Source organism: Ictalurus furcatus, chromosome 2 (assembly GCF_023375685.1).
Source record: "Ictalurus furcatus strain D&B chromosome 2, Billie_1.0, whole genome shotgun sequence".
In the NCBI taxonomy this organism is placed as follows: domain Eukaryota; kingdom Metazoa; phylum Chordata; class Actinopteri; order Siluriformes; family Ictaluridae; genus Ictalurus; species Ictalurus furcatus.
Window position 1 is genome coordinate 25,630,116 of NC_071256.1, and position 124,144 is coordinate 25,754,259.

Consider the following 124,144-nt stretch of genomic DNA (forward strand, 5'->3'; position numbering starts at 1 on the left):
GAAAAATCAGAGGGAAAAGTAAATGCAATAATAACTATATGTGCAGTATGGCCAGCTATATTTATTTTACCATTAGTATTATTTTGGGGAAAGAACTGAAGGTAGCACAGGAGTGTCGCCACCTCACAGCTCCAGGGTCTCCAGTTCAATACACGGTTACTGTCTGCATGGGGTTTTTGTTCTCCCTAGGTATTTTCTAGGTTCTTTGGTTTTCTCCTGTCTCTCAAAACTTGTCAGTAGGTGGATTACTAAATTGCCCCAGGTATGAGTAAGTGTGTGAATGTGTGTTTATGGTGCCCTGTGATAGACTGGCATCCCATCTGGAATCGACTTGTTCAGCTTGTGTCCATGTGTGTGCGGGGTTTGCATGTTCTCCCCATGCTGCGGGGGTTTCCTCCGCGTACTCCAGTTTCCTCCCCCAGTCCAAAGACATGCATGGTAGGCTGATTGGCATGTCTAAAGTGCCCGTAGTGTATGAATGAGTGTGTGAGTGTGTATGTGAATGTGCCCTGCGATGGATTGGCACCTTGTCCAGGGTGTACCCCGCCTTGTGCCCGATGCTTCCTGGCATTGGCTCCAGGTTCCCCCACGACCCTGAAGAAGGAGTAAGCGGTAGAAGATGGATGGATGGATGGACATAAGTTACCGACTATCCTTAAAGGGAAGTAGTGGATATGTTTATGTGTCACTAAAATACGTTATAGGAGCAGGGGCCAAAGGTAAAACAGTCTAATCTAACACTCAATTTTCACAAAATGACTTTTGGCACAAACATCAAAAAAGAATGAATATATATATATATATATATATATATATATATATATATATATATATATGTGTGTGTGTGTGTGTGTGTGTGTGTGTGTGTGTATGTGTGTGTGTTTGTGTGTGTGTGTGTGTGTATGTGTGTGTGTGTATATATATATATATATATATATATATATATATATATATATATATAATGTTCTTGAATGAACTAGAAGAGTGTTACTTGTGTTTCATGACCAAAGCTTTGAGTGGGACAGGTTGTACATCGGTAACTGACATAGCCTCAAACAAAATTATGTAACAAATTTATGTAGAGAGGCTTATGCTATAGGCTACCAGCTAGTGAATTTTTAGTTACCCCATAATAGGCAGTTGATAGTCAATAGTCATACAGCATGCAGCCTTGCAGCTCATTTTGAGTGGTTTTAGACGTACCTTTGTCCAACCGTGTTTGATACAGCGGGTGTGTTTCCAGTGATACACATATAGATGCCAAATGCTATCACTGTAAATATAGATTTAATACTGATTATTTGCTATAAAGCACAGAGTTGGGGTACTTGATCCTGGACTCGGACCAATAATGTCCAATAATCCAATAATGTCCAGTAATGACTCAGACTTGTCATGCACTCTGGAAAATTTGTACTCGAACTTGACACGTGTTACGTGTAACATTGAAAGATAAAAAAGTAAATAACAACATAAAATGAAGATAACAAGAAATTAATGAATGTCTCCCTACCTGACCAGGGGGCTTTCTGTGCGCACACACCTGAAATGTGCACACAGAAAGCCGCCTCATCATGTGAGTACTGAAATGAGTTCTCTTTAGCTGCTTATTACGCTTGGATAGTCAAATAAATACACACTCTTCATGTCAAAATGCAGGACTGGACAAGTACTCATGCAAACACAGTCGGTTATGCCTTAAGTGAATGTAAACAGTTGGGGGAAAATCAGAGGTGTGTCAATACAGTATATTGGATCTGTGCATTAGGTCTTAAAGTGACAGTAGTCTAATAAACCTGCTGCTATCTGTGTCATTAATGTCAATCAAACAACAAAAGACAAAGAAAAAATCACTCACTCACTCTTTGATTGAATAACTTCAGTAAATTTAATAAGAATCACTGTATATGTCATACAGTGAAGTCTAATTTATTTTATATTTTATTGCTTTCAATTTCCGTACTATTTCTTACATGAATACTACTGATAGACCTGAGAAAATGCATCCTTATCGTGAAATAAGATTGTAATCATATCGTCCACCCCTAAACATTAGTATCTGGTGATTCCAGTCTTGAATTTAACGTAAAATGTGAAATGTACTTCTTGTTGTAGTAAATATCATAAACCCTGCTGATAAGGATTTTTTTTCCATTTAAGTAATTAAAATGAAATGAGTTCAGAAATGTTCAGAAATGAGTTTGCTGTTATTCATAGACAGATTAAAAGCAGTAATAAAGCATGAAGCTTGTTGTTATGACATGCTGATAAATGTAACTCTACTCTGTACTCTCTCTCTCAGCCTATATAACTGTGGGGGAGACGCATCAAATCATTGAAATGTCAACTCGAACTTGAGAACACAATATAGTGATACAAAAACTAAACAAGTTCATTTGTATTTTCATACACTTGTAATACAATAAAAGTTCTACACATACCTCTATATCCCTTTTTTTCTTTGAAACCATGTTTTGATAGGAAATCTAGTTGAGGTGTTGATGACATGAAATAAAAATATTAAATGGCAATTTGGCAGTTCATGAAGGATAAAATATTATTTTAACAGCTCAGTGTTGAGTTTACTATTACAATTTTTTTTTTTAATTCATTTAAATTACTTTCTGGACTCGGCCGCACTCGACTTTTGGACTTGGACTTGGTCTCGACTCAAACTCGACAAAGGTGGACTCGGACCCAACAGTAATAAAACAAGAATTTGGCAGCGTCTGAGTATTTTTAAATTAACCCAATTTGGCGTAAAAGCATATCCCTGACAACCCCATTCTCTATCCTGTCTGCTGCTCTTCTTCCATATTTATAAAGCGAGCATGGGGCAGCGTGAATCTTGTCAAAATTGTTGCACTTTTGCAGTTCCTTTTTTTACCACTAGGTGCAATAATAACTCCATCCATCCATTTTCCATGCTGCTTATTCTGCTCAGGGTCCTGCCTGGAGCCTGTCCCAGGGAACTCAAGGCCCAAGGTGTGGGACACCCTGGACAGGGTGCCAACCCATCACAGGGCACAATTGCACAAACATTCACACACTACGAACAATTTAGAAATGCCAATCAGCCTACAATCTTTGGACTAGGGCAGGAAACCGGAGTGCCTGGACGAAACCCCCCAAGCAGAACATCCAGGCTCTGAAACACAGAGCAGAGGTGGGATTCGAACCCCAAACCCTAGAGTTGCAAGGCAACCATGCTGATCACTGTGTCCCCTGTAATAATAATAATAATAATGATAATAATAATAATAATAATAATAATAATAATAACTCTTAGCAAATCAGTGAAACATTGCCTTGTATCTTTCAAATAACATTTTTAATCCATCAAAAGAGGTAAATAATATTTCAACGGAAATGTATGGATTTATGAATGAGCACTTTATGAACATTAACATTTGTTGAAGGGTCCTGCTCCTGTGGACAAGCAGACTTAAGTATGAACCATGGGTGTTAATCAGGTATGAGCTGAGATTCATCCTACTACAAAATGACCATTTTCTCAGCTATTGTTTAGCGCCGTCGTGCTCGTGCGTGGCAACATCCGAAACCGCATACTGCCACGTGTACTAAACAGTATGTCAAAATAGTACTGTATGTAAGGACTTAGCATACTCTTTAGTGCGGTAGTATGCGGTTTCAGATGTAGCCTGTGTTTCATTTCCCTGTGTGTGCAGTGGGATTGGCCTGGCGAAGGGGTGTGTGTACTGAGAGGCGGGTTGAGTGTGTGTTGTTAGCTCCAGCGTTTAGCTCAATCTGTCAATACGTTACAGAAACGAAGGCAAACTCAGCGACGAATACTAATTAAAATAGCAGTTATTTTTGGAGGTACGACATGACCTGGGTCTTGTTGCTCTCTCCTTTTTGCCGGTAGTCCATGAAGGGTGTGTTTTGTTTTTTTCTTTTAGCTGACCGGCTAGCTAAGTTTGGGAAGTGAAGAGAAACGGGAGCAGAACAGGACTGAGAGCTGCTTACACAGACCTATGCGACAGAAAGCAGGTAGCTAGCATTCACTGGCTGTTTGTTTATAAAAAAAAAAAACACCGTGCCATTTGTTGTTTTGTTAGATTGTTACGTCTGTTTGAGCAGCACCGCCATAGGAGACTTGGTTGGTCCATATTCAGTGAGATATTTCCACAATAAGAGCATTACATTAGATATGTTTATTGTGTAACATCTTTCCGTGCTGCCCCTGCGGCTCTCTCAGCAGCTTTGTGTGGGTTTTTTCTGCCTGCAATCCAGCGCCTCGGGGCAGGGAGATGCTCAGGCTGGTTAGACCGCGTACAAGATTTTAGTTTTAGATCAGCTGGTGGAGTGTACGTGGACTGTACGACTACACCTGGTAACAGCTTTAGAAATTTAGCTGTGTGTGTGTGTGTGTGTGCGTGTGTGTGTGTGCGCGCGCGCAAATAACTATCAGTGTCGCATTCTCTGGCATGTCTATTACAGCTTGTTGTTTGTGTGTGTGTGTGTGTGTGTGTATGTTTAACGTGTGCCTTATATATATGTATAAATGCCATCAGTATCAGCACTCAGTACGTCATTGATCACACGAACAGCTTAATCAAAGCTGCTATATTATAGTAATAAGCAGGAATGTAGGATGTGGTTCACGGAGATGGATTCTTCTGACTGCCAACAAAGAGATGCCCTATAGGTTCAGTATGTGAGTGGATCTTCAGTATAATGATGCAGTGATCTGGCCTTTTTCCATTTCAGACAAGATGCCAGTACAGCTTTGGGGTTCAGCTGATGATATTAATATAATACTGCCATCCTCACACTGACTCTCTTTGGGGGGGGTATTTATTTAATTTTTTTTTGGTGAATTGTGCAAACCTTTAACAGCATAGCACGATGGTGGCTTTCTTTAAAGCAGTGTGTTTTCTGCTAACATACATGGTTCGGGTCAGTCGTTCAGTATTACACATTCACAGCGTAAATACACAAGTGGTTTGGAATGTAAAATTGACTAATCCACTTTCATACCGTTCCAGGATTTTAGGCCGGTTTGGGCCCTGATGGCGGTGCTGGCGGTGGATCGGTGTGTTGGAACGGTGCATGCCTTACAGTAATTCTTGCTGTTTCTTCACTCTCTGGCCTTTCTCTTAAACGAGGGAGGGTTGAAAGAAAAACCCGGAGTGATTATGAAATTCTGTACTGTATGAAGTCTTTTACTGTACCTCGCTAGGGTTCTTCTTCTCTATCCACCCTGTTATAAGGCATCACTGTGGTGCATCTTTAACCTTAATTATTCACGTAGTATGGCATGCGAATGCTTCTGCAAACTGATGGGTGTATTTCCCTTTGTGTCGGTAATTCATTCGCATCATCTCGTATTGTTTTTACACCCGGTACGTTTCTTAGCATATCTTACAACACGAAACAGTAGAACCGATCATATAACATTGATCAGACCTTCTCACATCCAGTCGTTTTACGCTGTGTTGTGGACTTTTGTCTTAAAGGCTGTACGGGATGGACAACTGTGTCTCCGTGTTTCGTGATGAAGGAAAGAATGTCAGCACGTCATCTGATCATTGGTCTTTCCGTGCACCTTAATCAATGGCCTATTGTTACTGCATTGTCAGCTGCATACCGAGGTAGATTAATTATTTAAACCTTTCATAGGAGAAAAGGTTTTGCTCCTTGTTTATACAGGCATTTTAATCAGATTTTAGGATTGTAGTCCGTTGTTTAGCTGACAGAGACCGATTATGTGGAGCTTTGCAACACAGGACTTTGGCCTGTCTGAGGAAAAGGCTGTGTTTGGGCATCCTGTGGAAATCCATATTGGTGGAATTAGACACCGTGATCAAACAGCGATTAGATTTACAGTGAACAAAGTCTGAAGATTAGAGACAAGTAATGGATGTGATGTGCATGTAAATTCAGCATGTTGGGAAACATAGGCCAAGGCGTACTGTATCAGAATTCTTCAGGAATGAGCATTTTAGGGTTATTTCAGTGTGTGTTGCTGAGCAAATGTGGTGTTTATGTTCGGTACTGTAATGCCCTCTAGCACTCTGGCTTTGAAGTTGAGAAAAAGTATATGTAAAAGACTGTGCTTACATTTGAACACATTTGTGTGTGTGTGCGCACGACAGAATGAGACAGGGAGAAATTTGAAAGTGAACTGGAGAAACCCCAGAGCACACAGGATAGCTTTTAAAGAGTCTACTGAGAGACATTGACCCCTTGATGTTTGCTTTTAATTTCACTCCTACGTATTGTACAACATTTTTTCTTCACATATTTTCTCACACCATTTGCATATACGTTTATACATACTTCCATTTACTGCTAACTCAATCCCCATTACTTCTCAGACTGTATTATGAACGCTAAGACGTTATGTTCAATTTCTGATTATCCATGAGGGAGAAAAAAACAGCAAATAGTTCTCTTTCATATCAGTGCTTTCCCAGCTACCACTGCAGTAACATGTTTCCTTGTTGGGGGGGAAAATGCTGGCTGAACCAGTCTGTGTTGTTTTCCGGAGGAGGCGTTTGTTTTGTTACAGTTGAACTCAGCACCAGAGAGAATCTGCAGTTGTTGTAATTCAGTGATGCAGACAATGAGACAATCTGTAGGGGTTTTTTTGTTGTTGTTTGTGTTTGTTTGTTTTAAAGAAAACCACACATCACTATTTGTTGCAGGTGAGTGATGGAGGCTAGAGAGTTGTACGTGGTGGCTGGAAGCTTCATCGGGTTCCAGCTATTCTTCTCTGGAGTCAGCCCATTAGTGTCGTCTACGTTAACACAGGGCTATGGGAAACTCCCACCTAACAAACTCAACGAGTGGAACTCCAGGTACAACACACACTCACATACACTGACTCAAGACGAACATAACAGATCACATTCAGTGTATCATTAGTATAACATCTTCCTGCATTGAACTTGTTTCCATATATGTTATGTTTGTGTTGAGTCAGTGTGTTAATCTTAGTTATTCCCATAACATGTCATTCAACATCAACATACAACATACATACATATATCTGGTTCCCTTTGTGTTGCTAAATGTGTCTCATAGTCTCTCACTGATTCAGACCTTTGTCTTGAGTCTGAAAGGTACACTAGTATCTCCTGAAGCAAGCAAAGCCGTAAAAGATCACACTGGCAGATCCAACACCGCTAAATACACATTACACTGTTGTAGCTGAAACCTGTGTATTTGGATGAGAGTTCAAGGAAAAATCCACCCTGAACGACTTGCATGTTGTCCGCTGTTGTTGCTGTGCTTCAGTTCCAGTCCACAATATTGCATGAACGATTAAAGTTCACTATAGTAAAGCAGGATCAGTAGCCACTCAGGCCTGTAAGTGTAAACGTGCGTTTAAAGTTATGAGTTTTTCCTGCTCTGACGGAGCAAACAAAAGACATACTTTTCTGGAGGCGTTCATGTTTTGTTTTGTTTTCCATTTGGGAAATGACGTCAATACAACCTCCAGTTTACCACGTACAAGGCGACACGAACGCAGCGTTAGTTTTAGCCCTCACTTCATCTCTACCTACAGAGAATGATTAGGGATAAAGTATAACATTAATTTAGCCCCTATAACCAAAGACGGAAATAGGTGCAACCGAAGGTTAAACACACGTTTGCGCTTTATGATTTAAATATCTGACTCCAAAGAATAATCTTCTAGTTAGTACTAGAAGTGTAATACCTCAGTGTTCTGAGTGATATTTAATCTAAAACAGTTTCAGTCTTAGCTTTCGTTATAATTTGACGTTCCTATGTCAGAGGCTTTTACATAGCCTATAGTAAACAATAATTCTGTTAGCTCAGAGGTTTATATCGACGTGCAAGACTAGACCTTTCCTATTTACTTGTCGGAGGTTTCAGTTAAACTTGTTAGAGGTCACTTTCAAACGTTCTACAACTTTAGCTTAGGAAACTCACTTTTAAGTCGTGCACTTTTAATGCAACACACTTTCTTACAGAAGAACTGCAGAGTTTTTGGATCTAAGGTAAAAAATAAGTTTATTGCACAAACACAAATGGACAGTTTACAGAAAACAGAGGACTTACAAATTGATGGACAGTGTCATAGGCATAGGATGCGTAATGTTAAAGCATCTCTGATGGCAAGAAGCCCCTCTGATGGTACAAGGCCGCCTTGGTGGTAAAAAGCTTTACTTTATAATACAAAGCATACTGTTTTATACCCCTGAGCCTCTTTGAAGTGTATCAATGACTAGAGTACCAAACAGGAGAGACCCAAATGTGTTTTATGGCAGGATGGATGCCCAGCTGGCTAGATTACCCTAAGGAACTGCATGTTAATTAAGGTCCTGAGAATGAGTCGGTGGGAACAAAGGCAAATGGTCTGTGTCGGTGCAGGTGTGTGTGTGTGTGTGTGTGTGTGTGTGTGGGAAGAAAGAACACACATCGTAACATGTACTGTAAATGTTGTTTCCTAAACCTATATGATATTTATGATGTCACCACATTGCGGATTAGTATGGATTAGATTGATACCAAACATGCCCTGAGGAATACTGTAATTAAACACAGTTTAGATGACTAGGTTCTCTGAAACACATTTCTGAATCAAATTACTGCCACAATTATAAATCTACTACAGTGATGCAACAGTGCTTTAGTCTGTCCAGCTCTTTCACCTCCTCATCTGTACATTCTTCAACTTTCATCCTAATACCACCATCTCATAGATCACTAACTAGCTGAGCGTCGTCTCTGCCTCTTATTGCTGCATTGCATTCTGGAACTTTGAGTCCAGTGTTTGCTGTTTCCATTACTTCTACATTGAATTGATCATTAATATGATATTCAGTGTCACTGGAAACGAGCCTTTATCACTTGTGCGTGATATCGCTGGAAATTTTTCTGCTATTAAACGCCATTGTAAGTGCGCTACTGTTACAATGTGACGTCAGACCAGCACACAACAGCCAGCTTCTCACAGGAATATGGAAAACACCGCACCAGAATATCTAAACGCATCACAAATAATTCAACAAAAAAATATTTCATGTGTTTCAGGGTGGAGGTTTCCTTTAAGACTAGGTCCAGTGTTAGCCTTGGTTTGACAGAATAGGCAATTGGAAGTGATATTGATTTTTTTTTTTAAAGTGAGGCCCCTTTAACCTGGACAGTATTCAAACTAAAAGTGGGTCTGTTAGTAAAGAACGGTTTCTATTGGCTTTTGTGAAATGCAGCTGTGTTTACCTTTGCACTCAGCATGCATATTGCTGTCAGAAATATTCTCCATACACATTACAGCCTTAAAAAAACATTTTAAAGCTGCACTCCTTCATTTCTAAGCCGATGTCTTTCTGGTAGACGTGTGCCGCTCAAAGACTTCTTCAGCACAGCTGCAGCTTTCCTGACACTGTAGTCAACTGCAGTAAGCAACTGTCAATCCTGCTTCTTTCATATTATGAAAGAAGGAATGTTTTCACTTTCATCTGCTGTTATTGTAACCTCAGGTACAGGAAAGCCCCCCCCCCCCCCCATCACTGCATTGGTCAGCTATCAGACAGGATTACTGAACTTCTCTGTCTGTCTCCAAAATACTGACTTGTTATTGCGTCCCTAGGCTCGTGTCCACTGTCCACGCTGTGATTGTTGGGCTTTTCTGCCTTTACATCCTGTGGTTTGATGACGCCGTCAACGCAGATCCAGTCTGGTAAGAGGAAGACACGGAGCTTAAAGGGGAATGCTGCTCGTTCATCTCCACACACTTCACACTGACCATCACCCTCCAAGCATTTAGTGAGCGCTTGAGACTAATTTGGTCATTTGTCAATTTTACCAGCGAGCACTGCTTTTCTGTGGAAACTCAACGATTCCAAAATTTCAATTGTCATGATAGTTTAGCGATAATTTACCAATGTCTGTTAAGATTCCTAAAGTCTGAATGGATCATAGTTTTAGATGGACTATTCAGTGAGACATTTTCCCCTTTACGTGAATAGGCGTGTTTCCACTGAGCTTCTGGAACCTTCTGAGGAACGGACTTTGAGCTATGCTCAATGAGAACTACAAAGTTCTAGGAGTTTCCACCACACTGCAGAGACTATAATGTAATGTATAATATAAAATAAGAGTAACAAAGTGTCAGAACACTGCAAATGACAGCCACACGGAGAACATGGATGTTATTTGTGCTTCTTTATTACTTTTGCTCTGTTGTTATATGATGATGTTTAGGGATGCATCATTACCAATACTGGTATCGGATATCCATCTGATAATGTGCTCATTTACTGATACGCATACTCAAAAACCGCTGAGGTACCAACATCCAACCAACCAACATCCAGTAGGTTGTCATGCTAACGAACAAATGATGCAAAATGACAATGATCTGAACGTAGTCCGTGATTGATGATCAAAGCAGACTGCAAACTGTGCTCTATGACAATATCAAGAGAAGCAAATAACAGCGTCTTCCTACAATACAAGTTACCTGATAAAGCATCTTAAACCTAAAACTCAGCCCGATGATTCATTGCAAGTGGCAGCAGCTGTCACTGCAGCAAGCGCTGGCCAGGCGAGAAAAATGTCTACATGACTAGGATAGAGAAAATAACGTGACGGAAATAACATGAAGAAAATATCACGACAATCAGCCATTATCGGTCCTTGACAACAAGCGATTCCTGCAGAATGAAGACAATGAACCGTGTTTTACTTGCGGCTGTACATAAACTCTTTTCTTAAATGAAATAAACCCTACTGTTCTCCACTGCTAGCCTTCTTTGATCCAAGGTAACTAACATAGCTAGCTAAATCACTTCAAGTAAAGTGAGCACTTTACAGTAAAGCTAAGGATATAAGTAATGAGCTTATTAGCTTAAATACATGAACCTGCATGTGTGCTTGTTTCTTGGCCGCTGTGCAAGACAGGAAAGCATCCACGATGACACAGATTGCTTCATAAGTAGGTTCTGCTCAGTCTCAGTCTGAAGAAAATGGTATTGATTCATCCTTAATGGTGTTAATATTAAACATTTGTTTTTTTAAACCAGTTACAGGCATGGAGGACGATGGTTCACTGTTCATATAAAAACATTCTAGCTATGTAAATTATTAGCCTCGGTCATTAGCTAGCGTATGTGCAGTGTCTATATTTTCTAGTTGCTTACACATCATAAAAGGGAGGAAAGCTCTTTCTGTAAAAAAAATAATAATAATAATAATTTTTTTTAACAGTTAGTGATGTTTACTACAGCAAACTTCACCTCAAAAGTTTCTCCCACATAGAAAAGTATACTAGTGTCCATCTATAGAAAAGTACCTACTTTTAATTTTTTTTTTTTTTAAAAATGGCCCTGGTTCCCCTTGTGAAAATGCACCTAAAGTTCCTTGGTTCCTGAAAAGGTTCTTGCAGTGGAAACACGCCTAATGGGTATGTTAGAGTGCTCCTGCATTGTGAGGCTGGAGTTTTGGAGGTGTGTCTTGACCTCTCTAAGCACAGAACCACTTTCTCATATTTGTTTGTCCTCTTGTCTTTCTCTCTTTCTGTTATTCTATTCCTTTCTGTTTCTGTTCTTTTTTTGCCTGCTGCCTGTCTGGTCTGCATCTTTACATCCTGAGAGAGAAAAATGGTAATGTCTCCGTTGTGGTCTCCCTCTTTCCCCCAATCTCTCCATGTCCCTTTCCTTTTTTTTCCACCGTTCAGCCTTTCTAGGTCCTTTATGATCCGTCTGTCTGTCCGTCTGTCTATCCTTCTGCTCTTCCTACTTGTCTGAATTACCCTCCCATATGTCTGTTTTTCCTCCATCTATGTCATCTTACTGTCTCTCTCTAGTGGTCTCTCTGTTTCATCTTCTTCATTCTTCATTCTTCCTCTGAATCAGAGAGCTCTTAGTTCTGCCAACAACGTGCCTTTTCACAGCATACAACAGCCTCCCCATTTCTCTTTCTCTGGCTCTGGCTCTTTCTCAGATGCCCAAACTCTCTCTCCCTCTCACTCACGTCATGTGACACCCTCACTTGCCCCTTGTGCCTCAGAGCTGCCTCAGCCAGCAAATGCTTATGAGGCAAAAAATGAGAGACTGAAGGAAATAGGGAGGCTACAGTGAACCCATGTGCTTTTGTCATGATGTTTCTTGTGATGTCTGTTTCAATGTGATGTTCTGAAGTGCATTTTTTTTTTCCTTTGACGAAGTCAGAAAGATTCCGTTCACAAATCCCACACCTCTCTGTGTCTCTTGAGATTTTCTCATATCTATTCCTTTTGTCTCCTTGAATGCAATCTGTGAATGCATGTCACAGCACTGATTTACTGAAAGCGTAGCATTTATTCACTCAGTCAGTTGTAGACATGGTTACTGTACAATTTTTGATAGGCAAAAGCCTACTGTATAGCTCCCTGTGGTGAATATTGCATTACAGCCAACTCCAGAATTATTAGCAACTTTAAGAAAACGAGCAGAAATTATTAACACATGCAACCAGTAAGATGTTTGTATATAATGCCGTATTTAAGTTTCAAGGTGAGCATTTCTTTCTGGAAAATACTGTTGTTGTTTTTTTTTATTAACACAATTGATATTTGGTGAAGCCAGAGTGATTCATGTGTCCATTTCCTGGTAGATTTTCATCTCTTATGAATGATACAGTAAAGGGATTTTTGATCTGTACAACCACATATACATTATGATTATGTGACTTTGCTCACACCTATATGTGGGTCTTTCCCAAACTGTTGCCAGAAAGTTGGAAGCGTACAATTTATATAGGATGTCTTTATATGCTGTAGCATTACAATTCCCCTTCACTGGAACTAGGATTGTCACGATACCATAAACATATCTTATGATACTGTACCAGCTGAAGTATCACGATACCAAGTAGTATCACTATACCACGCAATATTGTGTTAATTCATCATTCAAATCTACAATATGAACTAAATTTACAGAAATACATAGATATAAATGAAAACAGACAAACCAGATTTTCTTCTCAATACTTTATTAAGAAGACTGAGTAAATGGAAAAGCTATTGGAAAAACTTAAGAACAATCAGACAATTGGCAAGCAACTAATTCAATGTGCCACATATTTTATCTATTGTTCCCTACAGCAATGAAATCATGCAATTGGAAATTGTCCTCAGAGTACTAAGAATGAACACAACATTAGGAATAAATAACTAAATTTGGAAATGAACTATAAAATTTGGAACATTAGCTCGCTTACTAGCAAACATGGCTAGTTTTACAGGGTTCATACAGATGCTTCATAATGAAATTCCAGGACGTTCAAGGACTTTTCAAGCACTATTTTTGTTTATGTACAAGGGATGTGCTGTGCTCACATGCTGAATTCCCAATGAAGCCGATCTCATTTATATACCTTTCTGGTTCTGTTGTCAGACAGAGTATGAAATAGTGACTGAAACGCAGCCCATTAAGAGACTACATGTTAACATGCAGTCACTTCCAAGCCATTTCCAAGCTGCTCTGCACTGCTAAAATCCTGATTTATAACCGCAATGTCTTCTGACAAAACCACAAGTTAAATACAATGGCTGTACTGTGATTTAGGGGATATTTACATTTACACAGAGTTCATTTTACATCTGAAAAGTGGACCGGAGCTGTCTCTGTTAAAATGAGTAAGCAAATAGCAGGAGGAGGAGGGACTGCAGCGGGGTGTCATATTGAGTGAAAGGACTGGTCTCTGTTGGGTTATGGTCTGGTGAGTGACTTGGCCAGTCTACACCATTTCACTTTTCCCCTCTGATGAAGTCCTTTGTTGAGTTGGCAGTGTGTTTTGGATCATTGTCTTGATGCATGATTAAGTTCCTCCCAATTAATTTGGATGCATTTCTCTGTAAATTGGCAGACAAAATGTTCCTGTAAACTTCTGAATGCATTCCGCTGCTACCATCATGACTGACATCATCAATAAGGCTCAGTGAGCCTGTTCCAGAAGCAGTCATAACACTACCTCCACGATGTTTCAGATGAGCTTGTATGTTTTGGATCGTGAGCAGATCCTTTCTTTGTCTACACTTTGGCCTTTCCATCACTTTGGTAGAGGTTAATCTTGATTCCAGAACTTTTGTGACAGCTCTCTGATGTTGGCTTATCCATTTTAATAACAAATGCAGCCTTCACAAGTGAAACTGAAGGTAAAACCAAGGGTAGAGGAGCTATTTATTATATTAATGTTCTGTTTATATTTATTTATTAATATATCTCTTCAAATATTCATCTTTTGATCTCAAACTCGAATGTCTTCAGTCTACAGCAAAAACAACTGAATTAGCCTTGCCGTTCCAATAGTTTCAGAGGGGGCTGTATTTACAAAAAAATTCTATGAGAATTATTATTTGTAATGTATATTTCTCATTTTCATGAACATGCTATTAATTCTGAAGTTTAATCTAGAAGTATACTGTAGGTTTCCTTTTACACACTAGTTAATAGGATTACAAGGTCAGTTACCCTGTAGAGCGCTGTATCATGACTCTTGCAACACACTGATAGAAACAGTCTGATAACAACAATGAACATTTGACTTGTGACAAAGTTCAGTAGCATGTGGCTGTGCATTTCCGTTTAGATTAACCTAATCTATTCTGTATACTTAAGCATATCATACAAAATGAAAAATCCACACCCCATATCCTGTTTAGTGTAGCAGTGGGACTGTTTTATGCAGGAGGCACCATGGTCAAGTCCTGCAGTGTTCCACTTTCAGTCAGTAAGTTGTAACCCTCAAGTACACTGGAATACTGTGTCTAAGTCAGGGTGTCTAGAGTACCGCATATTCCCAGGATCTAAAGAATTTGGCCTGATTACAGGTTATAACTAGAGATGCACCGATACTAAATTTCTCAGCCGATACGATAACCGATTATTCAGAGTGATGTCGGCCAATACCGATAGTTCTGCCTTTTATGCCTTCTTTTAAATGAATAATAATTAATTCCATAATTCTGAAAAAAAAATGCAAATAAAAACTTATTAATATAATGTAATAATATATTTATTAATATATTATTAATATAATAATAATATAATAATAACTAATTATTATTTATTATTAAAACTTTACAAACAAGTTGTTTCACAGTAACTGGTCTCATAAACAGAAAACACATTACTCTAACATTAACACATGAACTAAATTCTGAAGATTAAAGTAAGATTTCTTAACTTATTGAATGTTATTCATTCGTATTAACAGAATTAATTGGCTGAATTAAAAAAAAAACCCTCCTGTTAATCTCACACACACTCACCACAAACAAAAGCATTTCTACTTCATCATTGAACATCAAAGTGGTAATTTACATTTACATTTATTCATTTAGCAGATTCTTTTATCCAAAGCAACTTACAAATGAGAAAATACAAGCAAAGCGATATATCAAGCAGAGAACAATACAAGTAGTGCTACCATACAATGTCTTTTAATTGAGTTCCAGAAGAAGTAAAGTGCGCAGAGTAGAGGTGTAAGTGACAGAGTAAATTTTATTTATTTATTTATTTATTTATTTATGGGTTGGTTAGGTGTTCACGGAAGAGGTGGGTCTTTAGCTGTTTTTTGAAGATGGTGAGAGATTCTGCAGTTGAGGTTGGAAGTTCATTCCACCACTGAGGGACAGTTAGTGTGAACGTTCTTGAAAGGGACCTTGAGCCACGCTGAGTAGGTAGTACTAAGCGTCGGTCGTTGATTGATCGCAGATTGCGTGAGGGAACATAAGCCTTCAGGAGAGAGTTGAGGTAGGAGGGTGCTATTCCTGACAAGGTCTTGTAGGTGAGCATCAAGGCCTTGAATTTGATGCGGTACGGCTACAGGAACCCAGTGGTGGAGATGAAGACGGGTGTGACATGGTTTCTCTTGGGCTGGTTGAAGACGAGGTGTGCTGCTGCATTCTGAATCTGAATATGTAATATAAACTTTTTAATATATTTCCTGTGCAATATATATATATACTTTTTTGTCAACTCATCTTCATTTAAATCTTTCAACAGTGTACTGGCACTTTAATTCAGCGTGAGCAGCGGGCCAAAAAAAGATTAGACTCGACGCAGAAACTCCCGCTTCACTACTGCAGCATCCGGTGTCAAATTTTAGCAGTGCAGAGCTTATATACTGCAGTTTTGTCGTCATTCCACACAAGAGACATCATCTTTACACACAGCACGAAATCGATGTGTTTTCCCGCCCTCTTTTGATTGACAGGATATAATCGGCCCTGATCATCGGATGTTTTTAAACTATCGGTCGACAGCGTGAAAAATGCTGTCGACCGATCGTGCCTTTATTGGCCGATACATCGGTGCATCTCTAGTTAAGACACTTGGTTATAGTTTTAAACAAATCCACTGCTACTAGTTTAGCAATTATGTCCACACCATGCTAACAGAATCTGTAAAAGATTACATGTGGGTGTGACGGTTAGCTTAATTTTAATTAAAGTCATTTTAAATACAGCAGTTTAATTGAAATGTCCTGAACTTGATGCTCCAGTGGACCACAATGAGCTTGAAACTGTGTGCGATTCACTGTTATCTTAAATCTGTTCACAGAGTGTGGAACTGTAGGACACACACAGGGGAAAAAAAATACACTTTGTTATATGAGCATGAGGCTGGCTTCAGAGGAAGAGCATGCTTTAACATGTATTAGAGAAGATAATGTGTGTAAGCAAGACAACCTCGATGTGGTCAAATAGACTTTGGGATGAACTTTTGAACGTGATAAAAGGCTGTACATAGGTGAAAGATACAGCATTGTTCTAAGTCATTTAGCATTCTAGCATATATTCAATATGTGTGATATTGGTTACAGGCAGAACAGGGTTATCAGGATTTGTTGTGTTGGTTATCAGGATTAGCTTGATTTGTGTGCGTCCTTGACAAAATCTAAAGAAATATGAGCATACATACATGGAGAGGAAGGACCGTTCAGGTTGGCAAGTAGTGTTAATATCGTTATTGAAAACTATGATGAAAAATGTTTGGTTTTTTCCCATGCCAAAGACGATGACAAGATGACACCGACGTCATTAAACACTAACTGTGACTATATCGATGTGCAATATAAAAAGAGAGGAGAAAATATATTCTAGACCGGTCTTTTGTCAGCGTATAGAACTCTCACGGTTGTTTCTATATTCATTCTGATATGTCGCCTAAATGCCTTTTTACTTTCATTCGGCATTCGGTGAAGATTTAATGTAAATAGTTTGTTATTGCTGGTGCCTGCTGGCAAACTGAGCTCAAAACTCAGCTCATGTAGCACAGACCGAAAGTTTGCCTCTTTCACTGGTGCAAAAAGGTCAGTGAAGGTGACGGCGATGCCATCCACAGGTGTAACTGAACCTGGTGTTCACTGTGGCGTCTGGTTTCACACACAAACTCGTCCACTGGACACCTGCCACTTACTGTATATCGATTACGGTCACTTTAGTGTTAAGAATGCACGTTACACGCCATACACATGAGCCACAGCATGCAAAAACAATCCAAGAAGCAAGAGAATACTGTAACAATAAAGGTCATAATTTGGATATAGGAATTACAGCAGTAACAGCAAGATTTATACAGGAAGTCAGAAAACATAAAGAAAAATGTGTATTTAAAAAAATAACCTAATAAAAATCTAAAATCACAAGCAGGCTGACACGTGTTTCATACAATACTACACCTACACACGTTCAGTAGTAAACTGGGTGCTCCAGTAACAGCAGAGTAGAAACAGACAGATGGTATATGGGGGAGTGTTTACGAATGACTTTAAATTTTCCCAGTATTTTGCACAGCACGAGTACATAATAAAATCATATTGTGATGTCACACTTGTGGTTGCACTCTTACAACTGTGATTCCTACGGAAAAAAAAAATTTAGCTTGTGAACACTCCTCTTTTCGTTTCTCTCTTTAGTATCACATTATTAGTAGCATTAGTTTGTGTGCCAGCTCATCCACGGGCTGATGAGCAGAGCTTTACCATTTAGATCAACCTTTTAACAAATGTTACTCTTTATAAAGTCCTCATTCACAATTCCATACATTTTAAATTCCATTTAAATGACACCTTTTGAGTGACCAACGACTTTAAAGAAATGTTGCTAAGTGACAGGTATACTGTAAGCCAGTGTTCTGTTGATTTTCTTGTCTTTCTAGATTCTGCAAAATCAAGGGGGAAACACATTCACCTCACCATTTAGCTCGATAGAGTTATTATTGCATCTAGTGATCAAAAATAGGAATGGCAACAAGCACTAATGAAAGCCCTTTGGGGCAGGAATCGCACTGCCCTGTGCTTGCTCTTTGAACGTTGTCATTGGTAAAAGAGGAGCAAACTGGACGGATAATGACACGGTTGCTTAGTAGAGGCATTATGTTTTCAGGTTGTCCGTCTGTCCTAGATTCTCGTTAGCACGACATTTTAAGAACAAGGGGTAAAAATCAATTTTATATGGAATTGATACAAACAGGGTCAAGATCACAGCAAGGTCAAATGTCTGAAATAGTTTTTCTTCAATAGCTTCTTGCCTGTTTGTCATACAGAGATGTCACTTACACAGTTATATTGACAATCTCAAGACCCATTATCTGGCTAGCTAAAGTTTTTGCCACCGATCCAGTCTGTTGCTCTGTCCATCTGTCCAAATTCCAAATCCAAATCCAAATTAGCATGATATCTCAAGAATGAGAGGTTGAATGTTTGTAGGATTTTTATTATGAATTATGATTGTAACCAGCAGATGACCTGACTAGATTTTGGAATTGATCCAATCAAATGTCTTCCTTCCAGTTTGAAGTATATTGTAAGGGTATTTCTGGTTTACAAATTAGTAACAAAAAGACTTGGTGTCCACATCGATGCCATTGGCATCGAGTTCTATTTGTTTCAGCAAATACTCCAAAAATTAAATCTAATAAACATCCGCAAACAAAAGCAAACTGTAAGTGCAGACAGTTTCTCTAAGATGCGCAGGACCGTTTCTGTTGTGAGATATTGCAAAGATTGGGAGCGGGATTATGGAGTGGATAATGTCTCTACATCAGAAATGCGTGTGCACCACAGTGGACCTTGTTTCCCATACAAGGGCTGAGGAAAAATGTGTTTCCTTTTTCTTATGTACAAATTGTCTCTCAACTGCCAAATACAGGGCTCCTCTAAAAATGTACTAGCCTGTAGCATAAGTCAAGTCCACTTAAAGCTGCTGCTCATGACATAGCCTCACATGACATATGTTGATGAGCCGCTGCTGATTACTTCATCATTTCAAAGAACAGCGTTAGGAAAAGGTTTTTTTTCTCCTTGTGTGGAAATCTTTGAGAGAAAAGTCTATGTGTGGTAAATCCTTACTCCAGTAAAAGCATTCAAATCAGCTCTGGTATTACATCATCTGTTTTCTAGAGAGTTCCATGGGTGAGCACTGAAATCTAACGCAAAGAGCAGCTGGCAGGCAGAGGCACAATACACTCACACACCCTGCCTTCGTCCAATAAAGGACTGTCAACAAGCTGCTTGAGCTGGAAAGGGTGTCAAGTAGCACACCAGTAGCTGGTCATGTGCAGCCTAATGCTTGTCACACTCTGACGTCTATGAGTGGGGATTAAGTTATGCTTGGTTTTATGTACATTCTGCAAATAGCTTTAATAATCACATGGCTTTTGTTGTGGGTATAGTGTTAAGCCGTCTGAGCATTCAAAAGCACATTTTGTCAGTTGAAAGGCAAAGTGAAGTAATAGAAATAAAGAAGTGGGCTTGTATCGCACAATGGACTGATATATTGTTGTACTGATATACGTTTTGATATAGTTTTATCTCTGCTATTGAAGGTGATGTATTTGTATTAATTGTCAGATTAAAAGATTCCTCTATAACTCTGTATTGTTTGTGTTACTCTTTTCTTTTTGTCTTCATAGGGGAGATCCCAATTTGGTAAAGCTCAATGTCGCCATTACCTGTGGTTACCTGCTTTACGGTAAGCATTTCACACAGGCTTTACCATTACATGGCTGGAAATAATGTCTGTTTGCTGATATCCACACCCCTCCCCTTTCTCAGACCTTCTGCTGCTAGCCAGCAACTGGAGCACCATGGGAGACAGCTTTTTTGTGTGTCACCACTTGGCGGCACTCTACGCATATGGATACGTGCTGGTATGCATAGTCATTCAGTACGGAATGTCAGAACTGATGATAACCAGAATGTTTTTACTACAAATAATTTTCTTTTATTATTTTCACGTTTTGCTCATTTCTGCATTTCGGTCTAACGTTATAGACACGTGGGGTGCTTCCATATTTCGCAAACTTCCGACTTATTTCGGAATTATCAACACCATTTGTGAACCAAAGGTGAGAAATTCTCTGAAATGAGCTGCAGTGGTCATTATATTTTGGGTTCTGTTGCTTACTTACACTTTCTTTCTCCAGGTGGTTCTTTGAGTCGCTGGCATACCCTCGCTCTCACCGCCTGGTGGTGGCTAACGGTGTTGCCATGGCTGTGGCCTTCTTCCTGGTACGCATCGCGGTGATGCCGCCATATTGGGCGAAAGTGTTTGAAACCTTTGGTACACCCGCTTTCGAGAGGCTTGGCCTGGGCGCGCAGGTGGCCTGGATTGTTTCCTGTGTCTGTCTGGATGTGCTCAACGTCGTATGGATGTATAAAATCGCCCGTGGCTGCTACAGGGTCATCACTGGAACGAGTGGCAAGAAGAAAGGTGGCAAGGCGAGCTCTGACGAGTTCAACCATGTCAATAATCATACGGATTAAACAATGCAGGCCATAAGCAGGGGACGGAATTGAAAGTGGCATACTGGACCACAGCTTTAGATTTTAGTCTTCCCTGCCAGACCAGGAACTAGGTAGCTGCTGCTTATTTGCTGTCTTGCTATAAAAATGGAGAGAGAGTGGAGTCTACAGTGTTCTCTGTTGCCTGGGTTGGAGATCATCAAGAGGCATTGTGGGAATGAACATCAACAAGCATATAGAAAAGACCCCAATTGCTTCAGCCACAAGTGCCTCAAAACCCAAGGACCAGAAATGGAACATGTGACAACCTTCGAATTCTGAAAGCTACCTTGTAAAGATTTTTTGGTCAGTTGTCTGACAGATGTACCACCTCTTGGGGTCTTCCTGTTTTTAGACACAGTGAACATTCACTCAAACACACCACTGTGCCTCTTACCTACAGGTCTTGGAGCATTTTTCTTTTAAACTAACTCCAATGATTTTTTTTTTGAATGCTCATCTTTTGTGTCTACCCAATCATCTCTTTTTTTTTTTTTTTTTTTTTTTTTTTGTTTGTTTGTTTGTTTGTTTGTTTGTTTTTTTAAAAGCACTAAAGGCTCAGTGCTCCTCTTAATATCACACTATGTTAGTAATTTATAGCCACCACTGTATCCTTAGATCTGATCCATCCATTGGTAAAATGTCATCTCTACCTCTCTTTCTTGGCATCAAGGCTCTTATTATTGACTGAAATGGAACACAAGATCTCCAATTATGTTCTGTCATAATCTGATAGATTCCCCTGCGCTCACTATTACCTTCCAAGCACGTGTCTCTGTCTCTGTGTCTTCACTTAGTGGGGTGTGAGAAACTAAACAAGAGGTCCTGCAGGTGCCTTCTCAAATGCCACTGGAATGCTTATTTCACCATCACCTCCTTCAGGAACATTAGCATCATGCTTTATATAAAGCCTATCTACATATCCATTAGGTGGTTGCTTGATTTTCAGCCCAGTGCTGCTTATGGTTTCTTTCAGTCTGCTTCAGGCAAACTTGTCTTTCTCTGCTGAAAACTCCTCAGTTTGTTTAATACTTCTGTGTAACTTGAGTTTCTCCTTTACAAATTAACAATTTGTGTAATATCCTCCACCCCCACCCCCCCCTGGATTGGTCTCAGTAGGTGACATTTTTTTAAATGTCAAACTTTGTGAAATTTTTGTTGTTTCTCATAGTCTATGGTGCTTCCTACTCACCAGCCAGTGCGTCTAAATGGTACATCTGCTTCAGCTGTCTGATCTGACAGCTTTAGCATGTAAAAGCTGACCGTGTCCTTTATTCAGAATGTATTCAGTCGGGATGTACAGTACTGTGCAAAAGCCTTAGGCCTTAATTATTAATTATTATTTTTAGTATAAAACTTTATAGGTTTTTATTTTATCACTTCTGCATTATCGAGTCAGTACAAAAACATTTTAGATTCCCAAACATTAGTTTTCCAGCACAATATTAAATGTTACAGAAAAATGTTTGTATGACATTAAAGAAAGCAGCTTATTACATAAGAGACACTTTTCAGACAAAGATATAATGAAGGCTGCTGGGTTTTGCTGCAAAAATAAGAAGCAAGTACGACAGTCAAAGTCTCCAGAAGAACGGTGACTGGTTCTGCAAAATGCTCAATAAAACTCATTATTTTCCTTATAAAACTGCACAAATTGTACATGAGAATACTCTTTTTATTTTTAAAGCATATGGTCATCACACCAAACACTGCCTTTGTTTCATTTACTACTGTTTACTGCTCTTTATAGTATTTTTTGTTTCATGAAGAAACATTTCATTTCATTATTTGTGAAGGCATCTTTGCTCTACAGCATTTCTTTGCATGTGCCTAAGACTTTTGCACGGTACTGTGTATATAATTATTATTTCCATGTGTATATGCCGATAGCCCATTTGTCCACTTTTGACTTAAGCACAAATAATGGCAGCCATTTAAGTTCAGCATGTTGGGTATAAAAATCTATCAATCATAATGTTATATTCGCAGATATCATTACATTTAAATAACGCAAAATGACACATGCTCTAGCACAGGGGTGCACAACTCCTCGAAGACCTGGGTCCAGCATGGATTTTCCTGCTTTAACTCATTTCCTAAACCTGGTAATTAACTGTTAAGTTAAATCAGATGTCGTAAAGCAGGGGAATCACTAAAATGTGCAGTATTCTGGCCTTTCAAAACTGGAGTTTTGCACTGCTGCACTAGTGTGTCCCTCCACCAATAATGCGAACCGATTGATAAGTCCAATAATGCATAAACTTGGCAATACATATGCTTCATATTATATATTAAGGTGATCAGATATTTGAATACCAAGCATTACTGCTAATCCTGTGAATTTACACACGGCTCAGCTGAGTGCATCTGTTCAATTCATTTTGATTTAATGACTTTTTACTGAATTATAATATGGGGTTTATGTTTGTCTTATTGTTTAATGTAGTGGGGTTTTTTTCTTAGTATTACAAGATACCATAACCCGTATGAGAGTCAGTATTTTGTCTCAAAAAAAGGCATGTATATCTCCCAAATGTTAGTTTGCCAGATTGTTTGGAATTATATATAACCAGGCACTCGGAAATATGGCCAGAAAGTCCTGATAAAGTGGGTCATGAGTGGGAATCATGGAAAGTGTAGTTTATTGCCTTACATTCACTCTGTCAGTAAAGAGATTCTTTCTCAGATCTTCAGTATTTAAAGCTGTGACAAGAATCAGACTATCAGTACAATTAAAGTTTTCTTGAGCTGTGAGAGCAAATGCCGGGTTTTGTATATGTAATTATAGTGCAATTATGTCCAGAGATGCTGTTTGACATAAGCTATGGGTGATGGATTTGTACAACTGATGGTATGATGTGCAAATGAGTGTTGCATGCTATGATATGTAGCATTTGTAAGATTTCTCTTGAGTGCATCTGTGAGGAGCTGCTCAGAACGAATAGTGAGTTTTTGACGGGAAATCACTACTAGAGCTTGTGCACCCTTCTGTACAAGTATAGACAATGCATTAATGAAATGAAACCTTATAGTATTTTAAGTTGTTATTTGCACAAGGCATGCATTTCAGTTTGGGGAGAGGGGCTTTATTAGCTAATATGATTTACATGTTTCTCCATCAACTCTAATGTTCTCAATCAACTCTAATTCTAACATCTCCAAGATTTAAATGGTAAACATGGTACAGCTAGACTCCTATAGCTGTAAAGTTAGCACAGGGCATTAGCATTAGCATCTCTGCTACAGAATTATTTTTTTTTTATTCCTTTGTACCTTTAGAAAGAAAAGTCAATGAAATGCTGTCATGCTGCATGCATCGAATATACAAAGAATTCTTCTTGATTACTTTGAGTTTCTCTCAATGATTTTCATGTTGTGCAATCGTTTGGCCAGGCACATCCCAAGTAATCAGATTATATATGGAATGTGAATGAAAAATATCTGTACTTCTGGAGGAAAAAAAATAGACTTAAGCCAGCAATAAATAATGAAAAAAAGTAATGTGAGTAAAACTAAGAATAGAATGATGATGATTGTACTTCATTTTGTATTTAACTCCCTTTTATTGTCTTTTATTGCAACATGTATATTTGTTTTGAGTCTCGGGATTTTAACATGAACGTGTAAATTAAACTGGGCACTGCAAGCCTCTGTCTCAGAACTCGAATAGCATGACTATGACATAACAGCAGTTGTGTCTTACTTGAAAGTGTCGCTTTTCAATAAACCAGAGGGCATTGAAAACTCAACGTGTATCCTTTTTGTCATTTTACATCAAAAATAATAGGACACGATCATGTGGGTCATACATACAATTCTCCCCTGCTGTCTGACTTTCAGTTGATCCACATTACACTAACTAGAACTAACAATAATCACTAGTCACCTATGTGTATTTATTTGTACGAATCTTAGGGAGAACCGATCCTGCTAGAAAGTTCAACAGTTAGAATGCTGATGAATTGAATCATTGCATTAAATGCAGTAGAAGTGCACTTTACTCTCATAAAACATCTACATTGTAAACATTTTTACTCTGTATTTATCAATTTAATGTCTGTTAGCTTTCTATAAGTCTATAAAACAGATTTTAAAGCCCATTATGATTTGCTCTTTGGCTTGTTAAATACCTATTTCCACATTAAAAGTGATTTAGCAGCACTCTGGTCATATGCAGAAGTCTGTTGTGTACCCGGTCTTGAGATGAATAGAAGCTTGATTGAAAAGAAGCACTTGTTTCCTTGGAAAAAATGGATTGAATGGATTATTTTTAAGTAAACCAGTGGTGCTGACTCAGACTGAGCATTTTGATGATGAGCAAACTGCATCAGAATATCTCTGACACAATGCTGATGAGGGCCAGTCTGATTTCTTCCAGCACTGCAGAGATTCACACCAGTGATAGTAACTACCCTATAACCTATTTAGGACAAATGCTTTATCCTTTGTTTATATGTTTCATTGCACCACCTGTTAGCCTATGAATCAAAAGAAGACAAAGATACAATGAACATCACGGTCCCAGTGACATCATGCTTTCTCTTGTGTTGAATCCAAACGGACAACCCCTTGATAGTCACATATTAAATATCGGTTGTGCACTTTAGACGCACTTAGCATACTTATCATTATAATGGTTTTACACCTAGGTTAGCTACCTATAAATAAAAAAAAAATTAAAAAAAGAGGCCAAACTGGCCAGCAGAAGATTTTGGGCTGAACAAGAAGAATGCTGAGGCAGAAACAGAGCAGGAGAGAAAAGGGGGGGGGGGGATAGGTAGAGAGAAGGAGAGGTATAGGAGAGGCATGTGTGAGGTAGCGAACCAGGCCCTGATTGAATCCAGTCCTGCGTGTGCAGTCCTGGTCAATGGGGCTGGGTCAGAGTCTGCACAGCTTTTACCAAACATGGTCACATACTGTATCACATTCTCAATGAAAATCAGCTCTGCCAAGCACACACACATATACAGAGCTCCACTAAATCCCTCACATCATAGATCCCATCATACTTTTTCAGTTACAGCTGTTCCAAAGTTCTGTACACATACTGAAGTTAGTAGCTGGTTATGTACACATTCCACTGTAGTTTTAATAACAATGATTTGCCCATAAATCAAATATATAAAGCTTTCAGTGGAGACAGATTTGATGGCAACTTCACTCACATACTTAAAGATGCAGTAAAGTGATTAAACAACTGATTCATTTGATCTGTACAGTGCATGAGATTGCTAACACTGGGCATCTATTCTATTCTTATCAATCATATCAAGCTTAAATCATCACAGAGAATTTTTTTTTTTTTTTTTTCATCTGGTCATTTTTGATGATTAGGCCCTCAATGACAGAAAATCTTAATCCAGTGCTTGGCAAATCCCATTCAGTACCTAGGTAATTTGCCTTTAGAAACACATCCATCCTTTTTCCTATTCTCTGAGCATCTTTTGGACCCTCTTAGTCAAAGAGTCGAAATGCTGTTCAGAAAATCCTTTTCCTGTTGATTTTGTCTTATGCTTTGGACGGTTGTTTTGTTGCAGCATACACCTGCCAACAGCTTGGAATTCTATTTTGTTCAAATATTCATTGTAAAATAAAGGTACTTCGAGAATCATGGGGGGGATGAAAACGTTTGCCTTCAACTGTATATCCCATGATATCTTACATTAAACAAATCTGATTCAGCTTCCAGACAATCTACTCAAACAGGGGTTTACTCAGTATTGTTTACATATCTTACAGTGTTTGATATAAACACTTGAATTATATGTATATCCACCACAGAAGATATTTTCCAGAGCATATTTATTCATCATGCCGGATTACAGACTGGTTCAAAGTTTCTAAGAAGCTTTAGAATTCTAAAAACAAATGTTTAATAGCCATTCTCTTTAAATGATTACATTGACTTTCCAATCAGCAGTCACGAAGACCCAGCATGAAATGGTACAGACCTGCACATTTTACATGTAGCGCATTTGATTATTGTTTATCCATCTATAACTGGCTGTTATCACCTCCTGAACACACAGTAAACTAGGGCCGGATGATTAGCGGCTTTGAACCAACCTACTGAATTCCTCTCTGCATCGAAGGTTGAGGAAGCCTTCTTCCATAAATAGCCAGGCAGCCTAGAAGTGCAGAACAGAGAGAATGGGGGGGGGGGGATCTCTGGAAAGGCCCCCTTCAGATGCTGTCACAGCATTTCTCACTTTCTCGGCGAATCGCCATCTTTCCTGACCTTTCCCTAACGCCATGATATCCACAAAAACAGTTCTCTGCTTACTGTCACAGCAAGCAAACCAGCTATCATTCCCTGCCAAATTGCAAACACTTATGTAACACAAGGTTCCAGCAAAATGAGCGTAATTGGAATTCTCTCTATATTTCCTAAATTAGCTAAATAATTATATCTTCAGCGTTTCAGTTCACAGTGGACGGTGTATAAACTACATTAAACTACAACATTTCACAAGAATTGGGGAAGAAAAAAAAGATTACAGAACTATTTTCAACAGACTTTCTATCTATCACAATCATGTGTAGTGCATGTTAGACAAGAATTTCAAGACGTTTCCCTGAAATGATAAAAGAATGGAAAACCTGTTGTCATGAAATTCACTTCTAAGTAAATCTAAGAGCAGTTGTTGAACATGCAATGATATGACATGAATTCAAATCTATAGAAGTGACACTCGAACAATAAATGTCTTCAAATGAGTCCAGCAGGAGACAAAGTCCTACCAATGCTGTTCACATGTAACACTACAACATTCCAATAAAAAAAACTCATTCTGGTTATATTATTTCCTCAAGATTATGAGTTATCCATCTGTGATTAGAGCCAACTGTTTTGGCAAATCATGATCACAAATTCTACCCTTTGAAATAGCAGTTCTGCTGGGTCCCATGTCTCAAAGGGTACATTATACAGATTTGGAACTTTGATTGCTTTTGAGTTTTCCATTCTTGTCTCAGGACAGGAAAACATTTAGAAATTCTAGTCTGTGGTAATCGCACATACAATAAAAATGCATTTAATAGAAAATTGGTTTTGGAAAAAATGAAAGAATATTCTTTTGAAGCCTCTGTGAGCTGTGATTTAAAACATTGATACTGTAAATGATACTAATAAAAATGTTTAACACTTGTAATGTTGTACAATTGTAAAAACTCACTGAGTGCCCTTGTTTGTGGTATTTCCTATGTGAAATTCTGATGGAAAATACTGACTAAACATTGATAACCATAACTGTAACTATAAAGTGATGCTGGTTTTCCTTGGCCCCATCACTTTATTTTATTTTATTGTTTTAGGACATGATGCTATATAAGCCTAGAGTTTAACTGGATATACTAACTGAAGCATCTCAGTGTTCCGTCATGTATTTAGGTAGACAGTGAAATCAGCAATGTAAAATCAGTAAAAATGTCAAATGTAAAAAAAAATAACCTAGGTAGTTTAATACTATAGATGAGCTGGTCCTAGTATTGAAATTTCTGCATAACTCTCAGCCAAGGCTGTTCAATGTACAGTAGCCTAGCCACATTGACCCAATAAACCCACATCTGTTTTAAGCCTCCCGGCTGGATTCTTTATATCAAGGTTCACAATGTAACTTGCTTTCAGTCTCTTTTTGCCTCCCAGAACAGGCGAAGGTTCAGCCTCAGCCATGACCAAATAAAGCGACCGAATTCCTCTGCTGCTTCATCTCCGTCCTCAGAATGTTTACAAGAAGGCTAGATCCTGCTGCTCTCTGGTGCTACTGTACCAAAGACGTGACATAATACTCTGCTCACGCTCTCCTGTAGCCTAATATTGGAAACATTCTTTTGTAATGTGAAATAATCTATGTCTATGGGTGACGTGAGCAATTAATCTCTAAATTTGACAGCTAACTTCTTTATTTCTTTTTTTTTCTTTTGTGATCGGTATCTGTATCTGACTCATGCATCTTTTCTCCTTCTCAAAAGTCTTTGTATATGGATATAAAAATCTGCATATCTCTGTTTAAATTGCATGTTTTGTGATGTAAAAAAAATTATTAAGATATAGCAACCAACAAAATCCAAGTGAAAAACAAATAGAAATGTTTTAGGGGGAAAAAAAGGAAACTGAAAAAATTACAATAACCATAAGTGTGTACATCCTTTTATATGTGACTGTGCTCGGAATTAAGCAATCACAATCAAACTCATGTTCAATGACATGATTCTGATAAATCCCAAATAAAGATCTACTGTTTCTATAGGATTTTTTTGACATTTTGGTTTCATCTGACTGCTGAAGCCATGATCCATAAATAGCTCACAAAGCATGTATGGAAACCTTGTTGTATTGGTTTTGTAAAGATATTGATCAGGAGAGGGGTACAAAAGAATTTCCATAACATTAGAACACTGCATCATCAACAAGTGGAGAAAATTGGGCACCACCGTGACATTACCAAGAACAGGACTTTCCTCTAATATTTAACAAAGGGAGACTGTCAAGATACGGCAACATTAAAGGAGCTGTAACAATATATGGCAAGTACTTGTCACTCAATGCATGTGACAGCAATCTCTCATATTCTTCACATTACTGGGCTATGGGGAAGGGTGGCTAGATGAAAGCCCTTTCTCACAAAAAAAAAACCCCAAAAGTTGGTAGACTCTTACCTAAAAATGACTGAGTGCTGTATTACAAGCAAAATGTGCTTTAAGAAAATATTAGTTTAAGGCATGAACACGCTTATAGAACCAGGTTATTGTACATTTTTTTCTTTTTTCCCCTTAAATGCTTCTATTTGTTTTTCACTTGAATTTTATTGGTTGCTGTGTCACATTAAAGGTAGAAAAGCTCTCACATGAATTTGTATTGTTTTTATTTTTTACATCACAAAACCCTGCAATTTTAAGAGGAGTGTGTAGACTTTTTATATCCACTGTGATTGATTTTAGTGAGCAGTTGAATAGTGAAGTTTACCCGTTGTGTACAGTTGCTGATGCATCAGTAAGCAATTGTAGCCCAGTGTTTATTAGTTGTTAATAATAATAATAATAATAATAATAATACATTTTAATAATGTGATTTTCTAGATCTAATTGGTTTTTACAACCAAAATCATATGACATGTCAAAGAAATAGCATATACTGTAACATGTCACAGCTAGCAGAGAGGACTCTAATTAGAAGTATTTTTAAAAGAAGTTTCTTAAAACTGAACAACATTTCAGTTTTAAGTAATTGAATATTAAAGGACAACTCCAGCATTTTTTTTTTCAACCAACTGCCTATCAACCAGATCTGTAGTGCATGGATGATTACCACACAAAATACATAGGATGAAATGGGATGTTTTTTCCTGTAACAATAATATTTTTAAAAACTTGTTGATTAAAAACTAAAAAATTTATTCTGGAAGTCTAAGGGCAGTTGAATTCCATCAATAAACATTTGATAACAATAAAAAATGTGACTCTTTAGCATAAATTACAAATCAGTGTTACACACTAACAGTAAAGGATTTTTGATGAGACAAACAAGACAGAATCTCTTACCAAAGCTGCTATGTAGTTTTATCTAACTTTCTGTACTCCGGCGCAATCTAGTAAAAAAAAAAAAAAAGTCCTTTTGGTTACTCACACTTCTCCTTGTGGCATCTGTGTATCATCATCATCATCATCTTTTTTCATCAAATTCTTTTCTTCACATATCCCAGTTTGTTAGGAAGTTGGGATCAGACATGATACACCCAACAGTGGCAGCTGGACAGTGCTCGGGCTTAAACCATTGACCTTCTGATCAGTCACCCAGAGCCTTAAACACTGAGACACCACTCTCTCTGATAGACTAACAGTAACAATAGATAGGAGTGTAACAATCAGATGATCTGGATTTAATTGGTGCATTAATAGGCTAGCAAGGTGATTTGCTCTGATACTTAATAGTATGTTCATCAACATCATTCAAGAATTAATGGTAGGCTTACCCTACATCCTGAATGGTGCATATCCCTCAGAGGCTACTAATTTGAATCATATCTTATCATATCGTATCATAGCAGATTCAGTGATGTTAGCAAATATCCAATCGTTGCATCAAGAATCAAAATCATATTGTATTGGCCTGAGGTTTAGTAGATTGAGATGCTGGAGTATTCCTTTAAGGTTCAGCACTACTGACTGAAAGGATGTGAGTTTTTTTTACACAATTACACCAAGAATACCAATAAACCAGATTACTTGTTTGCCACACAAAGAACAAAGGTCAACGTAGGTTTCACAAATAGCATGCACAATGTCTTAGAAAGCAATCGCCTACGCCTAAGGCCTTGTAAATAAAGCAGTGGGTTGGTTTTTTTCTATGAAAGAACAAAATATGAAGGTTTTTTTTTATGTGAACTTTATTTTAACAAAGTTTTAAGCAAATAAGCCAGAGGAAATTAATTTACATGGTATGCTATTTAATTGTTTATTTATTTATCTTACCTCTCATACAGATTGAAGTGAATGGAAAAGAGGAGCCATGAAGTGGGTTGTTTCCCCTGATGTTCCACTCAACCCTTCATGAATGTGATAAAAAAAATATCCATCCAACCATCTATATTATATATATATATATATATATATATATATATATATATATATATATATATATATATATATATACTTTTAAAGTCACCTTTGCACATCTAGTATATGCTGTATATCAGTTTCTGATCCAGTGCCACAGCAGTACTACTTTCTTTACTTGCAGCATACGTCCAGAGAATCACTTGCTTTACATCCAGTGGCGCACATTAGGAAACATTCAGAGCTACAGACAGACTTTGGCTTGAGGCAGACTAATCAGACTCTCTTCCACTGTAGGACTGTGTGAGATAAGAGAGAATTTGATATAAAGCACCCCTTTCTTTGGTGGGGTTGAGGAAATTATTAATTTATCTAACTGCCAAAAAAGTCTACATTGTTTTCAGTGTTTTGGAACAAAATGGAACAGAACGGCTAGTCTACACCTGCTTCTCCATATCACCCGTGTTTCAAACACAATGTGGCCAAGAGAATAGTGTTCACAACCATTTTGCCCCAATTGATCAAATATCCTTAATAATTTTTACAATAAACCCACTGGAACACAACTATACATGAATAAGAACTTCATACAACATTGTGCCATTATGAACAACTCAGCCATTGTGATGTCTCTGTCACGAACCTCGAGACGGTACGGAAGCAGGAGCGGGAGGCGGGTGAACAGCGTAGGATCGGGAAGTTCAAGAAGCGTAGTCGTAGAGTAGGCAAGGGTCAAGCGATCGGGCGAACAATACAAATGGGGATATCCAGAAAGCGTAGTCGAGACAGAAAGCAAGGGTCGAGGATCACAAGAAACAACGAACTAGATCGGCTTGGTAACGCAGCAAACTAGGCTACTGAGCGTATACTTCGCGCCGATTCTAGGTGGATGTCTTCTCTAAGTACTAGTGTGTGATTGGTGCCAGGTGTGTCTGATCAGAACTCCGGGGATGGGGAGCGCATGCGTGCCTGAGAAGTGAGTATTGCATCCTGGGAATTTCAGTTCTGATCAGACCGAGCTGTGACAGAACCCCCCCCAAAGGGCTCACTCCGGGAGCAGAGTTCTTTCTTGGCCTCCCCCGGGGTCGTGGACCTGGGAGATGAGGATGAGTTGTGTGAAAGTCCTTGGTAAGCTGTGGATCAAGTATATCCTGCCTGGGAACCCAGCACTGTTCCTCAGGTCCGTAACCCTCCCACTCGACCAAATACTCCAGCTTGCCCCTCCTGTGTCTCGAGTTGAGGATGTTCCTGACGCGGTAAGCCGGTTGTCCATCAAATTCCAGAGGGGTCGGGGGAGTTTCAGCTGGTACTTCGGTGGCTAGAGGACCGTTGACAACAGGTTTGAGACGTGATACGTGGAATGAAGGGGAGATGCGACTGTGTCGTGGCAGTTCCAGACGGTAGGTGACGTCATTGACTCGCTTGAGGATCTTGAATGGTCCCGTGTACCTCGGTGCTAGTTTTTTATAGCCATGCGCTTGTCTCAAATCTTTTGTGGACAACCACACCCGATCGCCGGGTTGGTAATCAGGGTGTTCCTTGCGGCGGCGATCTGCTTTGTGTTTGTACATGTCTGAGGTCTCCCTCAGGCGTCAGTGGGTGTCCGCCCAGACACGCTCACTACGTTTGAACCAGTGGTCAACGGCCGGAGCTGCGGTGGGAGTTGCGTTCCACGGGAACAGTGGGGGTTGGTAACCGAGCACGCACTGGAAGGGGGTGAGATTGGTAGCCGAATGACGTAGTGAGTTCTGGGCGTACTCGGCCCATGGCAAGAACTTGCTCCAATCCTCTGGGTTATTGGCACAAAACATACGGAGAAATCGCCCCAGTTCCTGATTGACTCGTTCGGCTTGCCCATTGGCTTGTGGGTGATAACCCGAGGTGAGATTCACTGTCACTCCCATCTTCGTCATGAAGCTGGACCACACTCTGGAGGTAAACTGCGGGCCCCTATCACTGACAATCTCCTCAGGAATGCCGTAATACCTGAACACATGCTGGAATAGAAGTTCTGCTGTCCTGAATGCAGTGGGGAGAGCGGGTAAGGGAATGAAACGTACGGACTTGGAGAACCGGTCCACTGCGACTAGAATTGTGGTATCTCCTTGGGATCTAGGCAGGTCTGTTACGAAATCTACAGATATGTGTGACCATGGGCGTTCGGGGATAGGTAAGGGCTTGAGCCTCCCAGCGGGGAGGGTCCGAGGTACTTTACTCTGTGCGCACGATGAACAGGACTTCACCACCTTGTGTATGTCTCCTATCATATTGGGCCACCAGTATTTCTCTTCCAGGAGATGGTGTGTGCGTTGTGTACCTGGATGTCCCGTACCGAGTACCGTGTGTGCCCAGATGATGAGTTCTTGGCGGTACTCTTCGGGTACGAAGAGTTTGTTAGGAGGACACTTTACAGGTACTTGGGACTGGGGAATCTGTTCTAGTTCCACGTCCAGCTCCCACTCTAGCGCACTGATAACACATGAAGGACGAATGATGTACTCCTCCTGCTCGTTGACCCGTTCCGTCTGATCGAGACGAGACAGAGCATCCGCTTTTGTGTCTTTGGACCCGGGTCTGTAGGATAATGTGAATTGAAATCTAGTGAAGAATAGGGCCCATCGGGCCTGGCGGGGTGTGAGTCGCTTTGCAGTGCGAAGGTACTCCAGGTTCTTATGGTCCGTGAAGATGACAAATGGATGTGTAGCCCCCGCTAACCAGTGTCTCTACTCCTCCAGCGTTAACTTAACTGCCAAGAGTTCCCGATTTCCCACATCGTAGTTTCTCTCGGCTGGGGAAAGCTTTCGCGAGAAGAAGGCCACCGGGTGAAGTTTTGGCTTCTGTCCAAATCGTTGGGACAGAATGGCTCCTACCCCGGTCTCTGACGCGTCCACCTCCACTATAAACGGTCTGGATGGGTCTGGATGTTTGATGAGGGGTGCAGTAGTGAAGCCTTTCTTGAGCTTGTTGAAGGCAGATTGGGCAGTTGAATTCCATGCCAGACGTTTGGGTTTCCCCTTTAGCAGGGATGTGAGGGGGTTGGCGACGGCACTGAAATTCCTGATAAATCTCCTGTAGAAGTACGCAAACCCCAGAAACCTCTGTAGTTCCTTGATCGTTGTGGGTGTGGGCCAGCTTACTACCGCCTGGACCTTTTCTTGGTCCATGGAGATCCCCTCGGGGCTGATGACGTATCCCAGAAACGTGATGGTGGTTCTATGGAATTCACACTTCTCGGCTTTAACATATAACTGGTGACGGAGCAGTCGCTGTAGCACTCGGCGAACGTGGTGAACATGTTCTTCCCGGGAGTCAGAGTATATGAGTATGTCGTCGATGTAGGCGATCACATGGCGTCCCAGCATGTCACGTAACACATCGTTAATTAAACATTGGAAGACTGAGGGGGCGTTAGAAAGCCCATACGGCATGACCTGATACTCGTAGTGGCCTGAAGTTGTGCTGAACTCAGTCTTCCATTCATCTCCCTCTCGGATCCGGACCAGGTTGTATGCACTGCGTAAGTCCAGTTTCGTGAAGATGGTGGCCGTGTGTAATTGTTCCAGAGCGGCTGGTACTAGAGGGAGTGGGTAGCGGTACTTGACGCAACATTGGTTTAGTCCTCGGTAGTCGATGCACGGTCGTAAACCTCCTCCCTTCTTCTCCACGAAGAAAAATCCCGCAGATGCTGGAGAAGTGGATGGTCGTATATACCCTTGGTGCAACGCCTCCTGAATGTACTCTTCCATGGTTTTTTGCTCAGTGATCGTTAACGGGTAGACCCTCCCTCGTGGTGGTGTAGTGCCTGGGAGCAAATCAATAGCGCAGTCGTAATCACGGTGGGGAGGTAGTCCGCTCACCTTCTTCCTACTGAATACCTCTATGAGGTCGTGGTAAACACTGGGGATCTGAACGTTATCTGCCTTATCTGGGCTTTCAATGGAGGTAGATGCTACGGAGATCACAGGGACTTGAAGACAGTGATTAATACAGTGAGCTGACCAGCGCGTGATTTCCCTTTGGTTCCATGAAATTTGGGGATTGTGATGTTCGAGCCAAAGGAGACTGAGAACCACTGGGTGCCGAGCCGTCAGTATGACATGGAACGTGATCTCCTGATGAAGGGCACTGGTTCGGAGGTTAACAGGTTCGGTGCAGTGGGTGATTAAGCCATCTCCTATGGGGGCCCCATCGATGGCTTGGACACGGCGGGGGGTGCAGAGAGGACGAACGGGGATGTTATATTGGCGTACGGTCTCTTGGTTAATGAAATTCCCCGCCGCTCCTGAGTCGATCAGCGCTTCTAAAACACAGGAAACACTTGAGTAACCCACTATAACGGGCAATACGAAGGCAGACTGAACAGAGTGCTGGGTAATGGGTTCGAAACTCACCCCTGCCTGAGATGGTCTGGCAGTTTTGGCTTCCCCTCGGGTAGAGCCCTGTTTGAGAGGGCATTGTTGCACGAAGTGGCCCTTCTCACCGCAGTAGAAACAACAGTGTTCACGGCGCCGTCGTTCTCTTTCCTGCATGCTCACCCGAGTCTGTCCCAGCTGCATGGGTTCACTAGAGTGCTCAGGTGTCAGTGCTTCCGCCTCACCGCGTCCGGGGCGGCGGCTACTTAGTAGACGATCCAGGCGGATAGCTACGTTGATGAGTGAGTCGAGGGTCAAAAGATCATCGCGGCACGCCAGCTCCGTTAAGATGTCAGCATTTAATCCCCGGCGAAACATGGCTTTTAGAGCGGGTTCATTCCATCCGCTCCGGGCAGCGACCGTGCGAAATTCGAGGGCGTAATCCGCCACACTCCGTGATCCCTGTGCCATGGACAATAAGTCCTCCCCAGTCTCCCGGCTGTCTGGAGAGTGATCAAATACCGTGCGGAAGCGTGATGTCAGCTGCTCAAACGTGCTGATACGGTTCCCTTCCTGTTCCCATTCCGCGGTAGCCCAGAGGAGAGCTTTCCCGGTTAAAAGTTCCATGAAGTGGATGATCTTCTGACTCTCCGTCATGTCTGGGTACGTGGAGAAAAACAGGGAGCACTGGAGTAAAAAACCCCGGCAGCGTGCGGGATCTCCATCATACTTCTCCGGCGCTGGAGTGGGAGGTAAGCGTGGGGTCGGCACCGTAGGAGGCTGCGCAGCTTGATTTAACCGAGCTACCTGCTCAGTTAGGTGGGCGAGACGGTGCTCATGTTCGCTAAGCATCCGGCCATGTCCCTCGATGGCGTTCTCCCGCTGCCTCCATTAATAGGCGAAGTATTCTGTCACCAACCTCGAGACGGTACGGAAGCAGGAGCGGGAGGCGGGTGAACAGCGTAGGATCGGGAAGTTCAAGAAGCGTAGTCGTAGAGTAGGCAAGGGTCAAGTGATCGGGCGAACAATACAAATGGGGATATACAGAAAGCAAGGGTCGAGGATCACAAGACACAACGAACTAGATCGGCTTGGTAACGCAGCAAACTAGGCTACTGAGCGTATACTTCGCGCCGATTCTAGGTGGATGTCTTCTCTAAGTACTAGTGTGTGATTGGTGCCAGGTGTGTCTGATCAGAACTCCGGGGATGGGGAGCGCATGCGTGCCTGAGAAGTATTGCATCCTGGGAATTTCAGTTCTGATCAGACCGAGCTGTGACAGTCAGATGCGTTGTTGTATGTTGATCCTGATGTTTTTCTCCTTGTCCCCTTCTCCCCTCTATGCCTGTGATTGTTTATGATGGTCTATATGTATGACGTTATTATGTTTTTGTACACACCCACTGTGGAAACATATTTCCTCTTTTTGAGAACCAATAAATTATCTATCTATCTATCTATACAACCAAACTGACAAATAAAACAAAATGACAAGATCATGACCGGCTATCAGTGTTTACTTCTTGGACAAAAATCAACAACCATATTATTGCTTTTTCTGGGTTCAACTATTATAACCATAAAGAGAAATTCCTAACACCCATACACCTCATCAGCATTGTACAATCATTGTACAAGGTGACATGTGTGATCCCTCTGGATGTATCTGAGAATATCTGAACTACAGGGCGCTCTGGCTCACTGGGTGATGTATCAGGGTAAAAGAGGGAAACCAGCTCACACTTTCTCAGTGATGGGTGGTAGCCCAAACCAACTATCAAACCATTTTTGAAGTGGAGCTCATGTTCTGCAGGGATTAATGACTATGTGGTTAAGCCTACTGTTTCTATTTAAAGAATGTTTTGGATTGTCCACCTGGTTTCCACTGTCATATAGAATAGTCCAGTAATAACATATTACAAATGATGTATGAACATGCGTTCAGTATTATTTACATTTTTGTAAACATAGACTATATGGCCAAAGGTTGTGGACACCTGACAACCAATTCCAAATTTAGTCCCCACCTTGATATTATAATAACGTCCACTCTTCTAGGAAAACTTTCCACTAGATTTTGGACCATGGCTGTGGGGATTTGTCCATTCAGCTACAAGATCATTAGTGAGATCAGGCACTGATGTTGGGCTAGATGGCCTGGGGTACAGTCAGTGTTCCAGTTCATCCCAAAGGTGTTCATTGGGGTTGAGGTCAGTACTCTGTGCAGTTGAGTTCTTCCACTTCAATCTTGGCAAACCAAGTCTTTATGAAGCTCACTTTGTGCAAAGGGGCATTGTCATGCTGGAATGGGTTTGAGGCCCTTAGTTCTAGTGAAGGGAAATTGCAATGCTACAGCAAGCAGAGACAACCTTTACAATCGTGTGCTTCCACCCTTGTGGCAACAGTTTAGGGAACGGCTGCACATTATGATCAGGTGTCCACAAAATTTTGAGCATATAGTGTACATAGTGTAATATAGTGTAATTGCGGTGGTTAGATTATTGACTGGCACAAGAAAACGTGAGCATATTACTCCTGTCCTCGCCTCTTGACACTGGTTGCCAGTCAATTTCCGCATTGATTTAAAAATTTTGCTATTCATTTTTAAAGCTTTGCGTAGACTTGCTCCCCAGTACATGTGTGATCTGCTTACCCTGTATACTGCCTCAAGATCTCTTTAATAATCCAGTCAATTACTCCTTTCAGTTCCTTGTTCACGTTTTAAAACCAAAGGTGACTGGGCTTTCTCAGTAGCTGCTCCCAGGCTCTGGAATAGTCTCCCTTTGCATATTAGATCTTCCCCCTCTATGTTTCCCCCCTATGTTCAAATCTTCTCTGAAGACCCGCTTTTAATTCGGTCTGAGGGTGTAGAAATTTCATTTGTCCATTGGTATTTGGTACTATTAAATGTTTGTTTATAAATCTGTTCTATACGACTTGTACAGCGCTTTGGTTTCAACTTCTGTTGTTTTTAATTGTGCTATATAAATAAATAAACTAAACTAAACTATATAAAGGAAAACTCCAACCACGAAATACATAAAATATGTTTATATTGAAATAGGTGTGGTGTGCTTGGCGATTTTGGTGCTAATTTGTTGGTTGGTGTTGTATTTTCATACAGTATCTACGTAGTTAGTGGTTGTGTGCTGTGCAGGATGTCACAGGGGGACATTTTTAGTGCAGTTACAATGTCATTTAATAGGACATAAGAGATAACAGTCAGGTTTTCCAGTAATCTCCTAAAAACAAAAGAGCAATAGGTTCTTTTCTGTCTCACCATTTTCCAGTGATGTTCACCATCAATAATGAGAAATCCAACACAGAAGTACTGCAAACAGCAAACCTTGGACTGAAAGATCCAGAATGCAACGCAGCTATACGACAGAGTTGTGATTGTTACGACAAAGACTCAGCTCGGCTAGTTCACGATCTACAAGATGACAAGCACTGTGGTGTGGACAGCAGCATCAGCAGGAAAGTTGAAGCTTTGGAACTTTATCTGTTTGAGTCAGTGCATACATTTGATGAGTTGAGAAAGCTGGAAAAACTCAAGGACTAAAGTCATTCCCTCCAGGATTTTGCGATTTTGCAATTGCAGAAATTAACAAAAAATCAAGCAAACTTTTTATTATTTATTTATTTATTTATTTAGTAGAAATTATCGCAGATTTTCCTCAGATTTGGGCCAAGACATCACAACATGTATTCAACCAAAGGCCTCTTCAATTCACGTGCATCTAACAGGTGTACAGCTAAAAGGTCTCATTTACCAACAAACATCACTGTGAAAGACCATGCAATTACATCTTTGCCAATTCAAGCAGTTTTCCGCAAAATAAATCACAAAAAAATTGCATCGCAGCAAAATCAAGCATTTTTGGTCACAACAACACGTTATGAAGGAAGTCAAATCAGAATTTCATTACAGAATAGCTCTTGAATATCTCATGTCAATTATAAAAGACTAATATGCAAGTCATTGAGGGTGGAATTTTCCCTTTAAGCTTACTTTATCCTTAGCCTGTAAGGATGCTGATTTTACTCATGTGTGTGTCTGCCAAAGCCAACAAAATATCTGTAGCCTTTTTTTTCTGTGACTGTCTAAAGCAGCTTATGTAAACAGAAGTACGAGAGCAGCATATTTGAAGACAAATAAGGGGCATCCGTAAATTCTATTCAGGGCGGAAAAAATGACAGCGGCCGAGTTTTAATGCCATGCTGCTGACATCACCGGGAGGAAGACGTAGCGCGCGGATTGGACGACGGCCCTGGCCAATCCGCGCGCACGACGGACACGCGCAGACTGGAAGCGTTTAAAAAAGATTGGGGGAAAAGTGTGGCGTTGTGACGCTTCTCCTGATGCGGGGTGAAACGGGATAGTAACCGAGGAAGCAAATCCCCCCAACATCAGCATAGGGCTCAACTTTTACCACCGATATCTGCTGGAGCAGGATAACTGTTCTTCAGAGTCTCCAACTGACGCATTTCTTAACTACTTAGCTCGACTCCAATAAATAAATAAATATATTGTTTAAAAATGGCACAGCACTTCAGAAGCGGGCCAGCTTTCGGACTTTCCGCGGAGGTGAAAAGCAAGGTAGGAAACGTGTTCTCGCGATAGCAGTGTGTACAGAGTGTGGCGAGAGCGCGCGAGGCGCACTGGGGCTTTAAACCAGGAGGCGGTGGCCGCTTTGGCTTGGACGCGCCGGAGTGCCAAAACATTCAGGATAGAGCTAGTTTATACTGATCCTGTGTGTAAAGAGCAAAAAAAAAAGTAAACGGCGTTACCATGTTTTACATGTGTGTATGTACATGTTTTTACACTTGTTCAGGCCTTTGAGGGCTAAAGGTCCCTACAGTGATAGGACAGTGTCAGATGTCCCCACTGTCACCCGAGCCTCAGAAAAATATGGTGTTTTTAATGCTTTTATTTGAAAACTTATAAAAGCCCAAATGTTTCCATTTAGTTACTGAGGTTAAGACTAGGGTTAAGTAAGCCTAAGTTTAGGCATAGGATTTATTAACTACAGTAATCATTAGTGTGTGTGTGTGTGTGTGTGTTAATTTTCTCTGGTCTGGTGCCATCAAGTGTACATTTTTTGTACCTTTAGTATGTATCTTTCATATACTTTTAAAAAGAATTTAAGATACATAATTAGACCACTGATGTAACTTTAAAACTTTAAAGTTTTAAAACTCTACATGCACGACCCCGGTTAAAATACACATACCAAAGATACAAAAGATGTACCTTACTGGTACTAACAATGTTGTACCTTTATTTCTGAGCGTGTGTCTGTATGTGTGTGTATGTATGTATATATATATATATATATATATATATATATATATATATATATATATTTGGATGTGTGCAAAACTTGTGTGAAAGCCATGCATGAAAATGATTGTTGGTTCCTTTTAAAACAATGCCGATTCGTCCCCCTGTATTCTGTTTTGTGTTTATTCTATTTTTTTTTTTGTGAAAACGTTACAAAAGGGAGTGGGATCTGACATCTGTGGGGGAAAACCATTAAAGGTAAATAGTAATTAAAAAATGAAAAGCTCTAGGTAGAGTCCACCTTGATCTTATTAAACATTTGGATGCATTGGATTGCTGGGTATTTCATTTAACTTTTAAAAAGAGTGAAAGAGTTACTTGACTCCTTCGGCTCAGGAATCATTGAAGGTTCATAAGAACCTGTAAGAAGCCGTTTATACCTGTTTGAGAATGTAGAATGTAATCTTTAACTATCTGAAGAAATCCTTGAGTCTAGGCAGTTTTATTTTTTATTTATGGCTTGCACAATGAATGGAACTCATGTGCTTTACCACTTCAAGCCAAAATGTTTCTTCCACATTTTAATTAGAATGAGTGTACTCCTTGGAATATAGACTACATCTGACAAGCTTTACAGGCAGTACAAACTTCACAGACACAGTACAAACTATATTATGACCTACAGGTTACACTCTATATTTTCTCTATAGACACATTATAATCCACACACAGTGGTATTTCTGTGGTATGTGCCCACCTCTGCGGCAAGACCCAAACGTCATGATGTGTCTTGTAATTGCTTCTCACTATTTCTGGTTATTACTAAATGATAACTCTGTCTTCAACAGGAAGAATTGTGGGGAAAGAGTAAAAGCCATTCTCACATGAGGATATTACAAGGATATATACACAAAGTTTGCAGAAACTGTGATGGGGTACACATACACAGTAAAATCCACAGTGTTCAGTTGACACCTACAGTGTTTATTCATGTTCAACTGGACACAAATGAACCCTGAAATAATTCATTCAACCCTCTAGATGTTAATTGAACACTGGGGATTTTGCTGTGTAGGTACACATTCAGGATACATATTAGCATATTTCCCAGCATGCTCCAGGTGTTTTTTAACCCATCGTAATGACTGACCCAGTGGATGTGGGGTGTATCCATGGTATTAGGTCTCTGTGTCCATCTGAGTGGCAGGTCTGTGACTTTCTGTTCCCCAAATAAGGAAGAACAGAGCTCTCTCTGAGTCCACAGCCTCAGGAAAGTGGCATATTGTAAACAGTTTGTGATTTAGGTGGGATGCCGCAGGACAGTCTAGCCTAAGAAAGGAGAGATGTGACGCCACAGAGAAACTTTTGCCCTAATCTCATATGTGCATGTGCTGCTTTTTGGGCCGTCATTGCTTCAGAATGCAGTGAATCTGAAAACTAGTTGACAGAGATTTTCAGTTCAGAGAGAGAGAGGTACTCCAGTAATTTCAGTATGGACTACCACACTTTTGGGCTAACACATAAAGTGGAGCATGCTCTTCTGACTGATGAAGTGAAACCATCCTCGATTCAGATAACCCATAACAGCATGCACACCATGTAGAAAGAGAAATACAGGAGAGAGGCCGGTTTTGATTGCATTCCTCATGTCCACAGTGAGGGAGAAAAACAACAAATGAAGGCCTGAGCAGAATTCCTTGGCCGGAGACGACGGCTGTCCGTCTTGCATCCCATAAACGGACGTGGTTAGCGTGTGTAAGTGTTTCACTTTAAAAGGACAGCAGAGCTTGGAGAGAGAGAGAGAGAGAGAGAGCAAGAGAGAGAGAGCGAGAGTGAGAGAGAGAGAGATGGTGGGATAGACAGCTGATGATGGATAGACAGCTGTGTGAGGTGTCACATAAAGAAGTATTTGTGTGTGTATATGAAAGAATGAGAGAAACTGTGTGTGTGTGTGTGTGTGTGTGTGAGAGAGAGAGAGAGAGAGAGAGAGAGAGAGAGAGAGAGAGAGGAAAAGAGAGAGAGAGGTATGTTACTCCCAAGTTTGGTGTGCTGGAGTGGAAGCCAAGCAAACCCCTGCTGCTTTGAAATCAGTGTTATTGTTGGCACTCTTTCTTTTTCTCCTTTCTCTCTCTCTCTCTCTCTCTCTCTCAGTTGTCAGACACAGGGAGCGCAAACATTTCAGAAAAGGAGAAACGCGACACAAAAATACAAGTTGTTTATGCAGGAATGCCTTTTTTTCATATCCCTCCATCTCATGGCTGGTATTTTAAGAAGCCCGTTGTTTGAATAAAAGAAGGAAAGGAAGATCATTTATGGACAGACAACAGTGTTGACATTTGTGGACATTTATGGACAGAAACATCTTGATGGGATATTGGTTTATAAACTGTGGCCACTATAAATATCAATATGGTTAAACACTGTTGTGTAACTGAATTTTTCATGTTTTGGAAATACGGTACTCGGAATTTTCCACGAAGGAAGATTGGATGATGGTTCTAGTGACAGTCTTGTGAAGTCTGGAAGAACCCACAGTTCTAGGTCTAACACAGATTTTTCTTGGGGAAGCTTGTCAGTTTATGTGCTTTTTTAGTCCATAAAACTTGTCATCCTGGTGGCTGGTGTTATGATTTTCTGTGTAGTATTGACCTTATTTAGCTGATTATTGCTATAATAAAATGGCGGTAAGTTAAACAGTGTACAATTTGTTTGTGAACACTCTGCAGTTATAGTATACAACTAACCCTGATTTAATAAATCAGTAATAACAACATGAAACTAAGGTAGATTTTCAGAGAAGCTCTATGCCTATTATCTTTTAGAAGAAACAGCTAGAAATTTGATAAAAATGCATTAAAGGTGCTACAGTGACCCCTGTTTGATATTTGACCTACAGCTTGCACAGAAGTACAACCCTCAGAAGGAGGAGGAGCTTAGGCTTTGGATCCATGAGCTCACAGGGCGCAAAGTTCCCGACAACTTCATGGAGGGCCTTAAAGATGGAGTCATCCTGTGCGAGTGAGTAACAGCTCCAGAATAGCTGCAGTTACAGATTATGAGGACATTTTATGGTTTGATGGTTTGTCTTAAGATTTCTGACGAGATGGGCAGAATTTGTCAGGACAGTGCAGCACACACATACCCGTGTTTATGATGATCACATAGATGTGCAGTAGAAATGTACATTTTAGTTGTGTAAGTTAGAACTAAAACTCAACAGCTGAGATTCTGTGTTAGAGCCACATCATATCAAGGATTATACATTATCCACTCATTGTACATTATCCACTGATTATACATAATCCATTCATTATTATAAGTTGCTGTGAATTCACTGCTACAGCAGAAACAATAACTTATTGAAATGCTGTTATAGAAAATTAACCAACACCTTCTGACCTTTTTTGTGGTATAAAAAATATATACAGCTATGAAAGTCATATAATATGAATCTGTGCTGTTTTCTTTCTTTTTTGTTTTGTTTTTTACCAGACTCATTAATGCTCTTCACCCTGGCTCTGTGAGAAAGATTAACAACTCCACTCAGAACTGGCATCAGGTGAATTTCTTTTCCAAAAATTCAGCATACTCTATGCTTTTCTATGCATGTGTAATAATTCCTACAAAGATTACATTACATGGCACGGCTGTTGAGCATCCCTCTGTAAAGTAATATCAGTGTAAAGCCAGGGGTAAGCCAAATATCTTGATGTAACTGCTGTAAAATCTGCATCCGGGGAGGTTTTCTCCATACGTAACCTAATAAACTTTAACCTAAAGGACTCTATGCACTGAATTAGTTTGACAGCCAAATAAATCTTCAGCTAATGATAATTATGGTTGCACTAGTAGTCGGTGGTGTGACCAAAAATCGTATATATTATGGTATAATTTAAAATGATCACAATATCAGTATATACACTAGAGTATATATTGCCAAAGGTTTGTGGACACCTGACCATCACATCCATATATGCTGGTTTTCTCCAAACTGTTCCCACAAAGTTGTCTAGAATGTCTCTGTATGCTGTAGCATTACAATTTCCAGTCACTGGAACTAAGTGGCCTAAAATTGTTCCAGTATGGCAATGCCCCTGTGCACAAAGTGAGCTCCAAGAAGACATGGTCTGCCAAGGTTGGAGTGGAACTTGAATGTCCTGCACAGTGCACCAGACTTTCTTGTCCAAAATTGGTGCTTGACCACACTGATGCTCTTGTGGCTAAATGGGGAAATCCCCACAGACATGCTCCAAAATCTAGTGGAAAGCCTTCCCAGAAGAGTGGAGGTTATTATAACAGCAAAGGGAGGATCTAAATCTGGAATATGATTTGTTAACCACCAGTTAGATGATGTGGATGCCAAAAATGAAACATTATATTATCTTTTCTTATCTTTAAAAGACAGGGGTGCTTTGCCCCCTCTAGTCCATTTATACAAGCTGTCAGGTGTCCACAAACATTTGGACAGATAGTGTATCATGGTATAATGTGATGTTCCTTAGGCATAGTTTTGCTATTTTTTGGGTCCCTACTGAACAAATAATACCAAACTAAACATTTTCCAAATTGGGTAATACCAACGAAGAAGCCAAACACTACATAATGGGCAGCTTCATTTCTGCACATTGTTTTCTATTTATGAATAAAAGTGAGCAACTTGTTAATTGTTTTTTTTATAATATACAGTCAGGTCCATAAGTATGTGGATAGGGACACAATTTTTGTAATTTTGCCTCTCTATTGCCTCTGATTGCTTCATTTTAAAGTGTAGAAGTGCAGACTTTCAGCTTTAATTCAATGTGTTTAACAAAAATATTGTATTAACCATTTAGAAATTACAGCCATTTTTTTTTTTACAGAACCTTTCCATTTTATTAAGCTCAAAAGTAATTGGACAATTGACTGATAAACAGTTTCATGGCAATGGCGTGGCCTGTTTCCTCGTTATTTCCTGACAAATTAAGGAGATAAAAGGTCTGGAGTTGATTCCAAGCATTGAATTTGCATTTGGTAGCTGTTCATGGGAACTCTCAATATGTGGTCCAAAGATTTGCTAGTGATGGAGGCTGTCATTAAGCTGAAAAAAATAAACAGACCTATCAGAGAGATAACAGAAACTTTATGAGTGGCCAAATAAAAAACATTTTGGTACATTCTTAATAAGAAGGAATGCACTGGTGAGCTCAGCAACACCAAAAGACCTGGAAGACCACAGAAGACAGCTAAAGTGGATGAATTCAGAATTCTTTCCTTGTTGAAGACTAACCCCTTCCCAACATCTAGCCAGGTCAAGAACACTCTGGAGGAGGTAAGCGTATCATTGTCAAAGTCTACAATCAAGAAACACCTTCATGACTGTAAATACAGACGATTTACCTCAAGAAGCAAACCACTGGTAACACTCAAGAACAGAAAGGCCAGATTAGACTGGCTAAAAAAATCCTCTAAAAAAAAGCCTGACCAGGTCTGATGCAAGATTATCTTATAGCAGCATGATGGGAAGAGAAGAATATGGATATGAATGGAAGGGCTCATGATCCAAAGTATGCCACATCATCCGTCAAACATGTGATGGGAGTGTTATGGCATGGGCATGTATGGCTGCCAGAGGAACTGGGTCACTGGTGTTTATTGATGATGTGACTGCTGATAGAAGTAGCAGGATGCATTCTGACGCCTATAGAGCTATACTTTCTGCTCAGATTCAGTGATAATATGGCACTGCACAGTACAGATGGATAATGACCCAAAATGTACCATGAAAGCAACCCAAGAGTTTATTAAGGCAAAGAAATTAAATGTTCTTAAATGTCCGATGACCTCAACCCAATTGAGCATGCTTTTCACTTACTGAAGACAAAACTGCAGGCATAAAGACCAACAAACAAGCACCATTCAAGCACATTCACACACTCATTCACACCTAGAGGCAGTTTGTTTTCAAGTGGTGGGTGGAAGCTGGAGAACCTGTAGGAAACCAACACAGACCCGGGGAGAACATGCAAAACTCCACATAGATAGTGACCGAGTTCAGGATCGATCCAGGGACCCCCTGCAGCTGTGAGGCAATATGAATACATTCTGACAATATTTTTGGCTCTGTAACCACATATTATAATAAATATATTAGAATAAATATGCTACGTTTATATATATATTAGAATAAGTATGCTACGTTTATATATGGATGGATGGATCATCTTCAGAGGTCTGATATAAGCCGTAGATAGGCGTGATGATTCTGTTTGATGATTTCTGCTGAAACTTTAGCTGATGTCTCTAGACTAAAGCTGTGTATAAACTCAAAGGAGATATTCTGAGACATCCCAGATTACAAATATTTGTCATTTTTGTTTTATCTTGTAATGTATTGTGCTTTCTCTAAGTAGTTTAATAGACAATTATTATTTATTTCTCATCTGCTGAGAACCAGAGACAATTGTAACACGTGCTGTGCAGTTTCCTCCTCCATAATGTAAAGGGAACACTGCTCGTTATTTCCCGATTTGAACAGAATGTGTCTTTATAATTGAATACTGTGTTTAAAGACGGCTGTGGTTTTCACATAAAAGCCCCTTCTTTTTGCAGCTGGAAAACATAGGCAATTTTGTCCGAGCCATTCAGGATTACGGTCTGAGGCCGCACGACGTCTTTGAGGCAAACGACCTGTTTGAGAACACCAACCACACGCAGGTCCAGAGCACTCTGATCACACTGGCTGGGATGGTGAGTGAACTACGAGCATATTTAGTTACTTTTGGACATATTTTTCCTCCATGTATATTGTATTTTCATGCAAATCTATTTCCTGTGTACATGCACACTTTAAATCATGTGTATGCATGTGCAACATGTGCATAGCATGACGATGAATTAGATGCTCCGCTCCACACTCCCTCATTATGCAGACATGCTTGTGGGAATAGAGTGCACAATGAACAGTGATCTCATAGGCAGTGCTGGAGAATGCAAGTGTGTAGCGAATTTTTTTCGTGACCATTGGCTTTCACGTGACCCAAACAAATCCAGGATTTTTAGAGCTCATTGAGCTGAAGGGCTTTTTGGCAGTTTTTTGGGATGCTAATAATAGTTTTATTTGTATAAGTGCTTTTGTGCAACTGAGGCAGCGATTTCCTGAATCCCTCCATTTCTGTGCTCAGGAGTTCTGTGCTAATGTTTATGTGAGGTAGACAAAATAATGGAAAGACCAGACAAAAACAGACTTCCCACTAAAACTCTGTTTAATGAACCGTTTTGACAGTCTTACAGCGAAGGAAATAAAGAAAAGAAAAAAATTTATTTCTTTATACACATACACATTATACTGTGTACATGTGTTTCTTGTTATTTTGAATATCAATAAAAATTTACTCCTTGATACACTGTAAGACAAGATACTAATTCCTCCTGAGGGCAGGACACAGTATCTGCAGGCCTGTTTGTAGGCCTCATTTATTAATCAATAAATCTGTTGACAAATCATTCATCATAAATAGGTTAAAAATGATAATTGCAGAATGAAAAATCATTCATTATTGATCAATAAAAAGGATGAAACTGAATTTTTAATCAGGTGGTAGCCAAGTAATTATGGTATAAGAGCCTGGTTAATTACACAAACCAGTTTCTATAGTAGATAAATCTGTGTCTTTATTAACAAAGCTTAGATTTTTTTGGCAGACCCGCTACCACAGATTTCTGAAGACCGTAACCAGCGGACACAAGCTGGTGTAATGACCAGAAAATTAAAATCATAGAGCAGAGAAATATGGCCTAATTCATTGATTCTTGATAGCTATTGTAGTTATTCAAACTTTATTTCCCTTAAAAAGTTAACCTAACTCAAACCTTCAACATCCCTTGCAAAAACGTTCATTCAGTCCTGCTACAAGTTAATACATGTTTACTGGTATACTAATGTAAACAGAAGTATATGAAATACTACAAAAATTACTAAGTAATACTCAAATAATACTATAATTTCTAAGTATTTCTAAGTATAGAGTGTTATATGTTAGGTTTGCATGTGAGCAATGTTTTATTTTATGTATTTTAATAGCAATTGTAAAATAAATCCAAATCATATTCACTTGATTTTACTTTGTAAAACTTCGTCCCAAACATCTTTAAACGTACTGTATAAAATGTCCACTGCTACGTGAAACAAACCATAGAACAAAAGGCAGAACAAGTTGCAAATGTCAGAATTAATTGAAAACTGGTTTAAAAACCCATCTGTGAGCCAAGTGGGACAGTCTGTGTTTGGGCAATTTGAATTCGCAGAGAGCTACTACAGATTGGTAGCTTTTGTTATGTAATGAACTAGCTGGATTTTGTGATATTTTGTTTTTCACATAGTGTATATCTTTGTAAATAAATAAGAATATGGCTAATGTGCTAATAATATCTAAAAAATAAAATAAAATAAATTAAAAAATTAATAATAATAATAATAATAATAAGTAAACCAAAAACATGCAGTAAGTACAGAAAAACACACAGTTGGAGCATATTTATTTTATATATATATAAAAATAACAAAAGTTATTTGCCGAGATCACTCGGCATGTTACCATGGTTGTGGCCAGTGACACGCTGTCATTTGTCAGGAATGCAGGAAAGGTTGACAGGTTTTTATAATCGTAGCACTGAAAACACAAACGAGATTCAGAAACAGGGCCGAGGTGCAGGCAAAGGTCAGGTGCTCAACAAACAGCATAAACAAGGTCAGTCGAGGAAACCAGAAACAAGATCAAAACCGGGATAGCAATCAATAACCAAAGGCTTGGTAAGGACTGGTGAAAATCAACACAGTGTGTATATAAATGTGAGTGTGAACTGAGAGTGCTTAAATACTGTTGAGCGTGGTTGTGATTGTAATTGAGACCAGGTGTGTGCAATCAGTAATCAGGGGACCGTGAACGTGAAAGTGTTTGTGATGGTGGTGTGTTGTAGTCCTGGGCGGCCGTGCTTGTAGGCCACGCTGTATTCTGGGAGTTGTAGTCCTAAGTCGATTCCGGCGTAGACATGACATCACATAATTGGTATTATGGTGCTTCTGCAGTAATTACATCCTATTTCCAAACATTTTGATCCCGATTTGTCTTGTGAGCTACTATTTAGGTGACATCTCTAAAAACATCATTCAGTAACCATGGAGATGAGGTCCCTCAAACTGGCTGGCAATGAAACAGACCTTTAAGGACCATCCTTTGAGTCTTCTTCTCAAGTGACAGACACTAATTTGGAAATTGTCTAGCACTGATAAACATTAGGCTAAATAGATAGACAGAGTATATTCCATTTATCCCAAAGGGGAAATTTGGGGGAAAATATAGTGCAACTCCACACAGTCACCCATGCTCAAGATCAAACCCAGGAGCTCAGAGCTGCAAGACAGAACCTCTTACATTACACCAACTACAGTATTTCCTCTTGTACCCGAAAGTAAAAACACATGCATCATTTATGCCTGATAATGCATTTTGACATAAGGAAAAAAATAAGTTCTGACTTTGAGTAAACAACTTTTGTTATCTTGAGATCACAAGAAAAATAAGCTGTGATCTCAAAACAATAAATAACTCATGGCCTTTCTGGACTGAGTCATTACCTCACCAGCCTCTTTTTTTTCTTTTCTTTTTTGCTCTTGAAATTAATAAGACGGAACAAAAGAGAAAAATGCAGCTTGTCATTTTACAGAGGAAAGTTCTTTATCTGAGGAAAGTCCTCTTGAGGATATATCCTCAAGTTCTTTATCCTCAAGACTCTTCTATGGCAGAAAATGTACTGACCATACAAACGGACAAAACTGGGAACTTCTTATATAAGTGTTAAATATCTTCTGACAGAAAGTTTCACCATATCAATTACATTTTATACATTTTAAAGCATGTCCCTAAAAATTCTAGAAATATAATTTTTCAGATTTTTTGACAAATTGCATCTATTATAAAGTCTTCTCTTAAGCTGTATAAAATTATAAAAATTCAACAGGAAAAAAAATGGCAAAATTTTCACTGTTTTTGTCCACTCACGAGCACTACATTATATGAAACATGAAACTATAAGAAACTTTACATTTGATTTATTAATGAGCGCATTCATATAAACCTGTGATTTGAATTACAGCCGCCATTATAGTCAGACCTGCTGTTATATAAAATTAATGAACACTTTCTGACCAGATCAGACTTAAGGATTCAACAGTTATGCTGTTTGGATTTACTTACAGTCACACAATTGTAGCCCCAATTTGATCTAAAGTAATTGTACACAAACAGTATAATGTGCATGGATGATGTGTGAAATGAGTAAACTTTAGTAGATTTCAGTATACCATGGTATATGCACATCATGGACTTACAGATAAACTTGTTATAAAACTTATAGCATTTCTCCTTTAATCCCCTTCAAAGTACTCTCCTTGTGATGTGACACACGTGTCCCAGCAGTTCTCCCGTTTCTGGAAACATTTCCTCTAGTCATCTTTTGTCATGATGATGACATCTAGATGATGACATCTAGAACCTCCTTTCTGGATTTCTTCCTGGCGAATTTCCCCTTTCCCCTTCAGTCTCATTTTTAATTTCGTTAACAAAAAGAAGAGGCAAGATCTGGCTAATATGTTTGATGTGAAGCAATAACCACATTGTTTCTGGTTAAAAACTCCTTGGTTGACAACACAGTGTGTGCAGGTGCATTGTCATGGTGCAAGATCCAGTTCTGGGTGTGCCACTTCCACAGACATTCTTTCCTGAGGCTTTCCCGTAGTCACCTAAGCACTACAGTGTAAAATTGCCACATTTGAATTCTGGGGATTTTTGGGTCTCCCCCTTGTATAGCACACTTCAAAGTGTTCCAAAGAATAGCTTAGTGTATATAAGAAGGACCAACAGCAGCTTCATACCATTCAATTGACTGCCAATCCATTTTGTAATACAGATCATGAATTGCTCCCTTTATATATTTCACTCCCTTTTACCATGTGCAGGCTAAATCTAAAGGCGTCCATACAAAATCTGACATCGGGGTGAAATATGCAGAGAAACAGCAGCGTCGGTTCGCCCCAGAGAAACTGAAAGAGGGCCGCAACGTTATTGGCCTTCAGGTCAGTCTGTATTTCTGTCTTATCTTTTGTCTATAAAAACTTTAAAGACTTAATATTCTTTTCATATATAGTGTGTCTGAAAAGTCAAGAACCAATGGGAATATGTCGAGCAAAAATGTCGATCCAAATATGTTCAGCAAAATCCTCAAAAGCATGATAGGGCAGCTGATAAAATGAACATAAGGGTTAACATAAACACGATGTTAAGTGTATGTAGTTTTACTCTCATTGATTGCTGTCTTTTTGGACACCCTGTATTAAGAATGATAATGCTTTTGTTGTTTATTTATTTGGACTCTTTCAGATGGGGACCAACAAGTTCGCCAGCCAGAAGGGAATGACATCATACGGCACAAGGCGTCACCTCTATGACCCCAAAGCTGGCATGGAAAATCCTGTAGACCAGTCAACAATCAGTCTGCAGATGGGAACTAACAAAGGAGCCAATCAGGTGTTTATAAAGTGTAACATCACTGATCGTGTTATTAGAACTATGATATGTTTGGTACTGTTTCAACCAGTTAATGTAATCTGAGATTATTTGCAGTGTTTTACACATTTAGCGGTTTTACACATTAGTATTGTGGACTAGTGAAACAAACAAACAAAAAATGATTGCAATATTTGGTTGTATTTTAACTCAGCAGCTAGGTCACATGATTAACTAGATATCAGCTTATGAATCACAAAAGGAAGCCAATTGTTAAGCTTTGTTTTCAAGATCAGCGGGAAACAGATTAATGATCTATTGTAATTTATTTCCATTACATTATTGTTAAAACCTTCATTTCCAAAAGTATGTGGACACCTGACTATCACATGCATACATATGTGCTTTTCGAATATCCCATTCCAAAACCATGGGCATTAATATGGAGTTACCCCCCACCCCCTTTGCTGCATCTACTCTTTTTAGAAGGCTTTCCACTAGATGTTGGGGGATTTGAGCTTATTCAGCCACAAGAGCAGTAGCGAGGTCCGGAATGCAGTCGGCGTTCCAGTTCATGAGATCAGGGCTCTGTGCAGGCCACTGGAGTTCATCCACACCAAACGTGGCAAACCATGTCTTCATTGAGCTCGCTTTGTGCACAAGGGTATTTTCATGCTGAAACAGGTTTGGACCCATTGGCTCCAGTGAAGGGTAACTGTAATGTTACAGGATCCAAAGACATTCTATACAGTTGTGTGCTTCCAACTTTGTGGCAACAGTTTTGGGAAAATCCACAGATATGAGTGTAATGGTCAGGTGTCCACATACTTTTGCCTAAACTAATACATATTAACAGTATTACCAGCTCCTTCTATTATTTTTGTTCTTTCTACTCAGTCTGGTATGACGGCGCCGGGCACCAAGAGACAGATCTTTGATAAGAAGCTGGACATGGAAACCTGTGACACTTCCATCGTCTCACTGCAGATGGGGACTAACAAGGTGGCATCACAGTCAGGCATGACTGTCTACGGGCTCCCGCGTCAAGTCTACGACAAAAAGTACTGCACTTACGCTGAAGACTACATGGACAACGGCCAGGACCTGCAGATCGATGGATACCAGTACTCTGACTAAGATACCCACACGCCGCTGCTTTCTTTTTTTTTATTCACTTGTTTCTTGCCCACTTTTTAAAAAAATATAAACCTCATCCTGCAAGACCACGCGAACTGTTAACAGCCATCCAGCATACCAGGACATTAGGTCTAATTTAATATGGAATTTTTTTTAATTATGTTTGATATGTTTTTTTCTGCCACAGGCTGCCCCTGTTTCTCACTCAGAATCGTTTAGATTTTTTCATTTTTCGAGTGTAGCAGCTTCCTGTCACCACTGTGCATGACATTCTGGTGTTTTGGACAAAACTATTCTTCAAAAATGACAGTGAAAAAAAAACCTAGAATATTTATGATTTATGACCTTCATAGTTTGGTTTGATTTGGTTTGGTTTGGTTTGAAATAGCCCTGAATATCCACTATTGCTGCTGATGATCGCAAGTCTGAGGGAGTAATAGCAAAAAAAAAAAGGAAAAGAAAGGTTCCACAAGGATGCTATGGTACTAACCAAGCACAGCGAAACTGAGGACACTCCACTAACATCTAAGAATTCTATCCACCTTTATGAGAGAAGCTTTGTTGCCTAAGAGGACACCTGAGAAAGCACAACATTATACCAGTCGGACATCTAAAATCAAACCTGTCCTTTTTTAGGTTCCTGCGATTTGCAGTCAACGTCGTGTCTCTCTCTTTTCTTCTATCTTTTATACCATAGATGCATGAGAAAATGGTTCACAGATGGACATATCATTTAGCCGCGAGGCTTTAAAATCTAAACTCTACAGGTGCAGTACAACATGACACGAAGAATGTAATGTACACCACTCCAGTATTGCATGGCTTTTGGAAGTGTGTAAAATTTGATAGATTGTTTCCATTACAGCTAATTACTAAAACACACTCTGTGCCTTGAATAATAAATTCCTCCTGCCTCACTTCTGTTCACATGCAGAAACACAACACAGTGCACCACAGTACAGATTAACTAGAGTTCACTTTTTTTTTTTTTTCTTTTTTTTTTTTTTAAAGTATGTTTCTATGAAGTAGGTTTTTGGGAATTTTAAAAACTTGCGTCAAGGGTTCAGAACTAGTCACAGACGGCCAGAGTCCAGCAGTGTGTGGTGATTTCCTTGCTTAGTTATTAACTGGCGAGCTAGATCTGGTGCTTTCGAGCAGGAAAATCAAACTGAGTTTATTCATGCAAAATGTAGCAACAAATACCCTACTTTCACAGAAAGAGATCTTTTCCTGTATTCTGTTGTCAAACGCACGAGAGTAAAGACATCATTGCATGAATTTTCTTTAATTGAGTGATAATATATTACATGCCTTAAATAACTTTTGTCACAGAATTTTAAAAGTTTAGTTTTCCTGTTTTGAAACCAGCACATGGAATTCCGTACGCACGAATGCAGATTGCAACCTTCAAGGTCCTGAAGGTTGTGACCAGAAAAGTGTACAAAAGAGAGCACAAAAGTGGCCCGTATGCAGAGCGTCTGAGGCTGAGATGAAACTGTGCTGGACTTTAGCCCTCAAAAATTATTATTTGTGTCTGACATACATTGTTCGAAAAAAAAAAGAGTTCCTTAAATGGTGACAACGTTTCAAAAGGGGTTCCACATGGAAGAATTTTGAAAGGGAATCCCTCGGATGTTGGTCTGTACCAAAGAGTCCTTTAACATTAAGTCTCATCACATCACCACGGTTGAGGAGAATGAGATGACAATGCACTTGAGAATTGACTGGATTCGTGTGAACTGGCTCTTTCACAACAAAAGAATTCCTGATTAGATGGAAGATGACATTTGGGCAGATGGCACCTTCAGTGAAAGATCAGGTGCAGACTGAGTTTCACTAAGGCATAGAATTGCTAAGTGCTTATGTCCATATTGGTAAATCCCATCCAAAGGGAGGACACAGCAACGTTCTCACACTGTAGCGCTGCATTAATTTTCTTGGAATTCAGCAAGCCAGTGCAAAAATACCTGGGTTTGTAATGATTTTTAATACGAGCACATGCACTCAGAGCAACAAGGTTTGGATCATTAGTGGAAGATGGCTTGCAGACGGTAATACAAAACTTCAAAACCAAAACCTAAAAATACTAGAAGACTGATTGCAGCTGAAACTGTAATGTTATTATAATGGACAATTTATGACCTGGTATTAAAAATATAAATGTTTTCAGAAAAGATGCTGACTTACAGAGAATCATCTGTTAACTAAACTGCACAGGACATTCGAGAACAGTTCAATGTTAAAAAAAAAGCTCAACACTGCTTAGTGTACCAAAAAAATTTCCCTGGCACTTTACTTATAATCGCTGTCTACTATAAAAAGCATGACCCTTATATAAAATCTAAAACACAACAGCATGCCGATACAGGACACTAATCAATGGTTAGTGATCTGCTACCACATCCATAAATTTTTATTCTTCTTTTAGCACAGTGTTTGCCAGGGTTAACCTTTTTATTTATTTATTAAAGAACAGCAAATAGTACTTTTTAACCATTTATAGTTACATTTAATGTTCTGTAACAACCGTGAAACAAGGATGTGTTATCATTCACGTCATTTTCTCACCAACCTCTATTTTTATCTCTCTTAATAATAATAATAATAATAATAATAATAATAATAATAATAAATGCAGCTTGTGATGGTATAGAGAACCTGAAAAGCCTCTGTAATGAAGATTCAGAACAGTCTTACAAAGCACTGACAAAATTTTTAAATCTGGTGTTTTTTTTATGTGGAGTCTGCCATGAGAGTTGTTATGAATAAGTTTTTTCTACAGACATAACATATTAGAACTTCCACGTTAATATAAACATAATCGATTGAATTACAGCCTGCACTATTGTCAGAGCTGCGCTGTTATCCATCCATCCATCCATTTTCTGTACCGCTTATCCGACACAGGGTCACGGGGGAGCCTGGAGCCTATCCCAGGGAACTCAGGGCACAAGGCGGGGGACACCCTGGACGGGTCCGTGCTGTCATAGAAGTAGAAAATTAATCAACACCTTCTGACCAATCAAATTTGAACCTTCAACAGTAATATAAAGAACAGCTTTTCACTTATTTTGAAGGGCCAGCACAGATAAAGGCAAACCCCAGTCTTATGCTTCCAGTACAGGTGGAATAGGTCACTGCAGACTTATGTAACTTATGACTCTTACTGAGCCCTAGAGGCAGGACGGATATCAGCAAGGAAATCATATGAATTGTACTGTGCTTACTGCCATAAGGAAATGCATTTCCAGAATACTTCTCTCATGCAGCACATGGCCATTTGTGTTCCTTCCAGTGTTTCATCAGTGCCATCTTGTGGGCATATTTCAGTCTGATAGGAAGAAGCTTACAGTACAGTAGCTTGGTGATGGGACTTGAACAATCCTGGCATACCTAAACTAAATTTATGTAGAATTTTTTTTTAAAACATTCTTCCATTTGTGTTGCCTAGCTACCACAGCAACCTATGAATTCCAGAAAGTTTGTTTATGCCAAGGCTTTGCAATAAAATTACTATGAAATGCAGCCACACGTTTCTGTGTCGTAGTTCTGTAAGAAACTATGATCAACCAACTCCAGAGCAATGAAAAGTGAATATTAACTGATTAATTGATGTTGAACTTCTGAATCTCTCAAATCAACTCTTAAACAGATTAATGCAGTTTACTCATGTGATTTTCTTCAGTGACTCAGCACCTGCAAGTTATTAAACCATTTTTCAAATTATTGACTACATTAGTAGTTTTTTTTCTACCGGGCGGTGGCACAGTGGGTAAACATTGCTGCCTCACAGCTCCAGGGTCCCTATTTCAATCTAGAGCTCAGATTACTGTCTCTGTGTTCTCCCTGCATCCTTCCAGCGTCCCTGGTTTCCTCCCACCTCTGACAAACACGTCAGTAGGTTACTGAAAGGGAATACCCCACCCCCACAGAACACAACACCAAGAGGGTGTATTAAAATAAAAAAAACAGTAGCTTTAGATATTTCAAATACAATCTACCTTTCAACATTAGTGGTCAGAGTTCTATAAAGAGCAGTGACACATAAAACAGACTTTATTAAAATATCATGTATGTGTAGAAATAACTGCACCGTGACTCTCGTTTCATCACAAACTTTCTAACACATTTTTATTGACATGTACTCGACCAATCATTAGACATATAAAAACCTAAATGCCAACTAAAAAAAAAGTTCACAAATTCTCAAAAGAAAAAACGTGGGTCTAATCATGTGGGTATTATCAAATGCACCAGCTTTCAAATTCGCCCAATTTCCTTTGTGTCTTCACATTGTGTAAAACTAACAAAAGGGAACACCATGATTACACGTGACTGACAATGACTCTTTTAAATCAAGAGACAAACTGGATGTTACAGGATACATTTCATGATAGAAAAATACACCTCGTAGTCTTGTAGGGCCGTACAGACTTCTTTGACCTCTGACCCTATGAGATGAGCTACTGATTGGCTGCTTCGCAGGCATCGATCCAATCACTGTAGACGTCCACGGGCTCTGAGAGATCTGAGGTTAGAGAGGTTAAAGAAGAATGACACTCGAGCTCCTGTCTACAACCCCAATTCCAAAAAAGTTGGGACGATGTGTGAAATGGAAATAAAAACAGAATGCAATGATTTGCAAATCTCATAAACAGAGAAAACATATCAAATGTTTAAACTGAGGAAATGTACCATTTTAAGACAAATATAAAGTCATTTTGAATTTTGTGGCTGCAAGATGTCTATAAAATAAATAAATAAATAAATAAATAAAAAGTTGGGACGGGGCAACAAAAGGCTGAAACAGTAAGTGTTACTAAAAAGAAACATCTGGAGGTTAATTGGCAACAGGTCAGAAACATGATTGGGTATAAAAAGAGTATCTTAGAGAGAGAAAGTCTTTCAGAAGTAAAGATGTGCAGAGATTCACCAATCTGTGAAAACCTGTGTCTACAATTTGTGGAACAATTTCAGAATAATGTTCCTCAATGTTAAATTATGAAGACTATGAATATCTCATTATCTACAGTACATAATATCATCAAAAGATTCAGAGGATCCGGATAAATCTCTGTGTGCAAGGGACAGGTGAAAATCAATATTGCCTGTCCGTGATCTTCGGGCCCTCAGGGGGCACTGCATTAAAAACAGACAAGATTCTGTAATGGAAATTACTGCATGGGCTCAGAAACACCTCCAGAACACAATGACTGTGGACACAGTTTGCTGTGCCATCCACAAATGCTGGTTAAAGCTCTATCGTGCAAAAAAGAAGCCATATGTGAACATGATCCAGAAACGCCGCCATCTTCTCTGGGCCAATGGACTGAGGCGAAGTGGAAAACTGTTCTGAGGTCAGACGAATCGAAATTTGAAATTGTTTTTGGAAACCATGGATGCCACATTCTCTAAAATAAAGAGGACTAAAGAGGAGAGGGGCCATCCGCCTATTTATCAGCGATCAGTTCAAAAGCCGGCATCTCTGATGGTATGGGGGTGCATTAGTTCCTATGGAATGGGCAGCTTGCACATCTGGAAAGACACCATTAATGCTGAAAGGTATATACAGGTTGTAGAGCAACATGCTTCCATCCAGATTCCATCCCATCTTTACGTCTGAGAGACTCTGCCTCTCTAAGATACTCTTTTTATCCCCAATCATGTTACTGACCTGTTGCTAATTTACCTAATTAATTGCAAAATGTTCCTCCAGCTGTTTCTTTTTAGTAACACTTACTTTTCCAGCATTTTGTTGTCCCGTCCCAACTTATATATTAGATTATATAATGAGTCTAAGTTATATAACTTAGATATTTTGCAGCCATCGAATTCAAAATTACCTTATTTTTTCCTTAAAATGGTACATCTCCTCAGTTTAAACGTTTGTTATGTTTACTATGCTCTATTGTGAATAACATATGGCTTTATGAAATTTGCAAATCATTGCATTCTGTGTTTATTTATATTTTACACGGCATCCCAACTTTTTTGGAATTGGGCTTGTAAATGCTAGAACTGATGCGTGGTTTTCTTAAATGGTTCTGACAAGATGTGTGTGCTTCATACAGTATCTTATTGGCTGCAGGACCATGCGATTACCCATAATGCACTATATGTGCACATCAGGTTTTTTTTTTAACACCGACTTACAAAATAAACATTTGATACTCTAATGACAAATATGTCACTTAACGAAGCACATAGGCTAAAAACATGCATCACAAGGAAGATGATTTAAAGTTGGTTAAAAGGATACAGGTAATAGGAGTCTGGAACTCCTCCAAGCACACAGTGCAAGATATTATTCCCGTGTTTCGACTTCGTTCCCTAATAAAAAATAAAAGGGGGGGGGGGGGGGGGTGCATCGAGTATTTTAAAGAGAAACACTGGAAGAGTTTATGAAAAATGTAGCCACAACAAGATCTTAAACTGCATTAAGCTAATTTTGATCCTTTCTTACTTTAAACAAAAGTATTGCCATGTTACAATCATATTTTACAAAAATAAAAACAAATTAAACATAAAACAAACAAATGTGGGCTGGCCTTAGATGTGGCTTACACGTACGTGTACTGCGGCCTCGGCATTCCCGCACTGCCAAAAAACATCTATGTACTCATCTACCTGGCCAACGCTAGACTATACACTGATAAACCGGATCAAACTGTGTGTTTTCTCTACTGTAGAAAAAATATAAAGGCAACTGATGTATTTATCTTAATACATAACCTCTTACAAAACTGCTGCATATGCAGCCATGGTTTCTGAATTACATTTTTGGTTTTGATTCTGTTGTGTTTTTTTTTATAGGTTTATCTCATTTTCCTGAATGTGGCATCCAGCACCTGGAAGTGTTGAGTAAAACCCCTTCAAATGCATTTAACATCAACCAAAGTTCAGCGCCAGACGATAAAAAACAATCCTCCCGGGGCTGGCTTTTCAATTCACACTGCTTGCAGATTCATTTACTGAGACTGAAGCTTCATTTTTGTACTTTCTTACCATGAGTGAGGAAATATACCATGACACTTTTTTTTCATAAAGGCATATGGTTTTAAAAAGAACTTCAAGTATAACTTCTTTGAACTGCATTACACCACTCCTTCACCTCACATTTAAACACAATATGCCAAAACTTATAATTTTATTTTAATGTCACTGCTATGAGGGTTAAAACAGTTGATGATGTTGACTGCTGGTTTGTAGCCTTACATTTTAACATCGCAGGATTTCTCGTGGTTACAGAAGGGGCAGGTAAACTGCGTGTCCAAATTTCCAGTCATTTTCTTCTTCGGAGGAGGCTTTCGCTTCGACTTTCTGCGACCCATTTGACACCGGATTACTCTGGAAGGAAGAATACTGTGTAGTAAGAGTGAACAGAATTACAAACACCATAAGACATACAACTGAGTTTAGCAGTCTTTAATGAGCGGAAAACCTTTTAGCAGCATATGCTTCATGGACAACAAGTTGTTTTTTTTTTTTTGTAATGAGACAGACTAGTCTTGTGCAATACAACGATTTAATTGTGGTTACAAGTTCTGACATTGCCACCATATCCAGTGGTACTTAGTGGCAGATGGGCTGGTGTGAATATTTCAGAAAATGCTGATCTCTTGGGATTTTCTCTCCCTCTCTCACACACACACACACAACAGTCTCTAGAGTTTACACAGAATGGTGCGACAAAAGGGCTATTCGGAGGGGACTCGCTTTATATGAGGAGATTGGGTAATGTAATAATTACCAGAGCTTCTCTGTGATTTTAATCCCATGCGAACTGGTTATGCCAGTTATTTTTCCAGACTACGCATTCCTGTGCCAGTGAGGATTACAGCGTCTTTTAGCATCTATAAAAAAAAAACGCCTGTAAAAATAACCCCGAGTTAAACTAATCCCGTGCCAATTGACCTATAAACGGCAAAAAAAAATAAACATCATCCACAGAGCAGTAGTTCTGCAGGCAGAAACACCTTGCTGACAAGAGAAGTCAGAGGAGACTAGACTGGTCTGAGCTGACAGGAAAGCTACAGTAACTAAAAGAACCGCTCTTACTCTTTGATAATGAGTCTTTATTGACCACATATACATATGCACAGTGAAATTCTTTTCCCCCAACATATGAGGAAGCTGGGGTCAGAGCACAGGGTCAGCCATGGTACAGCACCCCTGGAGCAGAGAAGGTTGCTCAAGGGCCCAAAAGTGGCAGCTTGGCAGTGCTGGGGCTTGAACCCCCAACCTTCCGATCAGTAACCCAGAGCCTTAACCGCCAAGCCACCACTGCTTTGTGATGATTAGAAATGTGGTGTGTCAGAATACACATCACATAGAGCCTTGAAGCAAATGGGCTACAAACAACAGCCCACTCCTGTCAGCCAAGGAGGCTACACTGGACATGGACTCAGCTGGACAGTTAGAGATTAGGAAAAGATCAACAGCCATATGTTCATAGAATTATACATGGATTATGTAATTCTGAGACTGAAACGTCATTAAACACACACAAACAGCGAGATTAGAAAGCTGAACGTGCTGACTCCACGTTGTCATGGTAACCTTTAAACAACACCTCGCTTAACGCACGCGCAACACACTGAATCGGATTACACGTAATTTGCGTTTAGACTATTTGCGTGTAAACACAGCCAGTGCTGGACTAAAGAAATATAACGTCAAATGTTTACGACATATTTGAGTTGTTGTTTGTTTTTTTTTTTAAACCATTCACCTCAATTTCAGGGTAAACTCGCCCTCATTCGGAGTAAGCTTTCAGAATGAATATAATTTAAAATGAAGTTATAAGATTTGGGGGAGATGGAAACACTGGTGACACTGAATGATGGTGGATCATAAAATACTTTTGGTCTGACAACTGCGACGAATCTTGAGCATATATAGTTACCATGCAGTTAAGCAAGTTATTTACTCCATTTATTAACTCAAAGCCTGTGTTTGATTACACGATTATACAATCAAAGAGCTGGAGTTAAGTTGTAGCAGCTGTGTAGCTACTTAGGTACAAGACAAGCTGGTTGCCATTGGCTACTAAATATAAGGATAATTTAAACACAACTTACAATAAACAGAAAAGCACATTTTCAATGAAACTAGTCGGTTAGTTTGATGGGATAAATTTTAATCGGCATTAACTGGCTGTTTGTTAGCTACCTGGCTAAGCTAAACTACATAACACACAGAAACAGCCCATTTAAACACCAGAAAACAGAAGGCCCGGCTAACGCTCGTTAGCAAAGCAGTCAAATTTATTTTTTCGTTTACATCAGTTATGGCTACATGAGTTTTTGTGCTGTGCCATTGGACTTCCAGTCTAACAACCAAATAAACAACTTATAATTTCTTACCGGTTTTGAATGTACAAAGAGCACGTACACAGCGAATAAACACAAGAGAAACGTCCGGGGAACTTCTTCTGTAAGCATGTGCAGACAAATACAGTGTTGTAGAGCGCCATCTAGCGTCCATCGCCACCTCCGCCAAAAGGCTTCGTCCAAAATTGCTCTATTCATAATATGAAGCGTATTAGACAAATAGATACTTAGTTCCTTGAGCTTTTTTTGTATTCCTGACCTTGGAACTAAAATTTATTTGTGCAAATGTTGTAACAAATGTTGTATTATGTTGTCAAGCCACACATGATTTTATGGAGATGCCAGTGATCCTGATGCTTTCTGCTCTCCGGACCTGCCTGATTCATCTTGATGCCCTACCTCTGGATGGAGCTCTCATCAACTAGAGGCTACATTCTGCCCACTGAGGATGACTCCAAGCAGTGCAGCCTGGAGATTGCTGAGGATAGTACCGCTTGAAGTATCATGGAAATGGTTTTGGACCTCAATTCCACTTGGACATTCTTGCTGTGTTTGCTGGGACTGTGGTTGCTGCTATGGCATTAGGACTGCAATTACCACATGCAGTTTTGCACTCAAGTCTCCTTTAGTGAACAGTGGACTAGTTCAACAAACAGACTTCACATTAAAACCATAATGAACTTTCTTTTACTTTCACACTATTCATTGTTACCCAGACAAGGATGGGTTCCCTTCTGAGTCTGGTTCCTCTCAAGGTTTCTTCTTCATATCATCTTAGGGAGTTTTTCCTTGCCATCATTGCCACCGGCTTGCTCAATAGGGATAAATTTACAGACTTAAAATCTGTATCATATGTTTATATGTTTATGTAAAGCTGCTATGAGACAATGTCCATTGTTAAAAGTGCTATACAAATAAAATTGAATTGAATTGAGCTACAAGATTCAAGTACTTTCTAAATACTTTTTCTAAGTATGGATGCAGTTGGCATTGGCCATTAGTGATGGGAAGTTTGGATCATTTTACTGATTCGGATCTTTGAATCTCGTTCAGCAAAATGAACGAATCTTTTTTCGAGTCATTTCGTTCATTTCAGCAGAATATAATTAAAATGTTACATGTTAAATTCCCCATCACATCTAGTACTTATTAAACTATAAAATAAACTATAGGCTAATGCATCCAAGGCCGAATTATGAGAAACAAAATTATTAATAAATAATTTAGCATTAGGTCTTCAGGCGATGCAGTATATTAGTTCACCTCACCTCCTGATCCAAGTCGTTCTTTTGTCACGTCACATTTGTCACGTCTGTTCCCCGGAAACAGAAATAATTAGTTTACCTCTCAAGTCTTCGGGTTCAAGTCGTTCGTTCATCACGTGACTTGACAGATTATTTACACTGTGTAATGCCTTTTTTCTACCTATGTGGAGAATAATGGGAGAAGTATTTTTTTTGGTAAAATTTCCACCAAGCTGTCAGATTTGCTGCAATAGTTGAAACATGGGTGGTATTTGATTACTGGGTGATGAATGGCGGATCTGAGGTTCTGATTTCTTTGTTCCGCGTCTGTCCATAGCTCGTCTGTCTGACTGGGCTATATTCATTTGATTATTGTTGAATGTCTTTGAGCATTGTTGGAAGTTAAGGGCTTCAAGGCCTCCATTAGTTTTGGATCTCTTTTGGGTGGATAATTTCATCCATCCATCCATCTTCTACCGCTTACTCCTTCTTCAGGGTTGCGGGGGAACCTGGAGCCAATCCCAGGAAGCATCGGGCACAAGGCGGGGTACACCCTGGACAGGGTGCCAGTCCATCGCAGGGCACAATCACATACACACTCACACACCCATTCATACACTACGGACACTTTAGACATGGTGTGGATAATTTGAAATAAATAAATTAATAAACAAATACTGTGTCAGATGAGTTGGAGCAGTTATATGAAAATATGAGAGAATTTTTTTTTTAAATCTTAAAACTTGCCCACAGTGAATTTCCAGCTGTGCATATCAGCTCATATCCAGATCTGATAACTGACTGAAGGATTCTCCTGTGATATCTTTCACTAACAGCCCACACACATATGATGATGCACATCATAATTTTGATATGACATTCATTTCCAAAAGAAGAAACTGGATACAAGCAGGGGATTCAGACTGGGTAATGACACTGATGCCTGACGCTTGATACTGGACAACTGATACCTGACAACTGACACCTGACAACTCACATCTGATACCTAGCAACTGTTATCTGACAACTGACACCTGACAACTCACATCTGATATCTGATACCTGACAACTGACACCGGACAACTGATAGCTGACAACTGAGACCTGATATCTGATACCTGACAACTCACATCTGATAACTGATACCTGTCAACTGATAGCTGATATCTGACAACTGATAGCTGACAACTGAAACCTGACATCTGACAACTGAGAGCTGATATCTGATAACTGACATCTGACAACTGACACCTGACAACTGACATCTGACAACTGACACCTGACAACTGACAACTGACAACTGACACCTGATATCTGAGAACTGAGACCTGATATCTGATACCTGACAACTCACATCTGATAACTGATATCTGTCAACTGACATCTGATATCTGACAACCGATAGCTGACAACTGAAACCTGACATCTGACAACTGAGACCTGATACTAATACCTGACAACTCACATCTGATAACTGATGCCTGTCAACTGACATCTGATATCTGACAACTGATACCTGACAACTGACACCTGATATCTGACGCCTGACAACTTACATCTGACAACTGATAACTGAAACCTGTCAACTGACATGTGGGTCAGTGGTAGCTCAGTGGTTAAGAGATTGGACTACTGATTGGAAAGTTGAAGTTCAAATCCCAGCTACGGCTGGGCCTTTGAGCAAGGCCCTTACCCCTCATATTTGCAATTGTAGAAGTGAGATAAAACGTAAGTTGTTCTGTCTAAATCACCAATGATAGCTGACACCTGACAATAGCTTGAGACTTGAAGTAATATGTTATAACTGCCCTTTAAACACAATGCTCTTCTCGAGCAGCACTGATGACTGACAGTGTTATGTAATAATGTGCTGACGTGGCCATTGTTATTTTGTGGAGTGAACAGTGTATGAAATATAATCCTCGAAACACGAACGGACTCTGGCATATCCCCGATGTCACAATTAAGGGCGGAGCTTAGTACAGGCTTCAGTTCTTCAAACCTATGGTTGAACAATATGAGTCGTCTCTATTTAAATACAGGAGCCTGATTGGCGGTCCTGATTTAGAGGCGTGTCTAAACGAAAAAGAACGCGGAAACGGTTGTTTGCCAAATTGGAGGCTGAAAACGCTGAACATAGAAACGTGGGTCTAAAGAAGCAAAACGGGTATGTTTTTTTTTTTTTACTTGTGCAACAAGCGGTATGAGAGTAGATAATGGCATTGTATGGTTTAAAATTGTGCGAAGCCACACATCATGAAGTTGGTCCATTTGAAACAGTGAATACGGTGAGATCCGCAGTTAGACACAACGCAGGGTTTTAAGCGTTCACGTTGCAAACATAACGATTATATAACAGTTTGTGTATATACGCTGGGAAGTGTAGTAACATGCATGTCGACAGGCAGTCAGGTCTTAACTCTTAACACGTTATCTTTACTGGAAGCCTGTTACTTCATTCTTTTACGCGTATGTTCGCGTGTACGCAAAGTCGTACGCATAGCCTTTCAAAGTATACTCCATTTGACATGTACGCGTACACAGGCGTCGACGCATGCGCATTACGACAACTTGCACTACCACTCCTGGCCTACAAGAGTCAGTACAGAGCAGTAAAGCAGGTCTTCTGGTGTGAAAGATGAAAACGAAGAAGAATCACAACAACGCTTGGCAATCTCTCTCACGATTAACACCCATATACAAATCCTTATATTTTATATATCTTATATTACACGTTAAGGCTAGAATTATACAAATGTGGGTACTTTCTAACCTGCACTCGTTTCCGTTTTTTCCTTCGACTACTTTGACAATCAACAGCCCTGGGTCACTGCTGCCACCTTGTGGAAAAACTAAATAGTGCAAAATAATTAAATGCGCATGTGCGACCTGCGTGTACAAAGTAGAACAATCTGGCGTCACGCGTACTGTACGCTGTTCCTTGATTTGTGCTTTACCACAACCCTGTCTGTTAAGGCAAAATGTTGACAAACAAACATTAAAGCATAAAATAGAGTAGGCTACATGTACTTTCTGTTAGCTGTAAATGTAACCAGAAGGTAATATAAACCGAATCCCCTAACTGTAAGATTGCCTCTGATGGACGTTTTAAGCAAAAGCCGCTTAAAAAACAGCACCAGTGCACCAGCTTTTTCATAATTTAATTTAAACTTGTATCAAAGCCATAACCTAAAACGGTATTATTATTATTCTTTTTTTATTATGTCAGAGTCTATAATATTCCTTCATCAGTATGTATCCTGAAAAAAAAGTTGTGAGTTGACGTCAGAGGTCATGGCGTCATGAGGAGAGGGAGCATGGCTTGTTATTTGAGTCCCACACATATCTACAAAACTCTAGTTAATTCTTCAATCTTGTCTTAAATGTAAACTACAAGGTAGTGGTATTTGCCAAGTGATTAAGAGATTTTCAAATATTGTTTTTAAATATTGTGCCTACAGAAAGTATTCACCCCAATGCTTATTTCTCTTTTTTGCTGTATTGTAATATCACATTTTATCATATAAGCATGTTTGTTTTGTTTTTTTTCTCAGCTCCTTTTGACGTGACTCTCTAAAGAAATACAATTAGATTGTCTTGCATCTCTGGGGTTGGGGGTTCGAATATTGCCTCTGCTCTGTATGTACAGAGCTTGCATGTTGTCCTCCTGCATTGGGGGTTTCCTCCCCCAGTTCAAAGACATGTGTTGTAGGCTGATTGGCATTTCCAAGTTGTCTGTGGTGTGTGAATGTGTGTGTGATTGTGCCCTGTGATGGGTTGGGACCCCCTCCAGGGTGCCCCCTGCCTTGTGCTGAGTTCCCTGGGATAGGCTCCAGGCTCCCCCTGACTTTGTGTAGGATAAGCAGTATGGAAATCTATATATTTGCCACTTTGTTATAATGGATTTCACAATGCTCCTAAGAAGGTTAAAAAATTGCCGATGTTTTGATAACCTTCTCCATCTTTTTTCCTCCTAAGTACTTCATCTTGAACCTTCATGGGCAGTTCCTTGGTCTTCATGACTGCTGCCATTTTAATTGTGAGATCTGTAACTTGAGATATTATTTGAACAAGCATACAATTGGACACAGTGGATTTGAAAATTAACACAGGTGTACCTTGTTTAACATATTCAGTGCAAGCTCTTAAAAATGAAATAAAATTCTTAATGTAGATTGCTAAAAGAAAGGGGGTAAATACTTATCAGTAATAAATACCTAAATAATTCTGAGGAAATATGTCTGTATACAGTTTAAAAAAAAAAAAAAAAAAAAGGAAGAAATGAGCAAAAAAGTCCTATTCTGATATATTTAAATTTGATGTTACAATGCAGCGAGAAAAGTGAATACTTTAAGGCAGCACTGTAAAAACGAATGATGACTGATTTATTTGTTTTAAAACAACTTGAAAACTTTCTGCTTTAGGATTTAAATTTCTTTTCTTTTTATATACAGTTGCCTACAGTAAATTTTACATTATTTACCTAAATGTGAGAAGAAATACGTCTTCACCATATAGTGCAATACAAAATACTGACTTACTGTAGCTATTCCTTGATTATTACTTGGCTATCATTTACCTGTGGATAAACACTATATTGGAGAAGGTCTTTCCTTCATGCGTCCAGCAGGGTGTGACACTAGCAGCATATCTTCTACTTGTTGCTCTTTAAGCCCTAAACACTTAATTGCATTGTTATTCCCAGTTTCCCACTGAGCACAACCAACATTTATTTAAAAAACAACACAAGATCTCAGGACTCATTCATCTGATGTCCATGATGTGGTGAATGTCTATACTAGGGATGGGTGATGTGGACTTAAAACTGTATCATGATATTTTCTGGTATTTACTGCGATAACGATATCAGTGACGATATAAAACAAAGTGAACTTTGTCATTCAGACCATACACCAAGGAGTGCACAGAAGAACGAAATTGCATTTCTCCTAGCTCAAATGTGCAGAAATCATGAACAAAAAAAAAAATAGACAGTACCATTCACAACTGTTTTTGGCTACAAGTGACCGCTGCATACAGTCTTGAGAGCCTCAGAAACACAAACATTGATCTAAAAGTAATATTTTCTGTAACCAAACCAGTTCTAGATTGTAGCGGTAGCTCCTCGTTTAGCGATAAACTCCTCCTCAGCTTCACGTATGCCTTCCGCCATACTTGTTTTCACTCTGCAGTGAGCTGTGAACGGGTCGCAGTACCGTAAGGGCGGCTGTGGCTCAGTTGGTAGAGCGGGTTGTCCACTAATTGTAGGGTTTGCGGTTCGATTCTGGCCCACATGACTCCACATGCCGAGGTGTCCTTGGGCAAAACACTGAACCCCAAGTTGCTCCCGATGGCAAGTTAGCGCCTTGCATGGCAGCTCTGCTACCATTGGTGTGTGTGTGAATGGGTGAATGAGACACAGTGTAAAGCGCTTTGGATAAAAGCACTATATAAGTGCACTATTTACCATTTACCGTCGCACACAGAAATACGTCATCAACTAGGCTTTATCATTATTATCACGGAAAGACTAATTCTACTGGTATATTGCAAACGATAAGATATCGGCCATCCCTAGTCTATACTGCCCAAAATAGTAACGTTTTAGGTGTATGTATTCAATAAGACTTTTCATTAATATTCTATGTAATGTCTGTGTTTCAGAAGTTTAGAATGGCTACTGAGGGAGACCCAGCAGGCATGGTGAAGGTGCTTCACCTGTTGCTCATGGCATTCTCATGGGGCATGCAGTTGTGGGTGTCGTTCATTGCAGGTAACACCATCCTCCTCCTCCTCCTCCATCACTGTTACTAGCAGCTACACAAGTCCATACATACTAGGACTAGATAATATGGACAACTAGATTATGATTATATTGCTGCAGTTAAAAATTTAGACTTTCCATGCAATACATTAAGATGTGACATGGTTAAACTTGACTTGCCTTGATTATCAGGAATGTCTGACATTACTATATACAATTTTTAAAAAATCTGTGATTTACTGAAACTGCTGCCTTCTAGCCTACAATATGAATATTGCAAAGGCCAAAATATATTGCAGACGTTATTCACAGTGGTTTGGTATGATTCTTTCAGGGTATGTTTTGTTGTCCAAGGTCACTCGGCACACGTTTGGCTTAGTTCAGAGCAAACTCTTCCCCATGTATTTCTACTGCCTGCTGGGCAGTAACACAGTCAGCCTGGCCATATACGCTGTGTACCATCCCAGAGAGCTGTTGAATTGGCATGAGACTATACAGGTGAGCTCAGCTGTGGTTCTTTCAGGATGTCTGTGGGTCTTTAAAAAGTCTTCATTTGTCTGAACTGATCAGTTTCATGGGTCTAATTAAATTGTCTTAAATACAAATTAAAATGCTATCCGTAGTGCTTAATTTTTCCCTCGATCTGCTATCACCTTATTAATGCTTGCACAACTGCAATAAAGCTTTCTTTTTTCCTTACTTCCTTCCTTTCTCACCCATCACCATCTCTCGCTTGCTCTCTATCTCTCTATCTCTCCAGATAATTTGGTCCTAATACCTGATTCTGTTTCCTTGACAGATGGCTCTGTTCTTCGTGGCCGTGATCGTGGCAGGGCTGAACGCGCAGTGGTTCACTCCAGCTGTCATTGAACACTTGCTGGTGATGATGGAGATTGAGCAGGAGCATGGCCTTGGTGGAGAGATTGGCTTTTCCACCAATAGGGAGCGCTACATCAAACTCCGTGAGCAGGATCCAAAATACAAGGCCCACAGGAACAGCTTTAACCGCTTCCACGGCATATCCACCCTGAGCAACCTCATTGGCTTCGCCTGCACCACCATCAATCTCATCTACCTGGCACTTCATTTGGCTTCGATATAATATTATTGGCCTACTACTTACAAAAGATTTGACCCGTAGAAGTATTGTTACACCTATGTTCGTTCTTGAGGGCCAGAACACAACAAAATTATGTCACATCTCATTCAGTTTTGAACAGGCTTTGGTATAAGTTACAAAAATATGAACACTGCCAAAAATTATATCTTCGCAAGTAAATATGAATATTTCTCTTTTTTATGAATAGTTTTGTTTTTAAATAAATATAAGATTAAGCCTATTTCTAGACATAGTTCTGAATTTCAAGCTTCAAAATGTCATTCCTAGAAACAGTATAGACAGGTTTAATGGTTTTGTATTTGGTACATAATAATCTCATAATGTGAAATATTAGATAACTTATTTTGTTCAGAATAGTTTCACTTACTGCGATATAATTTTTTTTGTAGTGAAACTGAGCAGCAGTGATCCTCCAGACCCTGAGGGTTTTTTTTTTTTCTGTTCAGGTATTCTTGCCTCGACTATTATAGCCTATATAATGTATATCGTACTATACATTAAAACTGCACAAATAATTGTAAAATAATAACAAGTAGAAGATGATGGGCAAATCAAAATGGCTAAATCATAAACAATTAAACACAGTAATCATAATACTACACAAATTTGGCTTTTACAAAGTTTTGTTTTACTTTTATTACATTTATTGTTATTTTATTATGGTTTTCAATATAGCATAGCTAAGGGCTGCAGGTTTGTATTATACAGCTACAGCATTTGAAACTTGTAGATATTGACTCAAGTGCCACCAATATTAAAGTTAGCCTAATTGATGATTAGTTATCATTAATGTGAAAGCATATATTAATTTAAAAACAGAAGCTGATTCCATTCATTTTGCAGTTTCATGTCACTGTATATTGAATAAAATTTTATGAGAAGACTCTTGACTAAACCATACATTTCAATATACATTTTATTAACAGTTTTTACTATTATAAAATTGACAATACATCACATTTGTATTGTAAGTACATATTAAGTTTTATTTTTATGAATACACAGTAAATACGCTTTTTCACTTTTCAAATTGTTGATTTTTAAGTATAATTAAAATGGCATTGTTTGCTTGTGTATGTTTGTACGATTTTGGCTGATTCAGGGTTAGCTGGTCTAAGTTTTATATGTGTATAACAATCTGTGTGTAGTTAAATTTAGAATAATACTTGTGTAATGTGCTGTGTATGTGTTTCACACTAGAGGGCTCTGTCTGTATTCATGTAAAAAATCTCCAAGCACCCTGAATGCCTGAGCTTTTCCATAGTGTTCCATGATGAATCACTGTGTTGATTCAGCTATGTCCATTAATCATACAGTTCAGGAAGAGGAGCCCTGCATAATCTACCTGTGTCTGTGCACTGACGTCCATTGGAAAATTAACTTTAAATGCTCTATATTTGTGGCAGAGTGTTCTCAGTTGAATCAAATTTCCAATACTAGTAAGCATCAGTGTTGTTTTCACAGAACAAAACAAACTTAATTTGAGTTACACAACTTTAACTAATTATAGGTAACACAAATCAGGCTTTAGGTTATTAAAAGTGGACTATAATTTTAGAATAACAAATTACTGACCCTGTTAGTTGATGGATAAAGGAAGGGAGGTATTTTAGATCTAGTTTTTATAGTATGGTGTTAACACATTTGCATTGTGTTAAATTTTCATTTATGTTTTATTATTTAGGACTTCATAATACACAAGGTCACAATTCCTGTAGCTTTACAGGAATCTACATAGACATATAGGAGAGTTTAGAATTTCAGCTTTTATTTACTGGTATTTATAGGTAGATGTGTTAAACAACATAGAGCATAGCACATTTTGTATCAGACCACCCAAATGTATGTGGGCAAAAATATCTGAACATGTGATTGACCGGTGTTTCTTGTTACCTAGGTGTGTCCTGTTAGAGTGATCGTTTAAACAATACATAGCTCTGACCATCTATTCTTGGGTAAAGCCTTCAGTTTCACCTATGAAGACTGCATTTGTTGTTAAAAGGGATAAGCCAGCATGAGCTGTCTATGGGAGAAAAGCAAGCCATTTAGAAGAGTAGAAAAGAGGAAAAATCAATCAAAGCCAATACAACAATTCGGAATGTCCTGGAAAAGAAAGAAACCACTGGTATACTGAGCATCAGACACTGAATGGGTCAGCCAAGGAAAACAACAACATCTGATGAAAGAAACATTATGAAAACAGTGAAGAAAAACCCAAAAACAACAGTCAGTGACATCACCAACAACCTCTGCAGGGCAGGAGTGAAGGTATCACAATCCACCATTCAAAGAAGACTTCAAGAGCAGAAATATAGAGGCCATATCACAAGATGCAAATCACTCGGCAGTAAGAATCGGAAAGCCAAATTGGAATTCACAAAGAAATACAGAGACGAGCCACAAAAGTTCTGGAACCAAAATTCAACACTAACAAAGTGACGGAAAGGCCAAAGTTTGGCGAAAGAAAGGATCTGCACATTTACAGCATTTGGCAGACACCCTTATCTAGAGTGACTTAGATTTATCTAATTTTTATACAACTGAGTAGTTGAGGGTTAAGGGCCTTGCTCAAGGGCCCAACAGTAGCAGCTTGGCAGTGCTGGGATTTGAACTCATAAACTTCCGATCAACTGATCTTAACCACTGAGCTATTACATGATACACATAAGCCAAAACATGCAAGCTCATCTGTGAAATATGGTGGAGGTAGTGTCATGGCTTGGGCTTGCATACCTGCTTCTGGAACAGGCTCACTAATCTTTATTGATGATGGAACTCATGATGGTAGCAGCAGAATGAATTCAGAAGTTTACAGGAACCCTTTATCATGCAGCAAGACAAGGATCCAAAACACACTGCCAACTCAACAAATGACTTAATCAGGAGGAAAACATTGGAAGGTTTTAGTCTGACCTTATCACCAGACCTTAACCCAATTTCCTCCTAAAGAGGAAACTGAAGGGAGAAACACCCCAAAACAAACAACTGAAAGAGGCCACCATAAAAACCTAGAACAGCATCACGAAAGAAGAAACCAACAGTTTGGTGATGTCAGTGAGTCGCAGGCTTGACTCACTTATTGCAGTCAAGGGATGTGCAACCAAATATTAAGTGTTATTTACTTTAATTTACTTATCTGTTCCTACACTTTTGATCACCTAAAAATTGGGTGATCTGATACAAAAGGTTCTAAGTTTTATAACACATCTAGATTTAAATACCAGGAAATGAAAGCTGAAATCCTAAACTCTCATCTCATATCCATCTTTTGATCTCAAACCCAAATGTCTTTAATTGGGCTTGCTGTTCCAATAGTTTTTTGTTTGTTTGTTTGTTTGTTTTGGGGGGGGCTGTAGATTTAGATGACAATCCAGATGTGACAAGGAAAAAACAATGAAAGGAACCAGACTCAAAAGGGAACCCATCCTCTTCTGAGTAATGCAGGATAGTGGGATTATAAATTATTGCTTTTTTAAAATATATATATAACTTTAATATTTACTATCAAGTCAAACAGTCCAATGTGTTGGAAAGATGTTCAGTATGAGCATCATAGTCTTTATGAATACAGCAGCAGTTATTCTGTATTACTACTAGTGTACAGTTATTCAGTCTACTGTAGTCAGAGTAATATTATGCACTGAAGAAAGGATGAGACTTGGCTGTAAATTTTGTTTTGGAAGTATGGGGCTATCCACAGCAGCAGAAAGTGAGCCACAAGTACAGAAGCTCCAAGCAGGCGTAGAGTACCATGATGAGTCAGGCACGAATCAGGGAGGGTGAGATGAACCACAGCAGGTGTGTTCAGATCACCGGAAACCAGCACACTTTTGTGAACCCTTAACATGTATGGTTGAACAGTGCAGGGTATACATAGACCTGTGCACATTTTGATCATTTTAGGTTCAAACATATATGATCTATTCTACACAAACTGCACCTGAGATTTGTGAAACATATCTTTAGGGAAATGCATTAGTGATGATGAATCTGTTGACTAGGTTTTTTTTTTTTTTTATCAGACAGATCAAACAGAAAAAATAACCAAAAAGGGCAAATACAAAAATTGCTTTGCATTGTATTCAGGTATACACATAATTTTGGCCATTTTGATCACCACCAGGAAAGAAGCCCAATGTCCGAATTTTTTTTATTTATCCTTCAGTGTTACTTGAGTTCAATCAAGACATTCTGCTTTTGCATTTCGTGAAATTCGGTTATCTTGAGTTGAAACCTACAGTATTTTAATACAATCCATATTTATTCACTTTTGTAAAAAAAAAAAAAAAAGTCTAATGTTCCAATCTCTCAATCAAATCCAAAACAGATAACCAGTGTGTCACTGCACATTGGCCTCACACCTCCAGGGTTGGAGGTCCAATTCCTGCCTCCGCCCTGTGTGAAGTGTTTGCATGTTCTCCCTGTGTTTCAGAGGTTTCCTCCGGGTTCCCCTGTTTCCTCACCCTGTCCAAAGACACAAGTAGATGGCTAATTGGCATTTCCAAAATGTTCATAGTGAGTGTGCAATTGTCTTGCGATGGCTCAGCACCCCATCCTGGGTGTCGCATGGGATAGGTTCCAGGCTCCATGCGACCCTGGTATGGAAAATGGATGTATGGATTCATTTTCCAGAAACTTACACAAACCTACTGTTTATTTTTATTTTTTTTCAGTCTATAAAAGTGGTTCAAATCAGATAATATCAAACTGTATGTTCTTGGCCAGATAGAAGTATATTAAGGTCCATTAAATATAGGCTACATGAAGCTAAAACAGATCTGACCAGTTTTCTAAATGCAGGATTTAATGTGGTTAGTGGTGATGCAGACTGGAGTGCAGGGGTGCTGGAAGCGCTCACGTCTAAAACTGCACACGCACTAACTGAGAGTGGACTGGAGAGCCTGCTCACTGTATACTGCTCTCATCTCCATCAATGGTGACAGAATTCTCTAATAGGAGATAAACTGCACAAGACAGTGTGGCAAAGGGAAAAAGGTAAGGGTTTAAAACTAAAAGTGAACAGAAAGGAAATTTTATGTAAAGTAAATGATGCTAAATAAAAATATTGTCATAAAATCAAATGTTGCTTCTCATTCTACAACCTTAAACAAGATGGAAAAACTGGATTAGAAAGCTAGAAAAGAAAAGAACGTTCCTCTTCCATATACACAATGCATTTCTTTTGTATTTATTTATTTATTTATTTATTTTTGCATTGGAACTACATGTTTCTCTAAGAAATGTTAATAATCAAATAAAATCCCTCTGACAATGGGCTACAGTCTGCATAACCTAAAATGCTAAACCCCTCTGATTTCAGGACTATCTCAGCAAAAACATGAGGAAGTGTAAGATGAAGTCAGCTGAAAAGGAATGTGGTCTAAACTTAGCTCCAGGAAATGTTGCCCCTAGTAATCAGCCAGGAATTCAAAGTCTACTTCTTCCCCTTCTTTTCTAGTTCATCAAGAAGGTGCTGTAAATCAGTTAATAATACCCAGGCCTTCATTTCAGGAGGAACGTAAAGAGATGTAGTCGTCCCAGTAAAGAGACTTTGACAAATGTATTATAACTAACGATTTCTTATCAGCAACCTTCAAAACATTAACTACCTCTCTTAGGACTAGGTACGTTTTTGTTTGTTTGTTTGTTTGTTTTTGTTGATTCTATTTAGGCATAGTAACTCTTATTTTTTTATTCAACAGATATAGTATTATTTGGATGGAAGACTACTGTCCAATAAGCAGTGACATTGGTATGATATACCCACAGGTTGTGTGTGTGCTATTAATACAACTTATAGGTGTGGGGCATGGTGGATTACTGGTTAGCACGTTTGCCTCGCACCTCCAGGGTGCCCTACATGCGCAGAGTATGCATGTTCCCTCCATGATTTCGGGGTTTCCTCCAGGTACTTTGGTTTCCTCCCCCAGTCCAAAGACATGCCTAGTAGGCTGACTGCCCGTTCCTAATTGTGTGTAATGTGTGTGTGTGTGTGTGTGATTGTGCCCTGATGGATTGGCACCTGTCCAGAGTGTCCCCTGCCTTGTTCCCTGGGATAGACTCCAGGTTCCCCCTGACCCTGTGACGTTTGGTGTTTAGCAATCCCAATTACAGTGCTAAGAGTAACACACATCATCATGGCCATGTTAGTGTCACATCCTATACTGATAACGATCCACTAGGCAAATAATATTTGATCTGATCAACAGAGGACCTATGTGGTCAGATACAAAGTACACACAGGTGTATAATAAACGGATGGTATTCCTGTTTAAGATCATGTATGAAGTCAGTGTGTTTATGAGTGCATTACAAATGAACCAGTGCAAATTTACTCTCCTTCTCCATGGAAAATGAGTTAACCACAACTCATCAGCCACTTTAATAGGAACACCTGTGCACCTGCTCAATCATGTAATTATCCAATCAGGTTAATCACGGCCATGACATAGTTGCTTGTGCCAGGTGGGCTGGGTGGAATAGTTCAGAAATTGCTGATCTCGTGGGATTTTCACACACAGCAGTCTCTAGAGTTTACACAGTCTGTTGTAAGACACACACACACACACCAAAACAACAACAAAAAAAACATCTACCGAATGGCTGAATCTAACCTCTCTGAACCTACATTAAACACACGTATCTTTTGCAGTGTGGATGTACCTAATAAACTGGCAAATTGTGACATACCATTCCAGTTACATCTAAATGTGTATCCTGCTGTTTAGTGGTGTAGTGTGTGGTTTGGGACGTGGTTAAAGGTGGATGGATTGTGAGGGTCGGGGTAGGGCTATTGTCTCTCTCACACACACACGCACACAGACAGCCACAGCAGATCCAGGAGCTCTGCTAGGGTCCGCGTGCACGCCGCAGCCTAGCAACGGCAGAGCACCAGGCCCACTGAGCTGTAAATATCCGGTAAGATCAGCCTCGGGCACGCACCAGGCGGATTCTTGGGATCTCACTGTGAAGGAGGTAGGCACGGGAACTTTTTTTTGGGGGGGTCATGTGCAATTTCAGTGTCTTTGGCGTTGAGAGAAGGTGAAACCAGCCCTAATTCTGTTTTTAGCTTAATTCTTGCGTTCTTTCAGGGTGAATGACTTTCACAAGTTTACATTTTAGGGAATGTCACTAGCTAACGTTTGTTATACACACGGGTTGGTTTTGTCTGTTTGTGTGTGTGTGTGTGTGTGTGTGTGTGTGTGTGTTGAATTCTGGTCCAAACTTCCGCCTAATTTTTTTTTTTTTTTTGCTGATTTGTAAATAAGACCGTTTAAAAACGCACGCGCTTATCTAGTGACCGATACAGAGTCTGTGAAATAGTATAGTTGTCTGTACGGGGTATAAAACTGTGTATTTCTACGTTTATCATTTTGTAATAAAGTGTTATTCGAGCCTGTTGGCCAGAGTATGGAAACGGACAATGTTCAAATCTTACAATTGAAGCTGCTTTAGAAAGCTAGAACCCGTGAGAATCCACTTTTAAAAGTGTATTATGCTGTTTTGGATATAGATCTTGTCTACAGGTTGTTCCATTACAGAGGCAGATGCTCCTTCTGTCAAATAATCAATAAGGTAAGCTCTTCTTGAGTCCATTTCCATCCAGACTTTGGTGTTAATTGTTCTGTATGATTCACAGAACAAGAACCTGTTGGTTCTCCTTTGGGTTGTTTGAGACAAATCTTTTTTTTTTAACGTACTTCTGAAATTCATCACCAATCCACCAAGTTTCAGTGTATGGACAGTTTGTATGGAGCAATCTGGACAAGTGTATTTTTCAGGATACCCTTCTTTAGACGAGCTCAAGGACTTCACTGAGATGGTTATCAATCAGCTGATCACCACTGTACTGGTCCAAACAATAACATGAAGGTTTTTCATGATGAAACTGGTATTTGGCTTATTTATTTATTTATAAAGGTACCCAGTTTTATCGGTTTTATTTAGCCAGGCAAAAAGGAATTAAACGAACACGAGACAATTATGTCAACAGCTATGTCTTGAGGTTTATTGCTTAATCAGGATATACATAACTATTGTTATCTGGTATTTTTGTGGGTGGCAATGCTGGAGGCCTCTGGTTGCGGATTGCTCATTGCACTGCGCTTGTAACCTTTTTGGAGGCTTAAGATTGTTTTTGCTGATTTACAAAAGCTGCCTATGATCCAGTTACTATATTTTGTGGACTGCACAAGAAGCAAATGCAATTGTTTGGTTAAAAACAACTCCACGTTATATGAAATGCTTAATTCTTCACTTGATACCAATGAGATCTAATTGCAATATTTGTAGATGCTTTCTGTGCTCACTGGATAATTTAGAAGAAGATCTTCTCTTTAGCATTGATTTCAAAGCCTCCCTAACATTACACTACCCTCTTCCTTAAACATTTGCAACACCTCCTGCAATATAGCCCACATGCAAACTTCGCTTTCAACATGCAGTGTTGGCTAACTGTCAAAACAGGCTGCTTATGAGGAACTGTTGGTTTTTTTTTTTTTAAGTAAACCAAGAAATACGTTTGACACTTACAGTATCTCACAAGTGAGTACACCCCTCACATTTTTGTAAATATTTGATTATATCTTTTCATGTGACAACACTGAAGAAATGGCACTTTGCTACAATGTAAAGTAGTGAGTGTACAGCTTGTGTAACAGTGTAAATTTGCTGTCGCCTCAAAATAACTCAACACACAGCCATTAATGTCTAAACCGCTGGCAACAAAAGTGAGTACACCCCTAAGTGAAAATGTCCAAATTGGGCCCAATTAGCCATTTTCTCTCCCCGGTGTCATGTGACTTGCTAGTGTTACAAGGTCTCAGGTGTGAATGGGGAGCAGATGTGTTAAATTTGGTGTCATCGCTCTCACACTCCCTCATACTGGTCACTGGAAGTTCAACATGGCACCTCATGGCAAATAACTCTCTGAGGATCTGAAAAAAAAGAGTTGTTGTTCTACATAAAGATGGCCTAGGCAATAAGAAGATTGCCAAGACCCTGACACTGAGCTGCAGCACGGTGGCCAAGACCATACAGCTTCCCAGTGCCGGCAGCACTCATGCAGCCCCAGACCATGACGCTCCCACCACCATGCTTGACTGTAGGCAAGACACACTTGTCTTTGTACTCCTCACCTGGTTGCCGCTACACACGCTTGACACCATCTGAACCAAATGAGTTTATCTTGGTCTCATCAGACCACAGGACATGGTTCCAGTAATCCATGTCCTTAGTCTGCTTGTCTTCAGCAAACTGTTTGCGGGCTTTCTTGTGCATCATCTTTAGAAGAGGCTTCCTTCTGGGACGACAGCCATGCAGACCAATTTTATGCAGTGTGCGGCATATGGTCTGAGCACTGACAGGCTGAACCCCCACCCCTTCAACCTCTGCAGCAATGCAGGCAGCACTCATACGTTTATTTCCCAAAGACAACCTCTGGATATGACGCTGAGCACGTGCACTCAACTTCTTTGGTCGACCATGGCGAGGCCTGTTCTGAGTGGAACCTGTCCTGTTAAACCGCTGTATGGTCTTGGCCACCGTGCTGCAGCTCAGTGTCAGGGTCTTGGCAATCTTCTTATAGCCTAGGCCATCTTTATGTAGAGCAACAGCTCTTTTTTTTCAGATCCTCAGAGAGTTATTTGCCATGAGGTGCCATGTTGAACTTCCAGTGACCAGTATGAGGGAGTGTGAGAGCGATGACACCAAATTTAACACATCTGCTCCCCATTCACACCTGAGACCTTGTAACACTAGCCAGTCACATGACACCGGGGAGAGAAAATGGCTAATTGGGCCCAATTTGGACATTTTCACTTAGGGGTGTACTCACTTTTGTTGCCAGCGGTTTAGACATTAATGGCTGTGTGTTGAGTTATTTTGAGGCGACAGCAAATTTACACTGTTATACAAGCTGTACACTCACTACTTTACATTGTAGCAAAGTGTCATTTCTTCAGTGTTGTCACATGAAAAGTATAATCAAATATTTACAAAAATGTGAGGGGTGTACTCGCTTTTGTGAGATACTGTATATTAGAAGCTTCATCAACAAGGAGGTGATGTATTTAATGCATTCTGCCGCTTCTTTGAACTTCTCTCTTGCAAACACACTCCAGTGCTAAGGGCCTGCCAACAAACCCCTACATACACACTCGCCTGTTTCCAGAAGCATGTGCTCAGAGCTAGCATTTAAACAAGGCCTCTTCTTCCATTCAGAACAATGACTGTCCATTCCTGGCTCTTTGTTACGTAATAATATGTGCACCTCTGGAGAGGAGTCGTGCCCGGCGCACTCGGCTCTCTCTCTCTCTTAATAGCTGTGGATGTTTTGTTCAGGGCCCGTCGCCATGGAGACACACCTTGCCAGAGGCCAGCTGAGCGCTGTATAGCCCTGAATGATCAGGAGGGAAGGAGGAGGAGTAGGGTGGATAAGGGAGGGCTGGATGAGAGGTTCTTCTCTTCTCTCTGTCAAGCTCTGCCTTTAGTAGGGGTGTCTAGCTTTTTTGGAGATGATAGACTCTGGAGGTTATGCTCAGAGGGTAACAAAGTATTAAGATTTAGATGAATTAACTGGATAGTTTATGTTGCTTAGGAAACAGATCATAAACGGAAAATGTCTGGTTGTTGAAAATGTTTCTAGCTGTTTAATGATTAGAGCACAAGTCAGAGTAATTCTGGTTTAGCTAGAACTTTCATAATCAGATTATATGTGAGAACTGGATAGGTTTATTATTATTTTTTTAAACTTAACATTTTAACGACTCTTGACAACCTGGTGTTTACCGTTTTAATGTCTCATCCTCTAGATGGCGGCAGTGAATGACTCGCGGCTGCTGCAGCAGCCCCCTCAGAAGGACGCAGCTGATCAGAACTTTGATTATATGTTCAAGCTCCTGATTATTGGCAACAGCAGTGTGGGCAAAACCAGCTTCCTGTTCCGCTACGCTGATGACTCCTTCACCTCGGCCTTCGTCAGCACTGTAGGCATCGACTTCAAGGTCAAAACTGTCTTCCGTAACAACAAGCGGATCAAGCTACAGATCTGGGTATGTTTGAGTAAACGTGTATTAATCACTTTTTCAAAGTGTCCAACTTTTTCTGATCATGTCATACATTGATGCATGCTAAAATGACTGAAAGAACTATGAGTTTCACTTTGTAGTGTATTTTTATAGCTTTGACAGGTTTTGAAAGTAACTTGAAAGTAAAGTCATTAGTAATCTATTTACTTTTTTGAGCAGCTGTGGCTCAGGTGGTAGAGCTGGTTGTCCACTAATCGTAGGGTTGGTGGTTCGATTCCCGGCCCACATGACTCCACATGCCGAAGTGTCCTTGGACACTGAACTCCAAGTTGCTCCCGATGGCAAGTTAGCACCTTGCATGGCAGCTCTGCTACCATTGGGGTGTGTGTGTGTGTGTGTGTGAGAGAGAGAATAGGTGAATGAGACACAGTGTGAAGCGCTTTGGATAAAAGCGCTATATAAGTGCAGACCATTTGATTTTTTCATGGAGTAATCGGATTACAATTTTAAAGTAGTAATTAGTAATCTGTGGTGGATTACTTTTTTTGAGTAACATACCCAACACTGGTGGTGAGGTTTTTTTTTTCCATCTAATATACGATACTCCTCATTGTTTTATCATTACAGATACAAAGATCTGGTTCCATTTAATTTACTCTATGAAATTTCCCTGGAAAATCAGAAGGGACAGTGTTGTGATTTTCAATCGAACCTCTAATTGACACCGAAGCTGATTTAAAATAAATTAAATTATTCATCATGCCTTAGGCCATAAACAGTTATGATCCTGACAGGACAACCTTACAAAAAAAAAAAAAGATCTGTAATGTACAGCATTATAGCTTTCGTTTAGTTTTTTTTTGTGCGTGTGTTGACTTTGTGTAGCAGAGTTGCCAAATCAGACAGCAGTCAATTCTTTTTCCCAGCCACAAATCAGCATTTATTTGACCTTGTTTACTCAGGCCTTTCTGCTTTCTTCCTGTTAGCTACAGTGAAGTTGAAATTTCATACCTGACACTAATTCTATAATTGCTTGGCAAAACTATTAATCAAATCAAACATTAGCCTACTTGTCGTACAGTTTTTGTATACTAATTATAAAGTGGTGCCAAGTGCACTTTATACTGCTGGGAGTGAACAGTTTAGCATTTAAATGAAGGCAAAATCTGGGGTCTTTTTCACACCATTTTTCAAGAATGGACCATCATCATGGATACATCAACTAAATCAATTAAAAACTAACTGGTGCAATGAAACAGCTATTTTAGAGCCAGGAAATGTAACAGATTGTCTTGACTTATCCAGGACTAGCATTGTGCCGCCTCATACCTTTGTGCAGTTGGTATGGAACAGCCCTAAGAGTTACATACAACTACCTCATTTATCAGGTGTATGAAATTAATATGGCTGATTTTAGTGCTGAACTCTCAGTTGCCCATATAACTGGAAGAAAAAAATGAAACCACCTCCTAAATCAGAATTATTACTTGGGCTGAGTTGAATGAATACACGAGTTGATTCGTGTCCATAATGATATAAGACCAATACCAACAAAAAAAGAAAATAACCTCCAAACATACATGATTTAAGCAATATAAGTATGTGTTTGCATTTATATTGTTTTACTTCAGGTTTTTTTTTTTTCAGTATCTGTTGCATTTTTAGTTCTTCCCTTGTGCTCAAATTTCGTGAGAAACCTGAAACCCGTTGTTCTTAGTAAATCTGGATCACATTTAAGAGGCTGAATACACACCTGATGATAAACAATAACAAGACAAAAATGTTATCTTTTGTCTTTAGCTAATTGTTTTATTTTAGTTGATTATTTATTGTAGGCCATTAAACAAGTTTTAGCAAGCTATAATGATCTGGAAACAGCTCATATGCTTTAGCAAGCTTTCAATGCTGCTCAAATGCTACTTTATGATCAGGATGTGGGAAACACATTTGTGCCATGGGAAAATAAGGCTCTCTAATTTGCTGTGTCTTCAAACTGCAAATGATTAATCTTTCTTCAGCTGAGTCTGTGAAATATGGTACAACATTATAAACCTTGACATTTTCTCTAGACGATGCGCATATTGCTAGTATGTAAATTTCTCGTCTACATTTCAATCTCTGTACCTTTTACCATTAATCTGACCATTTGACGTATTAGTTATAAGGTATACTTCTAGGTATACTTCTCCAGGAAGCTGTATATTAGAGTAGAGCAGTAATAGCAGGTAGGATAATTGATTTGCACTCTCATAGCAGGCAGATGCAGTAAAGTGGCACTGCATGCAGACCCTTGCTGAGTCCAGAGTCTCTTTAATGTGCTCAGTGGCATCAATCCAAAGCTGAAATGGCCTGTTGTTTGCTTGCGCTACCTTTTCCAGGGGGCCCACAGAATGGTTGGCATGAATTGCTTCCTGACCAAACCACACCTCTGTTCATTCCTTTCTAATGCCAGGAAGCTTAGCTGGCAATGGTCAGCGAGAATTATCTGTGGTTTACATTTAGTTAGTGAAGTGTTCATGGAAGAGGTGGGTCTTTAGCTGTTTTTTGAAGATAGTGACAGATTCTGTGGTCCGGACTCTGTTTGGAAGTTCATTCCACGATTGAGGAATAGTTATTGTGAAGGTTCTGGAAAGGGACCTTGAGCCACGCTGAGTAGGCACTACTAAGCATCGGTCGTTAACCGATCGCAGATTACGTGAGGGAACGTAAGACTTCAGGAGAGTGTTGAGGTAGGAGGGTGCTGTTCCAGACAAGGTCTTGTACGTGAGCATCAAGGCCTTGAATTTGATGCGGGAGGCTACAGGAAGCCAGTGTAGGGAGATGAAGAGGGGTGTGACATGGGTTCTTTTGAACTGGTTGAAGACGAGAGGTGCTGCTGCATTCTGAATCATCTGAAGGGGTTTGATGGAGCTGGCTGGGAGCCCGAGAGTAATGCATTGCAGTAGTTCAGTTTTGATATGACAAGAGCCTGGACTAGTAGCTCTGTAGCCTGTTCAGTGGTTGTAGTTCGCCTCTATATTTCTCCCACCACCTCCTTGATTCTCACAGGAATCGTTTGTAGATGTAGGAGATTGGACCATGACTCATACTCGCAGCCTTTCAAAGAGGGACAGAGAACAAATACTTTCACTTTGCTTCACTGACCATTCATGTACATTGTAATTTGCAAGAATGTATACATGCATTTCCTTTGGCATTTTATTAAAACTGCTTTTGCTCTTGCTAGGTTTATGCTAACCTAAAGCTTCAGATAATTTCTAAAATGTGGATTCAATTCTACGAATAAGCTTTAAACATCTGAGCTCCTTCATCAGTGGGGGGAAGGATGGATGGATGGATGGATGGATAAAGATAGAAAGGACAGTTTTATGTAAAGTTCCATTAAGTAAGTGTATGTTTATCCAAACATGGTGTGTCTCACGCATGGGGACACACCTGCTGCTTGGAACTGTCCACAGAAAACAGGATATGACACATTTGTAAAGGCCACGGTTATGTTTACACTGTTAACTTCTCTGTCATCATACAGTATTATCACAAGGAAAACCAGTGTGCTTTTTTTTCGTTTATTGATTGTTTATAAATTCTTTGGGGAGTTAACCAAAAGGAACTAGGCACGAACACTTTAGTTTATTGGAAAACTAAACAATTTGTAGTGCTATATGCAAACTCTGCATGCTGTCATTTATGTATATGTATATAGATAGATAGATTAGTTTTCCAATTAAAAAAAAAAGTGTTCATAAGTGTTTATGGCAACACAATATTTATGTGACACACACATACAGGGGCTTGATATCCAACCTGAGTGACACACTACAGTTACCTGAGCAACCCTTCCTCTCCCTCTTTCGTATGCAAATGAGGGTGCCAGACCAGGTTTCCAGGCGACAGTGGCATAGTTGCCGTGCCGACCCTTTACTTGTTTGATTTCAGCTCTTCTTTTTGGTAATTAATTTAGGCACAAAAGTCTCTGATGTCAAATTTGAGTGTGTGCTGCTGATAATTCAGTGACCATGTTTACACAACATTAGTCATTTCATGATTACATCTGGACAGGGACTATATAAACTGTGGGTGTAAATTCATGTAAAATACAATAAATTAAATTTAAGTTTACGCTTGCTTAAATCACTTCACTTATGAGATGCATTTTAGCCAGAGCTGAATCTCTCCAAGCCACAGTTGAAACCAAAACCTCTGCATTATGCTATAACACGCATGATCCATGCTTGGACACCTCAAAGCTTTTAAGAAAATGAAAAACGGCACACGAACAGGTCAGTGATTTTTTTTTTTTAAATTTTTATTTATTTATTTACTTACTTACTTATTTAGTGACCAGTGGGTCGTTGATCTGTTAAAATAGATGTAGTAAAGTAAAGTAAAGTAAAGTTGATGATGAAGTGCATGTCACTTGTACACACTGGTGACAAATTAATGGAAAAGCGATTATAGAAAGGTGATATGCCATGCCAATCCACCAGAAACATTCCATTGCATCGTAACACCATGGTTGTAAAAAAGTGCTTATTTGAGTTACTATAGATTTCCTGTCAGCTCAGACCAGTCTGGTCATTCTCCTCAGATCTCTCTCATCAACAAGGTGTTTCAGCCTGCAGACCCTCCACTTACAGGATGTTTTTTTGTTGTTGTTGTTGTTGTTTTTCTGGCACCAACAACCATGCCACGGTTTAAGCTATTGACCTGTATGTACATGATTTATTTTTATTTTATTTTTTGCATTGAGCTGCTACCACATGATAACTGATTTATACAACTGACTGATTTAGATAACTGTATAAATGAACAGGTGTACAGGTGTTCCTATTAAAGTGTAGGATGAGTGTAGTATAAAAGTATAGAATATTTAAATATTTCAATAACCATTCACACTATTTAAATACTTGAGAAACACTTATTGCAATCATTTCCATCAATGCAACACCGGAACGTTAGAAGTGGATGCCCTCTGCTGGCTCACAGTAGCATTTACCTCACTATACCCTATCCAACTTCCAGTTCAAAAGTAGGCCAAGCAGCAGCAAGTGTCCACTACATATTTGAAACCCTGAATGAACCTCAGTAAACAAAATAGGGCTTTATGATGAAAATGGAGCAAGCTTTATCATCCATCTTCCCACAGATATGTTATTGAGAAAATGGAGCAGAGTTGCATTGTACTGTACTGTATATTTGACCTTTGCTTTGTTTGTTTTGTATTAGGACACAGCAGGACAGGAGCGCTACCGAACCATCACTACAGCATATTACAGAGGAGCCATGGGCTTTCTGCTAATGTATGACATCACCAACCAGGACTCGTTTAATGCTGTACAGGACTGGTAAGTGAGGGGCTGAGGGGAAAGGGAAGAAGGAAAAAAGAGATACCTGTACAAATCCGGGATGGATTAGTACATCCTGGGCTCCTGGGCAGGAACCTAAGTAGGGCCTCCCTTCCCACCCTGGTACTCATGTAACCATGGAGCCCTGACCACCCAACCCCAACACAATTGAGGGTTGTTTTTTTTTTAAAGGGCCTAACTGACTGCTCAGTGGATACAGACCAAGCTCCCAAGTGGCACAATAGAAAAGCATTCACCCTATCATCAGCAGACTGTGACGAAATCCCAACGATGCCACAGCCGATTCGTGGCAGTGAGCCGAGGAGCAAAATTGGTCCTGGGTAGGAGGAATTGCATACTCTCTCCCCTGTCAGTCACAGTGGTACTAGCCAATAGTGAACGTCTAAGTGCTAACGTATGCAGAAGAGGGTAGATAGTGCTTTCCTTTGAATGTATTACACTGCCCTGTGACACAGCATGAGCAGCAGTTCAAAAAGTGGAGATTGGCTGGCTTCACATGGCACAGTGGACACACGCCTTCGTCCTCCTGGTTACCTGTCTCATGATGGGGGAGAGATGTGACCAAATTGGGGGAAGAAATGGGAGGAGAAATTCAGGCCCACACACCAATTTCTGAATTTATTTCAAATTCTGAGACGTTACATTCATTGGCTGTGTTACAGCATAGTGTCTTAATGATTCACTTCAAATGTCTGCTTGTTGAGGGGCCCCTAGTGGCCAGGGCCTCGTGGCACATGCCCTGTGTGGCCTGTGGCCCCGTTTCATCTACGAATTAACCAGAAGTGTATTGAAAGTTCTGTACAGTAGTCTGTATATTTTGATAGAATAATACATAATAAGCTGTTCTCTCTACTCTGTGTGTGTGTGTGTGTGTGTGTGTGTGGTGCCTTTAGGGCTACCCAGATTAAGACATACTCATGGGACAATGCACAGGTGATTCTGGTGGGTAATAAGTGTGACCTAGAGGATGACCGACTTATTCCAACAGAAGACAGCCAGAGACTAGCTGATGAACTAGGTGAGAATACACATTTGTATCCCGACACCCTACAGCGCATATAGCAATAGGCCACGCCCACATCTTTGCACAAATGCCTATGTAAACGTACTAAATGCATTACTCCAATAATATACACTTTAGTTTCACCGTTCCTTTCTTCCAGGATTCCAGTTCTTTGAAGCCAGTGCCAAAGACAACATCAACGTGAAGCAGGTGTTTGAGCAGTTGGTGGATGTAATCTGTGAGAAAATGAACGAAACTATGGAGGGAGATGGTCCACTCAACAGCCTCAAGGACTCCAACCTGCAGGACTCTACCACTGAAGGACATAGCAGCTGTGCCTGTTAAAACACCAACCCCACACCATCTTACTTCCACCCCTACAAACTGCACCCTTGTCTCAGTCCTCCTGCCACACCTGTTTTCGGAGACTCAACACTAGCTATATGACTAAGACTTATTGTTTTGGATTAAGATGTGTTCTGATTCAGATTCTGTAAACCTTTCTCACATTTCTTAGGTTTCTGTCAAACCAGTATTCTAACTTAAATTCATTTGGCCAATCAAAAGAAAGTCTTTAGTCTGTACTGTAGTCCATATGTATGATGTCTATAGAAAGCATTGCTGCTAACAGAAAAAAAAAACCAGGGTGTTTTGTGATTTAGCTAAGTGTAAGGTCATGGTAGGTGGAAGCATTTCCTGTGAAATAAGGTGCAGCGTTCCCTAAATCACTTAAAATCTTAAACCTTGTTGCAGCTCATTTTAGCTCCTCTCACAACTGTACTAAGAAATGCACAGGCTGTTAAAGGTCTGTGTGCTAGCAGCTTACAGAGATAAACATCTGTCCATCCATACCCATCCAGTCCTTCTAACCCTTGCACTTTCTCCTCTCCTCTGAAAAAAAAAAAGCTTGGGAGGGAGAGCTCTGTGGCTTAGCCCATAATGGATGTGTTTGTGTCACATGCAAGTTGATAGCCCCGTTTTCAACTGCCAGTCTGTGCCAGACTGTCTGTCTGTATAAAGGTTTAGTTTTTAGAGGAACCACATGTCAATGCACAAAAGCATGAAAAACAAATGAAGACAAACAGAATTAAAAATTAGGATAATATAATCGTTACATTTCATGTCAAATATTTTTCTTAATGGAAATGAAATGAATTTCTAGTGAAATTTTCTGGTAAAATGCTGCATATGGTTCAATGGGAATAATTAGGGCACAATCACATAACCTTTTGAATTAATGTTCTAAACCAGATACACTAAGTATTAAATACATTGAACTCTTCCTGCTTTTTTAAATTTTATATTATACTTACAAAGCTACCAGGTAAATCTTCACATTTCATTTCAGTATAAAGCTAGTCTCATTATTTTTTAAAGTAATACAATTTGCTGAGGTGAATCTTATGGACTAGGTATGCTTTAAGCTTTTAAGTGGTGTTTTTGTGTTTAAACCATCATTGCAGTGAGGCTGTAGTGTATATAGAAAGATCAGATGTCTGCACTAAGGGCTTGTGGAAGTGAAAAAGAGGATTGTGTGTGTCACATGTTTTGTTCTTGTAAATCTTGTTTCCTGTTAATTTGTTACTAGTGTTTCTTTGTACAATATACCACCCCAACCTGCGTCCGTATCACTCGTCACAGTTGTGAAGTACAGAAGAGAAACTGTACTTTTGTGTGGCAGAATCATTCAGTAAGTGAGATTGTGTAGATTACATGCCATGTACCCTTTATATATTCAGGGACAGTGCTGAAAATTGCAGTAGGGTGATGATTCAGGCTCCTCATTATATTTGTACTAAAGTCTCATGTGATCAGCTAGTGCCATCATTATGACAGAATGTACATATTGCCTTCAAATGTCAAAACCTCTATGGCCTATATTGGCTTGTATAAAGTTTTTTGGTATTAAGAATGCTTTCCAAGCCTAAATTACATACTTGTGATGTGACCTGGTGAGTGTGATAACAGAAACTAGAGAAAACTCTCTGCAGCTCCTCATCTAACCTCCACCCATTCCCTCTCCCTTTTCTCTCTATCAATCGCCAAACATACAGTTAACTGTTATGATCCGTTGGCGCTACTCACAGAGATACTCTGCTCTCAAATCTTTCTTTAATCTGCTGTTGTTTTTTTTATTATTATTATTATTATTATTATTATTATTATTGAATGTCTCAAAGATTCTGTACCATTAATAAAGTTCATAATTCCTCATGTGGCAAGGAAGCTGGTCCTCTTTAAAAAATAATAATAATAATATTAGCTCTTTTGCTGTTGTGTTTTTTTTCCCCATCTTTGAAAATTAGGGTGCAGAGGGCCACTGATAGCATCTGATTTACCACTGTACACCACATGGCTGCCATGCTGTGTTTTATCTAACTATCCAGAGAAGTGCACATGACAAAAGGGGCTTCCTGCAGCAGTATTCTTGGTAGCCACCGGTAACCCACAACCTCCTGACACGCATAAAAACAAGACATAATTGCTCTCCAGACCATAAATATGGAAACTACATTTCTGTCAATCAGGTAGCTGGAACACAAAGTCTGGTCTTCTGCTGAACAAAAACATCTGTGAAGAAACTCACTCCTCAGTTATTGCCCCAGTGTTCCAGAAAAGCACTAGTTTTTAATTCCAGATAAAAACATACTTGTTTAATATGACCTATTAATTGTTGTCAAATATACTTTTTTACTATTTGTAGTAAATACACTATATGGCAGGGCGCAGAGTGGCTTAGTGGTTAGCAGGTTCACCTCACACCTCCGTGCAGGCCACTGAAATTCTTACACATCAACTTTGGCAAACCATGTCTTTATAGAGCTCTCTGTGTTCACATGGAGATTGTCATACTGAGACAGGGATGGGCCCCTGTAAAGGGAAATTGTAATATTACAGCATACAAAGATATTCTAGACAATTGTGTGCTTCCAGCTTTGTGGCAACAGTTTGGGGAAGCTCTACAAATGGGTGTATCATAGGTTTGTGATTAATTAGTAATTATAAATTGGTTCATTAATGTACCTAGTCTATATTACATAAATACTTGTGTTCTTACCTTTTAATTGTTTATATCTAAAACTAGATTTAAACTTAGCATTAAGTGCTATGTAAATAATAATAATAAGTAGTAGTAGTAGTAATAGTAGTAGTTGTTGTAGTAGAAATAGTAGTAGTAATAGCAACTATTACTGCTACTATTACTACTACTTAATAATAATAATAATAATAATAATAATATATAGTAGATGTTCCTCATCTACTATAGTAGTTGTTGTAGTAGTAATAGTAGCTAGTAGTTGTAGTTGTAGTAATAGTAGTAACAGTAGTAGTAGTTGTTGTTGTAGTAATAGTAGTAACAGTAGTAGTAGTCATAGTAGTAGTAGTAATAGTAGTAACAGTAGTAGTAGTCGTTATAGTAGCAGTAGTAGTAGTTGTTGTAGTAATAGTAGTAACAGTAGTAGTAGTCGTAGTAGCAGTAGTAGTAGTTGTAGTAATAGTAGTAACAGTAGTAGTAGTCGTAGTAGCAGTAGTAGTAGTTGTAGTAATAGTAGTAACAGTAGTAGTAGTTGTTGTAGTAATAGTAGTAACAGTAGTAGTAGTCGTAGTAGCAGTAGTAGTTGTTGTTGTAGTAATAGTAGTAACAGTAGTAGTAGTCGTTGTAGTAGCAGTAGTAGTTGTAGTAATAGTAGTAACAGTAGTAGTAGTCGTTGTAGTAATAGTAGTAACAGTAGTAGTAGTCGTTGTAGTAATAGTAGTAACAGTAGTAGTAGTTGTTGTATTAGTAATAGTAGTAGTAGTTGTTGTAGTTGTTGTTGTTGTAGTAGTAGTAGTAGTTGTTGTTGTAATAGTAGTAGTAGTTTGGAGGTTGGAGTAGTGCAGAAAAACCTTTGATAGGGGGGCTATATACTCAAATATATTACAAAACAAAATTAAGCAACATTATAGATGATAGGTAGTTTGGTAATTTCCTTGCTCTTGGACAGAAATTGAAACCCATCACTTATTACCAGGTTTAGCAGGATTGTGTTAGAGCAAAGAAAACACAAACTTTGTGGGATTTGTATAAGCGTAGCTCTGTTCCTCACTGAACTGCATGGGGTTTAGATCCAACTCAGCAGATTTACGGTTCAATATGGGTGCCAGTATAAAAAAAAGAAATGGCGATGTGGTTAAACAATAAGGTGGATTCTGGCAGTATAGGGGTGGGTTAAGTTGGCTCCATCTCACTTTATCTATGCGTTAAGGACGCTCTCGGACAGGCGATAACGCGCGCTGAGCGCAAAACAAGCGCGCCTGATACATGCTGATAAGAAGACCGGTTACAGACCAGTGAGTCTCCCTCACTCTCTACTGTACACTCTGTTACTTATTCTCTCTCTCTCTCTCTCTCTCTCTCTCAGTGCATCCAAGCCTCCTAATGTCCACACTCACTAATTCACCTATAGCTAACCTACACCTGTAGATTTCGACTTTATTTATAGTCAATATATACTTTAATGACTACACGTTTTAACCAAATTGCTTTTTCCCAATACAGCAAGGTACATGATCATCACGTGCTCTCTAACCACTCGTTTAGCCACCACCACAGAATGTACAAGCTCAGGTTAAGCCCCGCCCACAAATAACTTCGACAAACAAAGATACGTTAAGGCCCCGCCTCCTTGTTAGTGTAAAAAAAAAAAGAAGAAAAAAAAGAGTAAACAATTTAGTCGCGCGTATTTGCGTTTTTATCTGACTGGCTGCACACGCGGTATCTCAGGGACAAGCTGTACAGAAGACAAACACGACAGGCAACAGTAACTGCGTAATTATGCAGAGTAACAGAAAGCGACCCCGCTTTTGTTCTACACGACTAAAAAATGTCCAATGACAGGATAAACACACTGGTGTTGTGCGCGCTATCCTTGGCTTTAATCACGGATGCGGGGGAAACTTTTGAAAGCAAAGGTAGGGGGCGATTTGATCTGTTCCTTCCCTAACAACGGTGTCTTCTATTAACTATTTATCTCCAGTTCTGTGTATATAATCAGCACATGACTTACTTTTACACATCATCGTTTGACTTCAACAGTTTATGAAACAATAAATTAAATAAAATCCTATTTGGCAGTTCTTCAGTTGCTTCGTGATGAGCCGGAGAACATTAAATGCTTTTCTGAGACGCTGAGGGACTTCACCTGTTTCTGGGAAGAGGAGAAGAAGAACAGTTACCTTGGTCAACACTCATTCACCTTCATTTATCAGTACCAGTAAGTAACTGTTTGAGGAGGCTGAATTTGAGAATTCTTCACATCTTGACCAAGTGTCAGTTTATCCGATGAAAAAAAAAAGAATTATTATGTATACTTTACAAGAACTTTATATACACACCGCTTACTTCATACAACACTCCAGATATGTTGAGGATCTGCGTATACTTTACAACAGGGTCAACATGCTTCTATTTTCTATAAACAAAAATTTTCATTACAAATTATATTGACAACAAATTGAGCAAAAAAAAAAAAAAAAAACCAAGAAGAATCTATGAAATATTTACATGAATTTCAGTTTGTTTTAGTATTTAGTACGTCCCTTTTTTTGCTTTAATGACAGTGTGTCCTGAAGATGGCACGGACTCTATAAGATTGTGTAAAACCTTATGTTCCATTTTATATCAAATCCATCCACATATTGTACAAAGTAGTTAGCATGGTCAGTATCACAAATCTGCTTACATTTACATGTGAACCTAGGAAATTTGCAGAATCTTGAATATTAAACATTCATCAATTAATTTAATTAAAAATTAAATTGAAATATTTCAAGAATATTAATCTCTGCCCCCCCCCCCCCCATTTTAAATGGGGGGAAAAAACAGATTTTCAATGCCGTCCCACACTTTATAGTCCATCTATAAAAAATTATATATATTCTGTTTGGTGTGACTATACAACCATGAACAATAATGTTTAATACTAAATTCTTTGTGTTTAGGAATGAGAACAGCAGTGAGTGTGCTGTGTCTGAACTGCGTATACAGGGGCCTAGTGGTAAAAGGCTGTTCTTCTGCAATATCCCCAAAACTCAACACTTTGCTCCACTCCAGCTACGTGTGTTTCAGGGTGGGAGAGAACTCTACAACCGCCGACTCTTCATTGACCATGCTGGTGAGTCCACAAAGCTCAAGTAGATACTTTCTGTTCTACAGGAGGTAACAAGGTTACTTTTTTTTTCTTGTCCTTGCTCAGTTCTGCTGGATCCTCCTGCCAACCTGACTGTGGTGAGCACAGGGAAACAAGGGGAACTGAACGTGAGCTGGCTGCCTCCTGCCGTGAAGTACATTGATGACAGTTTGATGTACGAGATCAGATATGTAGCACAAGGGAGTCCTATGCGGAAGGTAAACATAAAAGTGCTGACCTTTTGAACATTTCCTCTCAAGAATACATTCTTGAAACTTGAAATTTGGAAAGATTCCGCTTTGGGACAATGTCTATTGTTAAAATCTCTATAAAAATAAAGTGTTAAAAGTGTTAAAAATCTATTAAATTAGCTGGATTCACTGCGGTCACATCTGGAACCATGGCAGAGCCCAAGTTATAGAAATCTTTCAATATTTGACGATATCACTGAATTTGCTCAAGTACAATATGATACAATTTGATTTACTAACCTCTGATCAATATGTGACCAACTTGGTTCAAAATCTGGGGTAGACCCACCATTAATTCATAAAAGATGATGACCTAGAGAAAAACTATTTTAAAAGGTATCAGAGTTACAGGTAACTGCATCCAGTCCAAATCATCGGATCATTATACCCCTACATTTCAGAATACGGCACCCGCTAACCTTCTTAAAAACAAACAAAATCTTACTTGAATTACAGCTGTTTGTTAATACTTTCTTAAACTTGGTATGTCCAGTTGCCTATGACTTTCACTAATGCATGTGTTTCTTTTTCAGCCTGAGATGTTTATTATAACCACAGATTATAATCACATCCATTAATTATCCATCCACAAATTATCCGTTGATTATAACCACATCCATTAACATGGATTATGAGCATGGAGTAGACTGTAAACTTTGTTTTGTTTCAGGAAATAGTGAAAGCCAGCACAAAATTCACCCTGCGTAGCCTTCAAGCAAGCAGCAAATACAAGGTGTTGGTCCGTGTCAAACCTGACGGAATCACCTATGATGGTTACTGGAGTGCTTGGTCAGATCCTGAGTTTGGAACTACAACCCCAAGTGGTAAATGTTATTTAAGTACTTTTTAATCATTCTGGATCCAATTTAGTGTCACCGTTGTGACATAATGCTCTTCTTCCTCACTAGACCCCTTGATTGTGGTTCTGGTTCTCATTATCTCTCTGATCCTCATCCTGCTGTCCCTCACCATGCTTCTATCCCACCACAAGTCAGTAAAATATATATATATTTTTATTGTTTACAATAAAAGTATAATAACGGCACAGCGTAGAATCTACATTTGAGTGACAATATAAAAGAGGAAAAAGTGGAGTCTTATGGAGCGTTTGTGTTAACGATTACAGATTCCTGCTAAAGAAACTGTGGCCTGAAATCCCTTCACCTGAGCACAAATTCCCAGGCCTCTTCACGATCTACAAAGGAGACTTCCAGGTATAGCTACTTTAGTGAATCAGTATTGCTGTTGAGAACTTGCATACAAGAAATGATGAAGCACAGACATGTCTTTTAAGTTATGACTAGCAAAATAAGTCTTGTGTTTTGTTTGAATTAAATTCCTTTCAGAAGAAGCATGGATATGTTTTCCTTTTTATACCATCATATCAGCAAATTGCAAAATCAATAACTCTACCTGAACAGCATTCTTGTTCAAACAAAAGTCCTGATCTCAGAAGGTACGTTCAGTGAACTCTGCAGTAACCATTTTGATTGTACCCTCAGGAGTGGCTTGGCCACTGTAATGGCAGCAGATGGCCAGTTTACATGTACACAGAGGAGCTTCCTTCCTCTCTAGAGGTGCTATCTGAAGTCAGTCAGCCACCAATGACAAGTCACACATCTACACAGAGGCCAGAAACAACCCATAGAGCAGCTGACTTCCTGAGAGAAGAACCACAGGCCATAGAAGGAGCAGACAATCAGTTAGAGACAGGTTTGATTGTCCAATGGCAAGAACCTCCACACAGCCACTGGTTGATGGAGCAGCTGAGAACTTTTCAAGAGCATCCGGAGGTCCTCTCCCGTTCATCACTACTTGAGTCACAAGACACATACGTCACCCTCAACCAGAACTCTCAGCGTGGCCGGGGAGAAGTGCAAAGGGATGATAGCTTTGAGGAGTCATTGCCCCTGCAGGTTCTCTTTGCTATCAAAGAGTCCTCCTTGATGGCTGCCTCAGATTCTGATATTGGCTCCCTCCCACAATGTTCTGGGTCAGGAAGACTATCATCACAGTCAAGTCTTGAATATCCAAACCACACATGGCCACCCAAAGGGCCAGGATATACCTACATGGCTGTGGCAGACTCAGGAGTCTCCATGGACTACAGTCCAATGAGCTTCAGCAGAATAACAGACATGGGTAATGGCACCATCTATGCCAATGAGTACAAAAATGATATTCCTGGACACAAGCGACCACTTATTGGTTATTGATATTGGATATTGATCAAAAATCTTTCTGGAAAAATTAAACAATTTCAAAACCAATGTTGAAAAATGATGTCCAAGAATGTCCTTTGGGGAATCATGCAAAAGATTTTATGTACTCATGGAGATGATAACGGAGTTCAAATCAGGGTCTCTTCACTGCTTTCTTCTGAAACTTTCAGAATGACAGTGCAACAACCATGAAATGTAAGAATCTCTTGGAGACAGTCATACCCGGATTAATCATACATAAGCTAACTTCCTCTTCTATACTACATTTTTTTTTCCTTTTCCTCTGGCAGCTGTTGAAGTGTAAATTTTTAAACATTTTTATTATTTTATTTTTTTTTACAGATCACCAAATACTTCCTATAGCCTTTGAAAAGATTTACATTTTTTTCTCAGTGTAAATAGTGGTTGATTTTCAACGCCTATATTTGGTTTTGGAGTTTGTAGGTCCGTGTCCATCCATTTTGTGTCTGTTGGTTACTCATAATATTAAAAGGGTTTAGTTGTTGTAAAATATGTAGATACCTTTTCAACTGGCATTATATGTGTTGCTAAAAAATTTCGACATAGATCATGTGCCATCATATTTTTCTGTTATGTAAGCAAATACCAAAAGCAATAGTGTCTGATAATTTATCTGACTTTGTCTTCATAAAAATTATCCAGTCAGTTCAATTGTTTGACTCCAAGTTTTGCATATATAAAATATAGTGCTCTATGTAGATTTGAAATAAGTATGGTGGATAATACAGATATCATTCATCTGCAATTCATTTGTACAAAAAACAAATTTAATAATTAAAAAAAAATCAAATTTTTAAAAAATTCTAGAACTGTTTACTAGAGCAGCTGAAATATGTCTGTCAAATGCTATTTTAAGGCCTGTAAACTTTTTCCAACAGAGACATTTTTGGACTAAATGAAATAAAAAGTCAAAATTATATATTATAAATGACATTTTATTTATTGACACTGAATATGACTAATATGTTATTTGTGTATTTCAGTAATTATTGAATCTTTACTTTCCATCAAATCAAATTCCAGAACAAACTTTCGGTCACTTTCACCCATTAGAAAACCGATTCACTGACTACCCCACCTATATCAAGTCAATGCACCCATACAAAAAAAGGGACTAAAGTGAATTGTGAATTGTCACATTGTGTAACACAGTAATTATTTCATAGTCATACAAGTAAATAAATAAATTCATACAGTTCATAGTCACATTTTTTAAATTAGTATTTGCAACCTTACACAATAACGTAATTAAGTGTGAAAAATTGATTGATGCTTAACATCAAACAATATCATTTTACAGATTAATTAGAAACTACTGTAAATACTACTGTAGCACCCAATCATCTGGCATGTTTTTTTTGTTTGTTTGTTTTTTTTAAACAGTCTATAATTAAGAAAGATTGTTTTACTACCAAAACCTTCAGGTTTGGGCTACCGTGTGAAATCGTTGATGGTGAAAACTACATTTAAGGAGACATTGTATTTTAAGCTTTTTTGTTTCTTTTGCAAGTCTGATACAATTATGTCATGTATTGAAACTGTTAAATGCAAGCATCTTTTCATATAAAATAAAGATTCAGTTTTTCTTAATCATGTTTTGTTTGAGGTCATGTTTTGAATTCATAATATCTTAATTTATTAAGATTCCCACACTTTATCAGTGTTCTATAGCTCTATTTCACTTAATTGTGCTCAAATGGGGAAAACATGTGCGCGCGCGCACACACACACACACACACACACACACACACCTGACATTAAATGGGGCTGCACAATATTGCACCTCTGATCTTTATTTGGAGTTAATCACTTCATTGACTATGTTTACATGGACAGCAATAATCTAATTATTGAACTTATTCTGTATAAGACAATATTGTGTTTAAGGTGTTTACATGATTTGCTTTTAGAATACTCCTTTCATTTTCCCGTTTTATAGAACATAGATCGATTAACGGCACACGCGATTACGTCCCCATGCCACGCCGTCCGACGTTCCCTCCAGAATTTCACGTATCAACATACATTTTTCGGTGTTTCATTTTTAATTTTACAAAAACTTCAAGTGCGGTTAATTATTTGTCATGCTGTACGTGCTAATAGACGACTGCTTGAAGCCACGGGCTGCGTCCGAAACTGCGTACTTACCTGCTATATAGTAGCTGAAGTACGTGTATTTCTCCTACTATATAGCAGGTAAGTACGCGGTTTGGGACGCAGCCGTGCTCTCTTGTTTGCGGTTAAACGGTTGAACACTGCCATGTGTGATCGTGTCCTGTCGAAAATGCGGTGAAAACTCTCACACGACGTTAATAGTGTGATTAAGGTGTGTACATGTCTGTAGTGCACTCCGATAATGCGACTAAAACAGGAATACTCCATGTCTTAATTCGATTTGTGTTTACTTCGAGTATGACTTTAGTCGGATTAATATCAGACTATTGTTGTCCATGTAAACTTACTGACTGATGACAGGTGTATAATAATGACCTTGAACATAAGTTTGAATGTGATTTGTTAATTCTGCGCACAGTCACATGCCCCAAGGGTGTGCACACTTAAACAATCAAGTCATTGGCTGTGTCCGAAATCGTATGCAGTACCTACTGCTTTCGGTTCACTACCTACTGCTTGGCCGTTGACACAGTATGTATTGATCAGTATAAGTGGTAAACATGAATACAATTCGGACATGGATTCTGGTAGTACTTCCGCATGTCCCATTGCGTTATGGGATAGTGCAGTATCCAGTGTCCGCTGGTTCCATACTGCAGAATCGAGGAAAAGCAGAAAGTCATCCGGGTATTTCTCGCCTACTGTTTTATGAATACTGAGGATTCGGATATACTACTCCTTTGGCATACTGCTCTTCATCTACTGTGTAATAGGGCAATAGGGATATTTGGACGCAGCCATTCTAAGCTTTTTATTTTTGGGGATTGAACACAATATCCGCTGCTTCCAATCAGTCTATAACAAAAATTGCTTAAGAAATATACAGTGCTGTGAAAACGTATTTGCTCCCATCTTGATTTCTTCTGTTTTTGTGTATCTCTTATACTAAATAGTTTTAGATCTTCAAACGAAATACAACATAAAACAAAGGCAAGCTGAGTAAACACACAATACAGCTTTTATTTTTTTATTGAAGCAAAAAAAAAACAACAGTTATCCAACACATACCACCATTGTGAAAAATGAATTGCTGCCTTAAACTTAAAATCTGATTGTGCCACCTTTAGCAGCAATAACTGTAACCAAATGCTTCTGATAACTGGAGATCAGTCTTTCACAGCACAGTGGTGGAGTTTTGGCTCACTCTTCTTGCAGAACTGCTTTAGTTCAGCCACACTGGAACGTTTTCAAGCATGAACTGCCCATTTAAGGTCCTGCCAACAGCATCTCAATGGCTTCAAGTCAGGACATTGACTAGGCCAATCAAAAACTTTCATTTTGGTTAGAGGTAACAACTAATCGATAAAATTGGTTGGTCTACGTGTGGCACGGGGCATGTTTACTCATTACGTTACTTCTGTTACAAAAACACGCTTCGGAGAGTAAATACTAAAGTTGTGTCCCAAATGAAGTACTATACACTTACACTATGCACTCTGCACTACCGTCTAGTGTATATATATATATATATATATATATATATATATATATATATATATATATAACAGCATTTATGCATTATTTTTTATGGATGCACAAAAAGCACCAAATTAAACTACAGTCCTAAATGAATAATATATATTCTGGTGTGTGTCTGTGTACTGGGTTCCTTTCTGTTTTGGACAAACAGTTGTTTAAATTTTTAATCAGAAGTTTATATTTGTAACACTCAGTTTGTGGATTTTATTTTAAAAAAACAGAGGAAAATGGTATTGAGTTTGCCACGCTCCATCCGATTAATTGAGAAAAAAATAATAATATATATTTTTTTTAATTGGCCAACTAATCGATTATGAAAATAATTGTTAGTTGCAGCCCTAATTTTGGTTGTTTTTTTTAACCATTCAGAGATGGACTTCCTCCTGTGCTTTGGATCATTGTCTTGCTGCATAATCCAGTTCTGCTCAAGTTTCAACTTACAAACTGAAGACAGGACATTCTCCTTTAGGATTTTCTGGTAGAGAACAGAATTCATGTTTCCCCTCAATTATTGTGAGTTGCCCAGGCCCTGAAGCAGCAGAGCATCCCCACACCATCACACTTCCACCACCATGTGTAACCGTAGGTATGATGTTCTTTTTGTGGAATTCTGTGTTTGGTTTACGCCAGATGTAACGGGATTCCTGTCTTCCAAACAGTTCCACTTTCGACTCATCAGTCCACAGAACATTCTCCCAAAAGGTTTGAGGAGTGTTTTGGCAAAATTCAGATGAGCTTTTATGTTCTTCTGGGTTAGAAGTGGTTTTCACCTCACCACTCTTCCATGGATGCCATTTTTGCCCAGTGTCTTTCTGATAGTGGAGTCATGAACAGTGACCTTTATTGATGCAGGAGAGGCCTGCAGTTCCTTTGATGTTGTCCATTTTTTGTCTCTTCCTGGATGAGTAGTTGCTGTGCTCTTGGAGGAATTTTGGAAGATCAGCAACTTCTGGGAAGGTTCATAACTGTGATGAGTTTTTCCATTTGGAGATAATGGCTCTCACTGTGATTCTTTGGAGAGAAGCCTTTGAAATAGCTTTGTAACCCTTCTCAGGTTGATGTATTTCAATCACCTTCTTCCTCATCATTTCTGGAATTTCTTTCAATTTTGGCATAGTGTGTTACTGGATAAGACCTTTTTTCAACAGCATGGATATGGTTAAAGTTCTATTTAAGTGTTGATTAGTTAGCATCTAATCCAGCTGAACCACATTATGAATGCAGTTTCATAGATTTGGGGTATTAGTAACTATGGGGACAAATACATTTTCACACAGTGTTATAACCCACGATATTCCGCAGGTATGTTTTAGTGTGTTGAATCGGTGCAGGTCGAGCTGTTTCTGACTCCAGTAAGGGCCTTCCTGCTCTGCTTTGGATGCTGATCCCTCAGCTTTGTGTGCTGCTTCTGCGCCAAAGATGACATCAATGGGCGACAGTATTTAACGGCGACGGAAGCCAGTGCTATCAGCTTCGTTTTGCCGATGCTCACTTGTATTGCCTTTGAATTGTGCTTGTGAGTCTGCTCCGCATTTCCCTTGTGATATTTGGTTTTTGAACTGTGCCTGTCCTGACTCTGAGCTTGATCTGCCCTTTGATGTCTGTTTGCTGTTTAGATTGTATAATCACATTGCTGCATTTTTGTAAATATCAAACCGTGTATATATTCATGGTAGTAGGGGTGCGACTTCCATTTCTGTTGGGTTTGGGTTTTTGTCTCTGTTTTCAGTAAGGGAGTATAGGGAAGCTAATTGTCTTTCGTTTATGTTTTTCTTTTTAGTTAAGTTAGTTTCCCTTAAACAGCGGTTTTTGTTTGTTGTTTTGGCCTTGGTCCACCCTGAAGTTTTCCCTCGTTTATCTGTGGTGTACAGCACGTGTATATACCCTGTAAATACCACTCTATATATTATATACACACACACACACACACACACACACACACACGCCTTTATTTACGCTGTGCGACCTAACCCTAGACTGGGTCATAACAACAGGCCCAGTTTGTATTGGATAATGTTATTTATTGAAGCAAAAAAGTTAACATTTAAAAACTGTATTCTGTGTTTACTCAGGTCACCTTTGTTTTATCTGAGATTTTGTTTTAATTTCTGCAACAATTTAGTATGAGATATACACAAAAACAGAAGAAATCAGAATCAGGCAAATACTTTTTCACAGCACTGTATATGCATAAAGAAATATCACGTTACCCACCATATCTCAGAAAAAGCACATTGTGAGATAATTTATCACATCATATCGCCCAGCTGTAGCCTGTGTTTTCTGAACAACCACTTGAATCCAAATTGACTAAAAACCTTATCTGAAAACAAGAGGATGATTCGTTAGTAAAACCATGGAAATGTATATTTTATATTTCCAATTTACAAGAATTTATTTGTTACACTGTGTCTGAGTGTGCAGCACAAAAGTCTTTTTTTCTTCAAGCATATTTATTAAAATAAATTCCCGTAAACACTGTGACTAATCATGTTTCATTTCCACAATCAGAATGTTGAACCTGTGAGGTCTCCTCTTTTGGTGCACTTTCTGGCGTGAACTCCAATGCCCCATTAGACTGCATCACCACATGCCACTGCAATCCCAGACATTTCTCTCCTTTACCATACCAATCAACTTGCAGTCCTGGACCCGAGAGGTACAGCAGCCACTTGTTCTGTGCTTCTCCGCTATTTATTACTTTGTGGATGTTGCACCTCACCTGCAGGTAGCGCTCCAGGACTAAGAGGATGGAATCCGGGGCAAACACATCGCCTCCTCGTCCTTCCCACTCAGGCTGATAAGAGACAATGACCCTGCATGGAGATTGTTGTCTTTTCTCACTTCTGGCCTTGAGGAAAGCAGCCGTGTCATGCAGGAGGGCTACGATGTGAGCAGCCGTGCTCTGAGAATCTTGCTGCGGCCTGTCCTGAACACACACATACCGCTCCACTCCATCTACAATTAGCAAGGTAGGAAGTGTTGCAGTCTCAGGTACCAGCTCATGAAGGGATGCCACATCCTCCAGCAGCTCCTCCAATGTCTTGGGATACACAAACCTGATTTTCTACAAGGACAGAACATTAAAGGAAAATCCACTATAAATGGCTTGAATATCAATATATACAGTCCGCTCCAAAACTATTGGAATGGCAAGGCCAAATAATTTTTTTTTGCTGTAGACATTTGGGTTTGAGATCAAAAGATGAATATGAAAGTTTAGAATTTCAGCTTTTATTTCCTGGTATTTATAGGTAGATGTGTTAAACAACATAAAACATTTTGTATAAGACCACCCAATTTGTAGGCAAGTAAAAATACTGGAACATGTGACTGACAGGTGTTTCTTGTTACCCAGGCGTGTCCGGTTAGACTAATTGTTTAAACAATAAACAGCTCTGAATGTCTACTCTTGGTTTAGCCTTCATTTTTCACCTGTAAAGACTGCATTTGTTGTTAAAAAGGATAAGCCATCATGAAGATAAAAGAGCTGTCTATGGGAGAAAAGCAAGCCCTTTTGAAGCTGAGAATAGAGGGAAAAATCTATGAGGCATTGCACAAACATTGGGCATAGCCAATACAACAATTCTGAATGTCCTGAAAAAGAAAGAAACCACTGGTGTACTGAGCAACAGACACTGAATGGGTCAGCCATATAAGTGTTGGTCAGATTTCATTGTTGGTGCCTAAAACAAACAGAGCAAGAAATTATTGCCTGCACTAACAATGTATTTAATGTGTCTAAACACTAGTGCCACAGATAAGTGCTAACTTCTCAGGAATAAGGAAAACACAGCAAATGATTAGAATCGCTACGCGCATCACAAATATTTAAACATAAACATACACTGACTGGCCATTTTATTAGGAACACCTACATATTTATACGGTTATCTAATCAGCCAATCACGTAGCAGATACAAGTCAAGAGGTCCAGTTCACATCAAACATCAGAAAGAAGATCAAGTGTGATCTCTGTGATGTTAACCATGGCATGCTTGTTGGTGCCAGATGGGCTGGCTTGAGTATTTTCAGAAACTGATGATCTCCTGGGGTTTTCACACACAACAGTCTCTAGAGTTTACATTAGTGATGGTAAGTTCTGATCATTTTACTGACTCAGATCTTTGAATCTCGTTCAGCAAATTGAACAATTTTTTTTTTCAATTCATTTCGTTCATTTCAGCAGAATATAATTAAACTGTTACATGTTAAATTCCCCAACACATCTAGTACTTCATAAACTATAAATAAATAAAAAACTATAGGCTAATGCAACCAAGGCTGAATTATGAGAAACAGAAATGATTCATTAATAGCTTAGCATTAGCTCTTTAAGCTATGCAGTCTGTTCACCTCACCTCCCGATCCGAGTCGTTTCGAGTCGTTCGTTCATCACATGACCATAGGCTGAATGCAGTGGGGCTATGACATGATGAACGAACAACTCGAACCCAAAGACTTGAGAGGTGAACTAATCATTTCTGTTTCAGGTATTGCATGGTGCACAGCCTATGTGGCGGTCAACGGAAGAACAAACGACTCAAACCCGAAGACGCTTAATGTGAACTAATAAGTTTTGTTTCCTGTACCGATGGGGATGTTGCAGCGCATGCGCAGTCAAAAACGAGCGAATCACTCTCTGAGACAACTCACAGTTCCCGAGTCATATTAAAGATTCGTTCAAAATGAACAAATCGCTGATGAACGACACATTACTAGTTTACAGAGTGGTGCCAAAAACAGATCCCTGGGATAGGCTCCAGGTTTCCCCGTGACCCTGAAAAGGAGTAAGCGGTATAGAAGATGGATGGATGGTGCCAAAAACAAAAAAACATCCTGTGTGGAGGGTCTGCAAGCTGAAACACCTTGTTGATCAGAGAGATGAGAAGAGAATAACCAGACCAGTTTGAGCTAACAGGAAGGATATGGTAACTCAAATAAGCACTCTTTACAAGTGCAACCATGTTCTATCTGCAGAGTTTGAGCACAATTCCCCAAAAAGCATCATACCACAAAAACCCAAGTTTAACCTTCTTAGTTACCTTCAGATTCTCAGGCTTCAGAGATGTGGATGAATCCTGCACAGTTACTGGAAGACTCTGAATTTGGTTTTGTGTGAAAAACAGCACTTTGTAGCCCATTTCTGAAGCTGCTGTTAGAGCGGTCAGGAATAACAGCGACCTATTAATGTTTTCATCTCCTACCACCAGGGTGCTGCTCTCAGGCTGAGAAGAGAGTTTTATATCATCTGATGCGTGTAGCTGTGAACCAAACCGTTGGAAAACAACACTCAGTATGTCAACCATGGCTATTTCACAAATATGTATATATACAGGCTATTTTGACCGCAGGACATAACAGTGTAGTGAGCTGGTTTCCCGAAAGCCACAAAGTGGCACTATAACAAGATGGCTAAACGTAGGCACCTCGTACTTGTTTTCCCCGCGAACTGAGAGCGCACCGCCCCCTCACTGTGATTGGACAGTTAAAGGGGACTCTCTTTATTTCGATTGCATACTCAATGTGTCAGTTCCCTGTGGTGTCTCGCCGCTTGTTTTCATTACTGGGGTTTTATGTAATTTCGATACTAATCATTCAAACAACTCAAACGGTGGACACTAACATGTTCGTGCGTGAAATTTATCATTTCATATTCTGGACAAAAATAAACAAACAAATAAATAAATAAATCCACTTCCTTTAAAGGTGCCTTCGTACTTCCGCTCAGCTCAAATCCCTTTAAGAAAACCACAACAACTCAACAGCTGATGTAAAGATGGCGACCCTGTGCTCAGAAATGACCGCTAGTCTGGACTCGAAAGATTCCGGGAATGAAATTCATGCTATTTTACGGCGGTGCAGGGGGCGACCCAGGCTGTCGGACACAGACCGAGCTCGAAGGCGACTCGAATCCCGGAAAAAGTACGATGTTCGACGAGTGTACCTCGGAGAATCGCACAAGGTCTGGAGCGACCTGCGACAGAAAACCTGCATGAGCGACGCCGGACTCGCCGAGTATTTAATCCTGCTGAACTCGGCTTACGGAGATAGATACCAGCAGAAATACTGCGTGTAGGTGCAACATTTCCTCCCCATTAATGCCTAACGTTAAATGTAAATGCTGTTTATTGTTAAAAGCGGTGTTCTAACCGCTTTTGATAGTAATGTAGACTTAAACATCCACACAAATGATGTCAGATTGATTTGAAACCATTTAAAGTTTGAACCACAGAAATAACGCTGTCTGTTCTTATCTCGGCAGGAAGAACTTTCCAGAATTGTGCAGAAATCAGAAAAAAGGTAATGTAAGAATTCCTAAAGGTTCATAAAAAGCTACATGTCACTCATTGCGTGCAAGCATCATAAATCTATATATTAGGTCAAGTTCAGAATATCAGAGGTCCAACATAACTCAGTTCAGAGATCATGTTTATGCACTGTGAAAATCCTTGAAGAAAATCAACTCTGGGATCACACCATCTGGCAGCACATGCAACCTTGGAATAGGGACAACCGGCTGTCCTTCTCTCCTCTCGTGTGATACCTGATTCGGTCATGCAGCGTTCTCCTTTAGAACGTCAGGACGATCTGGCCGTTTCTATCTACGTAGACCACCAGTTCGTTCCCTTGTCATCTCGAGGTTGCACTACTGCAATCTCAATCCTGGCGGGTCTTCCCCCATGTGCCATCTGACCCCTTTCACTGTTCCAGGAATCATCTGCAAGACTTGTTTTCAATCTCCCCACGTTCTCCTACATTACTCCATTTCTGCATTCCCTCCGCTGGCTTACTGTAGTTGTCTGCATTAGATTTAAATCGCTGATGCTTGCATACAAAGCCAAAAACGGACCTTTGGCACCTACCTGAAGACCCGTATTACCCCCTGCTTTGCACCACGGATCGATTTGACCCACCGTCCCTCAAGGTACAAGGAAGACATACATCAAGACTCTTCTGTGTGCAGGTAACCCGGTGGTAGAAAGAACTTCCCCTGGCTGCCCAAACAACTGAGTCACTGACTGTCTTCAATTGAGGACTGAAGACCTACCACCAAGCGTTTAAATGAAATCTAAATGTAAACAATATCCTTTGACTTGTGTGAGTTTTTTTGTTATTGTTGTTTTTTTTGGGGGGGGTGGCGCGGCACGGCGCTGGCCCTGAACTATTGAACTAGCATGAGTATATGTTTCTGATGGAGACTACAACGTGCTTCTGTAAGTTGCTCTGGATAGGGGTGTATGTTAAATACTGTAAATGTTCATGACGAACATTTCTTCTTTATTTCTTCATTTAGGGAAGAAGGTGACCACCACGAGCTTACACAACTTGGTGAGCTGGTATCAGCAGCACTGCCAAATGTGCTCTCATGAGCCTGAGCTGCGGTCTATGGAGCCATTGATGGGCCTGTCTACTACTGTTCTCTGGCAGTGTGATGCTGAGCATTCATTCATTCAGCACATTTCATGGCCTCTGGGAGGCAGTAGCGAGTCTGATGAGGATGACAATAATGATGAGCCAGAGCCAGAGAAAAAGACAGCTGTCCAGACTACAGCAACAGCTGTGAGCAACCAAAGGACATTGGCAGGTGTGGTTGTATGAGTAATCATAAATCAAAGAAAGGCCAACTTTGAGACAATGATGAATACTTTAACATTTTTTGACATTCAAGTTGTTTTATTTGGCTTGCATGTAGGAGTTTTTTTTCTTCCTTTTTTAGATGTCTGCAGTTATTTATATTTAAATGTTTTTAAACTGGAATTCCTAAAATTCATGGGATCTTGGCGATAATTACCATGAGGTAGCTGTGCAGTTATTTTTTGGACTTATAATGCTTATCATTTGTCCAGATACAGAAGATGAGCTGGAGAGTGCCACAGCAGAGGTTTCTAAAGTGGCTCAACAGATGTCCTCCACAGCTTTCAGTCAACTTCCAGAATCCCACAGCGAAGCCGTCACATCCTCACCCTCCCTGGGAGACCAGGTCATGTGGGAAACGGAAGCAGAGCGAGAACAGGAGCTGGCCATGGCTGACTGTGAAAATGGCATGAGAGACGACTTTCATTTGGTGGAGCCAAGTGACTCAAAGCCCGAAGTTGTAGGAGGTCATGGTCCTGGGACAGATGGTTATGAATGCGTGGTGGTCACGGCAGCTTTGATGGAAAGCCTGCATGGACCGGACGGAGCCAGCCATTTGACGGAGGACATCGATGAGAACCGAGCACGACCAATCTCGGGAGGTATGACCCACATACCCTCAGCAGCCACTCCAGTACAAGCAGAGCTCTATGAAACCCAGGCACTGCAGAGCATGGTGGGCAGCTGTGAGCTACCAGACCAGCATGCTACACTGCAGGGCTCACAGGTAGGTCACTCTGGAGATGCTGGATTACAAAAAACTGTACAGTGTAAAGCAAATCTTTGTAATGTTGCTCAAATATTTGAATTTATTTGTTTGTTTACATATTTATTTGCTTGTTTTTCTCCCTTGGATCCTTCCTGTTTCAAATTCACTTCTCTTTAGCTGATCATAATCACAGGATCCAGTTACGAAACAATGACATCTGAAGGCATTCAGCTCAATGTGGCTGGAGGAGACGTGGAGGGGGTCACGTGCACAGTGATCGAGGGGATGTCTTACAATCAGATGTGCCAATCAGAAACCATAATCCAGAACAGTGTCTCACATACAGATACCATGCCGGGTATGATAGCTCTGCACTGTGCTTTAATCATTATAAAAGCTGCACATCAATTTAAAGGCATGTAAAGAGTAGCGCTGTAGTCTAGTAAGCTCAATGTATTATTTTCTTACTGTGCTTAGCTTGTGATCAAAGCCAGACCAGTGACCAATAATGCAGTTCACTTGCGCTGCATGTGGTCTTAAGTGTTTTTTTAATACATGTTTGAGATGTAACTCTTACTAAAGACTGCACATCCTTTTTGTCCATGTAAAAATAAACTGTGCATTTTGTCATTGTAAAATATAGTAATTTAATATGTTGTTTTCCAGACCTGAGCGAGAAGCAGCTGTTGGAACCTAGTGAAGAATCGCACAGTCAGAAGGATATTCAGTGCTCTCTCAGCAGGTCTGTGTGAATCTACAGAGGGACATTTGGGTAGTTGTACAACCAAGTGAGATTTCTGAGCCATTGCCTTCATGATCATGAAGATTATTTTAAACTTACTTTCTGTCTTCCTTATTGTTAAGGTTGGTGATATTACCTTTTCATAGAGATGATGCTGTGTTTTAAGTCCTGTTGCCATGGTATCACTGCTGATGTCTTTGAAAGAGCAAGTTTTAGGGATGAAAATCATGTGTGTGTCTGTGTGTGCATGGATGTAACCTCAGGTCTAGGAGAAGTCGTCAAGGTCCAGTTATTGAGGCAGATGGCATGCTGAAAATGTTCCACTGTCCATATGATGGCTGCAGCCAGGTGTATGTGGCCCTCAGCAGCTACCAGGTGAGTACAACTAACACTACTGTGGTGCTACTCGGCCTAAATGGGCAACTAGAGGCTTGCTTGAAAAACACTCCTTATGACTGGAATTTAATGTACTCTAAGGAATGTACTTTAATTGATACTAAGGGGTATTTTGTTTGTTATTATATTGTTGCCTTCCTGATGCTTACCGGAATCTGAAGTAGCCTGGCCACTGGGGAAAAGCTGTAATTAATGGATCATTGACTTTTAATCACTGTATAACGTCCTGTATTTACTAGTTAAACAATGTTGTTGGGTTTTGTTTTGTTTTTTTCTTCGTTGCCATACTTTAAACAGAAGACTATTTGGTTTACCATTAATGGCAAGACCAAATGATGTGCAAACATTTCCTTTGGATTTTGTTGTAGTTTGCTGTATTGTAGTTTTATTCATTTGCAGACATCCTTAAAGTCATTATGTTGGTTTAATTTCACTGGAAGAGTAAGTGTAATGTGCCTGAAATGTTTACCAAAAAATGATAGTTTGCTTTCTTTAATGAGTAACCTGCTACATAGATAAATGGCGGTTATTAGTTCATTTTAATAATAATTAACAGTACTACAGGCTACATAAGATACTCCAATTCTGTTGTTTTTCTTTACAAAAAAAAGTAAATGGATTTGATCCATCAGTCTGTCTGTTGCAGAATCATGTGAACCTGGTACACAGGAAAGGCAGGACAAAAGTGTGTCCACATCCTGGCTGCGGGAAGAAATTTTACCTGTCTAACCATCTACATCGCCATATGATTATTCACTCGGGTAAACACACTTGCACTTCTTATGTTTATGTTTATGGTTGCGTTCACACAGTCCAAAATATTTGAACAGCAAGGCCAATTAATTTGTTTGTGCTATACACCAGACATTTGGTTTTGAGATCAAAAGACGGATATGAGACAAGCGTTTATTTTTTTCAGCCTTTATTTCCTGGTATTTACATCTAAGTTTATGTTAAACAACATAAAACACAGAAGCTTTTGTATCAGACGACCCATTTTTTAGGTCAGCAAAGGAACAGATAAGTCTTTACGTAAATTAAAGTAAATAACACTTAATATTTGGTTGCATGGATAGATGGATGGGTAGATGGAAAGAAAGATTAGCAGAGGGAAATTTTGTAATGATGCTGCAGATATAACACAGCTGTTTTTTTTCTTTTGTTTTTTGGTTTGTTTTTTTCCAAATTTATGTTTTTTTGTGGGGTTTTTAAAAAAAAATAATAATAATAAAAATAAATAAATAATTGGGACGCATACCCATTCACACATCACCCCCAATGTTCAAATCTACACCAGTGTCTCAAACCCAAACATCCCTAGACCAAAACCAAATGAATTGGCCTTGCTGTTCAAATAGTTCAAAATTAATAAGTATGTCAATTATTTTTCTAGTAGTTCATGTATGAGATTGTTTTGAAAAAGTTATTTAAGCTGGATGCAGTAGGGGAAATAAGTATTGAATGCGTCAACATTTTTTTCAGTAAATATATTTCCAATGAGGTTATTCACATGAAATTTTCACCAGACATCAGTATTAACTCAAGAAATCAAATCCTCAAATATAAAGAATTCCATAAATAAAGTTATGTGTAATAAATTGGAATGACAGGGGGAAAAAGTATTGAAAATGCTAAGAAAACAATCACTCTGTCATCAAGTGGCCACGCACAGGAGCTCCTTGCAAGTTTTCTGACCAGAGAGGCAGAAGAACAGTCAGAAGAGCAGCCCAAAAGCCAAAACAATAGGTAATGCACTCCACCGCCATGGCTTCTATGCACACGCACCCTGCAAGACTCCATTACTAAAGAAAAGGCATGTCGAAGCTCGTTTAAAGTTTGCTACAACTCATTTGGACAAGCCTATGAAATACTGGGAGAGTGTAGTCTGGGCAGATGAGCGCAAAATTTTATTTTTTGGCTGTCATACACACACCATTTTTGGAGAAGAAATGGCACTACACATCACCCTTAAAACACTATACCAACAGTGAAGTTTGGAGGTGGAAGCATCATGGTGTGATGCTGTTTTTCACTGTTTTGGTACTGGTAGACTTCATATAATTGAAGGAACAATGAATGGAGCCCTTTACCGTCTTTATTCTTGAGAAGAATCTGCTGCCATCCACCAGGATGATGATGAGACATGGGTGGACCTTCCTGCAGGACAACGATTGAAACGTACAGCAAAGGAAACTCTCAATTGGTTTCAGAGAAAAAAAATCAAGTTGTGAGAATGGCCCAGTCAATCACCTGACTTGAATCCAATTAAACAAGATTTAAAGACGATATGTTTAGAAGAATGGGCCAAAATCACACCTGAATTCCGCGGCCGATTAATTTCTTCATACAGGAAGCATCTTGAAGCTGTCATTACAAACAAAGGCTTCTCCACTAAGTATTAAATAAATTTCAGTTGGCACGTTCAATACTTTTTTTCCCCTGTGTCATTCCGCTTTATTAAACATAACTTTATTTATGGACTTTAATGTTTGAAATTCTTTACATGTGTGAATTTCTTGACTTAATACCAGAGTCTGGTGAAAATTTCATGTGAATAATCTCATTGGAAAAATATTTATTGAATAAAATGTTGACACATTCAATATAAAATTTCCCCCACTGTATTTGCCTAAGCCAGTGGTTTTCAAAGTGGGGGCTGCCAGGAGGCGCCTGGGGGCCTCAACAATTTGGTGTGAAAAATAAATAAATACATGATTCTCACTCTCAGACAACCACACACACACAATCAATTCCTAATGTAATGTAAAAAAAAAAAGGGGGGGGGGGATATTCAGAAGTCTGTATTTTCAATGTGTTTTAAAGACATCTTGCAAAAGGGGGGCCTCGGTCAAATGTTAATGCCATTTGGGGGGCCTTGCCCTGGAAAAGTTTGGGAACCCCTGGCCTAAGCTACTTATCAAATAGAATACAAAATAACATATGACCAAATCTGCATCTTCACTGCACTTTTGTATATCAGCAAAACAAGTTGGGATTTTTAGCTGAAAGGATTTGGCTTCACCTGCAATGATGCAAATTTCAAACTGCTATCCCAGTATTTACATGTCATATACATACAACGCCCCAATTTATCCTCATATACAATTCATTTACATTAAACACACCATAATTTTATGCAGGTCTAGTGATGTTGAGGCGGAAAGCATTCGGCAGGCTGTGGAGAACTGTGGATAAAAGTAAATAGAAGGGACTAATATATAATTTTTTTTTTTTTTTTTTAAGTGAAGCTAGGGGTGCTTTTGTTCAAGGTTATCAATTCATTTGCTTTTTTATGTTGTTCCTTATGCTACTTATCCTGATATATTGATATTGAGTATATATTCATTTTGATTATTTAATAAGTAGTTTTCCAGTTGTTAAAATGGTGTGATCGTATTTACATGCATTCCATTCAGTTGTGAGATTGTACAAATGTGGCAAAGATTAAATTGATGAATCGCAACACTGTGGGTTTTGCGTATGCTCGTTTTACAGATAATTTTGACTGTACTGTTTGATGAATAAGGGCCATTGTCCATTATGTTTGCACAGGAGTGCGAGACTTCATCTGCGAGACATGTGGCAAGTCTTTCAAACGCAAGAACCATTTAGAGGTGCACAGGCGCACTCACACAGGAGAGACGCCATTACAGTGAGTTTAACCTGATCTCATTCAAAGACCTGTTGTGTGGGTTTAACCTATTAGGATTATTCTTCATATAGTCCAGAAATATATATTCACATTGCAATGCAATAGAAGTACTGTGTGTGTGTGTGTGTGTGTGTGTGTGTGTGTGTGTGTGTGTGTGTGTGTGTGTGCGCGCGCGTGTGTGCGTGTGCACACCAATCAGCTATAACTTTAAAACCACCTGCCTAATATTGTGTAGGTCCTCCTTGTGCCCCCAAAACAGCTCTGACCTGTTGAGGTATGGACTCTAAAAGACCTCTGAAGGTGTGCTGTGGTATCTGGAACCATGATGTTAGCAGCAGATCCTTTAAGTACTGTAAGTTGTGAGGTGGGGCCTCCATGGAACGGATTTGTTTGTCCAGCATATCCTACATATGCGCGATTGGATTGAGATCTGGGGAATTTGGAGGCCGAGTCAACACCTTGAACTCTTTTTGTCATATTCCTCCAACCATTCCTGAACAATTTTTGCAGTGTGGCAGGGCGCATTATCCTGCTGAAAGAGGCCGCTGCCATTAAGGAGTAGTGTTGCTATGAAGGGATGTAGTTGGTCTGCAACAATGTTTAGGTAGGTGCTGCATGTCTAAGTAACATCCACATGAATACCAGGACCCAATGGTTTCCCATTAGAACATAGAGCCCAGAGCATCACACTGCCTCACCCGACTTGCCTTCTATGCAACCCCATACGCTGCAAGCTGCAATGCACTACTGTATGCATTCTGACACCTTTCTATCATAGCCAGCATTAACTTTTGTGCTACAGTAGCACATCTGTGGGATCAGACCAGACTGGCTAGGCTTCGCTCCCTATGCATGAATGAGCCTTGGGCACCCATGATCCTGTCGTTGCTTCACTGGTTGTCCTTCCTTGGATCACTTTTGGTAGGTTCTAATCACTGCACACCGGGAACAACTTACAAGACCTGCCGTTCTGGAGATGCTCTGACCCAGTCGTCTAGCCATCACACTGTGGCCCTCATCAAAGTTGATCAAATTCTTATACTTGCCCATTTTTCCCAACACATCAACTTTGAGAACTTGCTGCCTAATTTATCCCACCCCTTAAGAGGTGCCATTGTAACAAAGTAATCCATGTTCTTCATTTCACCTGTCAGTGGTTTTAATGTTATGGCTTATCTGTTTGTCTGTGTATAGATATAGATAATCTTTAGGTCTGTAATACTGATTATTTTAGTTAAATGGACTAAATTAGAGTTAAAATATGGACTAATGTAACAAATTGTACAGTGAAGGGAAAAAAGTATTTGATCCCCTGCTGATTTTGTACGTTTGCCCACTGACAAAGAAATGATCATTCTATAATTTTAATGGTAGATTTATTTGAACAGTGAGAGACAGAATAACAACAAAAAAAATCCAGAAAAACGCATGTCAAAAATGTTATAAATTGATTTGCATTTTAATGAGGGAAATATGTATTTGACCCCTCTGCAAAACATGACTTAGTACTTGGTGGCAAAACCCTTGTTGGCAATCACAGAGGTCAGACGTTTCTTGTAGTTGGCCACCAGGTTTGCACACATCTCAGGAGGGATTTTGTCCCACTCCTCTTTGCAGATCTTCCCCAAGTCATTAAGGTTTCGAGTTTGGCAACTCGAACCTTCAGCTCCCTCCACAGATTTTCTATGGGATTAAGGTCTGGAGACTGGCAAGGTAACTCCAGAAGCACATTAAGGTCCTTCTTGAGCCACTCCTTTGTTGCCTTGGCTGTGTGTTTTGGGTCATTGTCATGCTGGAATACCCATCCACGACCCATTTTCAATGCTCTGGCTGAGGGAAGGAGGTTCTCACCCAAGATTTGACGGTACATGGCCCCGTCCATCATCCCTTTGATGCGGTGAAGTCATCCTGTCCCCTTAACAGAAAAACACCCCCAAATCATATTGTTTCCACCTCCATGTTTGATGGTGGGGATGGTGTTCTTGGGGTCATAGGCAGCATTCCTCCTCCTCCAAACACGGCGAGTTGAGTTGATGCCAAAGAGCTCCATTTTGGTCTCATCTGACCACAACACTTTCACCCAGTTGTCCTCTGAATCATTCAGATGTTCATTGGCAAACTTCAGACAGGCATGTATATGTGCTTTCTTGAGCAGGGGGACCTTGCGGGCGCTGCAGGATTTCAGTCCTTCACGGCGTAGTGTGTTACCAATTGTTTTCTTGGTGACTATGGTCCCAGCTGCCTTGAGATCATTGACAAGATCCTCCCGTGTAGTTCTGGGCTGATTCCTCACTGTTGTCATGATCATTGCAACTCCACGAGGTGAGATCTTGTATGGAGCCCCAGGCCGAGGGAGATTTACAGTTCTTTTGTGTTTCTTCCATTTGCGAATAATCGCACCAACTGTTGTCACCTTCTCACCAAGCTGCTTGGCAATGGTCTTGTAGCCCATTCCAGACTTGTGTAGGTCTACAATCTTGTCCCTGACATCCTTGGAGAGCTCTTTGGTCTTGGCCATGGTGGAGAGTTTGGAATCTGATTGATTGATTGCTTCTGTGGACAGGTGTCTTTTTATACAGGTAACAAACTGAGATTAGGAGCACTCCCTTTAAGAGTGTGCTCCTAATCTCAGCTCGTTACCTGTACAAAAGACACCTGGGAGCCAGAAATCTTTCTGATTGAGAGGGGGTCAAATACTTATTTCCCTCATTAAAATGCAAATCAATTTATAACATTTTTGACATGCGTTTTTCTGGATTTTCTTGTTGTTATTATGTCTCTCACTGTTCAAATAAATCTACCATTCAAATTATAGACTGATCATTTCTTTGTCAGTGGGCAAACGTACAAAATCAGCAGGGGATCAAATACTTTTTTCCCTCACTGTAACTACATTTGAGATACATTTATCAAATATTAAAATACAGGAAGCCTGTTTAGATTTTCATACAAACAGTGCAAACTGTCCATCCAACACAAGGTAATGAAATAGATGGGAAATGGCCTGTATGAAAACGTAATACAATCCTAAAACAATATCCTGTTTGTGCTTAAACAAAATGTATTTTATTTGGCATGCACCTATCCCTCTTTTGGCTTTCTGATAGTTACTGCTATCAGAGCTATGGATTCTGATCGATATCGAACATCCTGTAAATGACTGAGCTTTAAAAGCACAGTGACGGTATGCTTTAAGATAAGTTGTGTCCACTGTTCATGTACAAGATCTGCTGTGTCAGTGAACATAACATTTATGGTATAAAATCTGCCATAAGTTTGTTACGCCTGCTCCGATACTGAGCTAATGTTTCAGGCCAGTATCGCCCTGATACCCAAACTCTGCTTGGGACTTTTTCTTTAGACAAATGAAACCTGTTCAACAAGCAATGACGTCATTCCAACAGCAATTATAGACTTTAACAAAACAGTCTGCTGTATTTGTACCAGCTACAAAGTTATCTGTGCTGTCTTATGAGCACATAGGGAGCTGTCGACTTCACGGCTTAGATAACATCCTTACAGTTCATCACGTGAGTTTCAGTAATACTGCAGGTTGTCAGTAATAATACTCTGAATCACCTGCCATGCCATTCCTCTGAACCTGTATGAAAAATAGTGGCTTCATCCTTGCAGGTGCGAGATCTGTGGTTATCAGTGTCGTCAGCGGGCTTCCCTCAACTGGCATATGAAGAAGCACATGTCCGAGGCACACTACAACTATACCTGCGAGCACTGCGGCAAGCGCTTTGAGAAACTCGACAGTGTCAAGTTCCACAAGCTCAAAAGCCATCCAGACAGACAGACCACTTGAAAGAGAGAGGACTCAAGATTGATATTAATAACAAACAAACAAAACAAAAAAAACATAAGGGCTTCTTTTAACACCAGTTTTATCTAGGTTAGTGACTGGTGGGCACTGAGCAAGTGCACATGGTGAAGGAGGTGAAGAAACAGAGCACTTCTAAAAAGAAGTGTGGGTAGTTACAGCAGAAGTTAAACCTTTGTGTATGTGCTAGTTTGAGGCATAATTTTTCTGTGTGCTGTGCTGGTCACAGCTTTCATTCACCAGCTTATGGTGTTGCATGGTTCTGAAATGTCTGTGTACAGTATTGTTTACAAAGTGTTTTGTATGTTCACATTCTACTCTAAACCCTCATCTTAAGCTTTATAAAATGTGTTTAATTCATATGTGTTTAAACACATTTTGTGTGTTTTGAAAATTTTCATGATGCATCTTTTAGCTGGTATGAAATTGAGTGCACAGAATGGGTGGAGTGTGGAAATTGCAACTATAGAATCTATGCTGTTTTCTTTTATGAAATATTGCCACTGAAAGCAGTTATTTTTCGACATATATCAGATGAATATCTTTTGCGTCATAAAATACAAGGGACAATTATGTTCCACTGTGATGGACTGACGTCTCAACCAGGGTGTACCACCTTGTGCCCAGTGTTCCCAGAATAGGCAGTCCATCCAGGATTTTGCGATCACAGAAATGAATGCAAAATCAAGGAAATGCTGCAATATTCACAGAAGCTTACAATTTTTCAAAATTACTGCAGATTTGAGCCATAAACATTCAGCCAAAGCTCTCTTTGATTAACGTACGTGTACATGTACAGCTAAAAAGTCTCATTTACCAACAGACATCACTGCGAAAGACAATTTTGTGCAATTGCACTTTCACCAATTCAAGTGGTTTTCCGTTTTTTAAAAAAAAAAGCACAAAAACTTTGCAGCAAAATCAAGCATTTTTAGCCACACCAGTCTCAAATAAACTATATGAAATCCTGTACGGACTGTATAGGCTCTAGATAGAAAGCAACCCTAACCGGGATAAAGCAGCTACTGAAGATGAATTAATATTCCAATATTCGTATGTGGGTTGTTGCAACACCAGTTTACCAATAGCCAAAAATGGAAACTGAAGGATTAGCTGTGTTTTACATTTGTTTGTTCATGGAACTTAAACATCTCTGTATGTTTAAGTTCACAATGTCACAAAGTGCATGTTCATTTCATATTGCATGTTTCATTTCAGTTATTTTTGTTGATATTCATTAGGGATGCCAATAATTGTATAACAGTCTGACTACATGTAGCTATTCTGTTGAATTAATTAGTGTCTCAAAGACATTATATAGACAGCTGAGTGGATTTTGGGAACATGTAGGACTTTTATTGCAATACTGACTAACAATGAATGAATGTACAGTAGGAGTCAGTCAGTGAGGTTGCATTTGCTTTATTATAATTGGTCTTATGTTCTTTTACGAACCTGTATTATTTATTAATATGCTTCTTTAGAGAATAGATTTTTATATCAAACAGTTATCGTATATGGTTTTAATATTTATTCAGTCATCAGTGCATGCTGCCATTTTTGATTAACTCTAGCTTCTGAAGAAAGGTCTACCCCCCCCCCACACACACACACACCCACCCCACAAAGAACAGATGGGTGTTTTAAAGGTGTTTCAAGCCTCATGCTTTTGTCAGTCATTCATTAGGTGTAAATACTGTAATTGCTAGCTCCTTAAGTGTTCACGCATTTGCGTATAATGTTTACAGCCCATCCTCATTGTTCTCTAACCAGAAAGTAGGAAGTACTACAAATGTAGCGCCTCTCTCTTACCTGCTTAATGTCCCAAAATAGAGCTGCATTGTTGAGTTTATAAGGAAGTGACCATATTACAGCACTTCAATTCTCAGGGGAAACAGTCACAAACTATCATATTTCTCATTCCTTTATCTGAAACGTTTAGCATTTATGACTCAGCTCATTTATTTCTGCTACAGTGCTTATTTGCAACCATCCTGATTTCTTCTGTTCTTGTGTATATCATACTCAATCGTTTTAGATTTTTAAAACTTAAAAAATCTTAGCTTTTTAAGGACTTGACAGTCCTTATGTTTACAAGCCAAATGAGGATTAACAGTTCAACACTGTAACTTTGGTGTTTTTCTTCAGCAAGGTTCATTATGATAACAGTCTTATATTGAAGTTGGGTTGAGAGTATTAATACTGTTTTTTAATTAGCAGTTTATGCTTGGGGGGTGATGACCATCTCCTTTTCTACTATATGATGATCTGCTTGTGTTTTATCTGAAAATGAAGCCCTTTTTGGAACAGGCTCAATAAGCTACAGCTGCACTGCACTCATCTTGATCTTCTGTCCTTCATGATATGCACATAAACTCTTACAGAGCGCTTGAATATTTGTTACACAAAATACAACATTTACCCAGACTGTGTGTGGGTGTGCAAATTATTATACACAAGAATCTGCATGAATTAAAAGATATATGCAACCAGTATTGAAAGGTAATGTACCAACAAAGCATTATTTTTTGATAATTTCATAACATTTCTCAGGGCTTTGAGCTTTGTTTGAGCTAATTTAGTCCTCTATGTTGTTTGACATTATGTTTATAGCAAACTTCTCTTGTGTTCTATTCATATTTCTATACTACCTTTTGAAGTGAAAGACAAAGTTTGCAGTCTGCCACACCTCCAAGTTAAATAAACCCTTAGTTAATAATGGGCATATAAAACGTGGAACAACAAAAGATGTTCTGGCGATCTGATTTAGCTTTTCTTTTGTCAACCAGCTTTTCAAGAACCTATTTGTGGCCGTTATCCTAGTGAAACCAGATTTTCTAGTTGTGGGCTTGTGTGAACACTGGACAAGCCTTTAAAAAAAATTGATATGATGTTGAAAGTAGCAGGATTATAATGCTATATTCTATAATCCATCTGCCTTTAATAATGAATACAACATGAATAGCTGAATCATTGTTGTTTGTCCAAGTACAATTGAGTAAAATATTTTGTACAGATATAAACAATGGCGCTTAGTTTCATGATTAATAAACCTCACTGCTATCCCATAGGTCTTCCTAAGCTAATAATAGAGTAAATCCATTAGTCTTATCTAATTCTACATTGATATAGGATGGGCACAGGAACAGTAATGTTGTTATGATATTTTGGTTATTTCACTTACACTTAAATTAGAGAACTTTGAACAATTCATCTTTTTCAGTACACTATATACACCTGTACCTCTGCTCATTCATGCAATTAGTTAAATCATTAGGCAGTGGTACAGTGTATAAAATCAAGTCAAGAGATTCAGTTACATCAAACGTTTGGGGAGGGGGGAAATCTAAGTGACTTTGACCTCACTGAGGTTATTGTTGTTGCCAGATATGCTGGTTTGAGTATTTCAGAAACTGCTGATCTCCTGGGATTTTCATGCATGACAGACAGTCTCTAGAGTGTACACAGAAAAGTGAACACAAAAAACATCCAGTGAGCGACAGGGTGAGAGAGGCCAGACTGGTTCAAAATAACCACTTTTTACATACAACTATAGTGAGCAGAAAAACATCTCGGAACGCACATGTTAAACCATGAGACCGATGGCCTACAGCAGCAGAAAATCATATTTGTTCCAGTCCTTTTACCCAAGAACATGAACCTGAGGCTACTGTAGGCTCACATGCTTAAATGTACGGAATAAGACTCAAGTAAAATCTGATCTTTTATACAGACATCATCATCAATATCACAAACTTGCATACATTAACATACTGACCTAGAAATAATGCAGAACATTTAATATTCAAGATACTAAATATATAGTCAGGTCCATAAGTATTTGGACAGTTTCAGCTTAATGATGTCCTCCTTTGCTTCACCTTTCTGGGCCGCATATTGAGAGTTCTGGGCATGTATTTATTGAGGAAAATGATCAAATATTACATATCTGTCAGTGGTAAAAGTATGTGAATCTTTGCTTTCAGTTTCTGGTATGACCCACTTGTGCAGAAATAACTGCAACTAAACGTTTCCAGTAACCGTTTGAGGTTACGCTTGGAGGAATTTTAGCCCTTTAATCAGTACAGAACAGCTTCAGCTCTGGGATGTTAGTGAGTTTCCTCACATGAACTGTTTGCTTCAGGTCCTTCCACAACATTTCTATTGGATTAAGGTCAGGACTTTGACTTGGCCATTCCAAAACCTTAACTTTATTCTTCTTTAACCATTCTTTGGTAGAATGACTTGTGTGCTTAGGGTCGTTGTCTTGCTGCATGACCCACTTTCTCTTGAGATTCAGATCATGGACAGATGTCCTGACATTTTCTTTTAGAATTTGCTGGTGTAATTCAGAATTCGTTGTTCCATCAGTGAAGGCAAGTCACCCTGGCCCAGATGCAGCATAACAGGCTCAAACCATGATACTACCATCACCATGTTTCACAGATGGGATTAGTTTCTTATGCTGGAATGTAGTGTTTTACTTTCTCCAAACATAGCATAGTATCTAAACCAGAAAGTTCTATTTTGGTCTCATCCATCCACAAAGCATTTTTCCAATAGTCTTCTGGGTTGTCCATGTCATCTTTAGCAAACTGCAGATGGGCAGCACTGTTCTTTATGGAAAGCAGTAGCTTTTTCCTTGCAGCCCCAGTTATGCATACCAGCAGCCATGTTTCCACCCAAGGTTGGTTTTTTTTTTTTTTGCGATAAAAGCTTTAGCGCATTGAAATGTTTACCAATATAGATAATGGAAATGCAAATTACCGATAAAATTTCACGAGTGTTGAAATAATCTTTTTTTCGTTTAATTTTATGGCTAAAACTCTATGTCAGTACTTTAAATTTTGTGAAAAAATAGTTTGGAAACAGTTTTTGTTGAGAAAAATGACAGAATTTATCCATCAGTTGGGGGAAGAATAGGGATGTGTGTGCCATCCACCGGACTGCAAACCTGTGACACAAGATGCGGCAATGAATTATGGTCTGCAATTTCATTGGCCTCCGCTATATTCATCATATACACATCGATGAACTGTCGTTTTACTAACCCTGAATGTTTCCCCCGCTACACTGTACTCGGCACAGGATGCCAGCTTGAGCAGGGCAATGGCATTCCGCTTTCGGGTCGGAACTGATGGTTGGTGGCAACTTGTGATAGGCACAGCTCTCCAACACTACTTCCTCAATGGGCAGGGCCAGAGTGGGACCCATTAATAATAATAATAATAATAAGTAATTTGTTACTTTAGTTATCAGTCATGCAATAATGTAACATGACTATTTTATGAGCCCAATTTATGAGCAGCCCACCAGGAATTCCCCTGATGAGCCACCCTGGCTATGCCCATGGGCTTCAGCATACTTGGAGCCCTATCAGACAAGAAGCTGCTCCATGCTGACCTCATCCTTTGATATTTTAACAACTGCAATTATTTGTGAAGTTAAAATGAAAGTAGGGCGCACGGTGGCTTAGTGGTTAGCACGTTCGCCTCACACCACCAGGGTCGGGGCTCTGTGTGTGTGGAGTTTGCATGTTCTCCTCGTGCTGCGGGGTTTCCTCCGGGTCCTCCGGTTTCCTCCCCCAGTCCAAAGACACGCATGGTAGGCTGATTGGTGTGTCTAAAGTGTCCGTAGTGTATGAATGGGTGTGTGAATGTGTGTGTGATTGTGTGCCCTGCGATGGACTGGCACCCTGTCCAGGGTGTACCCCGCCTTGTGCCCCATGCTCCCTGGGATAGGCTCCAGGTTCCCCGCAACCCTGAAAAGGAGTAAGCAGTTGAAGATGGATGGATGGATGGAAAATGAAAGTAAGCTGATCAATTTCATTTAACTGTCTTAATTTTTTCTCCATTTTACAAAGATTTAAGGACATGCGGGATGCAAAAGAGGACACAATTTGCGATATAAACAAAATTATATATGGAAACGGCTCAAGGGCAGATTTCTTTTGCATTACACCAAAACTTATGCAACAATTTGGTTTTTGTAAAGGTTGACGTCGTCACGCACACCATCTTATCGGTAAAAGGCCAGTTGGATGGAAACAGGCAGGCACTTTCACTTTGTCCATTACAGAAATGCACAAACTGGATGGAAACTTGGCAGTTGTTGGTCACTGTCCTCCTGATGGGGGACTCATAAACATTAACATTAGCCAATGTGAGAGAGGCCTTTAGTTGCTTAGAAGTTACCCTGGGTTCCTTTGGGACCTCGCAGACTATTATCTGTTGCTCTTGGAGTGATCTTTGTTGGTCAGCCACTCCTGGGGAGGGAAACAATGGTCTTGAATTTCTTTCATTTATATACAATCTGTCTGACTGTGGATTGGTGGAGTCCAAACTCTTTAGAGATGGTTTTGTAACATTTTC

General features: G+C 39.4%; 8 protein-coding genes across 17 annotated transcripts; 6 read left to right on the top strand and 2 right to left on the bottom strand.

Annotated features, from left to right (window-relative positions):
• Window positions 1–3,388: 3,388 nt before the first annotated feature.
• Window positions 3,389–24,513, top strand: tlcd4b (TLC domain containing 4b). Of its 4 annotated transcripts, XM_053610821.1 has the most exons (8): window positions 3,389–3,840; window positions 3,921–4,011; window positions 6,672–6,824; window positions 9,584–9,673; window positions 19,899–19,957; window positions 20,041–20,135; window positions 20,260–20,333; window positions 20,412–24,513. In XM_053610821.1, exons 3-8 carry the CDS (start codon window positions 6,679–6,681, stop codon window positions 20,749–20,751), a joined length of 804 nt encoding a protein of 267 aa, XP_053466796.1. In that variant the 5' UTR covers window positions 3,389–3,840; window positions 3,921–4,011; window positions 6,672–6,678; the 3' UTR covers window positions 20,752–24,513. The 4 variants fall into 4 exon arrangements, with proteins under 4 accessions (XP_053466796.1, XP_053466788.1, XP_053466803.1 ...); XM_053610813.1 differs by having other exon boundaries at window positions 3,389–4,011; XM_053610828.1 differs by lacking the exon at window positions 9,584–9,673 and having other exon boundaries at window positions 3,390–4,011.
• Window positions 24,514–39,972: 15,459 nt separating this feature from the next.
• cnn1b (calponin 1, basic, smooth muscle, b) lies at window positions 39,973–54,539 on the top strand. The gene is made up of 7 exons (XM_053610846.1): window positions 39,973–40,275; window positions 43,856–43,977; window positions 44,452–44,518; window positions 47,548–47,685; window positions 51,953–52,069; window positions 52,374–52,520; window positions 53,397–54,539. Exons 1-7 carry the CDS (start codon window positions 40,216–40,218, stop codon window positions 53,634–53,636), a joined length of 891 nt encoding a protein of 296 aa, XP_053466821.1. The 5' UTR covers window positions 39,973–40,215; the 3' UTR covers window positions 53,637–54,539.
• Window positions 54,540–57,750: 3,211 nt separating this feature from the next.
• Window positions 57,751–63,143, bottom strand: elof1 (elongation factor 1). 2 transcript variants are annotated; one of them, XM_053610869.1, is made up of 4 exons: window positions 63,002–63,143; window positions 60,852–60,983; window positions 59,896–59,966; window positions 57,751–58,164 (listed from the first exon to the last, which is right to left on the bottom strand). In XM_053610869.1, exons 1-4 carry the CDS (start codon window positions 63,109–63,111, stop codon window positions 58,100–58,102), a joined length of 378 nt encoding a protein of 125 aa, XP_053466844.1. In that variant the 5' UTR covers window positions 63,112–63,143; the 3' UTR covers window positions 57,751–58,099. The 2 variants fall into 2 exon arrangements, with proteins under 2 accessions (XP_053466844.1, XP_053466836.1); XM_053610861.1 differs by having other exon boundaries at window positions 60,852–60,998; window positions 63,002–63,078.
• A 3,129-nt stretch (window positions 63,144–66,272) lies between these two features.
• Window positions 66,273–72,170, top strand: tmem205 (transmembrane protein 205). The gene is made up of 4 exons (XM_053610915.1): window positions 66,273–66,379; window positions 69,877–69,985; window positions 70,311–70,474; window positions 70,776–72,170. Exons 2-4 carry the CDS (start codon window positions 69,886–69,888, stop codon window positions 71,076–71,078), a joined length of 567 nt encoding a protein of 188 aa, XP_053466890.1. The 5' UTR covers window positions 66,273–66,379; window positions 69,877–69,885; the 3' UTR covers window positions 71,079–72,170.
• Window positions 72,171–77,837: 5,667 nt separating this feature from the next.
• On the top strand, window positions 77,838–91,339 carry rab3db (RAB3D, member RAS oncogene family, b). 4 transcript variants are annotated; one of them, XM_053610894.1, is made up of 6 exons: window positions 77,838–78,071; window positions 78,610–78,671; window positions 81,908–82,147; window positions 87,350–87,468; window positions 88,383–88,507; window positions 88,653–91,338. In XM_053610894.1, exons 3-6 carry the CDS (start codon window positions 81,908–81,910, stop codon window positions 88,835–88,837), a joined length of 669 nt encoding a protein of 222 aa, XP_053466869.1. In that variant the 5' UTR covers window positions 77,838–78,071; window positions 78,610–78,671; the 3' UTR covers window positions 88,838–91,338. The 4 variants fall into 4 exon arrangements, with proteins under 4 accessions (XP_053466869.1, XP_053466868.1, XP_053466867.1 ...); XM_053610893.1 differs by having other exon boundaries at window positions 77,838–78,671; XM_053610892.1 differs by lacking the exons at window positions 77,838–78,071; window positions 78,610–78,671 and adding an exon at window positions 79,905–81,640 and having other exon boundaries at window positions 88,653–91,339.
• A 1,576-nt stretch (window positions 91,340–92,915) lies between these two features.
• Window positions 92,916–98,746, top strand: epor (erythropoietin receptor). Its single transcript, XM_053610881.1, has 8 exons — window positions 92,916–93,445; window positions 93,609–93,747; window positions 94,475–94,647; window positions 94,729–94,880; window positions 95,584–95,737; window positions 95,822–95,903; window positions 96,040–96,127; window positions 96,416–98,746. The coding sequence occupies exons 1-8, from the start codon at window positions 93,358–93,360 to the stop codon at window positions 97,127–97,129; spliced, it is 1,590 nt and encodes a 529-aa protein (XP_053466856.1). The 5' UTR covers window positions 92,916–93,357; the 3' UTR covers window positions 97,130–98,746.
• A 2,318-nt stretch (window positions 98,747–101,064) lies between these two features.
• On the bottom strand, window positions 101,065–106,363 carry swsap1 (SWIM-type zinc finger 7 associated protein 1). The gene is made up of 2 exons (XM_053610947.1): window positions 105,856–106,363; window positions 101,065–103,877 (listed from the first exon to the last, which is right to left on the bottom strand). The coding sequence occupies exons 1-2, from the start codon at window positions 106,117–106,119 to the stop codon at window positions 103,299–103,301; spliced, it is 843 nt and encodes a 280-aa protein (XP_053466922.1). The 5' UTR covers window positions 106,120–106,363; the 3' UTR covers window positions 101,065–103,298.
• znf653 (zinc finger protein 653) lies at window positions 106,068–120,200 on the top strand. 3 transcript variants are annotated; one of them, XM_053610926.1, is made up of 11 exons: window positions 106,068–106,106; window positions 106,520–106,885; window positions 107,076–107,113; window positions 108,108–108,398; window positions 108,661–109,175; window positions 109,335–109,515; window positions 109,824–109,899; window positions 110,163–110,274; window positions 110,942–111,056; window positions 113,848–113,947; window positions 117,581–120,200. In XM_053610926.1, exons 2-11 carry the CDS (start codon window positions 106,590–106,592, stop codon window positions 117,756–117,758), a joined length of 1,902 nt encoding a protein of 633 aa, XP_053466901.1. In that variant the 5' UTR covers window positions 106,068–106,106; window positions 106,520–106,589; the 3' UTR covers window positions 117,759–120,200. The 3 variants fall into 3 exon arrangements, with proteins under 3 accessions (XP_053466901.1, XP_053466907.1, XP_053466912.1); XM_053610932.1 differs by lacking the exon at window positions 106,068–106,106 and having other exon boundaries at window positions 106,494–106,885; window positions 108,667–109,175; XM_053610937.1 differs by lacking the exons at window positions 106,068–106,106; window positions 117,581–120,200 and adding an exon at window positions 114,183–115,736 and having other exon boundaries at window positions 106,494–106,885.
• The last annotated feature ends 3,944 nt before the right edge of the window (window positions 120,201–124,144 follow it).

Bases quoted from the DNA above. Each gene is read 5' to 3' on its own strand.
- tlcd4b (XM_053610813.1), top strand. From the start codon at position 6,679: ATGGAGGCTAGAGAGTTGTACGTGGTGGCTGGAAGCTTCATCGGGTTC. The intron at 6,825-9,583 runs GTACAACACACA...TTGCGTCCCTAG, and splicing joins CTCAACGAGTGGAACTCCAG to GCTCGTGTCCACTGTCCACG. The intron at 9,674-19,898 runs GTAAGAGGAAGA...TTGTCTTCATAG, and splicing joins GTCAACGCAGATCCAGTCTG to GGGAGATCCCAATTTGGTAA.
- epor (XM_053610881.1), top strand. From the start codon at position 93,358: ATGTCCAATGACAGGATAAACACACTGGTGTTGTGCGCGCTATCCTTG. The intron at 95,738-95,821 runs GTAAATGTTATT...CTTCCTCACTAG, and splicing joins TGGAACTACAACCCCAAGTG to ACCCCTTGATTGTGGTTCTG. The intron at 96,128-96,415 runs GTATAGCTACTT...TTGTACCCTCAG, and splicing joins TCTACAAAGGAGACTTCCAG to GAGTGGCTTGGCCACTGTAA.
- znf653 (XM_053610926.1), top strand. From the start codon at position 106,590: ATGGCGACCCTGTGCTCAGAAATGACCGCTAGTCTGGACTCGAAAGAT. The intron at 109,176-109,334 runs GTAGGTCACTCT...ACTTCTCTTTAG, and splicing joins CTACACTGCAGGGCTCACAG to CTGATCATAATCACAGGATC. The intron at 113,948-117,580 runs GTGAGTTTAACC...TCATCCTTGCAG, and splicing joins ACAGGAGAGACGCCATTACA to GTGCGAGATCTGTGGTTATC.
- swsap1 (XM_053610947.1), bottom strand. From the start codon at position 106,119: ATGGTTGACATACTGAGTGTTGTTTTCCAACGGTTTGGTTCACAGCTA. The intron at 103,878-105,855 runs GTAACTAAGAAG...CTGTCCTTGTAG, and splicing joins TGAAGCCTGAGAATCTGAAG to AAAATCAGGTTTGTGTATCC.
- cnn1b (XM_053610846.1), top strand. From the start codon at position 40,216: ATGGCACAGCACTTCAGAAGCGGGCCAGCTTTCGGACTTTCCGCGGAG. The intron at 47,686-51,952 runs GTGAGTGAACTA...TACCATGTGCAG, and splicing joins TGATCACACTGGCTGGGATG to GCTAAATCTAAAGGCGTCCA. The intron at 52,521-53,396 runs GTGTTTATAAAG...CTTTCTACTCAG, and splicing joins CTAACAAAGGAGCCAATCAG to TCTGGTATGACGGCGCCGGG.
- elof1 (XM_053610869.1), bottom strand. From the start codon at position 63,111: ATGGCGCTCTACAACACTGTATTTGTCTGCACATGCTTACAGAAGAAG. The intron at 60,984-63,001 runs GTAAGAAATTAT...TCTTCCTTCCAG, and splicing joins TCTTTGTACATTCAAAACCG to AGTAATCCGGTGTCAAATGG. The intron at 59,967-60,851 runs GTAAGGCTACAA...ATTTTTTATTAG, and splicing joins AAATCCTGCGATGTTAAAAT to GGAACGAAGTCGAAACACGG.
- tmem205 (XM_053610915.1), top strand. From the start codon at position 69,886: ATGGCTACTGAGGGAGACCCAGCAGGCATGGTGAAGGTGCTTCACCTG. The intron at 69,986-70,310 runs GTAACACCATCC...TGATTCTTTCAG, and splicing joins GTGGGTGTCGTTCATTGCAG to GGTATGTTTTGTTGTCCAAG. The intron at 70,475-70,775 runs GTGAGCTCAGCT...TTTCCTTGACAG, and splicing joins ATTGGCATGAGACTATACAG to ATGGCTCTGTTCTTCGTGGC.
- rab3db (XM_053610892.1), top strand. From the start codon at position 81,611: ATGATAGACTCTGGAGGTTATGCTCAGAGG. The intron at 81,641-81,907 runs GTAACAAAGTAT...CTCATCCTCTAG, and splicing joins CTGGAGGTTATGCTCAGAGG to ATGGCGGCAGTGAATGACTC. The intron at 87,469-88,382 runs GTAAGTGAGGGG...TGGTGCCTTTAG, and splicing joins TTTAATGCTGTACAGGACTG to GGCTACCCAGATTAAGACAT.